Source organism: Heteronotia binoei, chromosome 15, assembly GCF_032191835.1.
Source record: "Heteronotia binoei isolate CCM8104 ecotype False Entrance Well chromosome 15, APGP_CSIRO_Hbin_v1, whole genome shotgun sequence".
NCBI classification, from domain to species: domain Eukaryota; kingdom Metazoa; phylum Chordata; class Lepidosauria; order Squamata; family Gekkonidae; genus Heteronotia; species Heteronotia binoei.
In genome coordinates, this window is record NC_083237.1 from 7897749 (window position 1) to 8024677 (window position 126929).

Below are 126929 nucleotides of genomic sequence, written 5' to 3' on the forward strand. Positions count from 1 at the left end.
CTTCAGCAGCCTCTTCTACTACAGAATTTCTTACTCCTCCAGATGATTTTCCAGGTCTGCTCATAGAAGGCTGAATAGTCTGGGAGTGGGGCAAGATCCATTGCTCGATCTGTTCATGCCATCTCTTACCCCTCTCCCTCGCTGCTGTTTCAGATGTGGGAGCCATCCATGAAGACAGAAGATGCATTCCCTGAAGTGGAAGGAACTTTCTTAGAGCAAGGGCAGAGTGCTCAAACCATGGAGTGTGCCCAAGATGCCCTCTGCTGTGGTAAGGTCTCATTGTGCTGGGATGCGATATGATAGAGGTTTACAGGATTATGCATGGGATAGAGAAGGTAGTGAAAGAAGGACTTTTCTCCCTTTCGCACAATACAAGAACTCATGGGCACTCAATCAAATTGCGGAGCATTCGGGTTAGAATGGTGATTAAAACGTGGAATTCACTGCCACACGAGGTGGCAGCAACTACAAGCATAGACGACGTCAAGAGGGGATTGGATGAACATATGGAGCAGAAGTCCATCAGTGGCTATTAGCCGCAAGGTATAGATGGAACACTCTGTCTGGGGCAAGTGATGATCTGTATTCTGGGTTCTTGGGAGGGCGGGCAACAGTAGGAGGGCTTGATCCAACATGGCCTCTCTTAGTTCTTCTGTTCTTATAGCAAAATGATATTAAGCCGGGTCTACACAAGAAGCCCTTGTGCTCTGATCTACCAGGGCAATTCTCGTGGGTCTCCTGAGCATGTGAAAGTTTGTGATGCTCAGTGGTGGATCTCCATTCTCTTCTGTTTCCCTTGTGACATATTCCTGTTTGTGTCTCTCTATTCTGCCCTCCAAGGAGAAGCCTCTCTTCACACCCGAGTGAGTGAAGGCATCATTTCGCAGTTGGAGGTGACCCAACTGGAAATCGGAAAGGAGGTGGAAGAACAGAACTCAGAAGGACCTGGAACAGGCAAGGCAAGCAAAGCCCCCCTTCTCTCCCAAGCTGGCAGTGGTGTTGAATTCTGGGAAAGAGCTGTGCCAGAGATCCTGGCTAAGGACACCACGTGTCCAGATGTATATTGCCAACACTTCCGGTTGTTCCAGTACCACATGGCTGATGGGCCCCGGAGGATTTGCAGCCAGCTCCATGGACTTTGCAACCACTGGTTGAAGCCGGAGAGGCACACCAAGGAGCAGATCTTGGACCTGGTGATCCTGGAGCAATTCCTGGCCATCCTGCCCCCAGAGATGCAGTGCTGGGTCCGAGGGTGTGAGCCAGAGACCAGTTCCCAGGCGGTGGCCCTGGCCGAAGGTTTCCTCCTGAGTCAGGCAGAGGAGAACAAGCAAGCAGAACAGGTGAGGGGATTTCCTCCAGATATGTCCAATATTAGCAACAATATCTGATCGTCTCCTAAAGTTTTCCTAAACATTTCTCCCAAGTCTGTTCATGGACGGGTGAAGGGTCTGGGAGTGGGGCAGATTCTATTGCTTGGTAAATTCATTCCATCTCTTACTTGCTGCTGTTTCAGAAGTGCGCACCATCTGTGAAGACAGAAGTTGCATTCCCTGAGGTGGAAGGAACTTTCTTAGAGCAAGGGCAGGGTGCAGAAGCCATGGAGCATGCCCAAGATGCCCTCTCCTGTGGTAAGATCTCACTGTTCCTGGATTCGATTGGAGCACCCCGTGAATATGATCCTGGAGCCGTTCCTGGCCATCCTGCCCCCGGAGATGCAGTGCTAGGTCCGAGGGTGTGGTCCAGAGACCAGTTCCCAGGCGGTGGCCCTGGCCGAAGGTTTCCTTCTGAGTCAGGCAGAGGAGAAGAGGCAGGCAGAACAGCGGAGGGGATTTCCTCCAGATGTGTCCAATTCAAGGCAAGAAAAAAATATTTCTTCAAAACATAAGAACATAAGAGAAACCATGTTGGATCAGGCCAAAGGCCCATCCAGTCCAACACTCTGTGTCACAGAAGAACATAATAGAAGCCATGTTGGATCAGGCCAATGGCCCATCCAGTCCAACACTCTGTGTCACATAAGAACATAAGAGAAGACATGTTGGATCAGGCCAATGGCCTATCCAGTCCAACACTCTGTGTCACATAAGAACATAAGAGAAGCCATGTTGGATCAGGCCAATGGCCCATCCAGTCCAACACTCTGTGTCACATAAGAGAAGCCATGTTGGATCAGGCCAATGGCCCATCCAGCCCAACACTCTGTGTCACATAAGAACATAAGAGAAGCCATGTTGGATCAGGCCAGTGGCCCATCCAGTCCAACACTCTGTGTCACATAAGAGAAGCCATGTTGGATCAGGCCAGTGGCCCATCCAGTCCAACACTCTGTGTCACACAGTGGCCAGAAACCCCAAGTGCTATAAGGAAGTCCACCAGTGGGGCCAGGATACTAAAAGCCCTTCCACTGTGCCACCCCAAGCACCCAGAATTCAGAGCATCACTTGCCCCAAACAGGGAGTTCCAATGATAAGCTGTGGCTAATAGCCACTGATGGACCTTTGCTCCATATGCTTATCCAATCCTCTCTTGAAGCTGTCTATCCTTGTAGCCACCACCACATCTTGTGGCAGTGAATTCCATGTGTTAATCACCCTTTGGGTGAAGGACTTCCTTTTATCCATTCTAAGCCGACTGCTCAGCGACTTCATTGAATGTCCACGAGTTCTTGTATTGTGCGAAAGGGAGAAAAGTACTTCTTTCTCTGTTTTCTCTATTCCATACATAATCTTGTAAATCCGATCATGTCACCCCCTCAGTCGATGTTTCTCCAAAACAACACACTTGTGGCATTCAATGTCTGCTAATTGTGATGCCTTTCCATGGGGTTTAGATAAATTCATGGAGGGCAATTCCTCACATTAATCAAAATATTCCTGTCTCACCTCCCTTCCATAAGAGGAATGCCAGGTGGCTCAAAAATGAAAATATAGACAAACCTGGAGCCTCCATCTTTGAAAATTGCTTTCTAGGGGACCAATAATAATGTGAAGATTTGGCTTCTGTGACGATGTGTCCAGGGGAATCTGGTGAGCCGTTGTGGGATACAGGATGCTGGAGTAGGGAAGGCAGGCTGTGGACTGGCACCCCCAGGATCTTTTGGGAGGTGACTGGGGAGAATGTGATGTCATGCTGATATTCCATCTTGCTGAAAAAACCCAGTTGTGACATTAGCATGACAACAGATCCTCTGAAAACTCATTGATGTTCCCTAGAGTCTCTAGTTGTGCTCCAGTCACGCCTTGGTTTTTGGCTGAATGGGATGGTGACGTGTCATTTGATGTCATTTCCAAATTTGCTCTTGTTCTCCCTCCAGCTCAGGCTCAAGGGCTTGTGGGAGGTCTCTTCTGGCTGAAGAACAGCATGCCTGGACTTTTGGTCTGATCCAGCAGGGATGCTGTAATCTTCGGAGCTCGAGAGTTCGCAGGGCACATTTTTTCCAGTTCAGATTTTTTTATTGAAAAAACATCAACATCAACAGAATAACTTATCGCAGTCAGTCTTGTGATTCTAAAAGTTTTAAATGGCTTTCTCTGACAAAACAAGTACAAGAGGATTTTATATTTGGACAATTGTAGATTCACTGTGTATGTAGTCGAAAAATAAATCATAGAAGCATACAGAGTATTGGAGGGCAACATTTTATTATCTATCAAAAACGATATGACTGGAAACCAAGGTTGAACAATTTTCTTTTTGTATATATGGGGCGAAGAATAAGCCAGGGAAGTTCACAGGGCACATTTGACGGGATCAAAGAGTTGGAAGGGACCTTCAGGGTCATCTAGTCCAATCTCATGCACAATGCAGGAAATTCACAATTACCTCCCCACCACACACGCATCCAGTGAGGCTTGCTCTGTGCCCAGAAGATGGTGTGTGTGTGTGTGGGGAAATTAGGATATCCAGCCAAACTGGCCTTGGGAAAAATTGCTATCTGAACCCAAAAGACTGAAATATGTTGGCAGGATTTATAACTCCCAAGGCTTCTGGGTACCTGCTCTTTCTCTTTTGCCTCTCCTGCAATTTAGCAAAGAGTATTTTAAAAATTGTTGAGTGTACACAGGGTGAGTTTCACACCACTGCGAAGAGGATGAGTGAAGTAGGGAACAAACACGCAAATGGAATAGGAAGGAAAGGCAAACGCCCTTTCTTCCTCCTTTTTGTCATTAACAGGCGATGGAGAGATAAGGCTGAGTCGTCGTCTTTTCAGAGGTGTGGAAACAGCAGCTGCATCTGCAGCCCAGGTAAGGGAGTTCATCAGGGGACAACCAGGGTCTCCCCTCCTTTCTCAGGGGGGCTTTTGCTCCTGAAGTAGCTGCAAGGGGTCCAGGCGAGAAAAGCTGTTTGCCATTCCCTTTACCCATGCAAAGCTCTAAACCCTGAATCTTCCTGAAACGCTGCCTTCCTATGACCAGGATGATCTCTGATGAGGGAATCTGCATTTTCTTTCAGCGTCCCATTTCCTTTGAGGAGGTGGCATTGTATTTCACCAAGGCAGAGTGGGAGCTGTTGGATCTGGACCAAAGAGCTCTCTACAGGGAAGTCATGCTGGAGAACTATCAGAATGTGGTCTCTTTGGGTAAGGTCTAAGGTTTATTGGATTTATATCCTGCCCTCCCCATCGAGGCAGGCTCAGGGAGGCTCACAACCAGTAAAACCAAAGAATTCGCTCATATTACTTACATCCTAAATTAAAATTAGACCATTAAAACAGATAAAACAGTCTGGTGCTAATATCATTCGATATTGTTTCATTTCAGATGGCGTTCAGTATATTTTAGTGTCATTCCCTATTACCATATCAGTCATTACAGCTCAATAAAAGGCCAGCTGGAATAGTGTTGTCTTACAGGCCTTGTGGAACTTCTTCCAGCAGCTGATTCCACCAATAGGGGGCAGCAGTTGAGAAGGCTCTCTGTGAGAGCTGTTTCTGTGAGAGCTCTTTCAGCCCCACCTACCTCACAGGGTGTCTCTTGTGGGGGAGGAAGGTAAAGCAGATTGTGAGCTGCTCTGAGATTCAGATGGTGATTCAGAGAGGGACGGTGGCTGAGTGGTAGAGCATCTGCTTGGTAAGCATAAGGTCCCAAGTTCAATCCCCAGCATATCCAACTAAAAAGGGTCCAGGCAAATAGGCATGAAAAACCTTAGTTTGAGACCATGGAAAGCCGCTGCCAGCCTGAGTAAACAATACTGACTTTGATGAACCGAGGGTCTGATTCAGTATAAGGCAGCTTCATACGTTCAACACTGAATAAATAAATTGTGCAAGCCTTAGCAGAAAGCGTCGTGAAGTAAATATGTCCTTAGCTATGTTAATAACACCACAGGTAATATGTTCAACAAAACGAAGGGTGGGATATAAATCCAATATCATCATCTTCTTCCTCCTCCTCCTCTTCTACTACTTCTTCTCCTGAAGCGATGTACTGTCTAGGGCTACATTGGTTATCAGAACTTGTTTATTTTACAGCCCACGAGTGGAAGCTCTTGAGCTGCAACAGCAAATGAACAAATCAGTTCTGTCTCTGTTTGATGAGTTGTGCTAATTAAGAGTTCTTGGCAAACAACCCAGCTATTTCAGCCAGCCTGTATCTCCATAAAGCAGGGGTGGCCAACGGTAGCTCTCCAGATGTTTTTTTGCCTACAACTCCCATCGGCCCCAGCCATTGGCCATGCTGGCTGGGGCTGATGGGAGTTGTAGGCAAAAAAAAATCTGGAGAGCTACCGTTGGCCACCCCTGCCAAAAAACATTTCAGGCACCAGATACCTGTTTCCAAAGGAAAACAACTTGTTTAAAATCCTTTTAAAACCTGAAAGCTTCGGAGCTCAAAAGCAAGTCATCAACCATGGCCCACGCATGCACCTTGTCTGTGTCAAGGGGAACTGGCAAGGAACAGCCGTTGGGGATTATTTCTTCACTTCTTAGCAACTGAGTTTGGTAGAATTATAAAGGGCACTGGGTGAGGAAGGAGGGGGTGTCTTCTGGGGCCTGGAATTTGGAGGCTCAGAAGCTTCATCTGGGCAAGAATTCAGCCGTGGCTCATGAGGGGCTGCTCTATCCTTAAACACTGGATATTCTGAGGAGGTGGGGGGTGTTAGTTAAGATCAGCCACATTGGATGCCAAAGGGCCATCAGTCCTTTCCTACAGCAGTCACATAGATGCCTTTGGATTTTACCTGCCCTCTTAGGTACTTACAGGACCCCTCTTTTTATTCCTACAGGGGATGATCAGAAATATGAGGAGGGTGAGGAACTTCATCAGCAATCACCAGGTAGTATTAAAAAAGAAGACATGAAAGGAAACTTCTGGAATCGAGGCAGGCTAAAGAGGCAGAAAGGCAGTCAAATGGTCAAGAAGACAAAAAACCCCATTCCTTGCCAAGAGGGGAATTTCCAGAAAGTCATTCACATGGGGAAAGAAACATACAAGGGCTCAAAATATAGAATTAACTTTTCAGATCAAACCCAATATAATGAACATTTCCATGGAAAGAAATTCAGTTTGCGTAGCGCTCTTCAAAACCATCAAAAAATCCACAGAGTGGAGAAACCTTTTGAATACTCGGAAGGGAGAAAAAAGTTTAGTAGGTATTCCAATCTTCTACATCACCGAAGAACCCACGTGGGGGAGAAACCTTTTCGATATTTGGAGGGTGGAAAGAGATTCAGTCTGCATGACAGTCTTCAAGAGCATCAAAGAACCCATACGGGGCAGAAACCTTTTGAGTGCTCAGAGTGTGGAAAGAGATTCCGTGACAGTAGCAATCTTAAACAGCATCAAAGAATCCACACAGGGGAGAAACCTTTTGAGTGTTCAGAGTGTGGGAAGAGATTCAGTTACAGTAGCAAACGGCAGCGGCACCAGATAACCCACACAGGGGAAAAACCTTTTGAATGCTCAGCGTGTGGGAAAAGATTTAGTCTGAGTAGCTATCTTCAAAAGCATCAAAGAACCCACATAGGGGAGAAACCTTTTGAGTGCTCAGAGTGTGGGAAGAGATTCAGAGACAGTAACAGTCTTCAGAGGCATCAAAGAATCCATAAAGGGGAGAAACCTTTTAAATGTTCAGACTGTGGAAAGAGATACAGTCACAAAAGCACTCTTCAGTCGCATCAAAGAACCCACACAGGAGAGAAAACTCTTGAATGCTCGGAGTGTGGAAAGAGATTCAGTCACAGTAGCACTCTTCAACAGCATCAAAGAACCCACACAGGAGAGAAACTTTTTGAGTGCTCAGAGTGTGGAAAGAGATTTAGTTACAATGGCAGTCTTCAGCAGCATCAAAGAACCCACACAGGGCAGAAACCTTTTGAGTGCTCAGAGTGTGGAAAAAGATTCAGTCGCAGTAGCAATCTTCAACAACATCAAAGCACCCACACAGGGGAGAAACCTTTTGAGTGCTCAGAGTGTGGAAAGAAATTTAGACTTCTTGGCAATCTTCAGGCGCATCAAAGAGCCCACACAGGGGAGAAACCGTTCGAATGCTCAGAGTGTGGAAAGAGATTTGGTCGAAGTAGTACTCTTCAAAGGCATCAAAGAACCCACACAGGGGAGAAACCTTTTGAGTGCTTGGAGTGTGGCAGGAGATTCCTTGACAGTAGCAGGCTTCAGGAGCATGTAAGAACCCACACAGGGGAGAAACCTTTTGAGTGCTCAGTGTGTGGAAAGAGATTTAGTCACCTTGGCAATCTTCAGGCGCATCAGAGAACCCACACAGGGGAGAAACCTTTTGAATGCTCAGAGTGTGGAAAGAGATTTAGTCTTCTTTACAATCTTCAGTGGCATCAGAAAACCCACACAGGGGACAAACCTTTTGAATGCTCTGAGTGTGGGAGGAGATTCAGTCAGCTTGGCAATCTTCAGCGGCATCAAAGAACCCACACAGGGGAGAAACCTTTTGAGTGCTCTCTGTGTGGGAAGAGATTCCGTAACAGTAGCAGCCTTCAGGTGCATCAAAGAACCCACACGGGTGAACAACCTTTTGAGTGCTCTTTGTGTGGAAAGAGATTTAGTCACCTTGGCAATCTTCAGGTGCATCAAAGAACCCACACAGGGGAGAAACCTTTCGAATGCTCAGAGTGTGGGAAAAGATTTAGTCTGAGTAGCTATCTTCAAAAGCATCAAAGAACGCACACAAGGAGAAGTGACGTAAGTTCTTAGCCTGTGAAAAGATCTTTTCTCTTATTTCATATGTGAAATACAACCAGAGACCATACAAAGCATTGAAAAGGTGTAAAGTGTTATAACGAACTGGAATCTACATAGAAAACATATATATGAAGCTGCCTTATACTGAATCAGACACTTGGTCCATCAAAGTCAGTATTGTTTTCTCAGACTGGCAGCGGTTTTCCCTAACTTACCCTAAACTTACCCTAACAGTGAAGAAATGTTATATATGTTCGTACTATGGAAAGATCTTTAGTCATGATTGAAGCCTCAAATAGATCTTACAGGGAAGGAAGAAAGGATGGGGTCTGCTGGTTGTAGGAGATCCAAGAGCAACTTATGTTTCCTTTAGCATGGAGGAGTCCACACAAGGGAGAAAAACTTATTAATGCTCAGTGTGTGGCAAGGGCCTGAGGCATAGATCCAACCTTCATGTTCCTTAAAGAATATACTCAAGTGTGAAATTTTCCTATAGCTGGTTCTCGAGGTTCTTGTTCAATTGCCCAGATGTAGGAGGTTCAGAAAGTAGTTACACAAAGAAGGGCCTTTTTAGTGGTTGCCCTCCTGTATGAAACTCATTCCTTCAGGGTATCTGCCAAGCAAACTCTTTCTGACGTGCAAAACCAGCAAAAACATTTTCTTTCCCAAATCCTGAGAGGAAATTGACAAGTTGAGGGTAACAGATATCTACAGCTTCTCTGCTACTGGCATAAACACAATATGAACAGCCAGCATCCTTCATTTGCAAACATTTTAATCTGACAAGCAGTTCTAGAGAGACATCCTCCAACTCTTTTCCCTTCCCAGTCCAGCCTGCTATGAGCTTTTTGAGGTCTCACCACTTTGAAGCCCAAATCATTCTGGCAATAGGATTTATTTGGGTTCAAAGGAAAAGGCTGTGTCTCCGAACACAACAACTTAAGTAAATTCAAAGGAATCAGACTGTCAAGTTCTGTACAATCTTCACCAATCAATAATCATTTTCAATAAAGGTTTTTATTGAATAAGGCAAGTAGTTACAGTGAAAGCAGGTTCTTGCTGAAATTAAAGTGTATGACCCTTGCCCACATAAATATACCCTGGGTCCGTCCGTTACATAATTCAAAAGCTAAGCACTAAAAACTACCAATAGCATCCCCCCATAAATATTCCAAGCTCCCCTAAGCACGAAGAAATGAAACCATGGTCTCTGAGAGTCAGATATCAGTGGTTGGCGCCATTCTGTGCCCAGTTCCCAGGGTTGAAATAGTTACTTTATGCCCCCTTGCCAGTTCCCAGGGTTGAAATAGTTACTTTATGCCCCCTTGCCAGAAACAATCAGATATATTGGCAATCTGGAATGAAATGGAATCCCTTATAGAGGATCACCTGAGTGACATCTCGGTTGATATGATTCTATTGGGAGGGGACGTCAGTGCCAGAGTAGGTCCAAATGATGAGATTCTCATCAAAAAGTTTGGATCCGTTATTTGTACCAACAAGGCAGATTGTAATTACATCCATCACCAATGCCTCTTAAAGGATCCTAAAGCAAACTTCGTTGACTACTTTTTGGCCAGCTCCAGATTACTTCCCAGGATTACGCAGCTTCAGGTTCTACCTGATCTCATGAGTGACCATCTTCCACTTCTACTTACGTTGGCTTCCTCAGCCCCCCAGACTTCCTGTAACACTGTACCAGGTCCTCACTTAGTACCAGCTTATCAAGTGGGCTGTCGCGCTAAGTGGTCGGTCCACTTAGCCCAAAGACTGAAGGAGATTTTGGAAGACAAGGTTGCTTAAACAAGAAAAGCTGCAATTATGGATAGTCCTTATGACCAGAACCCATTGATCTCCTTCAATCATCTCCTTCTGCTCTCGAGACCACTGCTAGCTCAAGATGCCTCTGCTCAAAGACAGATATCCAAGAGTCACTCCAAATCCTGGTTCGACAAAGACTGCCAGAGAGCAAAAAAGAGAGCTAGCTGTCACCTACCAAGATTATAGGAATTCTGTGGGCCTAGATACTCTGTGTGCACAAAATCATTTCCTATTGTTAATAAAAAGGCATATAAAAAGCTGGTATCAGCAAAGAAGTCTGAGGATATGAAGATTCTTTGGAACAAGATAATACAGTCATCTAAAGATAGGATCTCGACCCAATCCTGGAAACTGATTGCAAATCAATCTTACAAAGACTTTTCTCCTATTGACTCATTTGTTTCACCTGAGAACTGGGAGCTATTTTTCCAGAAACTTTATTGTGATGACTGTTATTTACCAGTTTCCCAGTTCTGTGAAGCTCCACTGAATTTGCCAGCTCGGCTCCCAGTGTCAGTCAATGAGGTAAACTTAAGTTAGGCAAAGCACCAGGTCCAGATCTCATACCCCCAGAGTTACTGAAAGACAATTCCTCTTCTGGCCTCATTGTTTACCTACATAGATTCAACAGGGGACATATCTGAAGCCTGGAGAGAAGCTATTATTGTCTCTTTCTTCAAAGGTGGGTGTCACATCTCAGGGCGCAGGCAGGAGGGAGTCTAAAGCTGGTCCGAAGTCAAAGTTCAAGGAGTCAGTCAGGCGCCGAGTCACCACAGCAAAATCGCAAACCAGAAGGAGAAGTCAGTGTCCAAAGCCAAAGGGTCAGGGTGCCAAGGAATTCAAACCAGTCAGGAACTGGAATCAGGAAGGAGTGTGGATGCAAGCCAGGGAATCGACTTGTTGCTTCCATGAGGTTGCCAAGTCCCTGGTATGAGTTATATGGGCACATCAATCAGCCTGCTTCCTGGGTGGCCATAGTTCCCCAGTAATCAGGACTAAGAGATCTGAAACATTGGCGTGCGGTGCGTCTGTTTTCTGTCAGTGTCTGTAGAAAACGTGCGCGCATTCTTGAGATGGGAGGGGGAGAGCTTGGAGGAGACTGATTGTCAACAGCCGGCGTGGGTGCCTGGAATGTGGAGGGTGTGATTGACAGCCCAGCTGTTGGTTCTTCCTGGTCTGTTAACCCTTCCAGCTCCCCCTCCTCAGGGCTCATGACACTGAGCAGAGGGAGGATCCAGCTAATTATAGGCTGATCAGCCTTTTGAGTATCTTAGAAAAACTACAGAGCTGGCTAGTTCAGGAAAAAATTTTTGGTTGATGAACAAGCTGGCTTTAGGGAAGGATGTTCCACCTTGGGTCATAATTTGATACTATGTCATTTGGTTGACAAATATGCGACCAAGAAAACGGCCTCTCTTTAAGTAGCCTTCATAGACTTAAAATCTGCCTTCGATTCCATACTGAGAGTGAACCTCTGGAAAAAAACTCAGTGCCACCTCAGTTGATCGGAGACTTTTATTCTTGATCCAGGCACTTTATACCAACACCGTTGTCAGAGTCAGATGCAATAAACAAGGGCTTTTAACTAACCTTATTTCATCAACAAAAGGAGTAAAACAAGGCTGTGTTCTGGCCCCTTCTCTTTTTGCCATTTATATCAATGACTTCATTAGTCATCTCAGCCTAGTTGATACTTATCCTCTCTCTCTGGTGGATCGTCACCTAACAGCCCTACTCTTTGCAGATGGCACAGTCCTACTATCTAGGCCACTGGTAGGCCTTAGGAGGGCATAACTACCAAAAAACAAAAGTAATGGCCTTTGGCCCTAAAATAAGGGAATGGAGTATAAACAGCCGTAGGCTACAACAGGTGGAAGTTTATAAATATCTGGTGGTTATGATTCATGCCTCAGGAACAAACAAGGCTCAGAATATGCCTCAGATTCTGGTCACGAGTCAGCTCAAGCTATTGTTAGATTCTTCTTTACAAAAGGGGGACAATTTATACCAGTGGCCCTCAAATTATATCTTGCTAAAACGGTACCACGACTTATGTATGGGGCCGTGCTGGGCCCAGTTCCTTCAAATTTTGCCCCCCTTAAGAAAATCCAATCTAAATTTTTTAAGAGGCATTTTTTGTTTCCCAAAAAGCGTTTCTAATGCCATGCTAAGGCTGGAAACTGGTATGTTAAGAATAGAGGCTAAAGTAAGCCTAATCTCAATCAACACTTGGCTTAAGCTTAGCCATTGTCCCTCAGATATCACATCTTTCATTTTCAGGGATAGGTATTGTTCTGCCTGGTTTAGGGCTATTCACCAGAAGGTGTCTACGCTTGGCTTTTCACCCGAGTCTTTACAGATAATGACCCTAGACCAAGCAAGGGCCATGGTCAAGCAGAGAATACTAGACACTGAGAGACAGAATGATATTGCCAAGGTTTTGAAATTTTATACTCCCCTCCAGAAGAGATATGTGGTTTCCCCAGCCCCTTATATATCGAATCTGGTAATTCCATCCGATAGATGGGCCTTTTCTATGGCCTGATGTAACACTTTTCCTTCTGCAGTCATAGAAGGTTGCTATAAAAAGGTGCCTATGGTTGAGCATGTTTGTCTGTGTGGCACAGGTAAAGTAGAAACTACTGAACATACTCTGCTTGTGTGCAGTCTCTATAAAGAAATACGAACCAAATTTATCCCACCTTTACTGGTGAAATTTATGGGTCTTCCGGACTCTGAATTAAGGAATATACTTCTGGTAGATTCTGACTCCTAAGTTACACTTGATTGCTCCAGATTTTTGGCTGCAGCCTTTAGAATTTGCAAAGACTACACAAAGGAGTGATAAAAATGTCCCTTAGGCTTTGCATTCTTCTTCCTTTATTTTCCCCTCCCCCCTGTCAAGAATGCTATAAGATCCCGCCTTAAAAACCTCCTTCTTGCATATTGTACTATAATACTTGCATATTGTACTATAATACTTGCATATTGTACTATAATACTCTCATTGGCCGTGCACTTTCTGTATATTATGTAAATTAGTTTGTTTTGACCATGCTGGCCATGGGCCATAATAATAAACTGAAACTGATACTTGATGCATGGCAGATGCAACAGGCCAGTGTGCAAGAACATAAAGATAGCAAGCCAAGCAGGACCCAAAAGGTTACAAAAGGCTACATACAGACATAATTCTTATCCCACTAAACTCATGGCAAGAGGCATTCTTGACCCAGACCCCGCCTCCAACATCCAGTATTGTGGAAATGCTCCAGTATGTGACTGAGTGAGATGGGGATGTCTCTGAGGATCCCTGGAAAAACTGACCTAGAGAAAAATTGCTGCCTGTCCCAAAGTGGCAAACATGGTTTTCCCTGGGCATTTAAGAAGGGGCCATGAGGCTTTCTCATTTATAAAATATTGTTCTTGAGTGTCTGTAGTGAATCCCAGTGTTTTTTGTGGTACTTTAGGTTGTTTAATGCCTGTTCCAGGGTGTTCAGGAGGCGTTTTGGCCTGGGAAAGGTGAATAAAGTTATGAGAGTTCTGCTTTTTCATTTCTAAAAAATTGTTCTTGAGTGTCTGTAACGAATCCCAGTGTTTCTTGTGGCACTATAGGTTGTGTAATGCTCATTCTGGTTTGTTTTGAGCCATTCTGGCTTTTTATCCTGTCCCCCTTGTTCGGCTTGGTGCTGTTGCAGATGTGCTGCTGGTGCCTTTTCCAGGCCTTGGCCCTCGCCCTTTGTCTTCTCTGTCCCTGAGGTCTTTCAGGAGGTCTGGGTGGAGCCATGCTGGAAGCACCTGGCTTGAGGGCCCGGCTGGCTTGGAGGGAGCATAAGTGCTAACTTTGGGGAGGTCTTGAGAGACCAGACTTGAGAGTGTCTGCCAAGGCAGGGCAGGAAGTAAGAATGCAGCACCCGCCTGCCACCACCAGAAAAGAGAGAGAGGCCATTGGAAGGAGAGAAGTAGTCAAGCTCTCAAGGCCTCCTGGAGCTGGCCTCCTCCTCTGCTGCTTGAAGGGCACTTGGTGTAATTAGTAGACTGATCAAAGCCACCAAGTAATACACCATCTTTCAGTTTGCAAAAAATATATTACAAGGATTGTGTACAACACGTAATAAACAATACAATATTGATAAGAGGCCAGCGGTGCTAAGGCCTTTTAAAGTAACAGAAACCCCAAGGGGGGCGAAAACCCCCGTCCCCAAATGAATAGATATAAGTCCAAACTTGGAAATAGTCCAACTGAAATTCACAAGGTGGGTGCTCCTAAGGAACGTAGTTTCAATGCAGCCGCTTTCTTAAAAAGATGCCTCTCTAGATTTTGATGACGTTTCAATTCCTTCTTCAGTTTTAACGGCTCAGTTGTTTAGGAACCCCGTTCTACATTCTCTAATCACAGCATTAAGCTTCTCATTTTCAGTGTGAACATTGGGCTTTTATTTTATAAATTTATTTTGCAAAAGTCTCCTCAAAACACCCTAGGAGGTCCAATTCCATGTGCCCCAAAAGAAGGGAGGGAAGGCATTTAAAAGGTGTGCGGTCCCTTTAAATGTGTGATGGCCAGAACTCCCTTTGGAGTTCAATTATGCTTGTCACAACTTTGCTCCTGGCTCCACCCCCAAAGCCCCCAGGTATTTCTTGAATTGGACCTGGCCACTTTACTGTATGACATTGTACCCCACTGAGGTGCCTGCTTTTTCGAGTTCCACTCACAAATCCCCAGGAGTTTCCCCAGTGTGAAGCTGGTGAAGTCTAAGAGGAGGGAGATCCTTTAGCACCTATTCTGGAGTGCTAGCAAACACAAGCACAGTCCTGTTATCTCCATCGCGGAAACGAGTACAGACATTTACAATTTTTATGCAGGGCTAATAGTCCCGGGAAGCTGCCTAGAATGTCATCCAGGGAAACAGCCTTTCACAGACCCTTGCTGGAACGGCACCAGGAACCAAAAGCTTCTGAGAGCCAGTGCAGGGAGGGAAGCATTTCTTGAAACACCATCCTAGGAAAATATATGAAGCCCCCTCTCCACTTCCAGGTTTCATCATTTTGCATTGCTAGCCTAGAAGGTGTTTCGTAAAAAGGGAAAAAGAAACCTGCGCTCATGCTAGCTCTTTGTTTGGGGGTCGGGCTTCTTCGTAGGAGACGGAGGTGACAATTTAACTCTATTTAACCTTCCCGCAGAAGGTTAAATAGAGTCCTACTCCAATCCAAAGCGGCGCGGGTTGACGTCAAAGTGCTGCAGTACTGTATTTGTCCACACGAGGTCAGCAGAGGACTAGGAAAGAATCGGGTTTAGCCGGTTTATTGGTAAGAAATTGTAGTGAAATTAGCGTGAAGACCGTATGGGTTCGAGTATCCCTCGCAGCCTGCAAACACTGGAAATTACTGCTTAGATTTATCAATAAGTACATTTCATTTCCACTTCTTTTTTTGGATGTGTGAATGGAGACCACATGCTGCTACCGAATCACAGCACTGATAAAATCCTACCTTTCTCCAAGGTCTCCTATGACCTATTTCACCTAGCCCAACAATGAGTAAGATAAAAGGTGTCAAAAGCTACAGGGAAGCCACATTCCGGAGAAAAGTGTCCAGAGCAGGACTTTTAAAAGCTAGATAAGGAAGAGAGCCCTTTTGGAGAAGGGAGAGGAGAGGAGACGGCTGAGAGGTGATATGATCACCGTCTTCAAGTACTTAAAGGGCTATTGTATAGAAGATGGTGTAGAATTGTTTTCTGTTGCCCCAGAAAGCCGAACCAGAGCCAGTGGGTTAAAATCAAAAGTTTCCAGCTGAGCTCAACATTAGAAGAACTTCCTGACTTTTAGAGTGGTTCCTCAGTGGAACAGGCTTTCTAGGGAGGTGGTGGGCTCTCCTTCCTTGGAGGTTTTTAAACAGAGGCTGGCCATCTGACAGCAAGGCTGATCCTGTGAATTTAGGGGGAGGTGTTTTTGAATTGCCTGCATTGTGCAGGGGGTTGGACTAAATGTTCCTGGAGGCCCCTTCAGAAGGGATGACACTGGAGGACCCTTCCAACTCTATAATTCTATGACCTCAGTTCCTTACCAATATGTGGCAAATCACAATGACTTGAAGGACCTCTTTGGGCCAAAGCCTTGAATCCAAAACCTCTTGACAGCCAGTGTGGTGTGGTGGTTAGAGTGTCAGACTAGGATCAGTGAGACCCAGGTTCAAATTCCCTCTCTGCTGTGGAAGCTCACTGGGTATCCTTGGACCAATCACATACCGCCTAACCTGCCTCACAGGGAAATTGTATAAATATAAGAAAGGTGAGGAGAACGATGTCAATTACTTTGGGTTCTCTTTGAGGAGGAAAGTGGATATAAAATGAATTAATAGTTAAATAATACCGAATAGTTAAATAATTAGTTAAATAATACCGGGGGAGGGACGGTGCCTCAGTGGTAGAGCATCTGCTTGGGAAGCAGAAGGTCCCATGTTCAATCCCTGGCATCTCCAAAAAAGGGTCCAGGCAAATAGGTGTGAAAAACCTCAGCTTGAGACCCTGGAGAGCCGCTGCCCGTCTGAGAAGACAATACTGACTTTGATGGACCAAGGGTCTGATTCAGTATAAGGCAGCTTCATATGTTCATATGAATAAAAACCCTCCCTAACTTAATTCGGATCAAAGAATAAAAAGCTGCAGTACTCAATGTGTCCACATGAGGGCAGCAGAGGACTAGAAATAGATGTATTGGGGAGAAATTGTAGTGAATACTGAAAACCCAGAATTAGTTCCAGTTTCCACCCCAACCCGCAAACATCTGAAACTGATACTTAATGTTGAAAAGTAAATAAGTTTCAGGCTTTCACCTTTTTTTGTGTGGCGATGATGGGGACAATATACTGCCACTGAATGGCAGCTGTTTCACAGATCCTACTAGTAGGGAAAAATGGTGTCAAAAGTTACAGAGAACCTGCATTTCCAGGCTGGGAAGTCCGGAGTCAGAGTTTTAAATGCACATTTCTAGCTAAGGAAGGGAGTCATCTTGGTGAACGGCATCTGTCTGTATTGCACCATTGTAAACATTTGGACTTAAATTAGTGATAATGAGGCTGATGAAGCATGCAGTCTTACAGAAAGAAGATGGCAAAACCCTGAAAAGTGAGCCTCAAATCAGTACCCTTTCTGGCTATTTGGTCATCTTCATAAAGAAGATAGAAGAAGATATTGGATTTATATCCCGCCCTTCACTCCGAAGAGTCTCAGAGCGGCTCACAATCTCCTTTCCCTTCCTCCCCCACAACAGACACCCTGTGAGGTAGATGAAGATATTGGATTTATATCCCGCCCTTCACTCTGAAGAGTCTCAGAGCAGCTCACAATCTCCTTTCCCTTTCTCCCCCACAACAGACACCCTGTGAGGTAGATGAAGATATTGGATTTATATCCTGCCCTTCACTCCGAAGAGTCTCAGAGCGGCTCACAATCTCCTTTCCCTTCCTCCCCCACAACAGACACCCTGTGAGGTAGATGAAGATATTGGATTTATATCCCGCCCTTCACTCTGAAGAGTCTCAGAGCAGCTCACAATCTCCTTTCCCTTTCTCCCCCACAACAGACACCCTGTGAGGTAGATGAAGATATTGGATTTATATCCTGCCCTTCACTCCGAAGAGTCTCAGAGCGGCTCACAATCTCCTTTACCTTCCTCCCCCACAACAGACACCCTGTGAGGTGGGTGGGGCTGGAGAGGGCTCTCACAGCAGCTGCCCTTTCAAGGACAACCTCTGCCAGAGCTCTGGCTGACCCAAGGCCATGCTAGCAGGCGCAAGTGCCTATAAAGGATAGACATAGACATGTGAGGCTGCAGCTATAGCTGAAAGGAGTAATACCCATCTTTTCACTTGAACGTTATAGCAAAAGATTCAGCCATGTCAGCGGAGGGCAAGCTGAAGTGCTTTCTCTCCACATCTACGGGTACCACATTTATGAAACCACCTCAATTGTGGACTCCTGTCTATTCTAGGAAATGGCCACCGTGGGGCAGCAGAAAACTATGTTTGAACCCCCAAAAGCTTCTCGGCCCTGTTCAAAGACTCAGTTTAAAGATGCCTTAGAAAGATCTAGCCTTGGTGGACGAATCCCATCTGCTTGCATGGATGCAGGGCTGGCTGTTCCACTAGACAAACTTGGCAATTGGCTAGGGCGCTGGCTCTTTGGGAGTGCCAAATTGGGCACCCCCCATGTAACTTGGTGACATTATCAGTGCGGGGGGGGGGGGCAAGGCACCAGAAGTCATCCTTGCCTAGGGTGCCAGACAGTCTAGGGCTGACCCTGCACAGATGTGGACTCTTGTCCATAATTTACAGCAAACGCGCTCAAGTGCTCGCTCATTCATTCTCACCAGAATGTAACTCGTGTTTATAGCAACCCTTATGTAAAAGTGCCCCAAACCTCTGACAAATGCTGTTTTACAGCTGCAATACTTTCATGGGAATTTTTCCAATGGAACAACACAGCTGTCTAAAAAGAATGTAAAGCGTAACAGAGAAACTGAAACCTATTCCAGAAAATGGCCACAGGAGGGCAGAAGAGGACCACATTTAGCTACCTAAACCAAGCAACTGCTTGCAGTGATAGCACTCAACGGGAGAGCGCTGCCGGTTTTGAAGACTTCTGTGTCATTTTTACCATATCGGAGAAGTGTCAAAAAGGCAACTGAAGTATGATACCCCCCCAGACAATAGCTCGATAAGAATTCTCGCTGTTTTCAAGTATAAGCATGACTCCCTCTCCCTAGTGTAGAAAAAGGAAGCTCTGCTGTGGAGTATCTAACTGGATCAGGGCATCAACAGGGCCACCCCTGTTGGAAAGGCTAACTACTTGCAACCCCACCACCCCCCAAAATCTGGGATTGCTGTGGCCAGATCACTCAATTTTGTCCTATGGACCCATAGAGGAATGCATGAGTAAGGGAGACTCTAAGAGGCCCACACGGGGAGAACTTGGAGAGGCGGCCATAGGGCATGACCTCACCAAGTCACAATTCTGTGCCCCCAGAAGGTTGGCACCCTAGGCAATTGCTTAGTTTTGCCTAGTGGCAGGGCCAGCCCTGGGCATCAAATGGCCTTTGTCTTACACATTCTATGTAGGAGGGGAAGGAACTTATAAGGAGCCACTGCTGTGTGAAGATCACAAGTAGGGGCTTTTCAGCACCAGGTTTTTGTTCCAACTTGGCATCTGAATTGCATTGGGTCCCTGGCATACACTACTCTTTACCATTGTTGCGTTTCCATTTTAAATCCACATTTCCCCCCAGACCACTACAAAAACACGGGGGGAAACTTAAAAGAAATACGAGGCGAGCAATGACCTGGCAAATGATATCGTGTGAAAGGGAAGGAGGAAACCGATGCAGGGAAGTAGCCAATCTGGAGCTAAAACCCAGTGTGGAAAAGTCCTGGATAAAGGCCTCCAGTTGCATTGTTTTCGTGAACTCGTTCGGTTTTAAAGTCATGCAGTACTGGACATGACCACAAAGAGGCAGAAGGTTAAGAAAGAAACTAGCATGCTGAAGGGTTGGTATGAGGGAAAGTTGAAGTGAAGGGAATTCCAGCAGGCAGATGGAACCTTTGGGGCTGCTACGTAAATATTGTCCTGCAGGTGGCACTAGAGGGGACTGCCCGTTGGGGACCCAGAGAGACAAGCAGAGAGATATCTTTCCCCAACAAAGTGTTTTGCGATCTAGGTGGAAATCTGCTATTGGAATAGTGGACCAGAGCAGCCAAGATTTTACTGTCCATGCAAAACTTTCAACTTACAGCCCAGCTTTTGTCCCAATACATCGGAAGGAGTTGGAATTATTATATAATTTTAATCAATTCCAGTTTGATGTCGTGGTTAAGTGCGTGGACTCTTATCTGGGAGAACTTATCTGTGAACTCTTATCTGGGACTTATCTGGTTCAACTTGGCAGGTCCCAAGCTCTTAGGTCCCAAGACTCTTATCTGGGAGAACTGGGTTTGATTCCCCACTCCTCCACTTGCAGCTGCTGGAATGGCCTTGCGTCAGCCATAACTCTTGTAGGAGTTGTTCTTGAAAGGGCAGCTTCTGGGAGAGCTCTCTCAGCCCCACCCATCTCACAGGGTGTCTGTTGTAGGGGAGGGGAAGATAAAGGAGATTGTAAGCCGCTTGGAGCCTCTGATTCAGACAGAATGGCAGGGTATAAATCTACGGTCTTCTTCTCCTCCTCCTCCTTTTCTCCTCCTCCTCCCCCCAGAGGTCAAAGTGTTTGCCAGCCATCCTAATGACTTTCCGGTAGGCTGGAAGCTGGGAGCAAGTTTATGCCTTATGGAACAGTTGGGCCTTGAAGTGTAGTGGTTGGGGGGGGGGGAAAGAACAGGTTCTGGGAGACCTGCATTCAAATCCTTGTGGTTTGGAAAACAACAGGATACCTCCCTACCCGCCCCCCCCCCCCCGACAGATTTGACAAGACGTGTTTGAAAGTTCAGCACCCCTGTGGCTCTTTGGTAGCAAAACTGTAGTAAAAAGCCTGTCTGAAAGTGACCTTAACCTAAGATACTACAAGATTTATTTTATTTTGGCTGGAACAAAAGAACATGTGGGCTTACCAAACTCCAGTTGGACCTGGAGTATAGACTAGTTTCCTTGGAGGAAATGGTAGCTTCAGAGTGTGGCTGTATTGGAGGGCTGGTCATCTTAGAACAGTGATCTCTTTGAGTGCCAGGACACCTGCTAGCATCTTTCCTGGTGCTTGCCAAGTGTTTTTAGAAAGTGCCCAACAAGGCTTCTGATTGGCTGCTGGAGCTTTGATTGGCTGTGCTTCTTTGGTAGCAGCTGCTGGAAGGCTCTTTGCTCTGTGACTGAACATAACATGGGGCAGCCATTTTGTAGCTGGCGGCCGCAGCCATTTTATGGCAGCCATTTTGTGGCTGTGCCCACCATGCAGTCAGCAGACTCAAAAATGCTGAGGATTCCTATCTGGGAGTGACATCATATTTCTATCGAGCTCCCTTCCCTCCCCAAACTCTGTCAACCCCCTGGAACCACGCTTAAATCTCCAGGAATTTTCTGTGCTGGGCTTGGCAACCCTAGTAACATGACTTCTCTCCTGAAATCATTCTCTAAGGGGACCAGGTCTTTACAGACCACCACTTCTAATGCAGATAAGGATTCCAGTGTTCTTTAAGTGGATGTAGGAGGGAAGCATTTCTGGGGAACACCAGCTAAGAACAGAAACCCAGGGCAGTGTTCATTTTGAGATCAATCGGAGGCAGAAATTGTAGCACATTGTTTGTTGCTCTGCGTTTCAGCCTCTTGTGGCATCATTTTACAGCTGCAAATATTATGTCCACCTTGAGGTGACCTTGGGAGTCTTTAAGAGCTTGGGACCTGCCAAGTTGAACCAGAACTGAAGTGGGTCCATGGCTCAGTGGTAGAGCATCTGCTTGGCATGCAGAAGGCCCCAAATTCAATCCCTAGCATCTCCACTGAAAACGACGAGGCAGTAGATGATCTGAAAGACCTCTGTCTGAGGCCCTGGAGAGCTACTACCAGTCTGAGTGGACTATATTAACTTTGGTTGGACCAGTGGTCTGATTCGGTATAAGGCAGCTTCATGTATTCACGAGATGAGAGAGACTCTGACCTGCTGTCCACTCCATGTCTCTCCCCCTTACATCACGATATCCAGCGGAGCATATTATGTGACGCAAAATCTGATCCTGGCCCTTTCCTTGCCAGCCTGAGATATGAGGCAGGGAAATTAGGGTTGCCAGCCTCCAGGTGGGACCTGGAGATCTGCTTTTACAACTGATCCCCAGTTGGTGGAGATCAGCTCCCCTGGAGAAAATGGCTGCTTTGGAGGGTGGAATCTGTACCATGCCAAGACCCCTCCCCAAACCCCACCCTCTTCTGGATCCATCCCCAAAATCTCCCGGTATTTTCCAGCATGGACCTGGCAACCCTAAGGGATAAGCATTAGTGCAACAATGCAACAATTTTGTGTTCAAGCTGCAGTTACAAAGTGGGGGGTGGGGCTAGGCTTGCCAAACTCTGGTTTGGGAAATCCCTGGAGATATGGAGGTCGAGCCTGAGGAGTAGGGTTGCCAGGTTCTCCCTGGCCAGTGGTGGAGATAAGACTGCTAGATCCAGGTCGAGAAACTCTTGGAGATTTGGAGATGGAGCCTGAGGAGGTCAGGGACCTCAGTGGGGTACAATGCCATGGAGCCAACCCCTCAAAGCATCCGTTTTCTCCAGGGGAATTGATCTCTGTAGTTTGGAGATGAGCTGGAATTCCAGGGAATCCCCAGGTCCCAAATGGAGAATGTCATCCTTACTGGGTAGAACATAAGAACATCAGAAGGGCCTTGGTGGATCAGACCAGTGAGGGTCTAGATGGTCCAGCATCCGGTCTCACACTGTGGCCAAACAGTTCCTCTGGAGGACCAGCAACAGGGCTAGTAGCCACTGATAGACTTATCCAGGTTTTTTTCTTCTTGGGGACATGGTGGAATGGAGTTCTGGAACCTCCTCATGGAAACAAAAGTCTCAAGAAATGTTTAAAAGTCCACAAGGGGCACCCATGTGTTTCTCCTTCATTTACCTCATGAAAATTCCAGTACCTCTTTTTCCCTCAGAAAAAAAAAGCCCTGGACTTATCCTTAGAGTGGGACTTGGGGAGGGAAGGAACCTCAGTGAGGTATAATGCCATAGAGTTCACCCTCTGAAGTGGCCATTTTCTCCAGGGGAACTGATCTCTGAAGTCTGGAGATCAGTTATGAATCTGGGACATCTCCAGGTCACCCACCTAGAGGTTAGAAGTTCGGGGGGGGGGGACACAGAATAGTTGCAACTTTGTGTCTCTCAGAGACACCCTTAGATCCTGAACATCTACCTTGTTCTTTTTCTTGTTCTTATTTTTTTTTGCTTTCTTTCCTTGTCTTCACTTTGCTTTGTATCTTTTTGTGTTTTTTATGGTAGATTTCGAACCCTTGGAACTAAGGACTCTTATTTGGGGAATAAACAGAAGACTATTAAAAACATGAGCCCCAACGAAGGTTGTGTGATTTGAAATCTCTCCCTCACTTCCTACTAGACATGGCTTTTCACTTCTCCTCAGCCTCAGAGTTCCCTTTTCTTCTCCTGACCTGATATCCAGGGCGCCTTCAGAAAATGGTGTGAACCTCAACATTTTTATTAGTTTAAGGGCCAAAATGTTTGGTAAAAGTCATCATTTCACACCTGACAGAATACAATCTGTCCCAATGTGAAGAAATGTGGCTTCAACATTTTCTATGTAATTCTCGCCCCTAGTTGAAGGACTTCCTTTGCTCGCTTTTAATTAAAAAAACACAAATGCAGCTGGTTCCCAGAATCCTTTGCTGCTTCATGCACTACTGACTTCTTAACGGACGGATGGGCCTGTTATGCAAATATCCCATTCTGCCTGGGGTGGGGGTGTTTACCCTGCCCAGCACCTGGGCCTTGTTGTGCTTCTCATGTTCTGGGATAATTTTAGCTTTGTGTTGGTGGAGTTAGAAGCTGAGAGGAACCAAAAGCAATGACAAACGCCTGGCAAGAACTGAAATGGCTGTCTCCCGCATCTCGTGGTTTCCCTGTCTTCATTGTCAGCTATGCTGTCGTTCCCCCTCCTCCTCCACCATTTTCCCACATCCCACACAGTTCTTACATAGCCTGCAATGATGTACGGATGAAAATAGGAACGTGTTGGTACCAGAACACGGCTCACTGGCTGATACTTTGCCCCCGTCACACATTGCTGGAAACTCTGCTTCTCTTTTAAGTTCCTCTGTAATTGTTTCTTTCCCACAAATTAAAAAGAAGCTGCTGGGAGTTCTTTTAGCGTAAAAAAAAAGTTGTTGTCTTCCAGTATGTCACCAACAGCTTTAGGGACGCCGGCCTCCAGGTGGGACCCGAGGAATTCCTAGAATTACAACTGATCTCTCAACTACAAAGATCAGTCTTCCTGGAGAAAATGGATTCCTGGGAGGGTGGAGTCTATGTCCTCATACCCCACTGAGGTCCCTGTCCTCTTCAGGATCCATCCCCAAATCACTAGGAGTTTCCCAACCTGGAGCTGGCAACTGTACCCCCCCCAACCCCCACTGGTGGATGGGGTGGGGGACCTGGCAACCAGCAGCAGCTAAAATATATGCCATGTTAGCCGCAGTGTGTGAAACATCCAGTTGCCCACTGCCTGAGGCTTTTAGTGGCCATGTTGTGTCCATTTTTTGGTAGGAAAAGCCCAGCAGGAACTCATTTGCATATTAGGCCACACCCCATGATGTCACTATTGTTTCACATGGGGCTTTTTGTGGAAAAAGCCCAGCAAGCATTTATTTACATATTAGGCCACACCCCCTGACACCAAGCCAGCCGAAATGGCGTTCCTGTGCATTCCTGCTAAAAGAAAAAGTCTTGCTTTTAGGTCTGTGTATATTCCCCATTCAGAGATTTCATGAGTGAGCTGAATCTGGGAAAAAGAAGACTGATCTAAGGTCTCATGGCAGACATGATATCATAAAGAAAGAAAAAAACTGTATAAAAGTAACAACTGTTGATACAGTTCTTGGCCTGCTACTCTACATTTTGAAACAAACAATTTATTATCAATATTACTGACAAAAAACACTACACACTAGATGCCAGATATTAATAACGCAAAATTACAATAGTGGGTTAATGTTACAGCATCTGCACCAGCAATGGATTGCCTAGGTAACTATCCATTTCATTCGCCTTCTTCAGGCTGCAGTGCACTAGGTAAAGCTTTGAATTCAATAATGGAATAGCCAGTTCTTCCTTCAAATTTATATTTAGACACTCTCCAGCTTTTACAATTGTTGTAGACAGTTGCAGTTGAAGCTTCAGAGATCAAGTCTTCCATTAGAGGTTACCCTTTGTCAGATTCAAAATGTCTCTATGATAAGCCAAGACTTGTATCAACAGTTGTTACTTTTATACAGTTTTTTCCCCTTTTGTTACAATGTTACTTTTCTGTATAGCCATCTCTTTCTGTATGATATCATAATGGGCAGACATGGAGAAAAGTTCTCCAGATCAGAAATTTAGGATTATGCCTGGTAAATGTATACGTGGTGTTCCTGTTGTGGGACTGAGAAGGTGGAATGCAGAGAGGTGGCAGAGTCATTGTACCAATTCAGACTCCAGGCAAAATGTCGTATTTTTTAAAAGAATTTCCTTATGCTAGCAAAACAAAGACAGCTAGACTGAGCTCATAGCTTTCTCCCCAGGGTTTTAGTTTTCTCTCTCCAGAGGTTCCTTTCACACAGGAGAACTTTTAAAAATCTACCCCTTTCCCTCATCACTCTGATGTGGTGATGTGTCTTCTATTACCCATGGTTGCAAACCTCCAGGTGTGTGTGTGGGGGAACTGGAGATCTCATGGCACTACAACTGCTCTCCAGATCACACAGAACAGTGTGTCTCCTCAGAACCAGAGAAAATGGCTGCTTTGAAGGGTGGACTCTGTGGCATTATATCCTGGTGAAATCCTTCCTCTCCTCAAACCCTGACTTGCCCACACTCAACCCCCAAATCTCCAGGAATTTCCCAAGAGCCAGTTTGGTGTAGTGGTTAAGTGTGCGGACTCTTATCTGGGAGAACTGGGTTTGATCCCCCACTCCTCCACTTGCACCTGCTAGCATGGCCTTGGGTCAGCCATAGCTCTGGAAGAGGTTGTCCTTGAAAGGGCAGCTGCTGGGAGAGCCCTCTCCAGCCCCACCCACCTCACAGGGTGTCTGTTGTGGGGGAGGAAGATAAAGGAGATTGTGAGCCACTCTGAGACTCTTCGGAGTGGAGGGCGGGATATAAATCCAATATCTTCTTCTTCTTCTAGCTTAATTTGATGATTCCTACTACTACCTTATTCTGCCGAAAGAACAGACCTATGAGCCTTTTTGTATTGTTCTGAGAAGTGTTGCATCTTTTCCCATCATCCATCTGGCCACCAACACCTAAGGTTGGAGACTGATGACTTTCTTTAGACTCAGGAAAGTGATGCTCACAAAGAGAGGGAGGTGATGGTCCTGACAGGAGATTCTGGAACATACCCATTTTGAGGTAGCCTATCAGATAGGGCTGCCAATCCCCAGTTGGGGGCAGGGGATCCCCTGGTTTGGAGGCCCTCCCCCACTTCATGGACATAAGAAAGTGGGGTGGGGGGAAGGAAAATCTGCTGGGCACTCCATTATACCCTATGGTGACCGATTCCCATAAGGTATACTGGAGAAATAATCCATGGGTATCTGGGTGTGCTGTTCTTTAGATAGAGGTGCCAAATTTTCAGCATAGCATCTGGTGCCTCTCCTCAAAACACTCCCCAAGGTTCAAAGAGATTGGACCAGGGGGTCCATTTCTATGAGCCCTAAAAGAAGGTGCCCCTATACTTCATTATTTCCAAATTGAGGGAAGGCATTTGAAAGGAGTGTGGTCCCTTTAAATGTGATGATCAGAACTCCCTTTGGAGTTCAATCGTGCTTGTCACACCCTCAGTCCTGGCTCCATCCCCAAAGTCTCCTGGCCCCCAAAGTCCCCAGATATTTTCTGAGTTGAACCTGGCAACCCTACCATAAGATGGGCCCAAAAATACCCCATTATAAGCATGTACTTAAGGCTGCAGACAGATCACTGGCTTGAAGGGAGGTGAAGTCAGAAGCGGAGAGAGGCGTGACCGGCCTCAGCATTCCACACATTATTTGTTGCATCTGATCAACAGGGGTTTTTGAAACAGCATTAAAACCATTCCTGTTTCCCAAAATGGAAAGTGGAGAGAGTGCGGAGCAAACGTTCAGTATGATGAAAAGCTCGCTGTTGAACTTACAAAACTGCCTGATGTGGAATCATGCTGTTGGTCCTTCTAGTCCAGTTTTGTCTACTGTGACTGCTGCTGCTTCTCCTGGATCTTAGGCACAGAATTCTGCCCTCCCCAACATTAGCTATGTGGAATCCTTTGTATGGAGATACCAAGGACTGAACTTCAAACCTTTTAGACACAAAGCAGACGGTTTGCACCTGAGCCATGGTGCCTGCAGCTTTTGTCTATATGGAAAGGGCAGGGCTTGGCTTATAGAAGAATAAGAATTGCAGATTTCCCTGAATCAGAGACTCAGAGCGGCTTACAATCACCTATGTCTTCTCCCCCCACAACAGACACCCTGTGAGGTGGGTGGGGCTGAGAGGGCTCTCACAGCAGCTGCCCTTTCAAGAACAACCTCTGCCAGAGCTATGGCTAACCCAAGGCCATTCCAGCAGGTGCAAGTGGAGGAGTGGGGAATCAAACCTGGTTCTCCCACAGTCCACACACGTAACCACTACACCAAACTGGCTCTCTTCTCTTATGAAGGAAGATGGGGGAACCTTCCAAAAGGCATTCCTCTGGGATAAACTTTGGAATGTGTGACAGTGAGGGAGAACGGGCACAGGCATTTTTTGGGGTGTGTGTGTGTGAAATTGCTTCCTGCAAGTTTCTGGAGGAGAGGTGACTCCCCCCCCCCCTCATGAATTGTGCTCTCAAACTCAGGAGACGTGATTTCTCTAAATATTTATTATTTGTCTAATAAAAAACAGCAAAGACTTCAAAACAGTGGTTATGTATACTATAACTCCAAACCAAAAGGAAAAAGAGCAAAAAAGAGGACAACTTGTACATAGTTAAGGATCAGTGTAAGAAACCACAAAGGGTACTAAGTACGGCCACAAAAAGAAAAAAAAAATATTTAACTGTGTAAAAGCAAATGGCTGTTACATACGGTGCAACCTATTCCAGTATACCTATAACCATTTCTGAATGTCATGATGACAAATAAATTCCAGTAAATTATAATACTTTCTGAATGTCTTGATAACAGTTGAATCGATGGTCTGCTGGCTAGGTAAGTCACCGTTTTGGCACCTTCTTCAGAATTATTATTATTTTTTCATTTGCAGTCCTGTTGAACATATTTAGCCAACAGGCTATCAATTCAGTTGTTATCAGGACATTCAAAAATGGTTGTATTTCACTTGAATTTATTTGTTATCAAGACATTCAGAAACTGATACGCTTCATTGGGATTGTTTGCACAGTATAAAGGGATTCTTTGCACTGTAGAGAACAACAATTTGTTTTTACATGGTTAAAGACAACTTCTCCCCCCTCCCCTCTTTTTTTGTGGCCTCTGGTACTCAGCACATTCTGTGTATCATGTGGCTACCTTGTTTTTCCATCGAAGTAATGTTCAAGCCAGCTTACGGTAATTAAAACCCACACAAACTAAAAATGAAACCAGAGTCAACTACAATCCGATAGGCTGAGCAATGCGGTAACTCTGCTTAGGATTCTGTCTACCTCAGAAGGAGCAAGAGACAAGATTTTCTCTGAAAAGCAGAATCAAATGACAACATCTATCTAGCTTTGGATCAACTCTTCCACCTCATGTTTTTGAGAAGCTTTTGAACAAAAATTAATAATTTCCCACTCCAGAAGCTTACACATTTTTAAAAAAAACATTTGTCACAATCTGAAGCCAAACTATTTCATTAATTGAAGTGGATGCGCTGATATGAGAGAAGGGCTTTTCTTACATTCCTGTACACAGGTGATTAAAATGTGGAATTCATTACCAGATGGTGTAGTGATGGCCACAAGCATAGTTGAATTTAGAAAGGGATTAAACAGATTTATGAAGGGTAGGTCTATAAGGGTTACTAGCTATGGTGACTTTAGCTTGGAGAATCATCGATTAAGGGGTGACATGATAGAGGTTTACAAGATTAGGTATGGGATGCAGAAGGTAGAGAAAGAAGTAATTTTCTCCCTTTCTCATGATACAAAAACTTGTGGACACTCAGTGAAATTGCTGAGCAGTCGGGTTAGAACAGATAAAAGAAAGTACTTCTTCACCCAAAGAGTGATTAACACATAGAATTCACTGCCACAGGAGGTGGTGGCGGCTACAAGCATAGACAGCTTCAAGAGGGGATTGGGTAAACATATGGAGCAGAGACCCATAAGTGGCTATTAGCTACAAGGTATAAATGGAACTCTGTCTGGGGCAAGTGATGCTCTGTATTCTTGGTGCTGGGGGTGGGGTGACAGTGGGAAGGCTTCTAGTGTCCTGGCCCTACTAGCGGAGCTTCGGATGGCACCTGGTTTTTTGGCCACTGTGTGACAGAGTGCTGGACTGGATGGGCCATTGGCCTGATCCAACATGGCTTCTCTACAATGAGAGCCAGTTTGGTGTAGTGTTTAAAGGCATAGACTCTTATCTGGGAGAATGGGGTTTGATTCCCCACTCCTCCACTTGCACCTGCTGGAATGGCCTTGGGTCAGCCATAGCTCTGACAGAGGTTGTCCTTGAAAGGGCAGCTGCTGTGAGAGCCCTCTCAGCCCCACCCATCTCACAGGGTGTCTGTTGTAGGGGGGAGAAGATATGGGAGATTATAAGCTGCTCTGAGTCTCTGATTCAGGGAGAAGGGTGGGGTATAAATCTGCAATTCCTCTTATTATATTCCTATGTTCAGAGGCAGAAAACTTCTGAATACCAATGCTAGGAGGCAACATCAGAGGAAGCACTCAGCCTCTTTGCCCTGTTTCTTGATCCCTTAGGGCAACTGTTCGGCTACTTTGGGAGACAGAATTCTGATCTGGCTCTTAAGGGATGAAGTGACTTTGGGATTGTGACAAAGAGCATTGAATCATTATTTTGCATGGCCAGATTTTCCTCAAACCTAAAGGATCCAGTGGTTGGTTATGGGTTCCACTCATTTTGGAAGCTTGTACATCTGTCCAAAAAGGGGTAAGAGCAGACCCGCATCAAAGTCACCACCCAAACAATATACTTCTGTCCTCACCCCATGAATAATGTATTATTTATTTTGCCAACCACTATGTCTTTTGCTTGCTATAGGAAGAAGCAACCCCTTGGGAATCTTATTCAACACTTCTTTATGAAGTACTGAAATACCACCAGCACTGACCCAAAACTTCCAAGTTTATTTACAAAGCCAGGGATTTCTTAAGAAGCTGAATTCCGTGAAGAACTCTAACACCCTTGGTCTCCACCATAACCTGATCTAGTATCTCAGAATCCATCGAATCAGTTAAAAATCCTACTGCCCTATGTGCTTTCCCACATATAAAACGCTTGATTTCTGTCCCTGAATTGTACATTCAGTTAATTCTACTTTAGTCAAGGAGAGCATTCCAAGTAATGCTATGGAAGTGGCCTATATAACTACAGGGGTGACATTTTGTTTGCCTCGCTGATGAAAAGTGATGGGCAGTGTTCCATCCAAATGGTGTTGCAAACAGGAGAGGCCCACTGTTCCCTATAAGCTGAGTTAGTGTGAGTTGGTTCACAGTTTTTTAGCCTCCAGTTCACACATTTTTGTCTTAGCTCAGGAAAAATGGCCCCAGAGCAAACTAATGTATGCATTAGCTCGCAGATTTCATGCCAGTAGCTCACAAAGTAGAATTTTTTCTTACAAGACTCCACAGCTTAGAGGGAACATTGGCCAGTGGGCAGGGTAACTGCTGATTTCTAGGATATGAGAAATAGGGATGGTTTGTGGCTATTTGGAGGGGTAAGAGTTGCTGTTCATCAAGTAAAAGACTAGGCCCATGGTACCTACTTTGCAGCTCATGGAGAACCACACCCACAATTACCATCTACCAAGACCCACACAATTACTGTATACCTTGTGCATCATGCCACCAAACACACACACATACAATTATTAATATTAAATGTGTAACTGGAATGTTTTATCCAACTGCAATTTGTGGGATGGAAGTGTGAGACACATGTGGATGAAGATCTGTATTGCTCATCATGCTTCAGGCAAATTTTGTTGGTAACATTTCGCCCCTCTCAGAATTCGGTGCCCCTTTTTTAGCTTTCTTGATTCTCACTTCCTCTTCGTGCAGCCCCATCTGTTGCTCCAGGTATCCTGTTTACAGCCTTCTTACACACAGATTAGAAAGAAAGCCAATGTGTAACAGAGCAAACAGGACTTACAAGACCCAAGGAAACACTCAGGTAAACTGTGGTAGACAACAAATGAACCTAATTAATGGAAAGCAATCAAACCAAAGTAATGTGCGCAACTGTGGTTTTGAGCCTTAAACATGTCTATGGGACCAACATGGCTCACAAATGTCCATATGTTGGCAGCCACTTTCCTTCAAGTGGATGAACAGTGCCTTTTTGACCTAGTCATTCTTCTCATTGTTGGTTTAAGGACAAAGAAGCTGCTGCCAGAAACAAGGGCATTCTGTTAGCCGCCCATTTGCTCTTACTATATGTAATGTGCCAATTGAGAGTTCCAAAGCTCAGCCAATTATTATAAGGGCCAAACTACACATTACACTTTGCATGAGTTGTCAACAGGCACTGGCAGCCGTGATCTTGCAGACATGAGTTTCCAGTGGCAACTGCTGGGAAAAAGCACAGTAGGGGCTCCATTTGGATCAGGACCACAGTGTGGAGAAGGGAACCAACATGGCCTAGGGGATGTGTATGCGTGTGAGCATTATTTTCCCCATCAGTAGACTGCATGTGCAAGCCTTCAGAGCACCTAGAACCTGCTAATCAGGCAAATAACTCCCCCGCAGGGGGTATTTAGTCTCCCCAAAATGGCAGCAGGAGCCCCTCCTCCTCCTTGCTACAGTCTCAATCTGAATTAGGTCTCTGCTACATTTTACACAGGAGTTGCCATCAGGGATTCACAGCTACAGTATGGGTCTCAGTCCCCATGGCAATCTTGTGTAAAAGTATCTTGTGTAGTTTGTCCCTTATAAGTAAAAGAGGAATGTAATTGGGGAAAGGAGCAGGCATTCGACAGGAGAGGGTGTTTCCCCCAAACATGGAGATTCTCATCCTTAGCTCCTGGAGGTATTTCTTCTCTGTGGTTTGAGCCACTGTTCTGAAGCGCTTGGTATTGCTGGGCTCAACTTGGTCCCTGCTAGCCCCGGTTTCCTAACAGAGGAGTACTGGGGATCACATCTGTGAATATTTAGGCATCCACTGCAATCTGGTTACACAAACACCTTGGTTCCATAGGCTTCCCTCTCCGCAACCCAGGTGGGGACAGAATCCAAGACTACTCACTACATGGTGTGGGTCAATATAGCGAGCTGTAGTGAAAACTCAAAAAGCAATCTTCCAATGTCTGTCTGGGGGCATTGTTCTTACAAAGAGCAGTGTGTTCTAATCTACCCAGCTGTTGCATCTCTAGTCCTAATGGAACCCAGGGCTCTTCTTGTTCTAACTATTGGTCCTTTAAAAAGGCTGGGGTCTTGCTGCCCTGAATAACAATTTCTGACATTCAGAGCATGCATGGAAAAGAACCTAAGAGTCCAGGCTATTCCACTCTTCTTGGTCTAAACTTCTTGTTGCCTTAAAGAGTCCAGGCTCTTCCACTCTTCTTGGTCTAAACTTCTTGTTCCTTTAAAGACTGTTGCTCATTTGAGTGATGAGGAATATCTCAGTTTAACATTAGGACTGGCTTTCTGATATCCCCCATTTTGCTTCCTACCAGCTTTTATAGAGCTTGTCTAGGTGCTGAGTAACCTCCCTGATGAGGATCAGGCCAGGGAATCATTTAGGGCAGCCACCAGGTTCCTTGGAGCTGACTGCTCACCTGGGAGTTGAAGAGCATTCTAGTTGCATGCTGGGATTGGAGCAGGCATTACATTTCTTTACGCTCTAACCTGCCTGTGGATCTCCTCAGTGAAAGGGATTGCCTCTATGACCCCAGTCCAATTCCATGCTCAATAGATTGCTGAACAAGTAATGTTTATTCAAAGGGGCCACTAAGTGCCATTTTTAATTTTTTTTACTGGCAAACTCCCATTCATCTCCAGTGAATCCATCATTGATAAGTCTGGGACTATTCTCTGTTGGTTTCATGAGGTCCAATTGTTTGGATAATAATACATTATTATTGCTTGCTGTTTTTCTTTATGTCTCTGTAAGCAAAAGGACTCAAGACTGAGAGAAACTGGAGATGACCAAGTACCAGTAAAATGGAGAATTGCAGTGTTTCATGAGTGGTTTCATGATGCTACGTTCTTTTGGGGAACAAAAAGAAATGACAAAGGATCTAGTGCAGGGGTGGGGAACCTCCGTCCTGAGGGCTGTATACGGCCCTCGAGGTCACTTGGTGTGGCCCTCGGGGATTGCTGGGCTGAACCGAACCATGTGGCAGCCTCTCTGGGGCCTGGCTGGCCAGCAAGGATCGTGGGGCCCAGCCGTGCTGTGCAGCAGCCTCCCCAGGGCCAGGCAGGGATCACAGGGCCCAGATGTACTGTGCGGCAGCCTCCCTGGGGCCTGGCTGGCCGGCCAGAATTGCTGCAGGGCCTGGAAAAGTTACTGTCACAGTTCAGTTTCCACTTGATAATCCCAGAGGGTGTGGCCTAATATGCTAATGAGTGTATGATATGCTAATATTAGGGGATGTGGTCTAATATGCTACTGAGTTCCTGCTGGGCTTTTTCTACAAAAAAATGCATTTGCCTAAGGTGGTGGGCCGGGTGTGTGTGCCAGATTAGGCTCTCCTCAGAAATAGAAAAACAATTATTTGCATTAATTTTGCTGGCCTGAATCATTCTCCCTTGGCGGAGCATTGTTTTTTAAGTTGACAATTTTTTATGGCCCGTGAATGATGTTATAAATATCCATATGGCCCTTGGCAGAAAAAAGGTTCCCCACCTTCTGATCTAGTGGCACTCTAAAGATCAGCACATGTGTTGTGGCATATGCTTTTGTGAGTTCTGACTCACAAACGCTATCCTACATGGTTAGTCTTTGAGGTGCCACCAAATTCTTTGTCACTGTAGTTGCTTCAGACTAACATGACTAACCTTCTGGGATTGAAAAGGAAACTTAAACCCAAGGTAGTGGCCATTTTGCGATCACTTGAGTTACATAATGTTAAGACAAGTCTGTTGTTTCATATGCCTCTGCCATCAATCTAGATGTCTTGAATTTGCAAATATTACAACTACCGCTTGGTAGCTACAAGCTGGTTTAATGAGAGGTCTGGAGTTCCTACATTTCATTTCCTCATTTATCTTTTAACATACAGTTAAACAAATTTGACACATGATATAACTGCAGTATGTGTTGCATGTTACTTTTCAAACATTTGGGACTGAGATCACTCTAAGAAAAAGAGTTTAGGGGGACCTAACATGTTTTTAGTGGCCCCGTAGCACAGAGTGGTAAAGCAGTAGTACTGCAGTACTTTGGTCTGAACTCTCTGCTCACGACCTGAGTTCAATTCCGGCGGAAGCTGGATTGAGGTAGCCGGCCAAGGTTGACTCAGCCTTCCATCCTTCCGAGGTCGGTAAAATGAGTCCCCAGCTTGCTGGGGGGAAAGTGTAAAAGACTGGGGGAAGGCAATGGCAAACCACCCCGTAAAAAGTCTGCCGTGAAAACGCTGTGAAGCAACGTCACCCCAGAATCGGAAATGACTGGTGCTTGCACAGGGGACCTTTCCTTTTTCAACATGTTTTCATCTCCTGGCTTTGGATAAATATGAGGGTCAGCAGACTGTTGTAAACATGTGGCGTGAAATATTTTCTATAGGGTTGCCAGGTCCAGTTCAAGAAATATCTGGGAACTTTGGGGGTGGAGCCAGGAGCAAGGATGTGACAAGCCTAATTGAACTCCAAAGGGAGTTCTAAACAGCACATTTGAAGGGACTGCACACCTTTTTAATGCCTTCGCTCCACTGGAAATAACGAAAGGTAGGGACACCTTTTTTGCAGCTCATAGAATTGGACCCCCTGGTGCAATCTTTTTGAAACTTGGGGGGTATTTTGAGGAGAGGCACTGGATGCAATGTTAAAATTTGGTGCCTCTATCTCAAAAAACAGCCCCCCCCAGAGCTCCAGATACCCATAGATCAATTCTCCATTATACCCTATGGGTCTCCATAGGGAATAATGGAGTGCCCAGCAGACATTCCCCCCCCCCCCACTTTATGATAACCCTCCAAACCAGGGGATCCCCTGTCCCCACCTGGGGATTGGCAACCCTAATTTTCTACATGTCATGAATTCTCCAGCTAGGGTTGCCAAATTCCCTGTGGCCACTGGTGGGCAATGAAGTATAGGGTCACCAGATTCAGGTTGGGAAACTCTTGGAGAGTTGGGGATGGAACCTGGTGAGACCTCAGTGGGGTTCTAGAGATTATAAAATGGTCATAGAGACCACTCTTCAAAGCATCCATTTTCTCCATGGGAACTGATCCCTGTACTCTGAAGATGAGCTGTAGTTCTGGGGAATCTCCAGGTCCCACCTGGGGGCTTCAACTCCCTATCTCAGACCCTTGACAAAATGTTTGTGCTTTTCACTTTACGGGACATTTTGGGCTATTACGCTGTTGGAAACATAGACTGGAGTACCCAGAATCCTTTGCTGCTTTGTGCACTATTGAGTTCTTGTCGGATGGATGGGCCTGTTATGCAAATGTCCCTCCCCATCCTTCCTTAGGGGTGTTGACCCTGCCCAGCACCTGGGCCTTCCTCTGCCTTTCATGGTCTTATGTGTTGAGATAATTATAGCCTTGTGTTGGTGAGGCTAGAAACTGAGAGGAACCAAAAGCACAAGAAAATGCCTAGCAAGACCTGGATTACTGAAACTGCTGTTACATCTTATGGTTTCCCTCTTTGCGTTGTGAGTTATGCTCCAGCTATTCTAAGGGTATTCAACTACCTGGAGAAAGATATCAGAGATATCAGAGGCTGAATGTGTGGCAATGGCCACTGAAGCTTTTCATGGCATACTGGTAAATAACATCTTATTAGCCCTCTGTTAAAGGGATAGGACTTTCTTTTTGTGTCCAGGCTGCTGGAAACCCTAATCCATTCTCTTCTATTAAGAGAACATAAGAACATAAGAGAAGCCATGTTGGATCAGGCCAATGGTTCATCCAGTCCAATGCTCTATGTCACACAGTGGCCAAACCGCCTGCCCCCCCCCCCCGGTGCCATCAGGAAAAAATTTCAAGAAAACTATTCAGGAAAACTTTCCCCATACCCATAGGCAGGCTTCAGATTCAGTAGGAGCTCACAGGAGCGCAGCTCCTGAACTTTTCTGAGGGTTCTCCCTCCTCCTTCGCACCTTGTCCATTGAATAGTAGGTGCAGCTGCATAAGAATCCCTGGATGAGCTCCACCACCTATTTTTCTACAAAGCGACCCCTGCCCATAGGTATCAGAACTTGGTTTAATGGTAGAAGGCACAGACTTCAGAGTACAGGTAGGAGGATTACTTTTTGAATGGTCCTTACATTTAGAAGTCTTTTTAAGAAGAAAACCAGAACAAGGAGAGGGCTGGGCTAGTACCTTTATACATCATTTTTGTACTGAAAAATGTTATCTCTTAACCTCATTTAAGAGCATTCTAAGCACTGCATTCTGCTATAGGGGTAGCCCTCGTAGTCTTTTTATTTCAGAAGCATTGTATCTTTTCCCACCATCCATCTGCCCACCCATGCCTAAGGCTGAAGTCAGATCACAATTTTGTACAGAACTAGAAAACTGATGCTCAGTTAGAAAGACCGGAGGAGGGAGGTGACGGTCCAGGCAGAAGATTCTGGAACATAGCCAGTTTGGGGCAGACTATCAAATGGGCACAAAGCATCCGATTCATAAGCATAGTTACATGTACCTAAGGCTGTGACGCCGACCACTGAAGAAAGGTGAAGCAGGAGAGAAAGAGGCATCATGGGCCTCAGCGTTCCACACAACCTTTGTCACATCTGATCAGCAGGGTCTTTAAAACAGTATTAAAACCAGTCCTGTTTCCCAAAATGAAAAGTGGAGGGGAGCATGCAACCCATGGGGAGAAGATTTCTACCTTGCTGGAAAAACTGCTATTGTTTGTTTCCAGCCTCTGGTTTACACTCAGTCACATCTGAGGTGAGAAGGAATAGCCAAAGGCTTCATGGAAAAGGTGGCTCTGAAGAGGGCTGTGGAGCAAGAGAGGGAGGAGGTCACCTATAGCTGTCCTTCTGGGAAGGAACTGAAAGTATAAATGGTAGCTAGGGAGAACAGGCAGAATGGTCCTTCAAAATGGCTGAAACTGGCCCATGAAATCTTCTGACGGCAGAAAGAAGTGACTTCATTAAACTCAGGAGAAGAATTTATTTCTGTACATATTTATTATTGTCCAACAAAAACAGTGATGATCATGAAAATCGCAATATACAAAGCCAGCAGAAATGCTCTCAGTAGCATTCATCATTCTGAAGAACATGGTGATAGAAGGGAAGACAATGGGAAGCCAACTGAGGTCATAGCACTGTTTTTGAGTACCCATTGTGGGGAAATGACATTTACTTTGTGTATACAGAAAGTCAGAGTTTTCCATGTTCAGCTTGGGCTGGAAGTGTGATTGTGTATATGAGAAGAGATGGTGGAGGTGTTGGATGACTAAGCCCAGTGCATAGCAGAATGGAGCATGTGCAAAAGAAAAAGTCTGGTTGTGTGGTGGAAATAAGGAATGTGGTCATTTGAGGTAGCTGAACCAGACGGCTTCTTTTCCATCAGTGCAGAGAACTGGTTATATTTGATGTTAGTGGTGGGAAACCAGTTGGTTTCAAGACCAGAAAGTTCCTGCCTTAAGTCCTGGTCAAGATCAGGGGTCTCCAATCTTTTTGTGCCTGTGGGCACCTTTGGAATTCTGAGACAGGGTGGTGGGTATAACTACAAAATGGCTGCTGCAGGATGTAGAGCCAACAATACAATGTCAGAGAGTGAGGTCACACATAACTCTAATACTAACTCTCCAACATGTCAAGCAGAAGCTCTGTTTAACAGGATGCCTTTTAAAATGAACAGACCAGTTGTACAGTTGTACAGTGAAGAGCCTTGTCCTGTGGTTGCTGCCAAGAAAACTTAGATCTCCAGTGGCCAATCAGAAGCCCTGCTAGGCACAGACCCCACCTGGCCTGCCCACTTTGTAAGAACACTTGACAAGCACCAGGAAAGACATTGGCAGGCACCATGGTCTAGTTTCTAGCAAAATTCTCTGCCCCCAGTGGTACAATCCTGAGCTGACATAGACTCATATTCATTTGTTATGGAAAAGTCAGGACAGCTGAAGAGCAGAGCACAGGGTGACGGCTTGTAACATTCAGAGTGAAAACTGATGCTTGGCCAATGACTTCTTCTTTGATGGCCACTTCTGAATCTGTAGGCGCCTATAGCATCTCCTGGATGACATTCTTGTATTCGGGGCCTGTTGGCTTGGTCTTCAGGTGCAGCACAGTAGAGAAAAGCCATTTTACCTGTTGGAGGGTGGTGAGAAGAGCAGAGGTGAATATAAGAGATAAGGATCCAACAGGCTTCCTGACAAGTATCTCATTCTAGTTGTTTGGCCCTCCCTCCCTCCATCTCTCAACCTAGGCAATAAAACATTCAGATTTCTTTGTCTTTCTTCATCTCATTGTTCTTATTTTTAGCAGAACTTTTAAATAATAATTGATATATGCCTCTGTGCCCAATGATGAAGGTGTTCTACAAACCTGGAGGAGGCTCCAGGCAAACATAAAAATACACACTTCTCCAAACATAGGAAACTCCCTTCAAATGGAAGAACAGAGGGTGGCATGGAGGTTGAACTCTGGTTGCCTCAGAGCTGGAGCAAACCCTCCATCTGCCTAAGTGAATGGCCTACTTCTTGTGTCCCTTCAGGCTAGTGTAGGGGATGGGGTTCCTAATTTTTCTGAGCCTGCTGGCATCTTTGGAATTTTGATAACTGGGCAGTGGACACAATCAAAGGTGGTATAGATTTTTGCATATAAATACATAGAAGAGCTATAGCAAAGTGGGGTGCAGAGGCATAGTCTTGCTATAGCCCAGGTTTGTGGTATTTATTTATTTACACATTATACCCCACCTTGTCTCCTTAGACTCAAGGCATCTCACAAGACAACAAGGGGGAGTCCCCATGCAACAGAGCTGCGGAGGAGCCTTGGCTCAGTGGTAGGGCATCTGCTTGGCATGCAGAAGATCCCAGGTTCAATCCCCAGCATCTCCAGTTAAAAAGGCCTGGGCAATAGATGTTGTAAAAGACCTCTGCCTGAGACCTTGGAGATCTGCTGCCAGTCTGAGTAGACAATACTGACCTTGATGGACCAAGGGTCTGGTTCAGTATAAGGCAGAATCATGGGCTAACACATCAGCAGTCAAGGCCAGCAAGAACTCTGACCAAGAGCAGTTTGCAGAGGTACTGACCTCTGAGGCTGTGAGAGTAAACCACATACCAATTTACAATTGCAACACAAAACGTTCTGCATTGATCTTTTTGGTCTCTTCCTCCCGTTCCTTTATCCCCCTCCCACACCACTGAGAGGCAGATCTGTAACTTCCCTTTCACTCACTTTGAACAGGGTCACGGTGGCGCTGTAGCAGATACTGAGGAGGAAGAGAACGAAGAAAATCAAGATGGTGGTCCACAAGCTGTCCAGTTCTTCCTCTTTCCCGTCAGCAGGATTATCAGAGGTAACATAAAATTCTGAATGTGTGATGGAAAAAAGACATATCAGTTCACAGAGCAAAATGTACACATTCTGCCCCAAATAAATTTCATTAATACATATTATCAGCTTCCACCAGTCCTCTAAAATTTTGAACCTCCCTGGCTATGCATCCTGACTATATCCAAATTATGTTCATGCTGCTTTTTCTTCTCTCCTTTAATGTTATGAAGGTGCCAGAAAATCTTGCTCGTGCCCACTTTACTCAGCCATGCTGCATTATGGGTCCTGTCTTATCGTTTCTTCTTTATTTAGACTGCAGTAGAGTCATGCAGAACCCATGATGCAGAATCTTTGCAACTGAATAAGATACCTGTGAGATCTTTGTAACTTCCAACACTGTCACCTGCACTTTGTAATAGCGGTTTGAGGGGACCTTGGGTTGGATCCAGCCAACCAGCTTTTTTTGTTGATGAAAAAGGAAAGAGAACCCGCAAAAGTCATGCTGGGTCATCATGAGACCTGTATGTACAAAAACCATGTAAGATGAGTACATGAGTAAGAAGGGGAACGGGGCAAGAACAAGCACAAATGTTGGTTGGATCCAACCCATTGTCTTTTCATTATTTTTATCTCTGGGGGCCCAGTCCTTCAGAATAACTTCACTCTGAGAAAACTCTATTTCTTGCATCACCATAGCCAGGCACTGGATCACACAGTCCTTCTAAGGTTAAATTCATATGTGACAATCCTGGTGCATAACCTGTTTCACCTTATTGCCAGACTATGGCTTCCCATGTCACATTTGGAACATTACTGAGGACCTTATCAGTTGCAGTCTATAGACTGGTTGAAAACAGTTGCATGACTATCTTACTGTGTGGCAAAGGCAAGCCAAACTTGGCTGTGTCAACAAACAGTTGAAAACCACTGGAAATAACCCTACAGAAATGTTGTGGTACTGGTGGAAATGTCTTAAGTCAGGCTTCACAAGGAAGTGATTTATGAAGAAGGCCATCCAGTGAGCTTCATCACTAAGTAGGGAAGAATGTAGGGTTGTAGCCCTCAAACTTAGCACTAACTTGGGAAAGGACCTTCTTGGTCATGGCACCAAGCTCTGGAATTCTCTCCCCTGGGAGATTCATCTGTCCCCTTCTGTTGCCATCTTCCGCCAGCAGGTGAAGACTTTATTGTTTTGTTTGGCGTTTCTTCCATGATCCCTTCTTCCTAACCAATGTGTTCAATTTGCTGTTTTTATGTTTCTTATGTATTTTCAATTGTTTTAATGATGTGGGTTTTGAGGAGGTTGATTTTAATGCTTTTAATGGTGATTTTATCACGTGTGCTCCATGCCTTCTTTTAATGTGCACCATTATCCCTTTCTCCAGCGCCCCTTTTTAATTTGAATCTGTCTTCGTAAAAGCAGAGAAAGGGAAAATATGCCTAGGAGCCTGTAATGGAGCGTTATTATTGTCATCTTCAAATGTTTATGTTTATTTTTGTAGGCCAGTGTTAAAATAGCATATGCCTTAGATAATTCCAGGCAGATAATTCCATGAATGTGGACATGTCTACCACTCTGTGTGAAGTGTTCAGTCCACTCAGCACCCATTATAGACCATTTGTCCCTGCGAGTTTTCTCCCATTCAATGCCTAGTTCCACCGTTATCCTACTGCGCATGCGAGAGGATCTTTGTCAAGAGGCAAAGCATAATCAGGACTTGTTTTTATTATGAATATTATTATGAATGTGTATTCCAGAGGGAAAATCTAATTTAACAAAGATTAGTAATGAACCATAATTCTGTGCTAGATATCCTTGGTGGTAGAAAATTCTGTAAAGTTGCAGCTGACCTACTGCAACTGACCCTGTAAGGTTTTCAAGGCAAGAGACATTTAGAGGTGGTTTGCCTATCTCTGCATAGTGATTTCCTTAGTGGTCTCCCATTTGAGTACTAACCAGGGCCGATCTTGCTTAACTTCTGAGCCTTGATGACAGAGAACTAGCCTGGGCCATTTGTTATAATTTCTAGGATAATTTGAGACTAGAACAATAGCGGTCACGCTATTTTCATAAGGACCCCCTTTTAAAAATTTGAATGTTACATAGATGTGAGGTTTAATGTGTTATGTAGATGTGAGAAAAAGAAAGGCAAAGCATCTTAGGCCTCTCTCCAAAACAAGGGGTTCCTGAGATCAAGTGAGCCTGGAAATCCCTTCCTCTTTCTCATTTGACATAGAAGTTTATCTCTTTATATGTCAGAGGTGTTGAAGTAGATACCCGCTTCATTTTGGTGAGTATCTGTTTTGATGGAATAGCCGAACCCTTTCTTTCTCCTGATTTTGTGAGCATGTCTTGGTCGAGCCAGAAATTCTCCCCCCATACATTCCTCTCACACCTCCCACTGTTCAATATATGTTCTCAGTCTATTAATCCACCTTAAAGAATATACCAGCTTTCTCTCTCAGGCCATTGAATGATTTATTTACCTCCTCCCCCAACTGTGAACAGGAAACAACAATTTGGCTCCACTGAAATAACTTGGTAAAAAGCTGTTTAAAGCCAAGTTTGTGATTGGGACCATGATCATTTTTGAATTCATTATTTTCCCCCAATATTCCTTATACTACATCTGTCCACTAGAGCTATCCACCCACACGGTCCACGCCAGTTTGGCTCAGCCTTTTCAGTCATTTTGATTAAAACTACTCCTTGCTTGATGGGAAACTCTAGTGTGGTATCAGGTCCCAGCCAATGTTCCCCCTAAGCTGCAGAGTCTTGTGAGCAAAAAATTCTACTTTGTGAGCTACTGGCATTAAAGTTGTGAGCTACTGCATAAATTGTGATCTGGGGTCATTCTTCCTGAGCTAAGACAAAAATATGTGAAAGGAAAGGTCCCCTGTGCAAGCACCAGTCATTTCCGACTCTAGGGTGACGTTGCTTTCACAACATTTTCACGGCAGACTTTTTACGGGATGGTTTGCCATTGCCTTCCTCAGTCATCTACACTTTCCCCCCAGCAAGCTGGGTACTCATTTTACCGACCTTGGAAGGATGGAAGGCTGAGTCAACCTGAGTCGGCTACCTGAAACCAGCTTCCGCTGGGATCGAACTCAGGTTGTGAGCAGAGTTCAGACTGCAGTACTGCAGCTTTACCACTCTGCACCACGGGGCTCTGTGAGCTGGAGACTAGAAATCTATGAGCTAGCTCATGCTTACTCAGCTTAGAGGGAACATTGGTCCCAGCTCTTCCCTGACTCATTTGCAATATGGGCTTGTTTGAAGGGAATTCGGATGCAAAGGGGAGAAGCCCAAATGTCCACCTGTCATGGTATTTAATTGACATTGGGTAGTCACAGTTTCAGCCATTTTGTGCATTTAAAAGACCTGCCCCCTCATGTTCTTTTTGTTGGCCTGTCCAATTAAAATGATCTCAGGAACCCTGGTTGGGAAAGACCTTTGTCTGATATTGGAAAATATGCCCTGGTGGGTCATACCAAGGCTCCCTCTTTCCACATGCTACAGTCCTCTAGTTGTTTTTGGGAAGCCCATAAGCAGGGCACAGATTCATCAGCCTTTCCCTACTTTTTTGTACTTCACCAACGGATTAAAAGGTACTGTGCCTGAACACAGAAACTCTATGTAGCTAGTGATAATGCTTATAGACCTATTTGTCTTATCGCCTTTTAAAAGTCATCTATAAGATGACGGTAAAGACCTATTGTGGTCAATAGGCAACACTGCGCTGGATGGCCCATTGAGGTGACCTATTATGAGGCAGCTCCCAGTTTTTGTATTTAAAGATCAAGATTTAGGGACTTTGTGGAGAATGAAAACATAAAGAGAGGGAGTTTTCCCTCCATCTTTCTACGATTGATGGGATGTTATGCACGTGTGTGTGTGTGTACTGATATTAATTAGGCAAAGTTATTTAATATGACATATTATTTATTTAGGAAAGTCTGACATTAATGCACTTAGTTGTTTCCCTCAGCAGTTACGTCATCTGGCTCTGGATTTATCCTTCAGTGTATATGTGTGTATGATATCAATGGCTTATTTTAGTAACCCGAAACGACTTATATTTTGCTTCCATACCCATATTGTGAATTCATTTGAGTTTAGGCATGTCAGGATCCTGTTTTATATCTTATTTTCTTGTTTTATATTTTATATATAGTAAACTTAATGTTTGTGGGGTAGAATACTGGACCTCTGCACTGATTGGCTGGTTTAAATACTCAGTGGCTCAATGATAGTTGGTCAAGAGAGGTGTTTGTTGAGGGAGCGGAGAAGGAGTTGAAGCCACAGTGGAAACTCTGAGGGGAGACTTGTAAATGAATCACAAATAAATACCCCTTCTTGATATCAAAGTCTTCTGCATTCATGCCCTAAAATAAAATGGAGAGTGCCTAATTGTGTGCTGAGAGAAGTCAGTGTGGAATATTGAGGATAGGGTTGGATAAAGTGACCCAAGTTCAAATCACTACCTAGCCATGAAGCTCATTGGGTGGCTTGGGATAAATCACTCTTTCTCCCAACTTCACTGGGTTGCTGTGAAGTTAAATGGGATAACTTCACCTACTCAGCTTTAAGGTCCTTTGTTGAAAAACGGGATACCCATTTGACTGTGAAAAAGGCATTTCACCACCGACGCCAACAGTCCGCCTTTGAGAAATTTATCCTGGCTCAGCTTAGTTCGAGAATCTGTCCACCCATTCCACCCAAGTCACTGATGTCCCAGAAAGAGATCATAACAAAGAATATATGCGAATGAACCTTTGGGTGAGTTCTCTTTTATTTGGCAGTTAACCACAAATGAATGCATGGAAATTATTTACACAGGGTTAAATCTGACAATGCTAGAGACAATTCAGTGAATTGGGGTCAGGGAGAAAGGTAACAATGCTGGAATGGAAATGGTCTTCATTTTTTACCCTGAATTTTCTCAATGGTCCTCTGGGTGTACTTCATGTCGAGCCCTTCGTGGACAACGTGGCAGGTGAAAGAATTGCCATTGTTCCAGCTGTTCTTGGGGACTGTCAGCTTGCTATAGACATAAAAGGACTCTTGATTGCTATCCATCAGGACTGGGGTGGTAACATGGTTGTCTTCTGTCACAGCATTGTGATTCTCGAGCCACTGAATGGAGATTTCCTCAGGATTGAACCCTAGGACCAGGCAGGTCAGGGATACATTTGGATCGCGAGATCTCAACTCTTCATTGTGGGGGCGGAAGAGGTACACATGGGGGCGGGTGCGCTTGCCTTGTTGTGAAGAGAAGAAGAATGTAGCAAGAGAAAATTAACTGTTATTCAATTTAGGACAAAGGACACGTGATCCACCTTCATCATCAGCTCCACACACCCACAAACTTTATGTCCAAGAAAACATTCCTTGTGTTTTCTATGTCAGGTGGGGTGTGTTCACTGAAACTACCTGATGACGGCCTAGATTCCCACTGGTGTCCAGCTCCCCTCCCCCACTCAGGAAGTAGTAATTCTCTCTGGGAAAAAAATAAAGCAGGCCCTATTCTAACAGCATTCACAACTAGAAACAAAAGGACACATTCAACTTTAGAAACACCCTGAAAAGAAAGGCCTCACTTTAGCAACTCTCTTTGAGCGTGCCTACATTTAAGTGGGCCAGAATACCTTGTGATGTGTGAGGCTTTTTGAGCTAGAAAAGTAAGCAAGAGTAGAGATTGGGTACATTCTCACAGCCTGATTTCTCAGACAGTATGTAACTGCCTAGTTTAGAACCCATGGTTGTCCTTGAGGCATGATTTGTGTATTCCAGGAGCTACACAGTTGGATACTTGGAAAGGAGGAAAAATTCACATTCACATCTATCAGCTCTCTCCTTCACACAGCATCTTGGCATCTGATAAGTTACCCTTCAAGTGCCCATGGGGCTGCTTGAATATATAAAATGATCATTAAGGACATAAATACAATGGATTTTGGGGGGCAAACGGTCCATTAAGGCCTATGCTGGGTAAAAAATATCAAAGATGGAAAGTTACCACATGGTTGGATCCTTGGATGGTGGCAGATGCCAGGTTTTTTCATGTGCTATAGGCAGTATAATAGAGATACCGGTGCTTTCTCTGACCTCACAATCAATATCTGGTCATGCTTTTTCAGGTTTTTTTTAAAACTACAAACCTCCTTGAACAGATATGGTGAGACGACTGTGCAGACCCCCACTGGAAAATGGTGACTGATTTCACACTGGGCTTCTTCGCCAGCACTTCTCTCGGTTTTTGCACAAGCCGCCGTGGAGCTGCGTGTTGGTGCGCCACTTTCCCACTTCAAGCAAGACCCTCTTTCAAGCGGTTTCCGCTTGCTGCAGGAGAGCGGTGAGCCAACTCATTGCTCCGTGGCAGCTTGTGCGAAAACGAAGAGAAGCACCAGGGGCAAAAGGGATCTCCACCCGGAACAAGCCCTAGTGCGAAACTGGTAGGTGTCTAACAGAAAATTTCTACGTGTTGGAAAAAAAAAATAAACATCTGCCACCATCCAACTTGATCACGGGGAACGGCAGATGTTCCAAGGTAAGCTGATGTAACTCTTGCAGAGATCCCTGCTTAGAGGCTGCTGTAAAATAAGGCTTGAGATTCACATAGTGGAAAAGAACCCTCCTCCTCTTACCTGTCTTTCTGGCAATCGGCATACTTAGGGGAGCAACAAAGGCTGCATGTTCCGCTTTGCAAGTGTAGATGTCCCCTGCCAGCCAGCTTTGCTTGGAGACAATCAGGGAACTCTCAGCTGTGAAGGTGCCATCCTCATTTGATGAAGTTTCCAGTGGTTCGGGGATCAAGGTTCCTGGTTTCTCCCAGGACCAGGTCACTTTTAGTCCCACATCGCTTTCAAGATTAGCTATCACGCAGATGAGCTTGGGATCTCCATTCATGTATAGGTCAGCCGGAGTCGGAGGCGTGATAGAGATCTTAGCGCCACTGGTTGTACATGCACCGCTGACACCTGGGGATGCAAGAGCCCACCATGTCAAGCCCCAGGGCTCCCCATACCCCCATTTCAGCCTGTTAATTGTCCCCTGGTCTACTCTGCCATATCCCCCTCTTTCTGAACCATCACTGTCAGGATTCCCCTCTTGAGTACCCCTAGCTTATTTGTTCATCTGTTTCCTTAATTGAGGCTTTGTGATACATCAATTTGGAAACAGCCCAGGATACCCCTTGTAGCATAATGTAGTTCTTCATAATTTAAGGAGTTAACATCCATTTAACAATAGTGTGCTCCTTGGGGTGGTGGGGGAGGTGGTGAAAAGGGCTGTTAAGTCACGGCTGACTTATGGTGACCCTGTAGGGTTTTCAAGGAAGGGACAAACAGAGGTGGTTTGTCACTGCCTATCCTGGACTTCCTTGTAGCTCTCCCATCCACGTACTAACCAAGGCTGACCCTGCTTATTGAGAGGGCCGTGGCGTTGCAGCTACAGGGGTTTCTGGATGACGCTTCTGTCTTAGACCCATGTCAGTCTGGTTTCCGGCCGGGCCATGGGACGGAGACGGTGCTGGTCGCCTTAGTGGATGACCTCCAACGGCAACTGGATCGGGGCGGCGTTGCGGTACTGATGCTGTTAGATCTGTCGGCTGCATTTGATACAGTCGACCATCGGCTACTGACGCGCCGCCTCGCCGACATTGGGGTCGAGGGGTTGGCCTTGCAATGGCTTTCCTCCTTTCTCCTAGGTCGGGGACAGAGGGTGGCTATCGGGAGCGAGCGGTCCCGGAGGCGCACACTGGATTGTGGGGTGCCCCAGGGAGCAGTTCTCTCCCCGATGCTGTTTAACATCTATATGCGCCCCCTTGCCCAGATTGCCCGGCGGTTTGGGCTGGGTTGTCATCAATATGCAGATGACACCCAGCTCTATCTACTAATGGATGGCTGGCCCGACCCCGCTCCAGGGAATCTCGACCGGGCATTACAGGCTGTTGCGACATGGCTCAGGCTGAGTGGGCTGAAGTTGAACCCAGCGAAGACAGAGGTCCTATGCGTGGGTCGCGGCGCTCTGGGAAGGGAAATAGCTCTCCCGGCCTTCGATGGTGCGCCATTGAAAGCAGCGCGCCAGGTAAAGAGTCTGGGTGTTTTACTGGAGCCTTCATTATCGATGGAGGCCCAGATAGCAGCCACTGCCAAGTCAGCATTCTTCCATCTGAGGCGGGCAAGGCAGTTGGCCCCTTTCCTTGAGCGCCGGGACCTCGCAACAGTGATCCACGCAACGGTCACCTCAAGACTAGACTACTGTAACGCCCTCTACTTGGGGCTACCTCTGTGCCGGACCCGGAAGTTGCAGCTAGTGCAGAACGCGGCGGCCAGGCTGTTGTTGGGACTCCCGAAACGGGAGCATATATGGCCGGGACTACGTGAACTGCACTGGCTGCCGATTATATACCGGGTCCAGTACAAAGTGTTGGTCGTTACCTTTAAAGCCTTATATGGCCGAGGACCTGCCTACCTGAGGGACCGTCTTTCCCCATATGAACCCCAGAGAGCACTGAGGTCAACGGGGAAAAACCTAATGACTATCCCTGGGCCGAAGGAAGTTAAATATCAGAGCACCAGAATACGGGCCTTTTCGATCGCGGCCCCTACCCTATGGAACCGACTCCCCGAGGAGGTGCGGGCCCTGCGGAGCCTTGAACAGTTCCGCAGGGCCTGCAAGACCATCCTTTTTAAATCAGCATATTCGGACTGCTAAGAAAAATGGTAATTAAAGATCCGCCAATGCGGTCCAAAGATCTATACCGCAGTATAATTGTATCTACTAGACTGGTTTTTAATTTAATGTTTTAATGTTTTATTGTTCTATATTGTAATTCTAATGTTTTATTTATTATGGTGTGTTTTTATGGATTGCTGTTAGCCGCCCTGAGCCTGCCAAGGTGGGGGAGGGCGGGATATAAATGAAATTAATAATAATAATAATAATAATAATAATTAGCTTCTGATGAGATCAGGATGGCCTGGTGTGCTTCTCAGAGCAGAATGAAGGAAATAGAGAAGCAAGTAGGCATTAAGAGCAACTTGGGTGTATGTTGGTGATGACCAAGAGATGTACCTCAAGTGTGGAGATGAGGAGCCAAATGGCCACTGTTCTAAAGGCCCACTGTTCTAAAGGAATTCACTAATCAGAAGACAGTATGGGTTTGGAGACAGATTGAAGGGGAAAGGATCCCTTCCTAATTCCAATGGACCATAATGGTATCTTATTATGTATTTCTGGATGATGGCAGGAAGCTGTCCCTATGGTAACTCTCCATGACACTGATAGATCTCTCCCCTATTTCTTGTCCTTCTCTCCTCAATTCATGCTCAGCAGCACAAACCCAATCAAGTCCCAACTAAGTAGCTATTACCTGGGCATTTTGAGGCGTGCTTCTTTACTAAGTTTTCCTGATGGATCACCTCGCAGGTGTATGTCTTCCCCTCTTTCCACTCTACTTGGGTAATGTTGACTGTGCTGGTAGTGCTGAAGGTGAACCCAGTAGCGTCTTTCTTGGCAGACTCAGTGTGGGCAGCCAGCACCCCGGATTTTCCGTCCACCAGCCAATTCACTGTGATTGTGCTAGGGTAGAAGTCTGTGATAAAGCACACAAGCTGAATGGTGGAGTCATCAGTCTTGTGGTTGCAGGAGGAATGGAGGAGGTAGACTTTTGGAGCCACTGGGTCATGGCGAGCGCAGGCTGAAAGAAGAAAAATACATGAGAAGTATGAATGTTCTCTTTCTGATGAATGAGCATGTACCATACTATCTCTGAGCTCCAATTCAATATAACCTTTTAAACTCAAAAATATATCTGGGGGCGAAGAAGAGATAGCACCCTCCTCATGGCATATGTGGAGACATCAGGATCACGATCTGCCCAGACTCAGCTGCCATTTTGTCTTGTTCATCATCTTCCTGATTTTGCCACACGGCTCCTCAGACTTGGAACAGCCTTACCCTCTGTGCTTATCAGACTTGCTTTCCTGCAACGACTTTTCCCTCAGAAGGTGTCTTTTCTTTAAACCGATGGAACATCACCTTACCTACACTTTCACAAGGGAGGGGAAAGCAGTGGCTACACCCATTTCACATTCATGATGGTTAGAATTGCTGAGACCTCTTGTCAGCTCACTGGTTCTACGTGCCAACCAGAGACAATTAAAGGGGCTCATGCACACGACAAGCCATCCATCACTTGGACTCAACAACAATAAATACTTCAGTAAGAAGAAGTGTGTATATGTGGCTTTTGTAAATGTTTAGCTTCACTAAAGCAATTATAGTTTTGGGAGGGTAGCCATTTTGGTTGGCCTTGGAAAAGCTAGATTTGACTCCCACAGCACCGTAGAGGACAAGATTTTTGGAGTATAAGCTTTCAAGAGCCAAAAAGAACTTTGATTCTCAAACGCTTACACCTGGGAAAACTTGTTCTCTCAAGGTGCTACAGGACATTAACCTAGTTCCTCTGTAGGAACAGTAAAATATAGAAGAAGAAGATGATTTATATCTCGCTCTATACTCTGAATCTCAGAGTGGCTCACAATCTCCTTTGCCTCCCCTCCACTCACAACAGACACCCTGCAGGTGGGTGGGGCTGAGAGGACTCTCACAGCAGCTGCCCTTTCAAGGACAACCTCTGCCAGAGCTATGGCTGACCCAAGGCCATGCTAGCAGGTGCAAGTGGAGGAGTGGGGAATCAAACCCGGTTCTCCCAGATAAGACTCCGCACACTTAACCACTACATCAAACCGACTCTCCCAGATAAGAGTCCGTGCACTTAAGCACTACACCAAACTGGCTCTCAAATTATGACCAGTCATCTGAAAAGCGTTGGGTACATGGTACGATGTCATAGAGCCCACCCTTCAAAGCAGCCATTTTCTCCAGGGGAGGTGATCTCTGCCAGCTGGAGATCAATAGGAAAAATGGGAAATCTCTAGGCCCCACTTAGAGGCTGGCAAACCTATCCTCCCATTCCACTGTTCATTAACATATTTATTATAATATTTACCCTTCTCACTTTTCTTTATGACCCACATTTGAAGCCTTCCTCCCAAACCTTCCTCTCTTCAAATGAAGTGGTTCCTCTGTTTGGGGGTGTTTGGTTCCACTGTAACTATTCCCTGTCTAGGGTTGACATCTCTGGGTTGGTAACTGATGGAGATTTGGGGGTGGGGCCTGGGAAAGGTGGAATTTGATGGAGGGGAGAGACCACAGTAGAGTCTAATGCTATAGAATCCACCTTCTGAAGCAGCCATTTTCTCCTGGGGAACTGATCTCTGAAGTCTGGAGATCAGTTGTAATTCTAGATCTTCAGGCCCCAGCTGGAGGTGGCCAGTCCCATCCAAACCCTACACCGTAAGTTTTCCTTCCCTCCTGTCCATCTATTATCCATTAAAGATAGGAGAACAGAAGCAACAAAGAACTTGCTGGACTTACATTTGATCTCTAAGTCAGTTGCAGAGCTGGTAGCTGCATGTGCAACGTTGCATTGGAAAGTCTCAGATTGCCAGCGGGAGGCCGGGACCGTAAGTTGGCTACTTAAGAGGTAGCGGCCACTGGATGATTGCAGCAGTGAAGGGAAGTTCTGGATGCCGGAGGTGATAGCTCCCGAATTCCATCGCACGGTGGCTGGTTCAGGGAAGTATCCAGAGATCAGGCAACCCATGGCGACCTGGGAAGCGGAGGAAATGTCTTCGCAGCATGGAGACAACGGGAACACGGATGGGGCTGTGGCCGTTGCTGTGGGAACAGAAAAGAAAGAGGGTGATGATGTGCTCCCTGCATAGGTATGCACACATGTCTTCCAAGGGCTAAAGGTAGCTTACAAGATAGCATTTTGTCATTCCCGCAAGTGGTCTGTATGATAGGTTAAACCGAGATGCATTTCATGCACAAATCCATCCAGGACCCTGCTCAAAAACTTCCATATTGCCTGGATTTAAGACAATTGCATACTTTCTGCTGCTGCTTTTCATAAAAGGGGATGCCTTGGGGCGTTGGAACCACTGCACTGCCTATACTAGCCTGGGAGATTTCACCAGGTACTGCTCAAAAATGTTAAAGTTTATTTCTTGCTCAAGAGGGGTACAAACTTGCTTCCTCCCCCCCCCCCAAAAAAAATGAAATAAAAGGAAATGACAGTTGTACAATGCTGAATTCTGTTCAGAATATCCACGGGCCTGACACTAATGACTGGCATGTTGATTCTCTCTGAATTTTGTCTAAATCATTTTTAAAAAGCCATATGCCTGCTCACATTAAAAACTCTTGACTCCCATCTGTGAACTGGCATTTCATGATAATTCAATTAATTTCAGGGTGACCAAGAAACGTGCATGTGAAACTGACATATAATATTAGGGGAGATGATTTATTTTGCATACCATGGTGAGCAGGGTGAGCTTTTTTTTTTGTAGAAAAAGCCCAGCAGGAACTCATTTGCATATTAGGCCGCACCTCCTGACATCACGATTTTATACAGGACTTTTTGTCAAAAATGCACAGCAGGAATTAATTTGCATATTAGGCCACACACCCCAAGGCCAAGCCTGCTGGAACTGCGTTCCTGTGTATTCCTGCTCATTACCCCCTGATGGTGGGTAATGAAGTGTGTGGGTAGAGCTTACAGCCACATCAGAAAAGAACATGCTTTTGTAGCAAAGGGGAGGGAACATTGAGATATGAGAGGGGACTGGAGACAGTGGGTCAGGCTATCTACTATTGAAGTGGGACTAGGGCAGGGGTCCCCAATCTTTTTGAGTCTGCAGACACCTTTAGAGGAAGAAGATACTGGATTTATATCCCAACCTTCACTCCGAAACTGAGTCTCAGAGTGACTCACAATCTCCTTTATCTTCCTCCCCCACAACAGACACCCTGTGAGGTGGGTGGAGCTGAAATAGCTCTCCCAGAAGCTGCCCTTTCAAGGACAACTCTGAGAGAGCTATGGCTGACCCAAAGCCATTCCAGCAGCTGCAAGTGGATGAGTGCGAAATCGAACTCGGTTCTCCCAGATAAGAGTCTGCACACTTAACCACTACACCAAACTGGGTTTAGAATGCTGACACACCATGGTAGGCATGTCCTCAAAATGGCTGCCAAAGGAGGTGGAGCCAGACAAAAAATGACTTACCATCAATCACATAGTGAAGGTTCGTATGGGAGCTGTTGCTAAAGAAACATTTTTAAAAATCTACACAGCTACTCAAATCTCCCGTGGCCGATGCTGAGCAAATCGCCCACCTGGCTCTGCCCAGTTTCTAAAAACACTTGGTGGACTACAGAAGGAAGTTGGCGGGCACAACAGTGGGGACCCTTGGAGTAAGGGAAAGGAGTAGCTGTCTCTGAGGTAGTAGACCTGAATGGTACAACCACTGAGGAGGGTTCAGGGGACTGAAAGCTCCTTCAAGCAAGTTGTTAGTGATAAACATTCTAGCCTAGCCTATTTCCTGGCATAATAATTTCTTTTACAGAGGGGTTTTTTTTTTAAAAAAAATTGTACGAAGTCCTCTGAACGCTTGTCCACAGTCTAACAAAGTACAGCCCAGACAGATTTTGTTTTTTTAAAATCAAGTGAGAGGAAAAAGCCATTAGAGATAGCAGTTTTTGTTGGGAAAATTGGATATGGTGAAAGAGATGAAATACCTCGCCTATCTATTTCCCCCTCAAAACTGCAGCCCCAGTGGCTGTGTTCTGTCAAATGATTAGAAAATTTAGGAAGATACGTTGGGAAATTACCTACAATACGTAGTACCCTATAACTGAGAATGCTGTGGAGGGAGCTCTTAACCATCAAATCATGGACGTGTGTTAATTTTTTTTCAGCACAATGTGAACTGCACACATGTGGAGCAGATACGTGAAAACTTTCCCTTTACTCTGCTCTGGTAAGATCTCACCTGGAGTATTGTGTTCAGTTTTGGGCACCACATTTTAAGAAGGATATAGACAAGCTGGAACGGGTCCAGAGGAGGGCAATGAAGATGGTGAGGGGTCTGGAGACCAAGTCCTATGAGGAAAGGTTGAAGGAGCTGGGGATGTTTAGCCTGGAGAGGAGGCGGCTGAGAGGTGGTATGATCACCATCTTCAAATACTTGAAGGGCTGTCATATAGAGGATGGTGTGGAATTGTTTTCTGTGGCTCCAGAAGGTAGGACCAGAACCAATGGGTTGAAATTAAATCAAAAGAGTTTCCGGCTCAACATTAGGAAGAACTTCCTGACCGTTAGAGTGATTCCTCAGTGGAACAGGCTTTCTCAGGAGGTGGTGGGCTCTCCTTCCTTGGAGGTTTTTAAACAGAGGCTAGATGGCCATCTGATAGCGATGATGATCCTGTGAATTTGGGGTATTTGTGGGTTTCCTGGAGGTCCCTTCCAACTCTATGATACTATGATTCTATGAACTGATAACTTATGGTCCCATCCCATCTCCCTGTTATTGGCCATGCTTCTGTGTAGAGTTGCCAACTCTGAACTGGAGATTTGGAGCTGGGGGTGCAGCATGGGGAAGGCAGGGCCTGCAAGATAAGAGGGACCCCAGAAGGGATGTAATGCCATAGGGGGTGTGATGCCCTCAAAAGTGACCATGTTGTCCTGGGGATCTGATCTCCATAGACGGTTGTAATTCTGAGAGATCAGGCCCCACCTGGAAGCTGGCACCACTACACTTGTGCCTGACATTTAGCCCTGCAGATACAGTTTTTTCTAGCATGAAGATAAAAAGATGGATGTTAAGTCCCTGTGTGTGTGATGAAGCCTGCTGCTATCCAAAGCATGGAAAACATGGCTGCTTTAACCTTTTTGCCCAGTCTAGCTAATCTGCCCCTTTTTGTGAGTCCTACTATTTAGCTCCCATGTTTCACCTGGCTGAAATTGAAGGAATGCAATCCAATAGACTTTGATTACAAGTCAAGACTTACGTCTCTTACTCTTTTGGACAACAGATTTCTTAAAATCCGGTGCCCCTTTTTAACGTTCACTGTTTGCACTCTGCCACTTATTTCATTATCATCTTTTGCTATGAGCATCCTGTTTACTGCCTTCTTCTAACATATCTATTAGCTACGTAAGGGAACAACCTACGGTTGAAAGAACCAGGGTAACTGAGAGGCAAACTGGCGGAGAATGGCAGACAATCTATGAATCAACCATAGTTGGTGGCAATAAAACCAAATACGTCTGCACAGCAAATGTCAGCTTTGATTTCTAAATGCAGAAGTTTCAGTGTCTCCCTATCAGCGGCTGGCAGTCTGGTGGCCCTGCTGCCCCACAAATTAGAGTCTGAGCACCACTGCCCCACTGCCCACGAACCCCGCTGCAGCCTTCTTAAAAGCCCCTTTTACTATGCTGCAGGGGAGAGGCAGACAGAGACAAACTTGGTGACATCCCCAGCAGCAGCCACACCAGGCAAGCTGGGCAAAGAGCAGCTCAGTTGCTGGCTGCACGTGCAGGTTGAGAGAGCTGCAAGCAGGGGGGAAACTGGGGGAGGGGGGGAGAGAAGGCAGCCTGGGGCCCCTAAAGGCATGGGAGCCCATAGGCCAATGCCTACTAGGCCTAATTGTTAATCCAGCCCTGCCCTGCCTTTTAGCTCTGGTCAACGTTCCTCACAGCTGGCTTAAGAAGCAAGAGAGCACACCCAGAAACACGAGGTCTGCACCATCCATACACTTCCTAACAAAACAGACAACACCCACCCTTTGGTGCTGCTAAGTTCAGCCAGCTACAAGTTAGTAGCATAGGAGAAACAAATGAGGAAGTGGCAGAAATTCAACAGATACAGCACTGAAGAGCACTGTACAGTGGGGATCCTAGCCACCTTAAAACCAAACACTGTCCATTTCCTGAAACTTGGTTTGTCCTTTTACTAACCAACAGTAAGAGTTTAATGGCTGAAGCACTAGGCAAGCTTGGGTTCTGAGCTTGCCTTGAACCAATTCTTGCGCCACGTCTTTGCTAGAAACATAAGTAGGATTTATGCTAATTCTGACATTCAGGGTTTAGCCAAATAATCCTGGGAGCTAGAGTTTGGTGATGATGCTGGGAGATCTCCCTAGCCATCTTTGAACTACAGTTCCCAGGATTCCCTGGCAAGGAGGCATATCTATTAAACCAGTTCATGCCTGTGGCTTGACTTGGGGCACTGACTGCCTTGGATACCTGTTGCTACCCTTTCAGTTTATTTTGCACCTGCTAACAATTCACAGTGAAAGCACAACATCGCCCCTTTCTCAAACCACTCTTGGGCTCTGCCCATCACACATTGCTGAATACTTTGATGGATCATTTGTTCTGCAGTAACCTGTCCTGTGCTATTTAGACTTCGGGGGCAGAGCCAGGAGCAAGGTTGCAACAAGCATGGTTGAACTCCAAAGGGAGTGCTGGCCATCACATTTGAGGGGACCACACTCCTTTCATATGCCTCTCCTTTAGTGGAAATAATAGAGGATGGGGCTCATAGAATTGGGCCTCCTGGCTCAATCTTTTTGAAACTCGGGGTTTTTTTTTAAGGAGAGGCACCAGATGCTATGCTGAAAATCTGGTGCCTCTACCCCAAGAAAATAGCCTGAGCCTCAGATATTCATAGATCAGTTCTCCATTATATCCTATGGGGACCAGTCTCCATTGGGTATAATGCCCAGTGGACATTCAAACCTCTGCCTGCTTTCTGATAACCCTAGAGCGGAGGGAGGGCCTTCAAACCAGGAGATCGCCTGCCCCCTTGTCACCTCAAACTATTTAATAAGACAACATGGTAAAGATACGTTAAAAAAATGGTATGCTTAAAAAACATATCATACAATGCTACCTATCTAGTAGGAGTCCCCATCCTCAGCCCTAGCAATTCCAGCTGTGTTCTCTTATCCATTATTCTGAATTAGATGGTATCACTCCGTTTATCAGGGTTCTTGGCTAGCATCTGTTCATGTGCTATTTTAATACTTTTCAGGTGTCCAAATTTTCACCTGACCCCTGTGGCTATGTCCTTAACACTAGCATAGTCTGAAGGCATGAAGAGGTAATATTGATTAGCTCCATGCTGTGAAATGCTTCAGATGCTAATTTTCTGTTGATCAAACTGCCCATTTAAGGCCAGTGCATTTTCTGGCCAGTTGGTAATCCTACCAATCCCACTCTGTCCTCTCACATATTCTAGGGCACATAAGAACATAAGAGAAGCCATGTTGGATCAGGCCAATGGACCATCCAGTCCAACACTCTGTGTCTCATAAGAACATAAGAGAAGCCATGTTGGATCAGGCCAATGGCCCATCCAGTCCAACATTCTGGGTCACATAAGAACATAAGAGAAGCCATGCTGGATCAGGCCACTGGCCCATCCAGTCCAACACTCTGTGTCACATAAGAACATAAGAGAAGCCATGTTGGATCAGGCCAATGGCCCATCCAGTCCAACATTCTGTGTCTCATAACAACATAAGAGAAGCCATGTTGGATCAGGCCAATGGCCCATCCAGTCCAACATTTTGTGTCTCATAACAACATAAGAGAAGCCATGTTGGATCAGGCCAATGGCCCATCCAGTCCAACACTCTGTGTCTTATAAGAACATAAGAGAAGCCATGTTGGATCAGGCCAGTGGCCCATCCAGTCCAACACTCTGTGTCACACAGTAGCCAATATATGTGTGTGTGTATATACACACACACATGTATATATACTGTGGCTAATAGCCACTGATGGACCTCTCCTCATACTAGAAATTATGCCTGGGGTTTGGTTTAGGACTACTATATTCTGGTCTTTCCTATTCCGGACCTGTTGAAATTCTCACCTGTGACCTCCTGTGCACGCATTGTTTTTGCTCTACTCTTTTGCCTGTCCTATCATATGGTATGATTGCCACATTTTCCGTTGGCCTAACTCCTGTGCATTTAGAACAACCCAACGCACACAGATTAGCCAGTGCTGTCTGAAAGAATGATACCTCTGTTTCACATATGACCGAGAATAACGTGCATTGAAAGTGCAATATTCAGCTCTAGCCTGATCAGCTCTACTGACAAGTTCCCTGTTTTCCATCACCAGCTTCCCTCTGCTCCAACCTTTGAAAAGCATGGAGTCTTGCTCCTCTATGCACCAGTTTCTGAGTGTCAGAGCAGAGGATAGAACCAAGGCTCCCCAAACTTCTTGGGATCGCTCTCTGTCTGGCATCTTGCATCTTGGTTATGAAGCCCCCAAACAGTGTCAACCATCTCAAACAAAGCTTTAGAAATGCTGGTTTCTGACAACTTCCCTAAAGTCAAACATTCAGTTCTGGGAGACAAGCAGGTTAGCAATCTCACTTCAGGACTCAATAAACCACCCTAGCAGCTACTCTTAAAGCCTTTGGAAGTGTTACAGCTCCACAGATTTCCTGAATCCCAATTCTCAGCTCTGATTTGAAATTCAAGAGGCAGCCAGTAGAAATTCAGGCTGGGGTATAGTTCCAGGCAGCAACCCCCCTCCCTCCGCTCACTTTCTTGGAGGCAGTTCCTTATTAGGAGTCAAGAACCCTTTTGGCAGAACATTGGGTTTGTGGACAGGATTGGCACCCTGTGGTGGGCTTGCTCAGGTGGAAACCTAAGGGCTCCTGGAAGAAAATCTGCCTTGGAACAGGCTTCCAGGAGGCTCCTTTGCTCCCCACTAGCTTCCCTGGAGCTCATTGCTTATCTGAAAGAAGAAGACCCTCCTAGCTGAGCAACAGATTGGGAGCAGGCATTCAGAAACCCATCATTCCCAAACTAACTCTCCTGAAGTGGGTTGCTCATGTGGGAGTTGAGGAACCTCTCAGCAAGACCATCAGCCTTGGGATGGCCTCTTATGTAGCCCCTTTTCTCCCAGCTGGTTTCCTTGTAAAACTGCTGCTGCTGCTCTGGGTGATGAGGAACCACAAGCTTTGTGCAGGCTCTGAAGAGTCCCAGCTCAATCCCCACTAGTTTCCCTGCAGCTTCTGCTCATTGGTGAGCTGAAAAAGCTCCCAGCTGAGTATCAGGCTAGGCTTTCAGGAACCCCTTTCTCAAGGTTGGCTTCTCCACAGCTTGCTGCTCATCTTTTAGTTAACTTTGTAGCTTGGGAAGGGCATTCAGTCAGCTGCCTCACTCCCTGAAAGGTTGGTTGGAGCTAAAGCTTTAAGGAAGCCCTCTTGCTCAATGCTAGCCTCCCTGGAGTTGAGGAAGCCTATAGCAGAGCTTCAGGCTTGGAATGGGCTTTCAGATAGCTCCCTTCCAGCTTCACTGAAGCCTGCAGCTTATCTAAGTGAGGATGAACATCAGGCTTGGGATGGGCTTTCAAGTAGCCCCCTTTCTCCCTGCTAGTTTTGTTATAACCTCCTGCTCATCTGGGTGACGAGGAGTCTTCCAAGCTTTAAGGAGCCCTCCTCACTTCCTACTAGTTCTTCTGACGTTTCTACTAATCTATAAACTGCAAAACCTCCCAGCTGAGGATTAGGCTAAGCTTTAAGGAGCCCCCTTTTTCCAGGTGAGCTTCCCCAGAGCTTGTTGCTCCTCTAGAAGATGAAAAACCTCCGAGGTGAGCAACAACAGTCTTGGAAGAGGTGTTCAGGAACCCCCCTCCCCCTTGTTCCCAGCTAACTCCCCTGAAGTTGGTTGCTCATCTGGTAGGTGAGGAACCTCTTAGCAAAACCATCAGGCTTCATGCATGCTTTCATGTAGCCCCCTTCCTCAGCACTGGCTTAGCTGGTTGATGAGGAACCTTCCAGGCTTTTAGATGCCCCCTTGCTCCCTTCTAGTTGCCTGTAGCTCTATTCTTCTGTGAGCTGACAAATCACTCAGCTGAGAATCAAGCTAAACTTTAAGGAATCCCCTTGCTCTAGGCTAGCTTCTCTGGAACTTGTTGCTCATGTGAGAAGTGAGGAACCTCATAGCAGAGGTTCAGGATGGGCTATCATATAGCTCAGGGGTGGCCAATGGTAGCTCTCCAGATGTTTTTTGCCTACAACTCCCATCAGCCCCAGCCAGCATGACTGATGGCTGGGGCTGATGGGAGTCGTAGGCAAAAAAAACATCTGGAGAGCTACCTTTGGCCACCCCTGATATAGCTCCATTCCTAAGTATTAGCTTGGTTGGTTGGATGAGCAATATCCCAGGGTGTGTGGGGGATCTGACATGTCCCAATAGCTTCCTTGGGTTCTGTTGCTCAGCTGGAAAGCCAGGGGCTCCCAGCAGAAAATATGGGTTGGAACAGGATTTCAGGTAGCACCTTTGCTCCCTGCTAACTTCCTGGGAGCCTACTGCTCATTCAGGAGCTGAGGAATCTTTGGGCAAGCTTTTGAAGTGCCCTGCTAGCCCTCTTGGGCCTGCTGGTCATTTAGGTGCTGAAAAGCTGCCCAGGTTGATATCAGACCAGGCTGCTTCATGCAAGCTGCTTTCCCCCTTGCTTCACGCAAGCTGATGCTCTGAAGGTGAGGAACCTCAGAGCACAGCATCACGCTCGGGATGGACTTCAGATAACTCCCTCAGCCTGCTAGCTTCATGGCAGCCTGCTGCTTATCTCAGAGATGAGGAATGTCCCAGGCTTTGAGCAGGATTAGGAGTGTCCCCCTAGCTCTCCTGTGACCTGCTGCTCTGCTGGAGCACCAGGGCACCCTAGCAGAAACCTGGCTTGGAGCAGGCTTTCAAATACCTTCCTTCCTCAGGGCTAGCTTTCCTGGAGCTGTTTGCTTTTCTGACGGAGCATCAGCTTGGAACAGGCATTCAGGCAACATCCTCACTGCCCACTAACATTCTTGGAACTCACTGCTCATTTGGGAAGTGAGGAACCTCCCAGGTTTGGGCTAGTTCTCCTGCAGCATCTGATAATCTATGAACTACAAAACCTTCCAGCGGAGTATCAGGTTTGGGAAAGGCTTTCCTGTATCTCCATGTCTTCTTACTAGCTCCCTGATAACCTGCAGCTTTTCTGGGTGATGAAAAATCTCCCAGGCTCTTTGCAGGCTTTGAGGCACCTCTCTTGCTCCCTGCTAGCTTTTCTGCACAGCTGGGTGCTGAAAAGCTTCCCAGCTGAGCATCAAGCTAGGCTTTTAGGAACCCTTTGCACCAACCCAGCTTCTCTAGAGCTCATTGTTCTTGTGAGAGATCAGGAACCTCTTAGCAGAGCTTCAGGCTTGGGAGGGGCTTTTAGATAGCTCCATCACTCCCTGCTAGCTTCAGGAGCCTGCTGCTTATCTGGGTAATGAAGGACCTTCCATGGATTTGAAATGCATTCCTATGTCTCCAGTAGCTTCCCAGTGGCTTGTTGCTTAGCTGGAAAGCTAAGGGCTCCCAGCAGAGAATGTCTTGAATAGGCTTTCAGGTGTCCCCTTGCTTCAGGCTAGCTTTACTGGAGCATACTGTCTTTCTGGGAGATGAATAACCTTCCAGCTGAGCATAAGGCATCTGGGTAACCCCCTTCCTCCTCACTAGCTTCCCTAGAGCTTGTTTCTCATCTAGAAGATGAGGAACCTTCCAGAAGGGCAACATGTTTGGTGCAGGGTTTTAGAAGCTGCTTGCTCTATGATTGCTTCCTTAGAGTCACCTGGGAGTTGAGGAAGCTCCCAACTGATCAGCAAGGTTGGGGTGGCTTTCTGGTAGCTCCCTTGCTTAGGCTGGCAGCTAGCATGGAATGGGAAGAGCCTCCATAGCTAGCAGGATATTTGGGAGTACCCCTCTCTGCCAGCTTTCCAAAGCCTGCTGGAGCACCAGGAGGCTACAGGCAAAAACTAGGCTTTCAGGTTGCATCCTACCAACTTCAAGGAGCCTGCTGCCCACCTGGGCTTCCCAGCTGAATGTCAGCTGGGAGAAATATTCAGGTAGCTCCTTGCTCCACTCAAGCTTTTATGGTGTTTAGTAGCTGAAAACAGGGAGAGCATCTAAAGTTGAGCACCCTGAAAGATGCTCTTAGCTGGAAAGCTGAGTGTCACTCTTTGGACAGACCGGGAATGCTGGCATCTTTCCCAAGGCCTCATACATCACTCAGGCTCTCTGCTGAGTAGGATGCTCAGGCAGGTTGACATGAGTCCCAATCTCCCTGACAGAAAAGTAACTCACCTGGGAGGTGACAGCAAACTAATCTTGTAGCATCACTCAAGAGGCCGGAATTTCAGTATGAGACTCCTGGACAGAAAGAGAGATGCCAGTCCTAATGCCCAAGCCTATTACCATCCTGTCATTCAATCCCTTTTCTTCCAGCTGATCCACATGTCTGACTTCCCAGGATATAGAAAATATAGGGGAAAAAAACCCCCTTTTCTACTTACCAAACCCAAGGTGGCGGCTGAACGAAGAAACCTGGCTTTTGTCACGGACCCATGTCTGTCTCTGTTTGGGAGTCATCTCATAATGAGTAGTTGGTGAAGTTTCCCTTGGTCATGTTCTCAAAAACTCCTTAAAAAAGAAATGCAATTTCACACTTTTAATGCTAGTGTGAAAAAAAATATCATGGTTGAGCGAGATCTGGAGTTATAATTGGGAGGTGTAGGGCTATAATTGGGATCCAAAGGGGTGACGTGAACCATTTAGGCAAGTACCAACTTCCCCTTTTTCTGCTTGTTTTTTGGGGCTTTGTTTTTTCACATATTTCTTTTCATAATCCAGAAATTTAGCTTATGAGGAAAACAAGACCTACCAGAGTTTGTTAGTATTAAACTGGCCACGTCTTTGCGTTTGTTAAATATAGATTCATAATAAAACCTATTTGCACATTGCAGTCCAAAGACATAGAAAGCAGTATATAAAGTCATTAAGCAGTCCAGTGTATAAAAACAAATCTTAAGAGGCTTGAGAGGAGGGCTAGGCCTCATCTGAGAATTCTCACCTAAGGCATTGTAATGAATAACCTTATATTCCTTTTCAGTGCCCCAATGTGTACCTCACAGTCCTATGGAGAAACCTAAAGTGAATGGGGGACAATTTGCTCAAGGATTAGGGTTGCCAACTCCAGGTTAAGAAATTCCTGGAGATTTGGGAGTCGTGCCTGGTAAGGGAAGGGGCACATATTTGTATTTTAGGCTTCTGTTAAAATGCAGGCAAAAGCTGGTGAACATCTATGACCTGCCTAGAGATGGCACCTGAAAAACTTGGATATTCTTTGTTCTTCCTTTTTCTTAACAATAGTCTAGAGAAAGTAGTCTAGTTCAGCTGTCTAGAGAAATTCTACCGTTGATAATCTAAACAGATCCCCCCCCCCTTTGCCCACTATGGCAGAAAGAAATTAATTAATTTCCCCAAGCCTGAAATCCATGGCATGAATTTCCTGTTGATACTTGCTGCTGATACAACATGGCTGAGACCGAAAGGCCACACTGAACGTTTCGGTAAGTCATCCTGAGAACAGATGTGTCCTGTTTGCGCCAACAGCTGTCAATAAGCGCTTCCAGTTTGAACCAAAGGCTACTTCTGCTGGGCAGGTGGTGTCGGTCACTGGTGATATGGGAGGCTTTGAATAGAAACTGAGTTCCTTATGGGCTGTGACTCAGCTCAAGGTGCCAAAATGTTGAGTTTTTTGGGGGAAAGCCAGTCAACAACAAGCTTGGTAAAAACATGTTTTGCCTTTTTCATGCCAGGGTTTCATAGGGCCTGGCTTAAAAAAAAATACTATTAATTTTATATAGATACGAAGCAAGCTGAGGTAAATAGGATTGACCTATGGTCTTTTCCATGAAGGGAAGCCAAGGCACAGCTTTTGCTGGGCTGGCAGAGAAGTTGATAGGTTTCCATACATTTACAGTGCCACCTTGAGTAGAATTATGGCCTTTTAAACCCATTGACTTCAATGGACTTGGAAGGGTTTATCTCTGTAGGATGTTGTATGTTCTTTGGCACAGAGCAACATTCCTCCCCGGCCACACACAAACAGTCCAAATATTTTAGCATAGTGGGTATTTTGTGATAAAACTTTACGTTTTTTGACGTCTCAGAAGAGTGGAATTTCTTAAAGTCCAAACCAATGTTCCCTCTAAGCTGTGGTGTCTTGTGAGCAAAAAATTCTTTCTGAGCTACTGGCATTAAAGTTGTGAGCTACTAAATAAATTAGTTTGCTGAGGCATCATTTTCCCTGACCTAAGATAAAAATGTGAGAGCCAGAGGCTAAAAAACTGAGCTAACTCACACTAACTCAGCTTAGAGGGAAAACAGATCCAGTCTAGGGGGGATATGAAGCTGGCATGGGATAAGGGGGATAGAGCCAATTATACCAGATGGTTTTCTTTTGTAGGGCTGCCATCTTTCAGGTGAGGCCTGGAAATTCCCTTCAATTAGGATAGAGATAAAGGGATAGATCCAATTACTTTTGTAGGACTGACAACTTTCAAGTGAGGCTGGTAATTCCCTTGAATTACAACTGATCTCCAGACAGAACAGTTCCCCTGGAGGAAATGGCTACTTCTGAAGGTGGATTTTATGGCATTATACCCTGCAGAGGGTTTTTCCCCCCCTCCCCAGATTCCAACTGAAAGTCTCCACGAATTTCAGAACCCAGAGTTGGCAGCCCTATTCCTGTGCCACAAGAAACCTTTGCCTGGTTGGAGAGGCTCTTACTCCAGAGGAAGTGTACTGAAGGAAAACTTTGCCCTTAGCTGGGTAGGGTACCACTTTGTGAGCTGAGCTTTTGGTATGAGTGCCTCCTCACTTTGTGATAGGGTTGCCAAGTCCAATTCACGAAATATCTGGGGACTTTGGGGGTGGAGCCAGGAGACTTTGGGAGTGGAGCCAGGAGCAAGGGTGTGACAAGCATAATTGAACTCCAAAGGGAGTTCTGACCATCACATTTAAAGGGACTGCACACCTTTTAAATGCCTTCTCTCCATTGGAAATAATGAAGGATAGGGGCACCTTATTTGGAGGCTCATAGAATTGGACCCCCTGGTTCAATCTTTTTGAAACTTGGAGGGTCTTTTGAGGAGAGATACTGAATGCTATGCTGCAAATTTGGTGCATCTACCTAAAAATACAGCCCATTAAGAGCCCCAGATACCCATGGATCAATTCTCCATTATATTGTTCTCCATAGGGAATAATGGAGTGCCCAGCAGACATTTCCCTCCCCCCTCCCGCTTTCTGATGACCCCGAAGTGGAGGGGGAGGGCCTTCAAACTGGGGAATCCCCTTTCCCCACCTGGGGATTGGTAACCCTAGTTTGTGGGACACTGACAGGGCCAGCCCAAGGGCTTTCATTACCTAGGCCAGCTGGCCCAGGTGCACCCAGGTTGCTAGCCAGCTGGCTTGGGAACTGCCAGGCCTGCTGGTCATTATGGCCTTGGGCCATAATGCATGCTGTGGGAGTAATGTGCCATGTAATGTCTATGAGTTTTTTCCTTGACTTAACAAAAGGCAATAGCTGAGAATACAGTACAAAGGGGGTGACCAGGATAGCAATGGAGAGACAAAGTACAGCAGATGAAGGGACATCAGGTGAAATAGCCTCCATCTTCCTTTGCTAATGGAATCTGTAAGTGAAAAAGATTCCTCGTATTGCTTAGTATGACACATTTTTCTTGTGAGGCTGCCCTAATCCCCAGAGAAGAATTTTAAGACGCATGGTGAACTGCTCAGGGAAGGCAGGGAAAGATCTGATCTGCTAACTCCTTCAGTGAAGTCTTCTGTTGTATTTGACTACTTTGCTCCTCACTACAATCTGCTGAGCTATGCCCTGTGACTGATGGGTATCTGAGACCACTTGAGGTCATTTATATAGAACATGTATAGAATGGAAATCTAACACGCCTCTTCTAGCTTTGACAGTTGGAATCCAACCCTGTTTCACAGGCACTCAAACTACTGCTAAAATAGCAATGATAGCTGCTGCTCTTGGCAACACCATCTTTCCTCACCCAGGCTTTTAAAAGGGATTGGATAAATTCATGGACAAAAGGTCCATCACTGCCTGCTAGACCTGGGAACTCAAGGAAACCTTCATGATGAGAGGCTGTAACCTCAGAATATCAGTGCCAGGATGCAACACTGGGGAAAGGCCCTGTTGTTGACCTTCCAGAATAACTGTTTATCTGCAGTGTGAGACTAGATGGACTACTGGCCTTATCCTCTGAGGCTCTTTTTATGTTATGTTCATTGCCTTTGCTGTTGATTTTCACAGCTTCCTTTCATTCTCTCCTCCTCTGTAAATCAGCACAGGGCACTTTAAAACTCACTTCTTTTGTTTTACACCCCTTCTCCCCAGTTTGTGACTGCAACTTACTGCAACGACTGTGAGTGCTTAGCTTGATCTTTGGTATCTTCAAGAAATCCTTTGGGAGTCCTGTGTATCTCTCCTCAAGACAGCATTGCCAAGTCCCTAGGTCTATGGTTTTCCCAGGTACTCTAGCATTTGGGGAGGTAAAAACTCTATGGTACCTATTGTACCATAGAGGTTTCCCCTCCCCAAATGCTAGAGCATCTGGAAACCCATAGAGTTTTCCCGGAAATGCCTAGAGTGGCCAGTGTGCAATGTTGTCAACATGATGATGTCATTCACCCAATGTGGGCCAGTGGGTTGGGAACCTCCCAGGTGGGAGAACCCCTGCCTGCCCCGGGGGCTTGGCAGCCCTACCTCAAGACCATCTGTGTTGATGAACTGAGAGTATGTCCTAGAATGAGTGCAGCATTCCTGTATTGTTAGGGAAGAGTGCTAATGATGTGAAAATTGATTTTTAATCTTGTCATAATTGATTTTTAATCTTGTCTTGTAGAATAGCTTATAAACTTCTGTAGAAACCAATCTGGAAAACATTGCTTGGATAGAAGTTTCAAACCATGGAATGGCTGTAGGCTAAATTTTTCAGTGAGAAAGTTGTCCTGTTCCAGCTGGCTGAAAGAAGCTCCATTCCTTATCATACAGAAATATTTTGCTCTGAAAGAACAGGCCATCAAGGCCATACAATTGTTCATCAAGGTGTCATATCACTGACAGAAGTCTGTGTAAGCTCTTTAGTATCTTCTTCCACTCATGTGGCTCAAAATGGAGTCATCAGCTGAACATAAACCACCTTCATTATTAACTGACTTATATAATAGGTAAAAAAGATGTCTTGACTTTGGCGCCTAATGTATCCCTTATCTGGACTGCTGTTCTTTTACATGATCCCATTTACTATAATGACTTCCCTCCTCAAATATAAAATCATATGAACATATGAAGCTGCCTTATACTGCACCAGATCCTTGGTCCATCAAAGTCAGTATTGTCTTCTCAGACTGGCAGCGGCTCTCCAGGGTCTCAAGCTGAGGTTTTTCACACCTATTTGCCTGGACCCTTTTTTGGAGATGCCAGGGATTGAACCTGGGACCTTCTGCTTCCCAAGCAGATGCTCTACCACTGAGCCACTGTCCCTCCCGAATTTTCATCTCCAAAAGGAGATGCAGGTATAATGGAGGTAATAAGAATCTTCTGTTATCTAACGAATAGAGCTCCCCACAGCTTGAAATAGTGCTGATTTTAATTCTTATCTGTAGTAACTGGCTCCCTTCAGCCCCCAAAGCCACATGTTATTGTCCTTGGCAACTACAACAATTTGAGATTCATCTAGAGAGGCTTTATGAGTTAATTTTTTGTAACTTCCTTTTAGAAGTGGGTGATCTTGAAACGTCTATGGAACATTGCGAGATTTAAATTTTAATATATCAACAATGTAAATGAACCCTAGGTAACGAGCAAAAGCAAGCAATGGATGAGTTAGGAATATAATTTTATTACAGTATTGCACCTGCAACCACAGTAAACATAGGCACAATCATTCTATTTCTTGTTAAAAGCAAGTTATCCTGTTTATGACTTCAGGCTAGACATACAACAGAAACTGGAATAAAATATTTACATAAGAACAAAGGAGATGCTGTGTTGGATCAGGCCAATGGCTCATCCAATCCAACATTCTGTCACACAGTGGCCAAAAAAACTAGGTGCCATCAGGAGGTCCACTAGTGGGGCTAGGACACTAGAAGCCCCCCACTGTTGTTCCCCCTCCCCTAAGCACCAAGAATACAGAGCATCTTTCCACCACAGAGATACAGAAAACACACACACACACACAACAGCACTAGATATGTGCAATGGATTTAAAATGTAAACAGCTGACTCAAAGCCCAAATGGAATCTTAAGACCATGATAAATAAAAAAGAGAATAATGTAGCAGTTCCAAACTATCCTCTCAAAGCAGGGAACAAAGAGGCATAAGTCCTTTATTAGGTTGGTGATGAAAAAAGTGATAGAGCGTGGAGCTTGACTTCTTTAGAAACTCATGTATCACTTTCTGAAGACTGTTGTATTTGCTATTTCACCTAGAATTGGGACAGAAGAATAATTATCATTGACACGGAGAAAAATGTTTTATACCCACCCACTCTTTTGCGATCTCTTTTATTGGGTTGAACGTCACCATCTAGTAAAACAGTGTCTTTCAGGGGTATGAAAAATATTTCATAAAATGTTGATGGGAGTTTAGGAGTTAGTTTCGGTGACTTTTGTGTTTAATGGGGTGACCCAGTAACTATCCGCTTCATTCAAAGTCCATGCCTTCCCATCCCCTTTATTTTACCTTGATGATGGTCACAGTGGCGCTGTAGAAAAGGCTCACAAGGAACAGGATGATGAAAGTGGAAAGGATCGACGAGATGTTTAGGAGTCCTTCATCATCTTCAGCAGTCACTATCCCGTCAATGTAAACTTTGGAAAATAAACAGCAATCAGTTGTTTAGAAGTTTGGAAAAAAATAGAAAGGTTTTATTGTAGTTTGATATAAGTTGGATCCAGCTGGCTTTTTATCCAGTCTTACTTCCCTTCCTTACTGTAGCCATGTCACATGGCTTTTGTACATTTAGCTCCCATGATCCCCACCATAGCCTTTTTTTAATGGTCAAATGGACCCCCCCGCTTTCTTTGAACTGCTAAAAAGCAGGTTGGCTTCAACCCATAGAAAACAAGACAGTAACATAACTAAGGCATCTATCTGGTTCCTAATATCTATTTACTAGAGCAGAGGTGTCAAACATGTGGCCCAGGGGCCAAATCAGGCCCCTGGAGGGCTCCTATCAGGTCCCCGAGCAACTGGCTCTTGTCTGCTTCCTTCTCCCTCTCTCTTGCTTCCCTCTGCATCTCAGCTTGCTTTGCAAGGGCTTGCTCAATCGCCTAGGAGCTACAGAACAAAACCTCAGTTTTCTCCATTGGCTGAGGTTCCTCCCCCGGGAAAGAGACAGAGTTTCCTTTGCCCAGTTCCCTGGATTCCACAGGAGAAATACAAAGAAAGCACCTTTAAGACCAAGAAGTGCTAATGTTTTAAGCATGTTTTATTTTAAATTTTTAAAAAAATCTTTAGTAGTTTTTGTGTTTTTTAAAAAGTTTTAAACTCTGCTACCTAATCTTAAATAGGTACCAGGGCCAGATCGGGGGGGGGGGGGCAGAGGGGGGGTGCTTGCCCCAGGCGCCGATGGAGTGGGGGTGCCAAAATTGGCTGTGGAGTCCATTCTATTCTATGGGCCCATAAGATAGAATGGGTCCATAAGGGGCGTCTTTTTTAATTTTGCCCCCCCTCAAGAAACATGTAGATCTGATCCTGATAGGTACACACATGGCCTGACCCGACATGGCCCAACCTGGCCCGACAATGTCTCATTTATGTCACATCCGTCCCTCATAATAAATGAATTTGAGACCCCTGTAGAGTCTTCTAAATTTCCAGCTTATAACTACCTAATGGAGGGGGCAACCTGGTGCCTGTGGGTGCCATAGTGCAGGCTGACATGTCTCTAGGTGCTCAACAATTGTTTTTAGAAAGTGAGCAGGGCCAGAAGATGTTCTGATTGGTCATTGGAGATCTGACAAGTAGAGCCAGGTGCCTGTTTTTTATGTAAGTATACTAGTGCATATGCAAGAAAATATTTTCTAATAATATATACATTTTTTTAAAGCCTCTTGTTAAACAAAACTGCTGCCTGAAATGCAGACATCGTAATTAAAACCTTTGGTAGTATGATAAGGCATTAGGCACAGAGATTGTATAAACTGGCTCTCTATCAGGGCTTTTTATGAGCAGGAACGCAGTTCTGGCTGGCTTGGCAGCAGGGTGTGTGGCCTAATATGCAAATGAATTCCTGCCGGGCTTTTTCTACCCCAAAACCCTGTTGATGATGCCAAGTGAAAAACAGAATTAGGGAAGAGGCAAGAAAAACGGGAAGAGCCATTTTTTAAAAAAATCTTGGGACTGGCAAGCAATGACATTTCTCTATCTTGAAGGAATGAGAAAAAAATTGCCTGTTTAAGACAGAAGGACATGTAGCTATATCTGGCTAAAGAATAAAAAATCACTCGATTTTTTTTTTTTGTCGTAAGAGGCTCCACAATTCTGCAACTGGCCTAAAGGCATTTACTGACATTTCAAAATATTACAGGGAATTAAAGTACTGGGTAATAAGAAGTTACACTAAACAGCAAATTGCTAAAACCTTGAATACTTTGGGCAGTGTACTGTTGGTTTAGTGCAGGAGTCCCCAATCTCTGGGCCATGGACCAGTACCTGTCTGTGGCCTGTTAGCAACCGGGCTGCAGAGTGAGACAGAGGTGCAGCACTGTCCCTTTTGGAACCCGGGCAGACAAAAGAGGCCTCACTCTGAAGCACCGTCTCTTTCATCCACCTGGGTCCCGGGCAGGCGGAAGGGGCAGTGTGGCAGTGACCTTCACCTACCCCTCATTTAAAGACTCCCACGGAGGGGGGCAGCAATGGGGTATGGGCAGGGGGGCAGCCTGGGCTGGCAAAACTGCAGCACCACCCCACTGGTCCGTGGAAAAATTGTCTTCCATGAAACCGGTCCCTGGTGCCAAAAAGGTTGGGGACCACTGGTCTAGTGCATATCTGTCAGGCAAGTGGCCCATGAGTCACCCTCATGATGGAGTTGCAGATTCACCTGTGAGGTATCTCCTTTCAGCACTGGGCATCTTCCCATAACTGGATGGGATTCTTTCAACTTGTAAATGTGGACTGTAGTAATACAGATTTTAATAATTATATGACCTAATACTATTCTGTGGGGAGGTGAGGATAGTATAGTAGTGAAATTGCAGACCAAACAACTCTTAACATTGGGGATCCATTTGAAGCTCCCTGCCCAAATCCATTGTTATCTTCAAAGAGTAACTGAAGGGAGTGGGGATGTGTGGGTTTGAGTTCATGATGCTATGGAAGTTTTAAAAAAACCTTAATTACCCTGTTCCATTTCCCTGATCAAACATAGCCCTCCTGAGCTGCTTGAAACTCACATTAAAGAGGGGGAAAAATCAGAAATCCAAAATGTCCCTTCATCTCTACAAGGTTTTAAGTAGTCTTGGGTGAGGTCTTTTTTCATTTGGCAAAATGGCATTGGTAGAAGAGGTCCAGAAGTATGGCCCCAGTCCATGTCGGGCTTTTCCATGGCTGTTTTCTTTCAGCTTAATTATGCAACTGGCGTTCCAGCCACAGATCCTCAATCTCACATATAACAGTGTCACATATTCTTCATTGTGCAAGATATTTTCTCTGGCATTTTTGGTTTTCCACTGAACATTTCTAGTAAGAAGAAGACATGGGTGGCAGTATAGCTTTTTAGCCTAGAAAGTGGTTTACATCATGAACTTGGGATTCCTATATTTGTGTGTTTATAGAGTGAGAGAAAAAGAATAGGGCAAACAGGTGGATATGAATTCAGTTTATTTACTCTACCATCCATGGTTTGCTTTTAACAAAAAAAAATGGAGAATGATCCTGTATTTTTAAGGGAAGGAGGAGAAGGGCTAGAACAGGGTGTCAAACATGCGGCCCAAGGGCCAGATCATGCCCCTGGAGGGCTTCTATCGGGCCTGCTTACAACTCACTGCTGTCTGCTTTCTTCTCCCTCTTTCTTGATTTCTTCTGTGTCACAGCTTGCTTTGCCAAGCTTGCTCAATCACACTGGAGCTACAGAGTAAAGCCCCTATTTTCTCCATAGACCAGCACATGAAGCAACTTATGTACAAAAGCTCTCAAAGCCCATCCATTTTCATGTTTTAAGTTTTTTTTAAAATACTCTTTAATTGTGTGTGTTTGTGTCCTTTATAAAGCTTATATCTCTGCTACCTGGCGTTACATTTTAGGACACACATGATCTGTCCCGACAAGGTTTCATTTATGTTAGATGCGGCCCTCATAACGAAAGAGTTCGACACCCCTGGGTTAGAAGAATTCAATAAGTGATCCATGATACCATTGGGATTGGCTTAGTGTATTGCTTAGCCAGAGTTAATTTGAGTTTGGAAGCTAAGCAGGGTTGGACACAGTTTGTACTTGGATGGGAGACCAGACCACCAAGAAGACTGGGGTTTCCTTAGAAGAGGAAGCTAATGGCAAATCACCTCTGATCACCTCTTGCCTGGGACTGCCATGAGTTGATTGCAACTTGACAGCACACAATTAATTAATTAATTGCTAGGAGTGGAGAGAAATTGAACTTTTAAAATCCCTATCTCCATTTCTCAAGTTATCTTAGCTGTTCAGGAATAAAACAAGAGAAGATTAGCCTAGTTGTGTTCTAGTCAAATGTAATTCCATATGGGTTGAGAAAAACAAAGAAGAGTCTTATGGATCTTGAAGTCTAATTGTAGCCTAACAAATAACTGGTTTGGAAGAGAAGAAAGTACTTATGTTACCGAGATGACCTATGCCTCCAGCTGAGCATGTTAGTTTCAGTGTGCTTTCTTTCTATGATGTCTCCTGGAATGAAAGTTACCATGACTTCTTCACCCAAAGGGTGATTAACACATGGAATTCACTGCCACAGGAGGTGGTGGTGGCTACAAGCATAGACAGCTTCAAGAGGGGATTGGATAAACATATGGAGCAGAGATCAATATGTGGCTATTAGCCACAGCATATTGTTGGAACTCTCTGTCTAGGGCAAGTGATGCTCTGTATTCTTGGTGCTTGTGAGGGGCAACAGTGTGAGAACTTCTAGCCCCTTGGCCCCACTGATGGACCTTCTGATGGCACCTGATTTTTTTGGCCTGACACAGAGTGTTGGACTGGATGGGACATTGGCCTGATCCAACATGGCTCCTCTTATGTTCTTACGTTCTTATGACAGTTGTCTTGTGGGTCTTCTCTTTGGTTGATGGAAATATCTCTCTCTCTCTCTCTCTTTATATATATATATATATATATATATATATATATATATATATATATATATATATATATATATATATATATATATATATATATATATATATATATATATATATATATTGGGAATGTAACATTTAGGCTTATAACAAAGTAGGAGCATGTCAGGTTTCCAATCACCTTTTATGTGATTCTGTGAATAAGTCCTTTCTATAGGGATAATGGAAGATGTGATGTGGCTGAAGACACTAGCAGACACAGATGTTTGCCTGTGTTTGTCTGAATGTTTTCAATATTTCTCTGTTCAGCTGCATGCTTGTTCTGTAATCGAAAGCTAACGATAAGAACCCAACTGAACTGGCAACTTTTAACTTTTTAATAGTAGGTGACATGATCCTTTCTGTGACTTAGTTTTGTTTATTCATCACAATTTATTTTATTGTGATGTTTCTGTTGATGGATATGTATGCAAGAGTTTGCAAATCAACTACAAGCATGCGCTCCAGGGATATGTGGAAGACAACTATGATGCAGTTATTGCAGTCATTGTGCATTTGCTAATGATAGATACCACCAGTTTGTTCTGGGTGACCCCAAACAGAAGCTGCAGGTGCTCACTGTAGAGCTGCTTTGTTGTGGGCAAGCCAGGTTACATGGTTGTCTACATGTATGTGTAGGTGTATTTGGTTTTGTTTCACTGGGAATACAATAAAAAGGATAAGCTGAAAAACTTTTCCAGCGATAAACCTCAACTGAACTGAGGACTGCTACTTTTGTGCATGTAATATACTTATTTATGTGTTGCTCACATGTTGATGTGAAAAGGAACCTATTTTCTCTAAACACTCATAATTCTTCTGATTCCAGTATGCTGGTCTTGCTAAATGTAAAGAATGTAAACATGGATTCATACCAACTGAGGAAGATCTTTTTTATACAGACATCCAAAAAGAGATGAATAGAGGGTGATTTCATGGCCTTATTCCTTGGATATTCATACTGGCTTCTTAAGATGATACAAATTTGACATGAAAGTACAATTGGATGACCAAATTAATCTACAATGCTTGGGGGCCAGAAAACTCATGAGAAAGAATGTGAGAAAGGGTAATTTACATCTTTCCAAAATGACTTTTCACCATTTAGAACAACGATTATGGTGTTTTTTTTCATGTGGAAGGAGATGAAATAGTAGAAGACTGGCACAAGAAAAAGGCCAGGAAGGAACAGAAAATGATTAGATGGGTGTAGATGGCCAGTAGCAACACTGCAAATCTGAACCCTGCAGTGATGGGCAACTATAGGTCACCTGCTCCTATACAGGCCTGTCTGTACAGACCCATTCTGTGTGTACACTCCTTATGTAAGGTGGGCGTCCACAATGCACAGGGCCTTTTCTGCACTGGCACCATGGCTCAAGCTTCTTCCCGAAACCTATGTGCAGCAGGTTTTCTTCATCTTGGTATCTTGTTGATGTGTGGCTTCATAGCATTTAAGTTAATTTTGACATCTTTTATCCCTGCTGTTGCTTTTGAATTCATTTTTATTGGTTTTACTGCTGATACTTTATCAGCCTGTACATCTGCTGCTTGTTATCGTTGCTATTAGGGATTCTTTTAAAGATCTTAGTATTGTCATGTTTAATTTTTGTGTCAGGATTTAATGTGTCTTCTCAGGAATCATTGGTGAGGAATGGGTAAAGAAACTTGAAAAGGTGAAGAAACAAATATTTTTAGCATCCTTTGGAAATCTTAATAGTTGGGAGCATTATGTAGGCAGGAAGTGCTAGCAAGCATTATTTTGCCTTGAATTCCAGTGGTGTTGGGTGCAAGGGAAGAGTGATAATATCCCCTCCATCACAGCATGGCAAATTTTCCTTCTCTTGGATTGAAAAAACATACTTTATTGCAAATGGTTATTCTTTTTTTGAAAAGATGCAGCCCATCAATGACTTAATGTCTAAGATGCACCCTTTTAGGCATCCCAAATTGCTCTTCTTTCCTTTTGGTCTAGTAATAATCAAGATCTAACAATTAGACAAGAGGACATGCAACAAGAGAAAGATGCTGATAGAAACAGGGAGGGATGGAGGGTGCTCAGCAGAATTGGTAGTGGTGGCCACTAGCAAGTGGAGGCGATGTCGGAGAGCACAAGGGAGACGTTGACAAGGGTGGGTTTACCCGTGTTCTTGTCGACAGTCTTCTGAGTTGTCTGGAAGGGAAGCGCCTCATGTCCTACCACGCAGGTGTATCTATCTCCATAACTCCAATCTTGCTCGTTGACGTTCAACATGCTGTAGGTGAAGTACCGCTCAGGGGTCTTGGATTCCTGTATGGGTTTGCCAGTAAAGTACTCTGAATCTCCCATGGGCTCATCATTCCGGAGCCATTTTACAAAGAAGTCATTGGGGTAGAAACCTTTCACCAGGCAAGTGACGGTGACTATTTCCCGCAAAGCCAGTTGTTCTGGAGGTGGGGGGAGGACATGGACAGATGGAGCACTGGGAGTCCCACCTGGAAGGTGAAAAGAAGAAATGTACAGTCAGCTAAATGGACTAAAGTTGAGTTTTAATGTAGTTTTTATGTGAGGGAAATAAATGATGATTCAGTGGACATTTTACATTTGTGTGTGTCTGCACCTGGAAGTCATAGTGACCTTTGGTGACTGACTCGTATTGGGGGCCTGGAGGATATTCAGAGAGGTGGATGACTAAAGCCTGCCCCTGTCATCCTGACTGCTGGTATTTCAAGGAGGTCACCCATCCAGGTACTTACCAGAGTTGACCCTGGTTAGCTTCTGAGACCTGACAGGATTAGGCTTGCCTGAGCTATCAAGGTCAGGGAAATTCAGTGGACATTTTGTCACTATTCTGTGGAGCATGCCAGGCTGAAAGACCTCAAATCAATGACGACGATGATATTGAATTTATATCCCACCCTCCACTCAGAATCTCAAGAGTAGCTCACAATCTCCTTTATCTTCCTCCCCCACAACAGACAGCCTGTGAGGTGGGTGGGGCTGAGAGGGCTCTCACAGCAGCTGCCCTTTCAAGGACAACCTCTGCCAGAGCTATGGCTGACCCAAGGCCATTCCAGCAGGTGCAAGTGGAGGAGTGGGGAATCAAACCCGGTTCTCCTGGATAAAAGTCCGCACACTTAACCACTGCACCAGACTGGCTCTCCGAACATTCCTTGTACTCTTTTGGGAATGACAGAAAATGGGCACCTACCATGAAGCTTTCTCAGTATTTTTATTTCAGCTGTGGGAAGAAGGGGAAGAGTAACTTTGCACTCGAAGGTGTCTTCGCTTTCCCACTCGTCTTTGCAAATGGTGGCTGTTGCATCCACAAGAAACATCTCACTGTTTTCTTCCTTCATAGGCTCTCCAATTATGGTCTCCAGCTGCTTCTTGTCAGATGCTCTTGTCCATGTGACAGTCAGTTCTTTCAGATCCTCCTTGTAGGGTACATTGGAGATCCTGCAGGTCAGCTTGGCTGACTTTGTGAGGTAAATATCAACGAAGGATGGTGGGATGGTCTCCACACGGACCTTCACCTCTCCACAACTCTCTGAGAAAAATGAAAACAATGTTCAGTTCCACAGTAAATGAGAACATGGTACATATGGGCTTTTGATACTCTACTGATGCTTATTACCAAACATATCTGCTTCAAATAATCAACATACATAGGAATATCTGACTAATATTAAATAATAAAAACTCATATTTTAATGAATCTAAGAATTCCCTGGATCCTTTCTCCATATAAATATATAAAACGTATACACTTCTAATGATCATTCTTGATGAAGAAATGGAATGACCTGAAACCTGCAGTAAACATAATAAGGGGACAACTGAGAACAATGTTCAGTTCTGTAGTAAATGAGAACATGGCATTCGCTGGTTTCTGATACACAGCCATTCTGAGTATTTGGCCATTCTTTCCTCTTTTGTACATCTTAAAGATGAAAGCAGAATAACACTATTTGAGCTATAAGCATGTTAATTTTGCTTTTGATTCTTGGTAGGATATTTAATGAGTCCTAAGCATTGCCAATGAATTCTATTGGTGCCCTTTCATGAAGTCTCATATCACAAAAGCACTCTTAAAAAAAAAAAAGTGGACAAGAATTCAAACATTCATTAGAAGACTTGAGTCAGAAAAAATTGCCTTTCTTTCCCCCAGTGCATTTCAGCTCTAAATACAGTTTAAAGATGGAATTATCACAAAGGATAACAATTTTCTTGTGGATAAATAAAATACAATTTAAAGATGGAATTATCACAAAGGATAACAATTTTATTGTGGATAACAAAATATGGATGAGCTGATGGTTCCAACTAATATTGAAACCAATGTTGGCCTTACCTGAGAGGTATTGGGACATGCCAAAGGATGCTGTTTTAAACAATATGGGCATCAAACACTTCTCTGAGGAGCTGGGACTGAAGAATGATGACCATTTGCCTACTCACTTTGCAGCAAAGAGAGAAAGCATTTCCCCACAAATGATTGCATCTTAAATTCTCAAATGCTGAACCTTAAGTCCATTCCAAAATTCAGCAATATGCCATTTAGGGGTGATTATATCTCTGATTCAATCCATGGAGCTCAAGGAAGCATGTATAGGGAACCCAGGCAATCTCCTCAATAGGCCTGGCACTGACATGCTGGAGGGTTGCTTCAGAAGAAAAAGAAGACTGTAGATTTATACTCCACCCTTCTTTCTGAATCAGAGTCTCAGAGTGGCTTACAATCTACTCCCCCCCCACACAACAGGCACCCTGTGAGGTAGGTGGGGCTGAGACAGCTCTCACAGAAGTAGCCCTTTCAAGGACAACATCTGCGAGAGCCATGGCTGACCCAAGGCCATTCCAGCAGCTGCAAGTGGAGGAGTGGGGAATCAAACCCAGTTCTCCCAGATTAGAGTTTGAGCCCTTAACCACTACACCAAACTGGCTCTCAGGTCATATTCAGACCAGGGGTCCTCCACTTTTTTTTGGGCCTTTAAACATTGAAATCTTGAGAGGGGGTGATCAGGATAGACTGCCCAAAATAGCTGTCACAGGAGGCAGAGCCAAACGGAATCTCGCTGTCCTCACACCTCCCGGGGAAGAAGGAAACCCTGAAGGTAGAATGGAAGTATGCACTGGTTAAGGAAAGCCCAGTTACTTACCAATCCTCCTGATCCTTCAGTGGAAAACCTTTTAATTTAGATGACAGCGGCCAATAACAATAACAGGCCCTGCCTTACAATGGCCCCACCCATTTTCTGAAAAGCTCAATGTACTGGCAGGCACTGTGGAGCTCCTGCTCTGACCCTTCTTCAATTTCCAGGTTTTGCTGCATCTGAATGCTTGCCAGTTCATACCAAGTGAATGCCAGTCCTCGTTTTTAAAATTTAAAGCATCTAATTTCTCTGCTCAATCATTCCATTTGCTCAGTACCTCCATTTATTTCAAGGCTGATTCCACCTGCTTATTTTGAGTCCTTTTTGACTAATGACAAAAAAATGGAAGTGTCAATATTGTTTGGGAATTGACTCCTCAGGGGTCTCTTATATAGGCACTAACCAAGGCTAACCTTGCTTAATGGCCAAGGTCTTATAAGATTGGGCATGCCTGGACCGTCCAGGTCAGGGCACTACATGTAAGCAACATAGTGAAACCTCATATACTATCTCTTCAAGAATATACCTGTAGCCAAACAAAGTGGGAACCATTATAGAAAAGGAATGGGCTCTAGTTGTGGCCAAGTGGGCCTACTTTAGTAGAAGAGCAACCAGAAGGTGACAACCAGAAAACCAGAGTTTCTGCATAGGGACATGGGGGAGAGACAATCCTTCAAACTCTATCTCAATCTAATCACCCTACTACAGTTGGTATCAATGCTCCCTCTAAGCTGTGGAGTCTTGTGAGCAAAAATTCTACTTAGTGAGCTACCGGCATTAAAGTTGTGAGCTACTGCATAAATTAGTGTGCTCTGGGGCATCCTTCCTGAGCTAAGACAAAAATGTGTGGGCTGGAAGCTAAAAAACAGTGATCTAGCTCACACTAACTCAACTTAGAGGGAACACTGGTCAGTTTCCAGGGCTTTTTTTGAAGAAAAAGACCAGCTGGAAATAATTTGCATATCCAGCGACACCCCTGACACCAAGCCAGCTGGAACTGTGTTCCTGTGTGTTCCTGCTCAAAAAAAGCCTTGTTGGTATCCATTTTCTCCAGGTAATACGCACATTGTGTGGCCATATTTCACCAGTGTGAGACATTCTTTGGTCCACCTCAGGAGTGGCCAAACTGTGGCTCGGGAGCCACATGCGGCTCTTTCACACACATTGTGTGGCTCTCGAAGCCCCCACCGCCCTGCTGGCTGGCACGGAGAAGGCATTTCTCTCTTTAAATCACTTCTCTAAGCCAAGCCAACTGGTGGCTTGGAACATGCATTTAAAGTTCATGGCTCCTGTGTTAAGCAAGTTTGGCCACCCCTGGTCCACCTGAAGAGGATAGGAGGGCTCTGTGCTGATGACTGCCTACCCTTCCTTTCTTATGCCTCTCATCTGACATGTGCCAACATTTGCCTAATGCATTGCCATCCCATGTGGTTGCATCAGTGGCGATGTTCTCAGTGTGGTTCAGCACTGATGAAAACATTGCATTAGGAGAAGAACCCTTGTGCCTGGTCTTATTCACAAGTCAGTTTGTACTGAAAACCTTTCAGCTGGGCAAGCATGAACCAATCAACAAGCATTACAACTTGCATCAAGTTTCCAGCATATTTTCCCTGTTGCTAATCAGCTTTGTAGCAAAGCCAAAATGTTTCAGCCAAAGACACTGCATTGACAGGGTCTTTTGCAAATGAAGAAATTGCTAAGACGTGATCATTCATACCAGTAATCTAACTGATCTCCAGAACCCTGGTGCTCCCCTTGGAAGATCCACTTACCAGGGGACACTGTTTCATCAGCTGTAATTAGCTAGGGAGAGGAGGGGTGGTGGACTACACAGGTGCAGCTGTCTCTTCGATTCCCTCCTTCACTCCTACCAATCTTCAGGATGCTGTAAGTGCTGTAAAGGTAAAGGTAGTCCCCTGTGCAAGCACCAGTCGTTTTTGACTCTGGGGTGATATTGCTTTCACATTTTCACGGCAGACTTTTTATGGGGTGGTTTGCCATTGCCTTCCCCAGTCATCTACACTTTCCCCCAGCAAGCTGGGTACTCATTTTACCGACCTTGGAAGGATGGGAGGCTGAGTCAACTTGAAGCCGGCTACCTGAACCAGCTTCCACTGGGATCGAACTCAGGTCATGACGAGCAGAGGGCTCTGACTGCAGTACTGCAGCTTTACCACTCTGCGCCACAGGGCTCAAGTGGTAGACTAGAGTGCTGTAGACCTTTCCAGATGACATCACAGGCCCATTGTCATACAGTGATGTGTTCATTGGTATATTCTTCATCCATGAGATGCTGATTTCCATTGGAAAAAAGCCACTCACATCACACACAAGAATCTGGGCAGTGGACAGTGACCATTGCCTGTTGGAAGATATGTCACAGTAGGCTTAGGAGATTGTGATTATAGGCATTGTGGTTTGTATATCTAAAAGGCAGTGGTCAAGTTGAGATCATTATTAAGGTAAATTAGAATTATGATTGCTTCTAAAGTTGGGAGGAAGAGCAAGAGAAAAATGTGACAGAAAGACAGAAAACCCTTGCTACTCATAGGTTGGCCAGTAGATCCTGTTTTTAATTCTGTCTGTATGCTTTCTCATGTGCTTATATCCCTGGCTGTATTTTTATTTGGTTCCCCTTGTCTGTTCAGGACCCTTGTGTCAGAAGTTTTTTTACCATCAGCTGTGTCTAGTTTTGCCTGTTTGCCTGCCCCATGTCTTCCTGGATTTTGCCTTAAATGACCCACCCAACTTCACAGGTTCTACACTGCTTATATCCTAGGAGGCTCTCCTCATATTAATCCATCCTAGTAACACCTCTTGATCTGCCACTCATCATCATGTCCTTTCTCTAGACCTGGCAGTGCTCACCTTTGCATTTGCTGGTGTTGTACATTTCAGCTTTCTGGGTTTGGGGCAGGCGAGTCACTCGACATGTGTAGGTGTCCCCTTTGTCCCAACTCTTTTTGGTGATGCTTTGTGGGATGTAGCTGGAGTAACCACTGCTTTCATGTCCAGTGAGGGTCACCTTCTCTTTAGTTTGTGCCACAACTCCATTGATCAGCCATTCCACTTTGGCTTGTCCAGGGCCAGAACTCAAAAGGTTACATACAAGCTCCAGATTGGTCTCTGCATCACAATCAGGGGTTAACAAGCGAACTTGGATGGGTGTTGGATCACATTCTGAAACGAAAGAGTGGGAAACGTTTGCTGATATCTGGGAACACACAATACAAAAACGGCAGAAGGGAAAACCGCCAGGAATTCAAACATACTAATCACACTCTTTAACGCCACTCCTAGGTAATTAAACATATCAAACTCTGTCTTCTTCTGTAATGCAGCTGGATAATGGAATCGTGAAGCAATACATCATTACAAGAAACAATAATAAAAGTCAAGCCTGGCTGCTGGTAGCATGTTACACAACAAAATATACAACAGAGGTTTCCAAACAACTCACCCTGATTTCCAAAGAGTTACATTTGGCCAACAGCTCAGGCCTTACAAATGGAATCTCTGGGTTCTCAAATTGAAACATGACCCCACTTCATATATATCCACTGTCTGTTCTCATGCTCCCATTCTTGACCTGGTCACACCAGGTCAAAGAGGCTTTGCCTGCATGTCTCCAGGAATCTGCTTCCTGAAGGTTATCTAGTATTCCATTTCTTCAAAACTCTGTTCTCTGCTTGGAGAAAGGGAAGAGCTTGAGCCACCTATTATAGAATCATAGAATCATAGAGTTGGAAGGGACCTCCTGGATCTTTTAGTCCAACTCCCTGCACAATGCAGGAAATTCACAAATACCACCCCCCTAAATTCATAGGATCCGCATTGCTGTCAAATGGCCATCCAGCCTCTGTTTAGAAACCTCCAAAGAAGGGAGAGCCTTCTCTCCAGCTAGATCTATTAGCATTTGAATGAAGGTGTGCGGAGGTATTCTGGAAAGCCATTGCACAGACTTCCTTCCCCCTCTGGCCTGTTCTCTACCAAAGGGGAAAAAAAACACTTTTAAAACACAAAGTTGAGGTTTGGAGCCAAAGCGGGGGTTTGGAGCCAGGGGATAGAAAATGCATTTCTTCATAGGTGGGCACATCCTACCACCAAGAGCCATGCATAGTCTATATCCAGCCCCCCAGCCTGGGGCTATGCATAATGGTATGATTTGTAATAAGGCAAGACCAGGGGTTGTTTTGTAGAAAAACAGGGGGTGGAGCTCATCCAGGGATTGTTATGCAGCTGCACCTACTATTCAATGGACAAGGTAGGTAGGTGGAGAGGAGGAAGAGGGGGAACCCTCAGAAAGGTTCAGGAGCTGTGCTCATGTGAGCTCCTGCTGAATTCAAGGCCTGGGCAAGACTGTAGTTGATATGCAATTCCATTACCACATTCTATATTCCTCCCTCATAGATGTTAACTTCCAACATGCCAGTATAAGGAGAGCAACCACGCTAGATCACACCACAAACAGATGAAGCTTCCTTATACTGAATCAGCCCATTCAAGCATCAAAGTCAGTATGGTCTACTGAGACTGGCAGTGGCTCTCCAGCATCTCAGGAGGTCTTTCACATCACCAGCTACAGGAGATGCTGGGGATTGAACCTGGCTGGCACTTCCTGTATGCCAAGCAGATATTCTATTGCTGAGCCTTTTGTTTCTAACTTGTAACATTTTGTTGATTCTGTATATTACAGAATCTTGTGAGCATTTTGTTGATTCTGTATATTACAGAGTCTTGTGAGCAAAAATTCTACTTTGTGAGCTACTGACATTAAAATTGTGAGCTACTGGCATTAAAGTTGTGAGCTACCACATCAATTAGTGTGCTCTGGGGTCATCCTTCCTGAGCTAAGACAAAAATGTGTGAGCTGGAGGCTAAAAAATCCGGGTTCCCTCTAACTCAGCTTAGAGGGAACACTGCTTGGAATCAAAATTTTTGCTCTTGTGGACAGACTTCCAGCAATGTAAATATGTCACTAATAGCCTGCATTGTTTCGGACAATATTGTGAATCTGAAGTTTTAATTCTAGGTAAAGTTGTTGGAGGTAGATACCATTCTGGAGAAATGGTACATTTCACTTATGTACAATATATACAATCCACCTTATCTCCTCAGTCTTGAGATGGCTCAAGTGCTTTCCCAAGATCATTTCATGATGCAGATGCTTTGGGAGATGACACCTTACAGTGGGGCTGATTCTACACTCACCTTGGTCTGGGGCAGGTTTCCGTTTCCATGCGGAGCAAGCTGGCAATTTCACACCAGTTGCTCTGTGCTGCCATTTTGCGTGGGGCAAACCCACGATTTGCCCAGCCACAGTGTAAACCTGAAAAAAACATTGTTAGAACCAGGGCTTTTTGGGTAGCAGGAACTCCTTTGCATATTAGGCCACACGCCCCTGATGTACCCAATCCTCCTGGAGCTTACAGTAGACCCTGAACGAAGAGCCCTGTAAGCTCTTGGAGGATTGGCTACATCAGGAGTGTGTGGCTTAATATGCAAAGGAGTTCCTGCTACAAAAAAAGCTCTGGTTAGAACGCCTTTTCCTTTACCTTCCCAAGACAATTTGTCTTGAGGGTGTATTTAAAATTTCCAGCCTTGGTTTCCACCCTATTCTAAGTGCCTTACCTCTGCTTTTGATTTGCTTTCGTTCACCCTCTTGCTTTCCAATAGCAGCGTGCTTCACGATGCATGTATAGGTGTTCGCTTTGAAGACTGCAGAAGGCACTGTGAACTGACTGCTCCTTTTGTAAAGCATGTTGCTTCCAGATGGGGTCGTTTCTGGGAATGTCTGTATTCTACTTGCATCATGAGGTTCCCATGTGATTTCTGCATTGCCCGGAAAATATCCGAAAGCCAGGCAAGCAAAGGTCACATTTCCCTGGAGTTCTTCAGCGGTGGAATTACAGCAGGAGACCAGAGGGAACACTGAAGGAGCGGTTTGTTGTTCTGTGTTCTGTTGTTCTGTTGTTATTCATGGGACAGAAGTAAAAGAGAATATGAAAAGGCAGAATTAAACCTTCAAATACATTATGTACAATAGTGTATGTGTGTATATAACATTTTTTGCCACTGTGTGACACAGAGTGTTGGACTTGATGGGCCGTTGGCCTGATCCAACATGGCTTCTCTTATGTTCTTATGTTCTTATGTTTGTGCCTGTCTGTCTGTCTGTCTGTCTGTCTATCTATCTATCTATCTATCTATCTATCTATCTATCTATCTATCTATCTATCTATCTATCTATCTATCTATCTATCTATCTATCTATCTATCTATCTATCTATCTATCTATCACATTACTTTCTTTTCTGTAATTCGTATAGACAAGTCTGTTAACAAACAAACGAACGAATGAAACATTCCTCTCCATCCTTTTGCATATACAGTTATCTATATCCGTACCCCATTGAAGTTCACAGTGTTTTACAAAGTGAAGTCCCTGCCCTAAGAAACTTACATTGGTTGTGAGGAAGGATGGAAAAGTGCAAGAGAAGAGGGCCACACCAGTGATGGAGCAAAAGAACTGCAACAAAAATGGTGCCATGGGAAAAAAGAAGGTCGTCTTCTGTTATATGCCCTTACACATTTCTGTAATTGTCTCAGGCAGTTTCTGTAGCTGAGAGCCAGTGTGGTGTAGTGGTTAAGAGCAGTGGACTCTAATCTGGAGAACCGGGTTTGATTCCCCACTCTCCCCCATGCAGCCAGTTGGGTGGCCTTGGGTCAGTAGCCATTCTCTCAGAGCTCTCTCAGGTCCACCTCCCTCAGAGGGTGTCTGTTGTGGGGAGAGGAAGGGAGGTGATTATAAGATGCTTTGAGACTTTTTGGGGTAGAGAAAAGTGGGGTATAAAAACCAACTCTTCTTCTCCTGTGGGAACTGCCTGAGTCTATTATACAGATCCTCCTGAAGAAGCGTAGGTGAAAAGCCTAGGGGCAGTATAGCAGAGTAAAACTATTATTTCCCCCAACATAACATTTTTTCTTGTTCTTCTACAAGGCAGAAAAGGCCAATTTAACTTTAAGTGAACTTGAATAAGTACAGTTAGACAGTTTAAGATTTTGTTGTGGTTGAATGTCACTCTAATTTCAGCCTGTCGGTTTAAATGATATAGATTTCTTAGCCTTCCTTCCTTCCTTCCTTCCTTCCTTCCTTCCTTCCTTCCTTCCTTCCTTCCTTCCTTCCTTCCTTCCTTCCTTGGTGTAATATAATCACTAAATGTGTTCATAAGCACAAGGTGGCTGGACTTGCTTGCCATAGATCTAAAGGTAATAAAGGAAAGGAAAGGTCCAAGCAGCAGTCATTTCCGACTCTGGGGTGATGTTGCTTTCACAACGTTTTCACGGCAGACTTTTTACAGGGTGGTTTGCCATTGCCTTCCCCAGTCTTTTACACTTTTGCCCCAGCAAGCTGGGTCCTCATTTGACCGACCTTGGAAGGATGGAAGGCTGAGTCAACCTCGAGCCGGCTACCTGAACCAGCTTCTGCTGGGATCGAACTCAGGTCGTGAGCAGAGAGTTCAGACCACAGTACTGCAGTACTGCTGCTTTACCACTCTGCGCCACAGGGCCGCACCCAAATAATCTCCTACTAGCAACGCTGTATTTAGTGAACTCTGTGCATCAGCTGTATTGTTTCCACATCTTTAGTCAAATTTGTGACAGTAACTTGATTAAATATCTGTGGATTCCTCAGGGGAACTTTACAGTGATTTATTTAACCAAGCAGAACTAGTCTGCATCTGCCACGAATGCCTTGAGTATTGCTAAGGACATCTTCAATATGTATTTCTAATAGAGCCCCCAACTTTCAGGTGGGACGCAGAGATCTTTTGGTATTACAACTGATCTCCAGAGGAAAGAAATCAATTCCCCTGGAGAAAATGGCTGCAATAGAGGGTGGACCATGTGGCATTATATCCCTAATACAGCCCCCCCCTCCCCAATTCCCAAATGCCATCCTCCCAGGCTCCACCTCCAAATAAACTGTTTCATATACAGGCCAATTGCTTGCCTTGGGGTGCCCAAACAAACAGGGCATACAAACAGGCCAACGCCTTCCCCTGCTTCTGGTAGCTAATGTTCAGAAGTTTGCAGCCTCTGTGTGCGCAGGTTCCTGTCAGTCATGAAGGCTGCGATCACACACACTAAACAATGCACTTTCCAATAGAATTTTACTGTGTAAACCGGCAAAATCCCGTGTAAATTTTACTGTGTAAACTGGAAAGTGCGCTGAAAGTGAATTAAAAAGGGCATTATTTAAGTATGTGTGATCACAGCCCATGACTACTATCCAGTTTAGAATAAAGACACAGGAAACATGATAGAAATTTCTAAAATTATGCATGAAGTTAAGAAAATGGATAGAGGGATCTTTTCCTCTTTCCCATGATACTAGAAATTGGAGGCACAAAATAAAATTGTTGGGAAATAGGTTCAGAACAGACAGAAGGAAATTCTCCTTTAGACAGACTGAGTCATTAAACTGTGGAATTTACTGCCAGGGGAGGTAATGATGGCCAATATTGTCAAATGACCTGTATCTATGCTTGTAGAGATGGTTATAATTACAGATGACTTTAAAAGGGGCTTGACAGATTAATGGAGCACAGGTCCATCAATGTCTACTAGTCATGGTGAATAAGGAGAATTTTCATAATTCAGAAATTTTCATAATTCAGTAAACCTTATAGACGTCTGCCTGCTGAGTTGCAGCTATGAGAAGTGAGGGGTAACTACTCCACAGCCCATCCTTTTAAGATCCGTGCTGATCAGGGAAAGGCATACTTTTGAGGTGATTGCTGAGCTTCAGAAATGCTGGGAGGGTCTCACTAATTACCCATTCCACCCACTCCAAGGCTGCAGCTCATCAGAGAGCTATCCTTCCACATTACTACATGTCCTAGGTGACTGAGGCATGAAATGGGTTCTTCTCTTCTGGAATCTTTGAACTGCTTAGTGGATCCAGCAGAGCACAAGGTTCAGGTGTGGAAGGGGCTGAAAGCTCTAACTCAACTTGGAGGCATGCAAAACGGCTAGCTTAACAGGAACAAGGAAGACTTTTGATGGATTGCTCCAGACAGACATTGATCTTGAATATTACTTGTGCTCTCCTTGGGACAGTTGGAGGTGATTCCTAATTCTTTTGGCTCCAGCTCTAAAACAAGCTCTAGCTTTGAGAATCCTGGTGGTGGGGAAGCAACTGGGATCTCCTTAGCCCTTCTGACTGTTTGTTTGCTGAGTGAACCTGCATTGTTCCTAACAAAGCTATGATCTGGGAAAGCAGGTTGCACAACTGGGTCTCCCAGTACTTAGCTTAGGAAAGCCAAGAGAGCACCAGGGTTGCATAACATTATTCCCTAGCCTTCTGATGGACCTTGGTTGCTTCTCCCACCTGAGCTATCACTGCTGTATACATGAAATTAACATATATTTTAAAAAACCTGCATCCCTCCCAATTGAGCATCATTCACCTTCTGACCCAGCTATGAAAATTCTAAGAGATGGCATCCCTTGTAGGTAAGAAGCTGGGGTGGATGCCTGATTAGATGCTTTTCCCCCTACCAGCTAAAGAGTGGCTTACTTGACCAAGATAAGCTGCCTGGCTAAATGCTTCCTCAAAGCCACGGAGGAATGAAGAGCCATCTAGTTTTTCCCCAGCTGAGAATGGGCTTCAGCAAGGCTATGGTTGCTTCTCTCACCTATAGAGCTAAAGCTGTCCTGTGTCTCAAAACCTTGCATCTTTCCCAGCTGCGCATTGCATATCCCTGCTGCCTCATGAATAAAGAACTGCGGAGACTGCATCCCTCTTAGCTGAGCAGAGGGCTGTCCAGAACTTGGGAGGGAAGTGGGATTGGGCAGTTTGCCCTCCTCACTGGTCTTCAGAGAAGCTAGTAGGTTGCCAGACTGTGAACAGTGGACTTCAGAGGGTCTCTGTGCCCTGCTGTTTCAGCTAAAGGTGATCTAAAGTTATTATAGACCTGAAAAGCTACAGACTCTTAGGTGAGTGAGTGCTGGGTCGCACTAGGGACATCCCAATGGAGTCCCTCTGCTAGCATTCACTCAGTAGAGCTCACTTGAAAGCTGTGAAGTTTTCCCACTAGAATGGTGGGCACCAAGGGGTGTTTTAGGTGGGCTGTTCTCTACCTGACACTCCAGCCTTCCTTCTGTCACAGATTTGCATGCCTCCCTATTCAGTTCTGGGTTCCCAGATGCTCAGGACATCCCAATCATTTATTTATTCAACTATATGTTTATACTGCACTTCCTAAAAGGATTTCAGAGGGGCATACAATTGTCTTGCCCATTTGTTTATCCCTTACAACAGCGTTGTGAAATAGGTTAGTTTGAGAGAGATTGCTCCCAAATAATCCAGCATGGATGGCCGAGTAGAGGATTTGAACCTAGGTCTCCAAGTTTCTAGACTCTGACAGTCTAAATGCAACACCATGCCGGTGTTACTTTTAGAATCAACAGAGACTCAGAACAGCTTACAATCTCCTATATCTTTTCCCCCCACAACAGACACCCTTGTAAGGTAGGTGGGGCTGAGAGGGCTCTCACAGCACCTTCCCTTTCCAGGACAACTCCTGTGATAGCTATGGCTAACCCAAGGCCATTCCAGCAGCTGTAAGTGGAGGAGTGGGGAATCAAACCCGGTTATCTCAGATAAGAGTCCGCACACTTAATCACTACACCAAACTGGCTCTCCTCTCTCTTCCACTCTCTCTTTGCTTCTATCTTCCCAAGGTGCAAGCAGTACAGAATGAAGCCCTATTTAACTCACCAAGCCACGATCTGCAGTCAACGGAGGCCTGTGTTACAGCTCTGCATCTCTAGATTCTAATGGGACCTTCAGAATTTTCCCTTGAACATGTTCTCAAAAATGGCATTAAAAAAAATTACCATTGTTGACTTGATAATTGGTGGCTAAAAAGTTTGAATAATTTGACTGAGGTTTTAGAGGGGCTATAATTGAGCTTCTGAAGGGGGCAACATAATGAAACCTGTGCCCACATACTGGACTTCCTCTTTTTCTCCTGTTGTTTTTCTTGCCTTATTTACTTCATGTCAAAATTCACAAATTTGATTTTCGAAAAAAAACACCCACGCATCCAAGGGAATTGAGCGGAGTTGGCAAGAGATTTATTTGACCAAACACCCATCATTTGTCGTATTAGTATTTGTTTACTAAATGTATTAGTCATTTAGACATCTGTTCAGACTGAAGCAAAGGCTATAAAAGCTTTCAGCAGCCCAGGCTATAAAAGAAATCTGAGGCTACTTCCTCAGGCTTGAGAGCCTGTGAAGGCCTCAACTGCTGTTCTTAAATCAGTGCAGGGGACTCATACAGATGTGATGTTGGGAGTTCTGTGAATGCTGTTTTCTTTTCCCCAGAAAACCGGGCCTAATTTGGCTTTGGGACTGATGGGAAGGAAAGGGGTAAAGCTTCTTTCTCCATGCCAATTTTTTTTTTGTCATGAAGGGGCCCACAGAGCCCCTGTTGTCCTCAGTGTATCAAACTTAGGTGTCTGTATTAGTATATGTTCTTTTCCTCTAATGGGGCACCAGCACCATTCAGATTGGGAAAATGGCAGGAAGGAATGGTTAATTAGTATTTCTGATTAGTATTTCTATTAATGTTTCTCTCTCTCACACCAGTCCACATTGACCTACCATATGTGTGAGGCTTATGAAGGGGGAAAAATCTGTGTGCAACTCTCAAATTATTTTATTTAGGCCTATGAAGACAAAGTAAAGAGCAATTCTACTTAAATGTATTCAGTGGGTTCTTAGGATAGCACTAGTGAGAAACATTTTTCATAAATAAACTGTATGTATCATTGCCCCGAGTGCTATAGAAATTTGGAGTTCATTCATAATATCTTGGTCCTATATAACAGAAGTAAACAAAGATATTTGAATCCCCAAGTTATATAAACTGTATTAATAAGTAAACCATAACTAATAATAATAGAATTAATAATGGAAACAATGTGCTAATGAAGAATACAGCTTTATTATTAGATGATACATAAAATCACAGTAAATATTCTATAGCCGTGGAGTACAGTGATCCAATGTGCATTGTTCCTGAATGTGAATGTGAAATATCCTCTTTATAATTCTAACTCAAGTAGAATGAAATATGACCACCAGAGAGACAGATGAACAAAACAGAAACAAAACTGCACCATATAAATTGGATATTACACTTTTGAATAATCTAAATTTGAATGTGTTAATTTTTGAGTCCTTGACTGCTTTGAACTTGTAAGTTTGCAAGTAATTGTAATGGCCAATGGCTTTATAAAATAAATTTTACTGAACTGAACATATAAATCAGATGGGTTAAATTGTAAACAGCTGACCAATTACAGGACAAATGGCTTTGTAGTACTCTGATAGAAAACAAATGCATAATACAACTCCTCCAGTCAGTCCTCTCACAGCAGAGAGGTATAACTCATTGATTAGAAGAAGAAGATGATACTGGATTTATACCACACCCTTCACCCTGAATCTCAGAGTGGCTCACAGTCTCCTTTACCTTCCTCCCCCACAACAGCCACCCTGTGAGGTAGGTGGGGCTGAGAGAGCTCTCTATGAGAGCTACAGCTGACCCAAGGCCATTCCAGCAGCTGCAGATGGAGGAGTGGGGAGTCAAACCCCAGATCTCCCAGATAAGAGACAGCGCACTTAACCACTACTCCAGACTGGCTAGGATAGTGATGAATAAAATTGTAAGTGAAGAATTAGTAATTTGTCCACAGATAGTTGGCATTGCTGTTTCACATGGAATTTGGAAAGGAAAAGAACTGAGTGGTTTTTTTATTATGTAGGTGATGAAAGAAAATGAAAGATTGTGGAGTCTGACTTAAGCCGCTGATTAATCAATATCGTTGCCTTTGTTATTTCACCTGGAATTGGAAAAGAAGACTAATTAGTGTTTTTCAAGGGAAAATGTTACACAACTTTATTTGCAACCTCTCTGTCATCTGGTTCACCATCACCTTTTGTTAATATGTTCCAATGGCATAAAGAGTCATTCATAAAGTAGAGGTGAAGGCTTAGGGGGTCAGCGTTGGCAAATTCTATGTCGACTGGGCTAAATTACGCTTATCTACATTATTTACAGAATTAATGGCCTGGATCTGCATCTTTGCAAAATACATCTCTCTTATTGACATGTGTCTGTCCTCTTATAGAAACATAAATCTTCACAACATACTGTTCAGCCTTGGTCCGACCCAACTTGGAAAGACTACGGGCACCAAAAGTAGCTTTGCAGTCTCCTCTTGTTTCTTAGTTTCCCTCTCTTCCAAAAAGAATGACTATTGGACCATAAAGGAATGCCTAATAATGTTATTTCAGTCCCCCCCACCCCTTCATAGGCCATTTATTTTACCTTGATGATGGTCACGGTTGCACTGTAGAAAAGGCTCACGAGGAAGAGGATGATGATAGTGGAAAAGTCTGATGAGATTTTTAAGAGTCCTTCGTCATCATCAACCTCTACAATCCCATCAAGGTAAGCTTTGAATGGCAAACAGAAATTACTTTGTATAACTTTAGAAAAAAGTAAATATCTTAGGGCGTTTTCGCACTGACCTTAATCGGTATCGACGCCCCTCTTCACCGCGCAGGATCTGCGCGGATTTCGCACTAATTGCCGCGGAGTGCCCGGAAGAGCCGGAAAGTCCCGCGGCTTTTGCGGCGCAAACGGAAACCGCCAAAACCCAGTTTCCATTTGCGCCGCAAAAGCCATGGGACTTTCCGGCTCTTCCGGGTGCTCCGCGGCAATTAGTGCGAAATCCGCGCAGATCCTGTGCGGTGAAGAGGGGCGTCGCTGCCGATTAAGGTCAGTGCGAAAACGCCCTCAGTGAAGTTGACATTGAACACAGCAGAAGGTAACAATAGGAGCTGTCAGGAATGGGAAAGGGTAATGGGAAAAGTGCATTTTGACAGGCAACAGACTGGCTACAGAAATTTTTTTTTTTTTGATAGGCAGCACTGAAGTCTTAACAATAGCAAGTGATGATAGGCAAGGGAAGAGCTTAGTGTTTGAAACCTTGGAACATTGGCAGATGGTGATATTTTCTGACTTGAAGGAACGGAAAGAAAACAGGCCTATTGGAGACAAATGGACATACAGTTATTTCTATCCAAACAACAAAAGTGTTTCTTGACTTGCTGGTTAGAAATTCTAGAATTTTGCAATTGTGGTAGGAATGAGTACAACAAATTAAGATAATTGTTGACATTTCAGTATACACTTGGGAATTAAAGTGATAGGGGTTTGGATACTATTATAGAGCAGCAAAATACCTAAAACTATGAATGGTTCCATTCCCATCCATCACTTATTTGGGCAATATGGTGATTTATTGACTGTCGAGCAACCCATGAGTTGAGCTCCCAATGGAAGTGCATATTTATTATGAGTTTTGTATGACCAAGCATCCCCCTTTCAGGATGCCTAGAAAATGTCTCCATACAGTGTTGTGCATTATTAATCTTAGCAATTGTTATTCCAACATAGATTATTTTGTGTAATATATGAAGCATGAACTTCTTGCCTGGATTCTTCTTATAAGACTTTTCCAGCTTGTGAACGAGGAGTGTAAAAATATAGGCTGTAATATAATTATATCTAGATGCAATTTTGGGGGATGGTGAGGACACTATAGTGGTGAAATTCTGATTAGATATTGGATTTATATCCCGCCCTCCACTCCGAAGAGTCTCAGAGCGGCTCACAATCTCCTTTACCTTCTTCCCCCACAACAGACACCCTGTGAGGTGGGTGGGGCTGGAGAGGGCTCTCCCAGCAGCTGCCCTTTCAAGGACAACCTCTGCCAGAGCTATGACTAACCCAAGGCCATTCCAGCAGGTGCAAGTGGAGGAGTGGGGAATCAAACCCGGTTCTCCCAGATAAGAGTCCACGCACTTAACCACTACACCAAACTGGAGGTATAAGGCTAAGAGTTCGTAAGTTCTATATAGTTCGTAAGTTCTATATATCATGAGCGCCATTTCAGGATCAGAATGGTCTGCTCTGATATGCAATGGCTCTCCAGCTTCTCAAGAGAGGTCTTTCATATCACCTTTCTTATCATATTTCTGATCTGTTTAAACTGCTTGGGAATGAACTGGGGAACTAGTGCAAGAGAGGCAGATTTTTTGCCCTGGACCATGGCCTCTACCACCTTCCCAAACTTGATGCCCTCCTAGGGTTACCAATCCCCAGGTGGGGGGCTGGGGATCCCTCGGTTTGGAGGCCCTCCCCCTGCTTCAGGGTCATCAGAAAGCGGAGGGGGGGAGGAGTGAAATGTCTTCTGGGCACTCCACTATACCCTATAGAGATTGATTCTCATAGGGTTTAATGGAGAATTGATCCATAGGTATCTTTGGCTCTGGGGAGGCTGTTTTTTGAAATAGAGGCACCAAATTTACAGCATAGCATCTGGTGCCTCTCCTCCAAGTTTCAAAAAGATTGGACCAGGGGGTCGAATTCTATGAGCCCCCAAAGAAAGTGTTCCTGTCCTTCATTATTCACAATGGAGGGAAGGCATTTTAAAGGTGTGTAGTCCGTTTAAATGTGATGGTCAGATCTCCCTTCGAAGTTCAATTGTGCTTATCACAACCTTGTTCCTGGCTCCACTCCCAAAGTCCTCAGATATTTCTTGAATTGGGCTTGGCAACCCTATGCCCTCGTTCTATTTCCCTGACAAAAACTGGCTTTTGGAGGTGATTTAAGCCTCCAAGGTGGGAGTAACAGCAGAAACTTATATTGTGCTTGCCTTTTTTTCATTCAGGGCTTAAAGTAGTGTGGGGTAGGGGGTCTACTTTAATGCTGGGAAAATGGGTGTGTTAGATCCCAATTCTCCAGCACTGCAGTCTCCATCCATACTGGGCTCCCCCATGACTGTTTTGTAGTTTAACTGCATAATTGGAATTCCAATGAGAGATCTTTAATATCATGTATGGGTGTCAAACTCATTAGTTAGGGGCCGGATCTGACATAAATGAAACCTTGTTGGGTCGGTCCATGTGTGTCATAAAATGTAATGCCATGTAGTGGAAACGTAAACTTTATAAAGGGCAATTAAAGATTTTTTTTAAAAAAACCCCTTTAAATAATAAATGCTTAAAAAATTAGCACTCTTGCAATATTTTATGTAACCGTCTCTGGTAACTGAAGGAAACAAGAGAGAGAGAAAGTGAGAAGGAAGCAGGCCTGCTCGTGGGCCTGATAGGAGCCCTCTGGGGGCCTGATGCGGCCCCTGGCCCGCCTGTTTGACACCCTGAGGGACAAAGAGGATATCACAGTCTTCAATGTGTGCCTTCTTTTTTGTGATGCTCAAGGTTTTCAATAGGGTGTGAATGCTTATCCTCTGGAGATGGGCTGCAGTTCAGCTTTTTATCCTATAAACTGACTTACAACTTCTGTCTCAGTTATCTTTTGTAAAGGTAGGTTAGGAAGACAAAGACTGTGGCTTACCGAAAGCCAATCATTGGCTGGGTCCAGACTGGCAGCTTGGGGCACACAGGAGATGTCCCAAACTGGGCCGGATCAAAATGGAGCGGCAGAAGCCCATCCACATGCTCCCCCTCAAAGTGCCCGTATCCCACCCTGGATTCGCTTCTGTGTGATCATATGGCTGTCCCGCACTATCCCTGTAGCTTGGTTTGGGTTTCTTTCCCCCCCATTCATGTATTGGTCATGCGCATGTGCACATATGCGCCCATGCGCCTATGCACTTGAAATCAATGCATTTTTTTAAAAAAAAACAGAAGCAGCTTGGGGCAGTCTTGTGGGTTCACACCGCCAATGTGCCTCGCATGCATACTCTGGCGTTCAGATGTCTGCTGAGGCGGATACCATGTGGCACAAAAAATTTGCTGCCACTTCTGAAGTGGTGTCTTGTTGAGCCGTGACTGGGATGCCTACGGACGGGGTGAGTGTGGGAGTGGGATGGCAGGCAGATGTGTGCATTTGGTTGTGCTTTTTTCGTCTCTGTCCCATCCCTGTGCTGGCTTAAAATGCCGATCTGGACTCAACCATTGACTCTATGGCTGAGGAGGAGGGTTGAACTTAGGTCTGACCAGTTCAATGTAGTGGCATACTTTCTGTGAGTGTTTGTATGAGGGGAGAATGGGGTAAGCACAATTCTTAGATAAGGCGGGGCAGAGAGTTGGGGTTCAAATTCTGTCCTGTCTTCCATAGTTTGCTGTTGCCAGAAAGTAATGAAAAAATGTTTCTGATATGCAAAGAGAAGAAGGGCCAGAAGGGTTTAATGAGTACTTCCTGGTTGACATTTTCCTGTCTGTCTGGCTACAGGATAAGCCCATTCTTTATAGCTGGAGGCTCCAGCGTTATGTTCTCCTGAAGCAGATGCCGAGGATTGCCTAGGCTATTGCTTCTAGGTGCACATTTTGCATTAAATTTAACAAGGATAGTATTTGAGGAGGAAATTACATGGCTGTTAATTTCTTATATTTCAAATTTTAATTGTCTATTACTTGCATGTCAGGTTTTTCTAGAAGCTGTCTTGAGCCAGACTGGAAGGTGGGAATGGTGAAATTTAAATAAGGTAATAAACATGTAAATAGGTATGGGGCATTAAATGACAAAGAGAGCCCCGTGGCGCAGAGTGGTAAAGCTGCAGTACTGTAGTCGGAGCCCTCTGCTTACGACCTGAGTTCGATCCCGGCGGAAGCTGGGTTCAGGTCGCTGGCTCCAGGTTGACTCAGCCTTCCATACTTCCGAGGTCGGTAAAATGAGTACCCAGCTTCCTGGGAAGAAAGCGTAGATGACTGGGGAAGGCAATGGCAAACCACCCCATAAAAAGTCTGCCGTGAAAACTTTGCGAAAGTAACATCACCCCAGAGTCGAAAACGACTGGTGCTTGCACAGGGGACTACCTTTACCTTTTTATTAAATGACGATGTTGTATATTTGGGTGGTGCATTGAAGATTAAGTGCTACTTTTCTTTAGCTAACAGTTAGATTGCCACCTGCATGTTATCATTATGCATTTTCTTGCTGGATGATGTGATTTCTGGATATCTTTAATGCAAGATCTAAGTTAGAAAGAGTGTGCTGAGATTGTTTTTCTTATCTACAAAGCAACTACAAAAGATTTCATCCAGTGTTGCGTGGAAGATAAGTTAGATGGTATCGTTATCATTAGAATATTGTTCAGTTGTTACTTTACAAATGCAAGTTTGTTTGGGAAACGCCAAGGAAGGCTTCTGGTTTTCACAGAAGTGCTACTTTGTCATGATTAAGATGTTATCACTGTTGTTTACAAGCCTGCACGTTTTGTCAGTATCTTCTTCCTTTTAACTGGGAAACAATCATAAGGATATCACCCTTTCTAGGGGTCTATATGAACTGAAGAGCTGTATTATTGTTCATGGAATATATAGCCATACATATTTATTTGCGGTCTAGTGTGTGGATGTTGAAAAAAAATGGCTCTTTTTAGACACCTTGGTTTTTGCTACATGTAAATGCGGTAATGATGGTACACGAAAGACAGAACTCCTTTTACATATACCCTTTAACAGAAGGATCTTTCACTACCCAAGTCCTTGCGTCTTCAGAGTTTTTCCTTAGAATGCTGTGGGGGAGTCTAACAACTAACTGCTCTCGGATGACTGTAAATTATTTAACAATTGTTGGGCCCAAAAGTCCAATAGAAAAAAAATATGAGAAAAATCTCATCCGTGAAGCAGGAATTAGTACCATTAAGAAACAATAACTGTTGTGATGTGTATGTTGAATGTGATGAAGCCGGGGATGAAATGGTGGGAGAGGAATGGCCAAGGACAAGGAAGGGAAACGAAAGATTAGACAAGGAGCAGAAGGGCTATAGGTGCAGTGTAAACATGTATACTGTTGTGGTGGGCTTCCACAGAGCACCTGCAAATGCCCAGAAGCCGACCCTGCTCTTTGCATGCCGCTTTCTGAGAATTTCTCTAGCCTGGCTTTTTATTGCTGTGTGCTTTTGTGCTTCTTGTATTGTAAGATTATTAACCTTCCGGTGGCTATTAAAATCAGATTGCATTTACGGTGGATGCTTTCATCATTTGTTGATGCTTGCTTCTGCCGCTTGTTAAAGGTGTTATTAGGGTTTTTTTTTTTTAAACTGTACTATTCGGTTTAGCAAGTTATTAATTGTTTTTATACAAAGAGTGGATTTGGATGGGAATTTGTAGGCCATTTCAGAGCTTTATTTCTCTCCAGATTCCAGCAGAATTGGGTGACTTATTTCATGCTGCATTAACTGAAAGTAATATCAAGCCTCACAGAAATCCAGTTTTTCTCTTTTGACTTGAAAAATGTAATTTATTGCAAACTGTTAATTCTTCTTCAAAAAGATGAAGCCAACCAATGACAATATTTGACTTCCCCTCCCCCCAAGATGTCTGCCTATCCTTTCCATTTAATAAAAATTATGTTGATGATCTAATATTTAGGAAAGACAACAAGAGAAGGATGCCGGTGGAAACAGGGGGATAATCAACAGAAATGGCAATGATGGTTAATAGCAAGTGTTGGTGGCTTCAGACAGCACAAGGGAGACGTTGACAAGGGTGGGTTTACCCGTGTTCTTGTCTATGGTCTTCTGAGTTGTATGAAGGGGAAGCGCCTCATGTCCCACTACACAAGTGTATCTGGCTCCATAACTCCAATCCTGCTCTTTGACATTCAACGTGCTATAAGTGAAGAACCGCTCGGGGGTCTTGGATTCCTGTATGGGCTTGATGATGAAGTACTCTGACTCTCCCACGGGCTCATCATTCCGGAGCCATTTTACAAAGAAGTCGTTGGGGTAGAAACCTTTCACCAGGCAAGTGACGGTAGCCGTTTCCTGCAAAGCCAGTTGTTCTGAGGGTGGGGGGAGAACATAGACAGCAGGTGCCTGGGACGTCCCACCTGGATGGTAACAAGAAAAATGGATTAATCAGCTAAATGGACTAAATTTGAGTTTAAATGTAGCTTTATGGAAAGGAAATAAATCATGATTCAGTTGGCATTTCATAACCATTCTGGCTATTCTGGAGCATGCTTGGCCAAGAGACCCACTGAAACTGACGCCAGGATTCAGGAATACTATCTGGGTGCTAGAAAGGAACAAAAGCAGAGGGGGGGGGGAGAGGAAGATGAAGAGTAGCAAATCCATTATGCCTGATTTTTCTTTTTACAGAATTCTGACCCATAGCTAGGCTTCAGTAAAGCTCTGATCATTAGCATGTTTTGAGAATGGCTGTAGGAAATAAAGTGGCACAGTGAAGCCCATCTGATTGGTAAATTTCATCTTACAGCTTGGCAAATCAACCAAAGCTCCCTTTGTCAACTTTAAAAGCTGATACCCTGAAAATCTTGTTGGTCTATAAGGTGCTACTGGACTCGAACCTAGCTCTTCTAGCGCAGAGCATCCCAGCCACCCTCTGAAACTATCCCGATTGCTGTGTGTATGCATGAGTGAACGTGAGAAAGAGTGTGAGCAGGGGCTCCAGAATTTGCTGCTTGGCCAGGACAGCCAATCATCTTGAAGATTGCATGGTTCATGGCTGATGGGCTGCCTTTAGTTTAGTGAGCCACATGGTGTTCAGGCTTATTTAATAAAGCTCCAAGTGGCCTGTGACCCAGGTTGCCTGAAGGACTCTGTGTTTTGAACTTAGGGTGCTACTGACTAAAGCCAGAAAAGTTTTTGGGCAGCATCTCTCTCTGCAGACTTCCCTTTTCTGGCAAAGTCTGAAAGGCATCAAGTTTATTTATTTTTTAGGTGCCAAATTAAAATGCCTTTTCTTGTTTACACAAATTTGGTGACTCGTTTGTCCTACTGCTACTTACTGATGCTTGGTTGTTGTGATTTGGCTTTTATTTTATATAATAATGTATGTATTATTTCAGTTCTTACTCCTGAAGTTATTGTGAGCTGCCTTAAAGGCTTTAGAGGGTAGAAATGATTTAAAGAAATGATTATTCATTGGGCATTTGGGTAACTTGCCAACTTCCAAGTGTGCCAAAAACCTGATAAAGCTAATATACAGTGGATTGCATGGTTTTTTTTTTTTTTTAAGTGATGTTACAGAGGTACTACCTTTATGCTTCTGCAGGGTTCTTGTTTCAGCTGTGGGAAGAAGGGAAGGAATAATAACTTTGCACTTAAAGGTCTCCCCACTGTCCCATTCATCTGGGCACACAGTTGCTGTTGCATCTACAAATATAAATGAATTGTCTTCTTGCACTGTAGCCTGTCCAGTTATAGTCTCTAGCTCTGTGTTGTCATGTTCCCGTGTCCAGGTGACTTTCAGTTCTTGAAGGTCCTGATCATAGGGAATGTTGGAGATTCTGCAGGTTAGCTTGGCTGATTTGGTCAGGTAAATTTCAGTAAAAGATGGTGGGATGGTCTCCACATGGACTTGCACATCACAAGGACCTGCAATGCAGTGAACAGGAAACAATATTCAGTGTCTCAATAAATCAATGCTGATCCTGTGAATTTAGGGGGAGGTATTTGTGCAGGGGGTTGGAATAGATGACCCTGGAGATCCCTTCCAACTCTATGATTCTAAATCAGTACAGGAAACCTAAAGATTATCACAAATGCATGTAGTTATTATCTAACGGTTAAAAACATTTATGGACCCAATTGTAGCCATATAACAGCATAAAAACAGAATGAATACAGTTGCATGTATGCAGTTGACAAAGGCACAAAGCCAGATTCAAGGACTCTTCATGAACATTTTTTTGCCTTGTGTAATCTATTTTTGATTTTTAAACTTTCTCGGTCCTATATCAACTTTCATATTGTTCTTGTATGTTGTATTTACTATCGTATCATGAGCCTTTATAGACATTGTTTGAACATTGAAGAAGGTCTATTTGGGTTGAAATGCATCAGCTTGCAATAGTTCCCTTTTGTATACATAGTATTTTTATGCTGTAATGAGGCTACAATTGGGCCCATAGATGTTTTTGTTAGATAATAAATACATGCATTTTTTGGATAATATTTAGATTTCATATATAGTTTTTAGTAATTGGCCCTATATTTGGTTTCTGAGTCAATTTTTTGGGTTAAATTTCCCTCCCCCTTTTTCTCTCAGTAAACCAGAACATGGCTCTCCTCTTATACTTTGTTTTTGCTTCATATTTCGCATCTGCTTAAAATAATCTACAATTCTACATGCTTCATTGGCCTGTTTTTTTAAATAATCATAATAGTATTTTCAGTATGTTTTCTTGTACTTCTCTGCTTTAACTCAGTATGTGTTTTTGTATGCATAGTTTTAAAAAAATAATATGAGCCTGCATGTCCTCTCTGTTGGTGTCTCCTGCCATTTTGCACCTCCATAACTCATCAGAGCAAAATCATTACTCAAATTTCAGTTTCAATCACCAGTTATTCTCAGGAGGCAAACTTCTGAACTGTTCTTACTGAAGACATGCTTTCAACTGATTGGCAGGGATTCTGGAGTTCCAGTGTAATTAGGTGGGATTGGACCATTTAAATTACCAGTGTCACAGACAAGGGACTTGCTGATATTCTTGATGCTGGTGAAGTTCTCATTGCGCACTTCACAGGAGAATGTCTTGTCAGAGATCCAGTCCCTCCTGTCGACTATGAGCTCACTGACGACGCTGTAGCCTCTGGGACCCACTGCGACTGGTCCAGTGTTGGCGAAGCCAGAGTCGAGTGCATGTCCATTCTTCAGCCACTGAACTCTGGTGTTTGTAGTGTACAAATTAGCAGCCATGCAGACAATGGTGGCATTTCGGCCAGAATTCTCAAAATCTTCTAGGCGTGGCGCACGGATGATCATTTCAGGTTCAGTGCAGGAGACTTGAGGAAGAAAGGGAAAAGTTCATTATAGATAAGATCCCATACTCTGAGTTAAGAAGCTAATCTTAGAATCTAAATATAGCAAGTGATATATGTACATGGTGTCTCATGAGCACAGCTTTAAATCTTGAAGGCTGCCCCTAGTTCCCAGAAACAAATAATACTGAAGAGAGTGCTACTGAGAGTGCATAGGGCACATTTCCCTTGCTATGGGGAATATGAATAGGTGAAGATACCTGACATCACTCACTGGTCCATCTGGTTGTGCAGTGTATTCTGGCTAGTGATACATCTCTGTGCTTTCAAGTTGAGAAAAGTCCTTCCCTACACTTAATTGGAGATGCCAAGCGTGTAACCTGGGACAAATAATGTCTTCTTTCCACTGAACCATGATCACATCTGGAAATAACCATGTTCCTTTCCTAGAGTAATCACAACTCCATTCACCCAAAGTTATGACTAGGGGACAAGAATTCAATGCAAAAGTTGAAGATTTTTAACACATCAAATTTCATATTTGTCTCTGTGATTTCTTTTTCAGAAATTAATCATGTAGAAAAACCTTAGGAATGAGCTGGACGTATAATTGTCCATTGTCTTAAGAACAAAGAACCATGTGGCAATTTAGTCACTAGCTTGCTTTCATGTAGTTGGATGGCATGTAAGTATTAATGGTTGGAGGAGGCTGTTGGCTTGTAGTTCCCTGCAGGATGTTATCAGTTGATCAAAAGAAAACAAAATCGTTCACTTACTATGACGAATAACTCGTGCAGTTCCATTGACATGTTCAGCTTTGCAATAGAATGGTTGAAAATTTCGCCAGTCATTAGCAGATACAGTCACCTGGGAGACTGAAGAGTATGTCCCAGAAGAATTGCCAATAGTAGGGTATTGCATAACATACTTTTCATTGATGTTGATGTTGTTGTAATCCTCCCAGGTGAAACTGACCAAGGCAGGTAGGACGTCCTTGGCGAGGCACCCGATGGTCATGAGTCCATTGCTTGGGATGCTCGCAGAGGGTATAATGAGGGGGAAAAGAGAAGGACCACTTTGAGTAGCTGCGGGAGAAGGGGAAAAAAAGCAAGGATGAGAGCTTTATGGGGAAGCTGTGAGGTGTTCAACTGCAATTGAATCCCAAAAGAAAGTGAACCAAAATGATCCAGCATTGAAATTCAGCTTTTAAAACATATGGGAGGTGTTTGCCATTCATGAATTCATTACTCATATTTTCATTAATTTGTGGAAAAGGAAAGGTCCCCTGTGCAAGCACCAGTCTTTTCCGACTCTGGGGTGACGTTGCTTTCACAATGTTTTCACGGCAGACTTTTTATGGGGTGGTTTGCCATTGCCTTCCCCAGTCATCTACACTTTCCCCCCAGCAAGCTGGGTACTCATTTTACCGACCTTGAAAGGATGGAAGGCTGAGTCAACCTCGAGCTGGCTACCTGAAAACCCAGCTTCCACCGGGGATCGAACTCAGGTCGTGAGCAGAGCTTAGGACTGCAGTACTGCAGCTTTAACACTCTGCACCACGGGGTTCTTAAATTTGTGGCCCATGGTCAAATCACATGATGGGGTCCCCAGCCCATACTTACTCCCGCTGTACCAGTGTCACAATAATTACATTAAAATTTGTAGAAAACTTGGCTGTTTTGATATTAGGTGGCAGCAGAATCATGCCTCCTAGTATTTGCAGATTATGCCATTAGCAAGCAATCCTGGGAATAGATCCCCTACAAATGGTCAGAGTATTTTTTTAAGTTGAATTAAAAGAATTCTGCTGTTGACTGATCAAATGAGATTGTCTGATATTTTAGTTCTTGGTGCGTTTTCATGAAGTCAGCTTGGCCAGAAGCCATGTCCAAAATTGGAAGCATTATACTAGTGCTCCAGTCTAGCCCATATCAGGAGGAAAGTGATCTCAAGGGTGGGGCCAGTAAGTTCCACTAACTTTTCTAAAGCCAACATTGTGCTATGAGGGTACATAGCATCACTAGTTGAGAACTTGGGGACTGGAAAGGTCTTGGTTCTTCCCTGGGATTTGTGAAGATCCCTACTGAATGCTAGGACTCCAGAGAGGAGCAGCAGAGAACTGTTTTTTCAGTGAAAAAACACTGAAAAATATTAGAAGTAATATTGAGCAAAGATAAGGAACGAGATTTGAATTTTTGAGGGGAAACAGGGTCAAAGAAGATGGAAAGATCTAGGGGTCAGGACAGGCTTGCATTGACTATCTCTTAGGAGGAGGTTAAACCATAACTGTCTGCTCCGAAGCTCCAGTTCAGGAGGCTGGAGCAATTCTGAGTTGCTCCCCAAGGATGTCATGTGTCTCAGCTGAGTTTCACTAATATTTAGGGAAGTTCAGTTCCTTGCCATGGAACCCTCCTTCTCCCTGCTGGATTTCCACAAGGCTCAGAGAAAGCCAGACCTTCCCTGTAAACCCTTCCTTAAAATTACTCCAAAGTTAATGGACATTATTTCCAGTTCCCACCTGAATCTGATAAGATGAGATTTGTCCAACTGAGTGATGCCTTTTAGGGAAGATGAGAAAGAGACTTCAGTTGTTCCTTGAACCCTTTCAAGGTCTGTAGAGTCATGGGAAGCTGGCATGCCTATAACTTAGGTGGGAACAGTGGGGATCAACGTCCCACTTCAAGTTCTTATCTTCCTCATCCTTTCCCTCAAAAACCAGCATTTTAATTTTTTTAAAAGAATATTAACATTTTGGTTGAAACAGTTGGCATGTAATACCCCCCTCCTCGAAGAGATCTTCTGCCATATTCCACCCACCTGACTTGCCCAGATCTGCCCTCCTAATATTCTTCCTGACCAAAGAAGGAATTTTCACTTCTACTCATTATGCAGTTTTCCTGGAACCTCCCCCCCCCTTTTTTTTTTAGCCAGGTTTTTTTTTCTGGGAAAAGAGGTGCTGGAACTCCCAAGAGGGAAATGAAGCAGAAACACATGGGTGCTATCATGAACTTTTAAACATTTTCTGAGAATTTGGTTTCCACAAAGAGGTTTTGAAGCTCCATTCCACCATGTTCCTCCAGAGAAAAGCCCTGCATTTAGCTAATATGTCTGGGAGTATCAGAAGGTGCTTAAAGGGGGCATGCTATTTCTCTAAGGAAGGCCTTCCTTGTAAGCAGATAAATCTTTTTGAATGTGGAATTGTTAATTTTAGAAATAAACACCAAAAATAGCTCTTCTCATTCAACTTGAGTGGTTCTGAAACAGTTTTAAACTTTTTATTATGAATATTTGGGTTTGATAACACAGTTATCAAGAGCAGAGATTGGCACTCACAAAATTACTGTCTTATGGTTCCTTTCTGACACCCTCCTCTTAGTGAAGAAGGTTTTCAAATCTTGCAGATGGGACAATCTCATTGGCATCTCCTTAGCTTCTCTGTAGCCCATGATTCAGTTCTCAAGCCATTAAGAACTCTAGCATGTTAAAACTTTTTGCTAGTAATAACTAAGGTATGGGGAAGAACCACAGTTTCTCTGAAAGCTCAGTACTTAGCTGGAGATGAGTCAGATGTCTTTTTGAGCTGTAGCTCTGGGAAAGCAGGGAAAACTGTTCCCTCCATGCTTTTAAAGCTCATACACATGAAACTTCCTTATATTAAATCAGTCCATTGGTTGCTCAAGCTCAGTACTCTCTCAGACTGGCAGCTGGGTATGGAGGTAATCCAAAGCTGGAAGTGATCCAAAGCTGTTTTAGACCAGAAAACCCTCATGCCCTTTAGGTAGATGGTGGGTCCCACTGTGGGCATGAAGGTTTTATGGTCTGCAATAGGGGGCTAGGCTGGGCTCCACAGCCCTCTCAAGGTTTGCAGTGGTTTGGCCATAGCTGTCTGTTGGCTGCAATTTCAGGCTGAGCCCAGGAGTACTACAGGGAGCTTTCTAGTTTCTCTGAAATTAGGTGGAAAGTATGCAGTTTCTTCCAGAGCACTGAGCTCCAGAAGAACTGATGGTGATGGAAAGTGCCATCAAGTTGCACCCAATTTGTGAAAACAGAGGTGGTTTGCCATTGCCTGTCTCTGGCTAGCAGTGTTGGACTTCCTTGGTGGTCTCCCATCCAAGTACAGATGAGGGATAGCCCTGCTTAGCTTCTGAGGTTGGGCCAGCCTGGGCCATCTAGGTTAAGATAGAGGAACTAGGAGTGCTTCACAACTTTCCTGAAACTGCAGCTTAGCAGGGAGTCATCCAGCTCTCCTGAAGTTTCACACTGGCCTTTGGGAAAGCCATGATTCTTTCCCTGCCAGAGCTAAAGCTTTTGCACATCTGAAAATCTTGCATACCCACCACCTGATAGTTCTGCTGCAGGGGAGCTAGAGAGAATGTCAGCTGCAGTTCAGATGGAGGATTGTTCCATCTTCCCCAGCTAAGCACAGAACCTCACGGAGATGCCTCCTGTTTCTCTGTCTGCCCAGCAGTAGTTGCTGTGGGAAATCTGAAGCTCCTATAGCAGAGCTGGTTCCAAGTTTTGGAAGGGCCTCAGCTGGAATGTGTCCCTCTTCTGCTCAGCTGGAATGTGTCCTCTCCTCTGCTCACAAGCCCCCCTTGCTTGTGCCTCCCTTCCCCAACCACCCACTTGTGCTGTCCTCCACCTGTGCATCCATCTTATACCCACTTGCAAGCCCTCCCATTTCCCATGCTCACCCACCTCTCGTGCCCTCTTCCCAACTGTGCTGGGCAGGCTGGGTGGCTGAGAGTGCCACAATAATCCATTCTGGGAAGCATGTGGAGCCAGGAATGTTGGTGGGAAAGCATGCACAAAGCAGTGAGCTGGGGAAGGGCAGGTGGTAGGGTCAGAGGTAGTGGGTCCCATCTGGACCCCCCAGGCCACAATACCTGCCATGCCTCAGGCAAGGTTGACACTAGTCCTTTCCCGTAGGCTGAGAGGGCAAGCTAGCTGACCTGCTAGCTGACCTATCTATAGGTCTTCTCTAAGGGTTCTGAACTCTCAAGATTCCTTGTCAAAATGTCAGGGAAGCTAGGATAGGTTCTGCTCTAAGAGACCCTCAAACCATTCCCAAATCATATATTCAGCTCAGGGTCTTACATGCTTCCCTGCAGAGAATTGGGCCTCACAGCTACACAGGGCAGTCCACTGAAGGATGTCAGAACTGAGAGGTCAAGAGAAACATTTTTAGAATTAATACAGGTGTGTCAAAGGTAAACTCTGAACAATTCTTTGTCAGTGTTAATTTAATATGGGATATATTAAATAAAAAATGACTGACAATTATTGTCCAATGAGTCTCTTTGATGCATGCGGTTAATTTAGCTCCCCTCTCCCAAAAAAAGCAAAAATGAGTTTCAGCTTGGTTTTTCCTGCTTCATATCCCCAAACTGCTCCCCTGGGAGAATCTGAACTGGGCATTGAGGTGCAGGGAAACTGCTGCTAGGGATTCCTTCTGATTCCTTCAAGCCTTACATTACTTATGTCCTAGACTGGCAACGATGCTGGGGTTTTCCTCAAGCCTCCAAAGTCTTTTCTAAGCAATGACGTACAGCAGGGAAGGAACAGCAAGTCAGTCTTGTGATTCAGCATCTGCTGGGAGGCCTGAATTCAGGATGAGAAACTGGAACACAAATAGAAATACTGTTCCTTAGGCCCAAACCTATTACCATCCCTTCCCTTTCTAGAGAAAGGGTTCCTCTCAGGAGCACTTTCCCTCCACCTTCCCTTTGTTTCCGTCTTTCAGATGTATAAGAAATTAAGAACAAAACCCAATTTTACTCACCAATCCAAAGGCTACAGCTGACTGAGGAAACTTGGCCTCTGTTGCTAACCCCACAGTCTGTGGCTATTCTAATGGGGCCTTCAGAGTTTTCCCCTAATTACGTTTTCAAAAAAAGACATTGAAAAGAAAAAATAAAATTGTTGGTGGGAAACTCAGAATAATTTGACTGAGATTGTTGTCTGAGGTTTTGGAGGAGCTATTTTTGAGCTTCAAAAAAGGTGGCAGGAAACTTTACTCCCGACTGGACTTCCTCTTTTTTCTTGTTTTTCTTGCCTTGTTGACTTCATCTCAAAATCCAGAAATTCAGTTTTTGGAGAAACCAAAACATATTGGCCTAGTTGGCTGAGATTTGCTTGACCCAACTCCCAGAATGTTAAACTTATTTATTAAACTGTTTATTAAACTTATAAATCATTTTTTCCCCTCCTGACACTCAAAATGAAGCAAAAGACATAAAGACAAAAAGTTGTCCAGGGGATGAAAGAAATCTAAAATAGCTTCCTCAGGCTTGGGGCTGGTGAAGGCCTCATCTTATGTGGTTCTTAAATCAGGGCAGTGGACTCAGAGCAGATGTGATGCTTTTGGGATTTCTTTCTTTCTTTCTTTCTTTCTTTCTTTCTTTCTTTCTTTCTTTCTTTCTTTCTTTCTTTCTTTCTTTCTTTCTTTCTTTCTTTCTTTCTTTCTTTCTTTCTTTCTTTCTTTCTTTCTTTCTTTCTTTCTTTCTTTCTTTCTTTCTCTACATTGTTGAGGGTCCAGTTTGGAGTGGGGCCCATGGTTTGAAAGGGGAGGGTTAAGTTCCTGTGGTATTTTCCTGGTATAAAAGATGTTAATGAATGAATCCCAGCCTCTCTCTCTCTCTCTCTGGAATAAGCAAAACTGCAACTAATCGTAATATAGAGCCTTCACTGTTATGGCACCAAAACTCTGGAACTCTGTCCCCAGAGTGACTTATCTGTCTCCTGTTGCTATCTTATGCCAATAGGTGAAGGCCTTTTTTTTTTTGATTCAGATGAATCAAAAAAAGTCTTCACTCACTGGCATGATAGCAAGATCCCCCAGTGATCCATCTCCCTGCCGTATTTATTGTACTGTATGTGTATTTTAGTTTGTTTTTAATTGTTTTAATGATGTGCTTTTGTTTGGTTTAATGGCTATCACCAGACTTTCAGCTGAGGCAGTGGATGTCACTTGTTACTGGCCTCCCTCCTTCATTCCATCCCAGTACTATAAGATCTACTGGATTTGGACAATAGGCCATGTCTGTGAGGCAGAACCTGCCATCTTAGCTTATTGTCATTCTCTAGTTTTAGATGTTATATAGTTATATTGGTCTTTTATTGTTTTTACTGTTGATTTTTTATGATGTAGCCCATCCTGAGCCTGTCCTACGGGTAGGGTTGCCAATCCCCAGGTGGGGGCAGGGGATCCCCAGGTTTGGAGGCCCTCCCCCTGCTTCAGGGTCATCAGAAAGCAGGGGGAGGGGAGGGAAATATCTGCTGGGAACTCTATTATTCCCTATGGAGATTTATTCCCATAGGAAATCATGGAGAATTGATCCGTGGTTATCTGGGGCTCTGGGGGGGGTGTTTTTTGGAGTAGAGGCACCAAATTTTCAGTATAGCATCTAGTGCCTCTCCCCAAAATACCCCCCAAGTTTCAAAAGGATTGGACCAGGGGGTCCAATTCTATGAGCCTGCAAAGAAGGTGCCCCTATCCTTCATTATTTCCTATGGAAGGAAGGAATCGAAAAGGTGTGCTGTCCCTTTAAATGTGATGGCCAGAACTCCCTTTGGAGTTCAATTATGCTTGTCACAGCCTTGATCTTGGCTCCACCCCTAATGTCTCTGGCTCCACCCCCAAAGTCTTCTGGCTCCAGCCCCAAAGTCCCCAGATATTTCTTGAATTGGACTTGGCAACCCTACCTACGGGAAGGGCAGGCTAAAAATTGAATTAAATAAATAAATAAATAAATAAATAAATAAATAAATAAATAAATAAATAAATAAATAGTTTTTAAAAATTGATGTACATATTTAATAATAATAATAATGTTTTTATTTATACACGGCCCTCCCCGCCAAGGCAGCTAAAACCTGTTAGCTGCCTTGACGGCCCTCAGCTCTGCTGGATGCACAGTGGTCAACCAGTTCTTCTGGAAGTCCAGCAACAGGGCATAGAGGCCAGGGTCTTCCCCTGATGTAGTAGTATTCAGAAGTTAACTGTGTCTAAATGTGAAAGTTTCCTTTAGTCACCATGATTGTAGTCACTAATGGACTTCTCCTTCATGAATCTGTCTGACCCCCTTTTTAAAGAGCTGTGCCTGTGACCATCACTATATACTCTTGGCAGTGGATTCTATATTTGAACCACTCACGGAGTAAAGAACTATTTCTTTTTGTCTGTCCTGAAGGCAGTGTCCATCAGCTTCATTGTATGCCGTCTACACGTTGTCCCTCATGCATAATTTTATAAACCTCTCTCATGTCCTCTCTTGGTCGTCCCTTTTCTAAACTGAAAAGTCCCAGGCTCTTCAACCTTTCTTGCTAGGAAAGTTGATCAGGGCAAAAAGGAGGGGTATAGATTTGATGCATAAACAAATAATAAGAATTCACAGGGGAAGGAATGTGTTAATTAAGAATATAGCTTTATTATATACATATAATCATAATAAAATGACCAGTCCTCTGGGTGCTGTGTACAATGATCCTCTGTCTATTTCCCCCTGAATTTAAAAATGAAATATCCTCTTTGTAGCTTTAAAGTAGGTACACAACAAAAAACTAGAATAAATTATGAGCACCACAGAAAAAGAGAAATACCAACAAAACAGAAGCAAACGTGCGCCATATATATTGGGTGGATTTAAAATGTAAACAGATTGTTGAAATCTACTTGGGCACAAATGGAGTCTTAAGAATATGATGTAAAGCCCATGAATAATGCAACTCCTCTGGTCAGTCATCTTGTAGAAGAGAATGAAGAAGTTGAACCTTTCATTAGGGTAGCAGTGAAAGAAGGTCTGGTTCTTTGAATGTGTTGCTATTTCACACAGAGTTGTGAAAAATAGAGCAGGATGATAATGCAATTCAGTATTCTCCCAAAAGTGATAGAGAGCTCCTTGATTAACATTTTTCCAGAAGTGAGTGAAAGATGGAAGAGTCGGAGTCCTTTTGTCAGTCGTTATATAAAAATTGTTGGTTTTGCTATTTCACCTAGAATTGGGAAAAGAAACTAATTAATATTTCTCTAGGGAAAGTGTTACACAACTGCCTTTGCAACTATTCTGTCATCAGGTTTATCATCACCATGTTTTGAGGAAAGAAAGATGCATTCTAATGGCATGAGAAATCTGTCATAACGTATAGAGCCTAAGATTTGTGGTGGTGGTGGGGGGGAGTCAGTGATGGCAGCTTCTGTGATAAATGGGATAACTGATTTTATCCTTCTTACTGTCCAAGATATGCATCTTTGCATTCTATAAATCCCTTGTTGACACGATGTCCTTTTTTAGAAAGACTGAACTTTCCAACATATTGCCCAACATATTGGAGAGTCAGTTTGGTGTAGTGGTTAAGTGTGCGGACTCTTATCTGGGAGAACCGGGTTTGATTCCCCACTCCTCCACTTGCACCTGCTGGAATGGCCTCGGGTCAGCCATAGCTCTGGCAGAGGTTGTCCTTGAAAGGGCAGCTGCTGTGAGAGCCCTCTCCAGCCCCACCCACCTCATAGGGTGTCTTTTGTGGGGGAGGAAAGTAAAGGAAATTGTGAAACGCTCTGAGACTCTTCGGAGTGGAGGGCGGGATATAAATCCAATATCTTCTTCTTTTTCTTCAACCTTGATCTGGGCCATCCAGTTTTGGTTTTCTCTTGCTCTACTTCTCTCCCTTTTTAAAATGAATGGCTATTGGACCACATTGCGTAATCTATAATTCCTCCCCCCCCAAAAATCCTTCCTTCCATATCCTATTTACTTTACCTTGATGACTGTCACAGTGGCACTGTAGAAAAGGCTCACGAGGAAGAGGATGATGAAAGTGGAAAGGATTGATGAGATGTTTAGGAGTCCTTCATCGTCATCGGTGGCTACAATCCCATCAAGGTAAGATTTGGACAATAAATGAAAATCAGTTTCTTTAGGTGATCGGAAAGAAAAGGACAGGTCTCAACGTAGTTGACAGAAGAAAACAACAGAAGGTATCGCAGCAACTTCTAAAGCAAGGAATGAGTAGGGAATAGGAAATATGTGCTTTGATAGGCAGCCAAATTGCTTTTGGACAGGTAACAGCCAACTCTTGAGGAATTATAGGAAAGAGTGAAGGGAAATAGGGGAAGAGTGAAAATTTTGAAGCCTTGAGACAGTTGCAATTTTTGGCATTTCTCTGTCTTGAAGAGGGAAGAGATTACGAGATTAAAAAATGCCTGCCTGAAGGACATACGGTTATTTCTAACCATGCAATGAATTTTTTCTTGGCTTGTTAATAAGAAGTTTCAGTATTCTGAAACTGTACTAAAAGAATTTATTGAAATTTCAATATATTACAGGGAATTAAAGCAGTAGAAAGAAAGATGCTACACAGAGGAGCAAAATGCTAAAACTATGAATATTTCAGTGCCCAGGACATTTAGTTGGGTAATGTGATTGTAGATCAGCACATATCTGACAGGCAAGCAACCTGTGAGTTGAGCTTATGATGGTTGTGCAGATTCTTTATGCATTTTGCATGCTAAAGTCTATCCTCTTCTAGAAAGTTTCTCCATTAGTATTGTGTCCTGATAACCATGTGGAGCCCTATTTGGCAACAGTTGCTGTTCTGGTTTAGATAATTTTGTAAAATTTCTGAATATTAAACTTCTAGCCAGGATTATTTCAACTTGTCGCAATATACCATATCAGTACAGATTGTCATAGAGTTATAGCCTGCTACAATTTTGAGGGGCAGTGTAGATACAGTATGGGTAAATCTGAGTGTTGACCATGTTATATTGGGGGATCTGTACTTGGGTCCCCTTGAAGAATACCTGCAAAGCACAGGAGAATATGGATTTCTTAAAACTCTAACCCTCACTGTTCCATTCTCTTTATAGGAAATACCCCTACTAAAAAAACCCAGTAGGGGAAAAAAAAAGACAGGAAACCATAGTGTGCCTTTCTTTTTTTCTTGTCAGGCTTTATGCAATCTGGTGTTGAGTTTTGTGGTTATTTCGGGATGGTTGGTTGTGTTAAATCCCTCTACCTCAGAATTGTAGAACAACTCTAAAACATATCCCCCTTATTGCTGTTTTTACAGCTAAATTACAGAACTAAAGTTCCAGTCAGAGCCCTAATATGTATAGTAGTCAGAGAGGAAGGAGAGATCTTAGTCCTTCATTGTGTAGGTTCTTTTATGTATTTTATTTGATTTCATTTATACTCTTCCTTTTTCCCAGTGGGAACTCAGAGTGGCTTATATTATGCTTTTCTTTTCCATTTTTCCTCATAGCATCCCTGTCAAGAAGGTACAACTGAGTTGTGTGACTGGCCCAAGCTCACCAAGAAGTTTCCATGCCACTGAACCACTCTGGCACTTATGTCTTTCAAATGGATTTTTCTAGAAAAATGGAATTTCACATAATATACATAATGGAATTGTACATAATGTATCTTCTGGAGGATACTTGTTCCCTATTCTCTATTGACTTCAACACACTGGCGTATCATGTGTGATTATATTTTTGGAGAGAGAACAGGGTGAGCAGATGGGCTGGATTAAGTGGCATGTTGAGATGAGATGAGGTAGGTCTTGCCTTTGAAATAATCACTTGAATATGAGCGAATAGTTGGAATCTTGCAGTGCTCTGAATTGTTGTGGAAAGCTAGTTAAAGCTTCAAGTGAAATGAAGGAACATAAAAGTACTACCTTGTCGCTGTGCTGTGCTGTGGTGCTGTGTTACAAGAACCATTTTGGAACACTACTTGGTTTCCTCAGGTGATGCACTGGACCGAAGATTTCTTTGGAATTGAAGGACTGGTTATTTTCAAATGGACATTGATTTAGACTTTAGATTTTAGTACAGTCCTTCCTTTTTTACGTAATATTGGTGTTCTGACTATCAGGGTAGGTTTAACTATGTATTTGTATGAAAGTGCTTGAATATATATTAATTTTGGTTGTTGTTTTTCAGTACTGTTTTGTTTGGAGGCTGGTTATCATGGAACCCAAGTCAATACCCAGTTGAGGGCAGGGGATCCCCTGGTTTGGAGGCTCTCCCCTACTTCAGGTTTATTAGAAAATGGGAGGAGGGGTTGAATGTCCACTGGGCACTCTATTATATCCTATGGAGACTGGTTCCCATAGCGTATAACGGATAATTGATCCATGGGTATCTGGGGCTCTGGGAGGCTGTTTTTTGAGATAGAGGCATCTAGTGCCTCTCCTCAACCCACCCCCCAGGTTTCAAAAAGTCTGAACCAGAAGGTCCAATTCTATGAGCTCCAAAAGAAGGTGCCCCCATTTAAGAGGTGTGGGGTCTCTTTCAATGTGATGGCCGGAACTCCCTTCAGAGTTCAATCGTGCTTGTCATGACCTTGCTCCTGGCTCCACCCCCGAAGTCCCCAGGTATTTCCTGAGTTGGACCTGAGAACTCTATTTAAGAGCTATTTTTTTTTTTGTGACCAAGCTGTGTTGTGATTGTTTGCAAGGAAGCCTGTTTAGTTGGTATCTTCCTTTTGAGTGGGAAACAGTAATGAGGAGAGGATACATCACCTTTTCCAGGGATACATATGAACTGAGGACAACTATTGTTTAGCGTGAAATATATAGCACTAAATGTTTACTTGTGATTCATTGTGTTGAAGTGTGAAGAACTTACTCTCTCTAGACATCTTGGTCTTAACTTCTTGAGTATTTCTGATTCTCAGGGAGTGGGCTCTTAATAAAAACTTTGCTACATGCAAAGGGCATAATGATGGTACACATGGTCCTTTACTAGTAGCAAATGAGTGAGACGTCTACCTTTTATGCAGACCGTTAAATAAAGGTGGACAGTCCCAACATCTTCAGAACAGATGCTTAGAATGCTATGGAGAGTTTGCCATCCAATCACTCTTGGATGACTAAGTTACTGGGGCCCAAAAGGGAAAGAATAGGATAAAACCAGGGCTTTTTTTGAGAAGGAATGCACAGGAATGCAATTCTGCCTGGCTTGGTGTCCTAATGTGCAAATGAGTTCCTGCTGGACTTTTTCTACAAAAAAAGCCCTGCATGTTAACATTTATTAAGGAGCTATATCCAGAGCTACCTATGCACACCTGACCAAACAGCAGTTCTGCACTATTTACTGCTGTTTTCAGATTTGACTCTAGGTCTGATTGGGTTCCTTCTAGCACAAGTGTTACAGTTTATATGTGAATCCAGGCGAGCCACATCTTGCCTATGCACTACTAGACTCTGAATCATTTTAAACAATGGGGTTGGGTTATGTGATTTGGCAAGCAGTGGTGCAGAATTTACCACTTTATTATGCATTTATTTATTTAGGGTCTTCCCAAGAACCCTGAGGTGGGCTTTGTCTGATTTGACAACTCTCCCATCAACAATGCTTTAAACAGGGTTTTTGTTTTTTTTAAGCAGGAACGTCGTTCTGGCTGGCTTGGCGTTGGGGGTGTGGCCTAATATGCAAATGAATTCCCGCTGGGCTTTTTCTACCAAAAAACCGTGTGAAACCAAATTGATGTCAGGAGATGTGGCCTAATATGCAAATGAATTGCTGCTGGGCTTTTCCTACAAAATAAAAAGCCATGGATGAAACAGTTTCATCCCAGAAGTAGATATGGTACCATTTACAGCAATAACTGTCATGACGTGTACATGGAACATGAGGCTGCGGGAGAAGAAGAGGCAGAAAAGAATACAGGAAAATAAAATGCCAAAGACAACAAAAGAGCAGTGAAATACTAGGTGAAAGTAGGAAGTTTGTTTGTAGGGTAAACAGATACCCTGTTACAATGTGCTACCATAGAGTACCTGCAAAGTTGCTGAGCAGTTGAGTTCATATGCCCCGGGCTGTGTTCTGTGTGCCTCACTCACTGAGAATTTGAATGCCCTGGCTTTTTGTTGTTGCATGGTTTTGTGGTGTGTCTCTTGTAGTTTAACATACCCTGCTATTGCTTAAAATCAAATAGCTGCTTTTATCACAGAAGAACACTCGAAGCGGCCTTATACTGAATCAAGGTCTGATTCCAAGCTCTCAAGGGTCTCAGGTGAAAGTCTTTGAACTGCCTACCAAGTGATCTTTTTTGGTGCAGATGCAAGGGATTGAACCAGGGACCTTCTGCATACAAAGGAAGTGCTCTGCTATTGAACTGCAGCCCCTCCCCAGGGTGTATGGTTCAATTATTTATTGATCCACATTTCTGCCTCTTGTTAATGTTGTTGACAGGGATTCTTTATCGAATTTTCATTTAATTTAGCATATTTTAAATTGTATTTAATTGCACAGAGGGTATTTTTGGATGGGGATATGTTATCTACTGGTGGTTGAAAGTGTGGTGTATGTGCACCTTAACAAGAAATGGAAAGAAAAGAATGTTTTTAGCATCCTTTGAAAACCCCAGAATAGTTAACTTGATGTCGGCAAGATTTACAAAGGAGCTTTACCTCCCTTTAAATTCCAGTGGAGTTGGGTGCCTCATTCCATACCTCTTCAATTGAAATATAGTCTCCCTTTGGTTTGAAAACATAGTTTATTGCAAACAGTTATTCTGCCTCAAATATGTAAACGACTTGACATTTAAGACCTCTATTTTTTAGATACCCAACATCACCCTTCCGTTCCATTAAAGCCCATAAGGAGACAAGAGGAGGTGCAAGAAGAGAAAAATGAAGGTGGAAACAGAGGAATGGAGCACAACTGGTGATTATGGTTAGTAGCAAGTGTTGGTGGCTTCGGAGAGCACTAGGGAGACGTTGACAAGGGTGGGTTTACCCGTATTCTTGTCTATAGTCTTCTGAGTTGTCTGGAGAGGAAGTGCCTCATGTCCTACCACGCAGGTGTATCTGGCTCCATAATTCCAATCCTGCTCTTTGACATTCAGGGTGCTATAGGTGAAGAACCGCTCGGGGGTCTTGGATTCCTGTATGGGCTCGATGGTGAAGTACTCTGACTCTCCCACGGGCTCATCATTCCGGAGCCATTTTACAAAGAAGTCATTGGGGTAGAAACTTTTCACCAGGCAAGTGACGGTAGCCGTTTCCTGCAAAGCCAGTTGTTCTGAGGGTGGGGGCAGGACATAGACAGCGGGAGCTTGGTAAGTACTACCTGAATGGTGAAAAGAAGAAAGGGTCAGTCTGCTGAATGAACTAAATTAGAGTTTTAATGTAGTTTTATGTAAAGGAAATTAACAGTGATAATCAACTGTTCTTGCTGCTTTGGTACCTACCAGGCTGAGAGACCTGTTGAACCTGATATCATTGAGGACAAAGGAATGCCAGGAATACCATCAGGATAGTGGAAAGAAACAAAAAAAGCGGGAAAGGGGAAGATGGAGAGTAACAAATGCATGTCCCTTGATTTTTAATAGAATGCTTACTGATAACTACACCTCAGGAAAGCTTTGACCATTAGCACTTTTTGAGAATGGCTGAGGGACATAAAGCAGCACAGTGAACCACCTCTGATCAGTGAATTTCATATTACAGACTGGCAAACTAAACAATTTTATTAGATCATAGCTTTAGTAATGGAAAAGAGGTACCCCTACCTTTAATCTTCTGCAGGGTTCTTGTTTCAGCTGTGGGAAGAACAGAAGGAAAAGTAACTTTGCACTTAAAGGTCTCCCCACTGTCCCATTCTTCTGGGCACACGGTTGCTGTTGCGTCTACAAATATCAATGAATTGTCTTCTTGTGCTGTAGCCTGTCCAATTATGGTCTCCAGCTGTGTGTTGTCATGTTCTCGTGTCCAGATGACTTTCAGTTCTTGAAGGTCCTGATCATAGGGAATGTTGGAGATTCTGCAGGTCAGCTTGGCTGACTTGGTCAGGTAAATATCAGTAAAGGATGGTGGGATGGTCTTCACATGGACTTGTGCATCAGAACAAGGACCTGAGAAGCAACCAAGAGGGAACAATATTCAATTTCTCAATAAATGAACATGGTTCACCTGGATACTTGAAGCATGTGCTTCACACATTAGATAATTTAATCTTTAGATACTTCTCAGAACCATCCTGGAATATGCTGATGGATCATATTTTTAAATGTAGGGTTGCCTCACAAGAACCTTGTGAGGTAGATTGGACTGAAATTGTGACTGGCCCAAGGCCATACCATAAGCTTGAACCTCCTCTGTCTTTCAGATTCAAGTCAATCTTTTTCCACTGTGCCACATTTTGTTAGTTTTCCATCCAGGTATTGATCACAAACACACCTGCTCAAGTTACATGTGGTTCGAAAATTCTCCTTGGACATTAGCTTCTAAAGTGGAATGGATCCATCATGGTCTTGTTTCTGAAGGGGAACAAATCCTCTACCATTCCTTTAAAAGTGAAATATCTTTCAAAATCAGTTTTGTAACTAAGTTCTTTTAAGGAGATAAACATTTGAACATTTCTCACAGAAGACCTTCTTTGAACTGCTTTGGGAGGGATTCTAGAGTTCTGATGTAATTGGCTTGAATGGAGCATTTCAACTTACCAAGGTCACAGACAAGAGGCTTGCTGATATTTTTGATGCTGGTGAAGTTCTCGCTGTGCACTTTGCAGGTGAATGTCTTCTCAGACACCCAGTCCCTTCTATCAACTATGAGCTCACTGACGATGCTGTAGCCATTACGACCCATTACTGCTGGTCCGGTGGTGGCAAAACCAGAGTTGAGCACATGTCCGTCCTTCAGCCACTGGACTGTGGCTCTAGCGGTGTGCAAATTAACAGCCATGCAGACAATGGTGGCATTTGGGTCAGAATTCACAAAATCTTCTAGTCGTGGTGCACGGATGATCATCTCAGGTTTAAAACAGGAAGCTTAAGGAGGAAGGGAAACAGCAAAGAAGGGAAAATTTATTACAGGCGGATCTGCTTGTTGCAAGGGAAATTTATGTACTGTTCATTGTGTTAAGACAAGAGTGTGATGTAGTAGTTTTGGAACTAGCTGTTTATTACAGAGTTGAATAATATGTGTAAACATTAGTTATTGCCAAGATTGTCTTTGAAAACTGCCTTTTGGCTTCCAGGCAGACAAGTGAGCTATATTTAATAGAATGATAAAAATAACAAATCAGTGAATCAGAATGTATTGTCGTTTCAGCCTTAGACACTGTTTCCTGAAATTGTTTCATTGCATTGTGGTTCATAGGGGGATGCTGCTGGCTGAACAAGAGACACCAAATGCATTCACTTACTCGGACGAATGACTTGTGCCACTCCAGTTCCAATGGTGTTATTAGCCTTGCAATAGAATGGCTGAAAATTCCACCAGTCGTTGGCAGAGATGGCCACCTGAGAGCTGGAGGTGAAAGTCCCATTAGGGTTGAAAACAGAAGGGAACTCCTTGATGTTATTTGCATTGATGCTGACGTTCTGGTTGTCCCAGGTAAAACTGATCACGGGAGGCACGACATCCATGGCTAAGCACCCGATGGTCATGAGTCCATTGCTTGGGATGCTCTCAGAGGGTAAAATGAGAGGGAAAAGAGAAGGGGCAGCTGGAGAAACTGTGAGAGAAGAAAAAGAATATATGGATGGAGAGTTTTTAGCAGGTATTAACTGTTCGGCCATGATTCATTTGCCAAAAGAAAATGAACCACTGCTTTGTTGCAAAAGGAAGACAGTATTTATCATTCACATCTGTTTTTTTAGAAGCATTAGGCTGCTGTTGACTGATCAAATGAGACTAATATTTTGGTTCTTGGTGTTTCCTTGAGTCAGATCAGGCTGAAAGGCATGCTGGACTTGAGAGCCATTGGGGTCATGCCCTAATATCAGGGCTTTCTTCACACACCCCCTCCAGCAGGAACACAGTTCTGGCTGACTCAGTATCAGAGGTGCGGCCTAATATGTAAATGAGTTCCAGCTATTTTTTTCCCTACCAGAAAACCCCTGCCTAATATGATTCCAAATCAGAATGCAAGCAATTCAGAGAGGAGCCCTTTGGAAATTAGTGTGCAGCTAAATTTAGGAGAACTTGGTAGTTTGGGGGAAGTTAGCCATAGAAAAGCTTACAGAGAGCAGCAGTGGTGGTTTGTTGTTTGCCTCTAAGCAGACATGTGGGAAACTGGAATGATTCATAGTTTCTCCCCAAGGTTTTTACGGGTCTCAGATGAGCACCAAGCTTCAGAAATGCCACGGGAATTGAATTGCTTTCCATTGAGCTCTTCTGAATGCTGGTCTTAACTCAGGCTGTTTTATCATATTTTCATATTCTTGGCAGTATGCTGGGCTTCCATAAGACTCAGAGAAGACAAATCATTCCTCTAAACTCTTCCTGAAACTACTCCTACATTAATGGAACTCATTTGCAGTCCCCACCTGTCCTGAGGTTGATGCTTGGCCAACTGAATATTGCATTTTAGATGAGGAGATCCAAATTGTTTCCTGAGCCTTCCCAAAGCTGCAAAGAATTGAGAGTCATGCAAAGTGATAACCAGGGCAAAGGCAATGGGTGCACTTCTTTACTTGGAGTTCTCATTTACCTCACCTCCCCACACTCCAAAAAAAGCACAACCTTTTACTGACCATTTTGTTTTTAAGTATAGGAATGTTTCAGGTTGAAAAGAACTGTTGGCAGGTAATACCCTCCTCCCTGAAGTGTTCTTGCTTCAGGTTCAACCCACCTGATCTGCTCATCTCTGTCCACCTACAGAAGAAGGAATCTACTCTCATCCTAATTATGTTGACGTTTCCGTGACCCTCCCCCACACCCATGTGGCTAATGCATCTGGGAGGACGAGAGGGGTCTTAAAAGAGACATGTTATTTTTTTTATGAAAGTATTCACTGTAAGTGGGTAAATGCTCTTGAACATGACATTAAGGATTGCCAGGTCCAATTCAAGAAATATCTGGGGACTTTGGGGGTGGAGCCAGGAGACGTTGGGGATGGAGCCAAGAGACATTGGGGTGGAACCAGGAGCAAGGTTGTGACAAGCATAACTGAACTCCAAAGAGCGTTCTGGCCATCACATTTAAAGGGACTGCACACCTTTTAAATGCCTTTTTAAGAGCCAGTTTGGTGTAGTGGTTAAGTGTGCGGACTCTTATCTGGGAGAACCGGGTTTGATTCCCCACTCCTCCACTTGCACCTGCTAGAATGGCCTTGGGTCAGCCATAGCTCTGGCAGAGGTTGTCCTTGAAAGGGCAGCTGCTGTGAGAGCCCTCTCCAGCCCCACCCACCTCACAGGGTGTCTGTTGTGGGGGAGGAAGGTAAAGGAGATTGTGAGCCACTCTGAGACTCTTCGGAGTGGAGGGCGGGATATAAATCCAATATCTTCTTCTTCTTCTTCTTCTTTCTGCCATTGGAAATAATGAAGGATAGGGACACTTTCTTTAAGGGCTCATAGAATTGGACCCCCTGGTCTCATATTTTTGAAACTTGGAGGGTGTTTTGAGGAGAGGTATCGGATGCTATGCTCCAAATGTGGTGCCCCTACCTTAAAATACAGCCTTCCTAGAGCCCCAGAAACCCACAGATCAATTTTCCATTATACCCTATGGAAATCAGTCTCCATAGGGAATAATGGAGTACCCAGGAGACATTCCCCCTCCACTTTCAGATGACCCTGAAGTGGGGGTAGGGCCTCCAAACTGGGAGATCCCTTCCCCCCCCCCTAGGGATTGGCACCCCTATGGATTGGCGCCCCTATGACATTATCAATTTTGAATAAACAAAGTACACCACCATGTACTTTTCCACAACTGCTTCTGACACTTTCTGTTTTCATGTGGGTTATCAAGATGTATTGGTGACAGTATTAAAAAAAATAGCTGCTTATTTCATAAGCCTCAAATGTGTAGCCTCTACTTAGCAAGGAAGGGTTTGAGCTGGGATGTGGTGGGGCCTAGGACCCTCCAGCATCTTCTTAGTGTATCTGTCCCCCCCTGTGTAGCCCACCACTTATTGGTAAACTTGAAAGCCATTTAGCACTTTGAAATGTATTCTAGCTACAGCTGAGGAATGGTGAGTAGCCAGAGGCAGAGGAAGCAACTAGTGTCCTCCTAAAGCTCAATTCAGCAGAGTGCTATTCAGAAAGATATATGTTTTGGGAAGGGTGAGGTCTTCCCTCCAGCCTTCTTGAAATCAAATATTTTGCTAGAAGGGCTTCGAGAATAAACTTGAGCTTCATGAAAAGCGGGATCCCCAGTCCTCCAAAAGGCTACCATTCAGCTGGGAGGCTTCCAGCTACTAGTCCTCCAGAAGGCTACCATTCAGCTGGGAGGCTTCCAGCTACTAGTCCTCCAGAAGGCTACCATTCAGCTGGGAGGCTTCCAGCTACTAGTCCTCCAGAAGGCTACCATTCAGCTGGGAGGCTTCCAGCTACTAGTCCTCCAGAAGGCTACCATTCAGCTGGGAGGCTTCCAGCTACTAGTCCTCCAGAAGGCTACCATTCAGCTGGGAGGCTTCCAGCTACTAGTCCTCCAGAAGGCTACCATTCAGCTGGGAGGCTTCCAGCTACTAGTCCTCCAGAAGGCTACCATTCAGCTGGGAGGCTTCCAGGTCAACAGCAGGTTTGAGAGAAGGATCAAGCCCTCCCCTCAAATTTGCAGGAGACCAGCACCCAGCAGCAGTGGGTTCAGTCCTCCAAGTTAAGCCCAAGGAATGCACTAGGCACTCTAGTATCATTCTCCAGTGGGACTTGCACTGAACCTGGGAATGCTGGAGGTGATCATGAAGACTCTGTCTGAAAGTTAAGTATTCAGCTGTGATATACAAAAAGCTCTGAAACTGCAGCTTTGGGGACCCAGACTGTGGGGATGCAACCAGGATCCCTTTAGGGTTTTTTTTTATGGCTATGGCTTTGTCAGGAGATGTTTGCACAGTTCTCTACTGATCTGTGACCTGGAAAATAGGTGGTGAAACTGGCTTGTCAAGCACTCAACTTGCTCAAGCTACGAGGCTGCCAAAAGCACTCCCCATCATTTCCACATCTGAACTGGGCAGCTGGTTTCAGAGAACTTTAGGGGTTGGCCAGGTGCTTCCCTTATCATTCCCAAATCTGTAGCACCGGCGGGTACCCATCCATCACTTTCACAACTGAGGGCCAGGCTTTCCAGAGCCTTGGTTTGTTCCCCTGCTTCCCCAGCTATAACAACCATACATTTTTAAAAATGCTAGTGACTCGGAAGGATTCTAGCTGATTGCACCGTGCAACAAGAAGTGGAATGCCTTTCCCATGTTTTCCAAGCCCTAGCTCAGCTAGGAACCAAACCATTATTCTGAACCTGAGCTCCACGTTCAGAGGGATTGTGGCTTCTATCTCTGCCTCCCAACCTACTATATTCTTGGTGCTTGGGTCCTTCCCAGGGAAGCCCCATGCATCCCTACTGCCAGAGCCGAGGACAGCATCAGCATATCCTAAGGTGGGTCAGTTGCTAAGGCCCTGGTTTTCTGGTAGGGCTCAGTGTTGCCACCCTATACCTGTTCAGCTCCCCTACAAGCCAATTGCTTGTGGCATTCCCAGCCATCAACCACGCTCTTAGCTGCGTGTGCTACCCAGCAGTCAGGACAGGGTGGGCCAGCACTGGGTGAACTGGCAAATGTGCTAGGGGTGGGTGGGGAAAGGATGGATAGCTAGGCAGGTGAGGAAGAGAATGCAGGTAGGGAGCAGGGGACAAGGGGGTCAGTGGCAAGCAGAGGAGAAGAGGGTTGGCCCAGGCACGCTCTGCCCAGGCCTCACCAAAACCTGGAACCAGCCCTAGTTGTAGCTATAAAGATCTGATGAAACTATATCCCATTTAGCTGAGCAGCAGGCTGCCCAGAGGCTGAGATGGGTGCTAGATTTAGCAGTTGGCTTCCTTCTCCTCTGAATAGTGATCTTCACAAGAGCTGCCCAGAGGATTCTGCCATAGCTGTAGCAGAACAGGGAGCCGTCCTGGTATTTTTCCTGCTCAGCAGTGGGCTTCGAAGGCTCTTTCTGCTGCAGCTAGAGCTAATCTGAGCTGTCCTTGATTTGAAAAGCTCCATGCCTCCCAGGTGAGCAATGGACTTTGCAGGCCCCGCAGACTGAGTTTGCCCCACCTGGCAGCTCCGCAGCTGGAGTTCAGCTTTCCCAGGTGTGTAAAGAAAGATCCTTTGCCTCCCCCTAACAGCTTTTTCCTCTCTGAGAATAGAGTGAGAGCTTCAGAGGTTGAGTGCCCTGCTGCCTTCAAGTTAAGCTGGGAGATGCAGCTCTCCTAGCTGATCCCTTATAGGCTGAGCTGCATTTCCCAGTCCAGCCAGTGCTTGCAGTGGCTAAGAAAAGGACCACTCTGCTTAGCTGCAGGTTTAGGTTAAGGCTGGAGAAGCTACAGGGATGTTCTTAGATTCCTTGAAATTCAGCATGAATGTATGGTTCCCCTTTCAGACTACTGAGCTTCAGGAGAACGTTTAGTTCTCTTCAGAATATGAAACCAGACCTCAAATAGGAATGCTAGTCTTCATGCCCCAGTCAGTTTCCAACTCTGCCCTTTCTGAAGAAGGGTCCCATCCCAGGAGCCCTTTACCCTCCACCTTCTCATTGTTTCTCTCCAAGGTACAAGCAACATAGAAAAACCCCTCATTTTACTTACCAAGTCAAAGTCTGAAGCTGACGGAAGACACCTGGCCTCTGATGCTAATCCACAGTCTGGCTATTCTAAAATGACATTCAGAGTTTTCCCCTAATTACATTTTCAAAAGAGAAGGTATTAAAAATGAAATTGTTGGCGGGAAGCTCAGAATAATTTGACTGAGATTGTTGTCTGAGGTTTTGGAGGGGGCTATTTTTGAGCTTCAAAAAAGGTGGCAGGAAACTTTAGTCCAGGCTGGACTTCCTCTTTTTCTCCTGTTGTTTTTCTTGACTTGTTGACTTCGTTTCAAAATCCAGAAATTTAGTTTCTGGGGGAAAAAACCAAAAGGAACTGGCCCAGTTGACAAGGATTTGCTTGACTTAACTCCCAGATTTTTTTTATAAAAAATCTGTTTATTAAACTTATACATTACTTTTCTTTCCATTGACAAGTGAAGCAAAAGCCATAAAGATATGAAGGTGTCCAGAAGATGAAGGAACTCATGAGAGCCTGTGAAGTTATAATGAACACAATGTATGTCTGGGCAAATAGGGAGTATTGTCCTAAGTGAGAATAAGGTGTTTTTCAATTGGTGCCATAGCATAACTTCAGTTTATTTTATCTTTACTTTTTAATGGGACAATATTGTTATCTCTATGATTGCCAGTACTTCAATTGGATTTACAGTTGGTACAGATCTGGCTTCTTGAGCTGGTCAAAAGAAAGGGAGACTGAAAGAAGGAGAGAGGAATAGAGAGAGAGGTAGCTAGGTAGATGATATAATTTTTTTGTGTTTATTATCCTTATATGAGTTGCACAGTGTGACACAGTATCGAAATATGTCCTCTGTGAATAACTGACTGCTTGCATTTTTCATTGACAGCTTTTTGTGGGGTCACATTTTCATTTTTTGTCTGGAAATCAATGATATAGTAGGTCAGCGGCAAGATATATTGTGTCACTTTGCTTTCAGACGTGGTCTAGTTGGAGCTGTGTGGAAGTGTATTAGCAAGGAAGGTGCTGTTACCCTAGGTATGAAGAATACCTTAAAATTTCTTGTGTTTCTTTCCATTAGCTGCACCTGTTTCTTCAAAGAATTTTGTTTAGCAACTCAGCAGGAGAAACAAGGTCTTTTGATGAGAATAGGGAAATGGGAGCTGACTTTGACATCAAGAACATGGCCACCTCTCCAAACGACTCCATTGTTAGAATGCAAGTTGGTAAAGTGGATCCCAAAGATCCTGAAAGTAAAGAAGTCACCCTTCAGGGGAATTTACTTGTGCGGCACAATGGGGATTCCAAAGTAGTTTGGAGGGCAACTTAATTGCATGAGTTGCTTTTTGGTGTGTGATTGCGAGCGGCAGCAACATCTTATGCAACAGAATTGTACACCATCAGGATTCAGCTGTAATTAATTCAGGGCCACCACATACTAAAGAGAGGTTTATAACTAAGATGCCAATTCATAGACTTATAGTGTTGGAAGGGACCTCCAGGGCCATCTAGTCCAACCCCCTGAACAATGCAGTAAGTTCACAGGTACCCCCCACAGCCCCAGTGACCCCCGTTCCATGCCCAAAAGATGGCAAAACACCTCCCTTGTGTCTCCATTCTTGTCAACACAATCATTAATAATATAGGAAGATTGGTCTTTTTAAATAAATCTCAAAACACACATATTGATAATTCTGAAGGTTCATAGTGAAGGTAAAAATTTCAAGTGGCAGCAACACGTATGCAGAAAACTAAAGAAAGTTAAAGGGCTGGAATCCAGCTGTGTGATCTGGAGCAAACATATGACCTTCTAAGTCCATTGGCATTGATTAAATTTCAAGGTGCAATAAATCTCTGTCTTCTTCTTGGATAGACACTGCCTGCTTCTATTTATTTTATTTATTTGTTTATTTAGAATTTATATCCCGCCCTTCCCACAAGTGGCTCAGGGCGGCACTAGATGTAGTGACAACTGTCATCCTGGTAATCGGGAAAGAAATGAAAGAAAGGGAGTAGTTTTGCTGCTACAAATGTGCTCCTTGCCCAGAAGGGAAGATTTCAGTCCCGAAGGGTAGATGCTTCTGACCCCTGAGAGCTCTACACAGTGGAGTTGTCAGTTCTTGACTGGGAAATGCCTGGGGATTTTGGAGTTGAAGCCTGGGGAAGAAAAGGTTTGGGAAGGGAAGGGTTTGAGGAAAGGAGGGAACTCTGTGGGCTGTAGCACCATATAGTCCACCCTCCAAAGCAGGCATTTTCTTCAGGGGAACTGATCTCTCTCACCTAGACAGCAGTTTTAATTCCAGAAGTTCTCCGTCTCACTTGGAGGTTAGCAATCCTGCTGAAAACTCTCACACACAGATGAGAAATAAGAGATGGCCTTGAGGCAACGGTCACAGTTTGGGGAAAGTTGAATAGAATATGCATGAAGAACAGCCCAGTTACTGATATCTCCAATTAAAATGACCTCAAGCACCATGGCTAAGAAAAATAATGGCTATCAAAAGAATGAGGCACCATGGCTATCAAAAGAATGAGGTAATATGTATATGCCTTTTTATGTGATACTCCCTTGAATGTAAGTAGTAGATGGAGTTCAGTATGAATAATTCAAGGGAGTCTACAGATTAAGGTGTTAACTTCATATGAACTGGTAGTGAAGTGGCCATTCTATTCTTTTCCAGACATGGATGGCTGGTCTAAATGTCCAGAAGATCAGTGTCTAAGCAAGGACCAAGATGGATGTTTTCCCAAGATGATAAACTTTCTCTCCTATCAAGAACTATTTAGCTTTAGTTGCTGTTCCTTTCTCCATGATCACAGTCCTGATCCTAATAACTCTTATTAATCAACTAAGTCACTGAACAAAGAAATCATAGAAGAAGGCAACGAAGGGTCTGCAGTTATGTTTGATATTGTACTGTGACTTTTGTCCTCTGTAAACTTCTTTGCGGCAACCATACACCTAATTACCTTGGCATTATCCTGGACAGGACCTTGAGCTATAAACACCATCTTACCAATGTAGCATCGAAAATGTGCATGCAAAACAGCGTGCTCCAAAATGTATGTGGTACAACTTGGGGTGCATCTGCTACAATGCTTAGGTACTCAGCTTTGGGGTTGGTGTATAGTACTGCAGAATATGGTGCTTCAGTGTGACTCAACAGCCCCCATGTCCACAAACATGATGTCCAACTGAACACTATGAGAACCATCAGCAGATGTATTAAACCCGCTCTGACCTGTTGGCTACCCATGTTATGCCACATTGCTGTTCTGCATCTCTGGAGACAAGATGCTCTTCTTTGTGAATACAGAAAGATCACTGAAAACATCCACAAAGACATGGCTGATGTGGACCTATCCAGACTCAGATCCTGACACCCAGCAATAAGATCTGTACATATCCTGCAATCACGAAGTTTCAATCTAGGACATGAATGTTTGCAAACATGGATGCTATCAGTTCCACCTGATTCCCCTAACCTGATAAACACTGAGGAGAGATGGCTAATAGAATAGAATATTAGCCTCAGATGGCTAATAGAATGTGAACAAACTTTGGTAGTTATGCACACCTATTGTTTAAATGGGGCAAATTACCAGGACCTGAATGCAATTGTGGTGCAGCCCACCAAACGGTTTTTCATCTGTTTTAGGGATTTGAGTGTTGTGCTTTCCAGGAAGATGTGACAAAGCTCGTTGAACTCTCTCCAGCTGTGACTGAATGGACTGGAAAAATCTACGTAGTAGTATTTAAGGGGATTGCCCAGTTGGTCTGTATACCCATTGGTATTTTATATTTTTATATTGTTACATACTGCCTGTG

The 126929-nt window shown here is 44.3% G+C and overlaps 1 protein-coding gene, 1 pseudogene and 2 gene segments (V, D, J or C); 1 reads left to right on the forward strand and 3 right to left on the reverse strand.

The window, feature by feature from the left end:
• The first annotated feature begins 1597 nt into the window (after window positions 1–1597).
• On the forward strand, window positions 1598–9953 carry LOC132584619 (zinc finger protein 883-like). The gene is made up of 6 exons (XM_060256524.1): window positions 1598–1628; window positions 4174–4244; window positions 4453–4579; window positions 6223–6273; window positions 6820–8150; window positions 9483–9953. The coding sequence occupies exons 1-6, from the start codon at window positions 1598–1600 to the stop codon at window positions 9951–9953; spliced, it is 2082 nt and encodes a 693-aa protein (XP_060112507.1).
• Window positions 9954–44394: 34441 nt separating this feature from the next.
• On the reverse strand, window positions 44395–51148 carry LOC132584620 (immunoglobulin heavy constant gamma 3-like). The segment is given in 4 exon segments: window positions 44395–44735; window positions 46122–46454; window positions 48851–49177; window positions 50920–51148. Coding segments are annotated over 4 exon segments (1230 nt in total).
• A 23531-nt stretch (window positions 51149–74679) lies between these two features.
• Window positions 74680–106480, reverse strand: LOC132584621 (uncharacterized; annotated as a pseudogene).
• Window positions 106481–115293: 8813 nt separating this feature from the next.
• LOC132584622 (immunoglobulin heavy constant mu-like) lies at window positions 115294–118011 on the reverse strand. The segment is given in 4 exon segments: window positions 115294–115688; window positions 116131–116472; window positions 117064–117390; window positions 117768–118011. Coding segments are annotated over 4 exon segments (1308 nt in total).
• Window positions 118012–126929: the final 8918 nt, after the last annotated feature.

What these genes read in the sequence shown, in the direction of transcription:
- LOC132584619 (XM_060256524.1), top strand. Translation starts at nt 1,598, where the DNA reads ATGGAGCATGCCCAAGATGCCCTCTCCTGTG. An exon ending in ACTTCATCAGCAATCACCAG is followed by an intron (nt 6,274 to 6,819) that starts GTAGTATTAAAA and finishes TTGAGTGTTCAG; the next exon opens with AGTGTGGGAAGAGATTCAGT. An exon ending in CGCACACAAGGAGAAGTGAC is followed by an intron (nt 8,151 to 9,482) that starts GTAAGTTCTTAG and finishes CCCCCTTGCCAG; the next exon opens with AAACAATCAGATATATTGGC.